The following is a 144,179-nucleotide window of genomic DNA, read 5'->3' as shown; positions in this document are numbered from 1 at the left end:
ATGTTATCTCTTATTTTTCATGCTGTCCTGATTATTTGCTTAGTTTCAACGAAGTGTTCGCACCTGTTTCTTACTATCCCTTTGTCTCCAACTCTATGCAAATTTCTGTGTTGGTCTATGTGCACCCATTCCGCATTTCCTTGTTACTGTTTCATTACCCTATTATGTTCTGCACCTGTTGTTTATTTGTTCAGCCCTCCTCACTCCCATGCCCCGCCTAGTATCTCAGTTCCCCTCATGTATTTAAACGCCAGTCTCTGCTTGATACTTTGTCAGAAAGTTGATCAATACTCAGTCGCTGATTATTCGTAAGCCTGTTTATTTGAGATTCTGTAATGATACCTTTCTGCCTTGATTTCGAGTTTACCTTATCCTTTCTGTTTTGTCAGCACATCTGATTAATTGGTTTTTGACATTTTTCTGCTTCTATCGACTTCGATTTTACCGAGCCCTCTTGTATCTCTGCTTGTTCACTTTTTGGCTTTTTGTCTGTTACTGGAATACCTGGCTTTGACCTTGGACTGATTCAAAACAACATTTTCTGCATACTCCCTGGTCTGCGTCTGGGTCCTCTGAACAATTAGTCACATACCCTGTATTGTAAATATCCTCGGTGCAAGAAAGATGTCTTTCCTGCCTCAATTAACATTGACCTATTTCTTTTCAGCCAGCCAGTAGAGCAATACTTTGATTGGCTGTCACCCCATGAGCACGTGTGGTGAAATTCCCTGTGATTTGTTATGGCAGTGCCAACAATATTTGATAAGTTGTCATATTTGAACACGTATCATGCATTGCGCTCCACTTGGCTGTCATATCGCAACAGAATAAGTGTAGCACCGATTTTCACAATTTCTGGAAGATCTCTCAGATGGCTTGGATGGTACAGGTACTTGCTACATTCACAGACTGGCACCTCTTGCCAGGACACTAAACAGCAGTAGATGTTGCATGAGGCTGGTGTGTCTCACTCACTGCCCAGCATGGTTTCACCAGTATTGAGTGTGTCCAATCTGGCCAGTAATCATAATGACCAAAACCGTCCAATGGGCACTTTACCTGCAGTGCTCTACACACAAAGACAGGTAGCACAGCACTTGCTCAAAAGCAGGGATCATCAACTACGGTCTTTGAATCAAGATCCAGCCCTGATTTTATTTTCTCCTGGATGAAAAACACAGCTGTGACTGTATATAACCACATTTTTCCCATATCAATATTTGTCCTCAAATAACATCAAAGCATTTTCCTTTCCTTAAAGTAACATACTGGAACAAGTGCTGCACTTTTTTTCTTCTCACATGGATTTTATTATTTTATTTCCTTTGGTGTGCTGAAGTGTAAGTATTGGAAATAACGAGCGTTCTGACTGAGGCGGGGGACAGAATGCCATGCAGTTAGACGGTATCTTCTTCTAGTACGTTCTCTTTAAACAATAAATCATTCAGATCTAGAGGTTAATAACTGGGGAGGTACTCTATTCTAAGTACATAATTTAAACCCTGAAATTTAATTACACTGGAGATAGTTAAAAGTTTGAGGCTTGTATCCATTCCGGCCAAATGCATCTGGCCATACAAATCCAAACAATAGGTCAGATGGAGCGAATCCAGAAGCTATTTTCAGGCTGGTGAAGGGGCGGAAAGCTCAGCTGTGGCTCGTGACTGATAAGGTGTGGCTTGGTAGGCCGGTCAGGGTTTGTCTCTGCCTGGGCTTTCAGATAGAGATGGTGAAAGAATGTGGTATACGCAAGTTCAAAGAAGAGAGGAGAAGGCAAGGGAAAGGGAGGGAAGGTCGGGCAGAGAGATGGAAGGAGGAGAGGTAGAGAGAAAGGGATAGAGATTAGGTGAGAGGGAGAAAGAAAAGAGAGAGCAGGGTGGCATGAACTGAAGTGGGAAACAGAATCAATCAACCTTAGCCTCAGATGATACTTTTCTCTGCCAGAACTTCCCAGGCCTGAGCCCAGTCGCTCCAGGCAAGGTTTCCTCCATTGCACAGAGACCCACATCATCTTCATGAAAAATGCATGAATGTATATGCTGTATGTAAACCAGCAGCCCGTTGAGTGACGGACCTCTTACGAGGGGAATTTCATGTGATTTTAAGGTTAATGAAAACAGGCAATGTTACAGCTTTCCTTACCAAAAACAAAAAAACAAAGCTTATTTTGTCACATTTTACAATTCCAGCTCACCCTGAAAAAAGCAATCGCCGGAATTTACTGGAAACAAACACCAGCTTTTATAGCACAACAAAGAGAGAAAATTCACATAAGCAAGTAAGGACTATAAGCAGGTATGCCTTTTAGCAGCTCTGCAACACCCAGCTATCAACCTTACTCTCCATGCTTTTGTTCACCAGAGAAAATGCATTCTTCGAATACTGAACAGATTCAATGTCATTATTTGCATGAATAACTGTGGTATTTATAATGACAGCAAATCTAAACAGTGCTGTTATTTCCTTTTGCTGCGTCTTTCCCGATCTAATGGGCATTTTATTGCAACCATCCTGCCAGGCACTGAGGCGTTGTATTCTAATCATTCTGACTCAAATCACTCCAGCTCTTATGGTATTATTGTGCTATAAGTAAATTTACAAGCACTTCCAACCAAAGAAAACAAAGAAAGTCAATTTTTCAGTGAATTTCTGTGATATACTTTATATATTTGCCGGGGAGAATATGCGCTGTACTTTATAGATTGTACGTGGGTTTATGTTACTGTGTTATAACTATGGTTCCTTTACATGCTGACATTAATGCACACGCACACTGACACAATCACAAACACATAGGCTGCAGGGAAATCCACTGCAGCATTGATGGGAAATGGCCACATGCCTGGAAAAAAAAGTGTATTTTCTGTTATTAGAATGTGCTGACTGTCTGACCCATTTAAGATGGTTTCTCAATCGGTGAGGTTTGCAATTTGCTCAAATGTTTGAGCCTAAAAATAAACCTTGACAATGCTGTACATATTTGGCTTCCCTTGGGCTAAATATTTTGAGGTTTGCTAGCTCAAAAAGAAAAGTGAAATACATTATTGTCACACGTTGAGGAGAGTCGCTGTTTTGACAAAGGGAAAAGGCTGGTACACAACTTTCTCACTTCAATGGTGCTGACAGAAGGCTTCTCTGAGCCTCTTGTGTAAAGCAACACGTCGCTCAGAATGGTCATACACACTGGCATGTGTGTGGGCATTTGTACAATGCCTGAGCTTTTCACTTCCATCAAAGACATCTCCCCTGGAGATACACACTCCATAGGTAATGTAAAAGCAAAAAAATAGAAAGCTCACTGTTAGGAATATAAAAAAATGGAAATGGAAATGATCGAGCCTACCTCCCAGGTGCCCGCAGTGCCCATATGTTCAAAATGAAACTTGTGTCATGTGCACCATGTGTGTCCTTCAGGGAAACGGACTTCATAGACAAGAATAAGTTAGCTTTTATTTCATTTCAATTCACTCCTCCATTTGACGTATTCAAAGTGCCACCGCATACAGTTTAAACATGTTCCAGGAGCTAACATCTCTTTTATTGTGTCTCTGACATGCAATGATATGGCTAATGAGATTTCGGTAATGGACCATACCATCCCATTGGTATTTCTGTGGAACGTGCCAAGCACGCTGGTGTATTTGGTGTGAAAGCAGGAAATTGCTTTGCCCTGGGCTCTAGACAGTAATAAGCTTTGATTTCATCCTCAGGGAGCAGAGGGGTGCTTTTTAACAGTTTGTTTGTGCAGCGAAGCCCGTCTGGTTAATGCCACACTGATTCCGTGCGTCAGGGGGATTTTCCCCTTTGTCATATGTAGGCGATCGTCAGTTTCATGTTCAAAGAGACAGAAAATGAGAAACGATTAATTATGATAATGTGGGAATGCTCTTACTTGAGGAGTCTATGTGATGTAAGTGCCCCAACTGGTATCGTTCATGCAGGTTCGACTGGGCTTACTGGTACTCAAGTCCATTATAAACAGTGATAATGTCCCACGATTTCACTGATTATGGCATATCCAGTAGTGTAGGCCGGCGTTTTGAATGAGCTTTTGGCACCACAGGCTGGGCACATCTACACAGGAATCAAAGGACACAGTTTGGAAGAGCTGCTGGAATGGCAAACACATTGGCAGGAGCCACACACAGAACCAGCCAACTAGGAACAGCAGATGTAACAAACATGTTTTACTTAACTTAAATGTTGTTTACTGTGTACTGTATTTGTGAAGGAAAGAAACATTTTCACCAAATTCAAAAGATACAGGACAAATGCTAATTGAATCCAGGGCATACTGTCATTTCTTCTCTAGAAAGAGAATGGTGGTATTTATTCCTAACACATCTCAAATTATTTCCAGTCCTGTGTACTGGTATATTGCTTTAATAAATATAATTTCTGCCCATTATTTTGTGGTTTTATTTAGCTTTTAAATTTCAGCTTGCCAGAAGAGAAGGGGAGAAAAATCCATTGCGGTGAACAAAATTTGATTTTCTTGTCTAAGAATGGCTTCTCTAAGTCAACCTGTAAAACCCTCACCCACCCCTTCACGGACACACACACACACACACACACACACACACACACACACACACACACACACAATTACTATCTTAGCTCTTCAGGAATGTAATGATGCTCCAGGATAAAAATTGTAACTTGGAAAAACTGCTTCGGCAAGACATGAAAAGGCCTACAGTACTGTATGTTGCTGTATCCAGATCTGCTTGTGCTCTGCTTCTGCTTGAGCTCATTATTAAAACTAGAGACACAAAATGTCTTCTCATCTCTCAGCATGAGAACAACAAAGGGTATTATAGCCATTATCATTACAGGAAAAAAACACCATTTCAAATAACATAACAAGGAAAAAGCATCTGACATTATCAGCGTGAGGCCTCTTCAAAACCGGACGGAACAGAGAAGTGCAAGCTGAATTCAAATCTGGCTATCAAGAAACGGGCGAGGTTCGTCAGGTCGGCGGTTGGGAATAATGAACGAGGGGTTTTTCAGCCGCTGTCGTCTGGTTACGTCCACCACCGTGACCCAGCGGAACCCCGCCGAACATCAGCGGCTCACGTCCGCCTCACCCTCTGTCTGAGGTGCAGTGGGTCCGCGGGAAGCAGGTGGGTTCAAAAAACAGGCACGCTTTCATGAATAGGGAAACATTTCAGCTGTGAGCGACTCGCACAACGGCAAGGGTAAAGGGTCAATCACCGCGATTGTTTACAGGACGAACTGGCTGTTTGATTGTAATGCTTTGAATATGACTTGGATATCTACAATCTATCCCCGGGCGAGACGTAGAATTTTGTCTGTCTGAGAGAGCTGGGAGTGCATATTGATTCAGAATGGCAGATTTCTGTTCATAACAAAGGCTGAGATGAAATCCCCCCCCCCCCCCCCCCGCACCCCATGCAGGTAAGTGTCCACACTACACACAGCGCTCATCAATGTCTCAGGTCTAATAATATTTTTACATTCCCTTTACCGCAATATTTAAATTAACACACATCCCAATGTCCAAATGTCTAGGATACAAAGAGTGATAGAGGACATTACAAGAACACACAAAAATACAGACACAGAAAATGGAATATGGTTTCTCAACTACTACGCTAAGTCAACTACCTGCCATGGTCAAAAATACCATTTTGCCCTTGCCTCAATCTATGATGACACACATTTCTTTGGCTCAGGAATAAACACAATGTTGCCGCTGGCAGTGATCTGTAGATGATCATAGCTGACCACACTCAAGCCAAGGTACAGACCTTCACACACCTAACCGATGCAGGATTAAAGAATCTCCTTCCTCATTATAGCAGGGTGACCCTTCATTCAGGGTGCTTAATAGCCTGCTTTTCCCCTCAGTACTCTGCAGCAACTCTGCCTGACTCCTTTCAGGTAGAACTGCTGGACCTGCTCTCCACTGGGACTGCTGCTATACTGAAATTCAATTACCAAATCTGTGTCGTGATCTCACACAGACACTCACACACTTTTGCGGTTATGTCCTGCCTCACCAACTACCGGTTACAGGTGTGTGTATGTGTGTTGGTGTGTGTGCGTGTGTGTGTGTGCAGGTCCCACATTCCTATTTTGATCTCAAATCCAAATGGCTTGACTTGACTGCTTCCATATTTTTGGAGGGCACTGTATAGGCATGTACTGTATATATAAATATGCCTTTAAGCTAGTCTTAATAATGCATCTGTATGTGACTGTGGGCTTTCTACCTGTTTTTAATTTGTGAAGTCAAACTGTGTTGTAGTTGGCAAGCTGGAAATCAAAGGTATTCATTTACTTGTGAATTTAAATGGGAAATTCAGCATGGATCCTCAGAAATGTCTCTATAATAACACCCTTAACAATCCAATTTAGCAACAAAGACTTTGAGCATTGCTTGCTGAGTACATTGTTTAGGAATAAAGATGTCGTTTGTGATTGTTTAGTGAGGCCTACTGGGCCTCCTGCAGCGAAGGCATTTATTATGAAGCAATAATAAAAAGCAAATCTGGCAGGCAAGGTTTTTTATTTTGAATGAGTACAGCAGTGGTCTCCAGATAACGGGCCAAATACCAATGGTGCTTGCCACCATTTGGAATGCTAATTTCTGTCATTTCTACTGCCCATGGAAAGTACACAACAGTCTGGGCTGTCATGCAGCTGTTGTGGCCCAAAAGAGGGTGTGCTCAAATTAACCCAAACAGCAACAGCAAGAACTTGCAACCAATGAATGGTCCAAAACAATGGTGCAAATGCGTGAGGAGTGTAAAGATGTGCGTGGGATCCATTCTGATTTATAACTGATCGATACCCCCTTCTCGTCACAGATGCATGTTCTCGAGAGGACAAAGTTAAACCCTTCCCTGTCATGGTTCACCCAGCGGCATGGGTCACTTCGAACCCTGGATTGTTATTTTTGTTTGTTGTAGGAACATCCTTCTGATTGGAAAGGTGTGTGAAAGCTGCGTTTCTCTTGAGGTCCAGATCCTCGTGCAGTTCTGCTGAGACATTGCCGCAGCCACCTGTATCTCAGCAACAGAATGGCTCCTCCCAGCGTACCTCTTGCCAACGAACACTTTCCGTTCCAAATGGCAGATACCCAAGGTTTTTTCTTTGAAAAAGAGACACATTTCACATTTATTTTTAATCAATTTCAGTCCTAACATTCTCTGCACTTCAAGGTCACATATTATGAGTCACTTCTACAAAGGATTGCATTTTTGGAAGCCATATTTGTAAAGAATGAAGGGAAAGAAAAGCATGATATTTCTGGGGTTTTGAGTCACAGAAACATGGTGGGCCGTGTCCATGGTAGTGAATGCCACTTCTCATCATTGTTCTTATTAGGGCTGTGGCCATCACCATAGCCCCTGAAAATGGAACACTCCCCATGCTGTTAATGAGATGGCCAAGGGATGCTTTCCAGGTGACTTGTGTGTTCTAGCCAAGCAAAGTGAAGGGAGACTGCGCTACGCTTATGATTCATTCAGTCTCCCTAACTTGTCCGTTTGTCAGAGATTTTACCTGTCTCCAGTTGATGCCCCTTCGCCAGAAAGATAGGCACTTAGTAATGAAGAGCAGTCTCTTTTCAAAGTGTTTTTGTGCCATATATATCATGTCATTATTATTATTATTATTATTATTATTATTATTATTATTATTATTATTAAGAATATTAAGAATTTGCAACCAATGAATGGTCCAAAACAATGGTGCAAATGTGTGAGGAAGTATAATGATGTGCGTGGGATCAAATCTGATTTATAACTGATCGATACCCCCTTCTCGTCACAGATGCATGTTCTCGACAGGAAAAAGTTAAACCCTTCCCTGTCATAGTTCACCCAATGACATAGGTCACTTTGAACCCTGGATTGTTATTTTTGTTTGTTGTAGGAACATCCTTCTGAATGGAACGGTGTGTGAAACCCTTTCTTTGCCAAAGAAACAGAAGATAATATTATAATTAGTATTAATAATAATAATGATAATGATCTGATATCACAATCCAGTCTTAATGAAACAGCAAAACAGCCTGGAGAACTAGAGAGTAGCAACTCTTTGATGCTATAATTTACTGATATAAACATTATTTGTTTCACAGCATCAATGTATGTGTGTGTGTGTGTGTGTGCAGTGGTGTGTGTAATGGGTGTGCGGTATTCTAGTTACTGTACATAATTGCCTCATTATACAACAGGCCCTACACTGTCTTCTATACTGTTCTATTTGAGAGGAACAACACCAGAGAAGAGGGTTGTCTACATTCCATTGCCCTAATTCACAACAAACACATTATTATTTAAGTAGTGTGATTCATGTTGTTTAGCAGATGATACTCTATGGCACACAGTAACCACATACTCTAGCAACAAGGTTACTCACCAAAGCACGGTATGGGGCAAAAGTCATCCTGCACAGACATGGAAATCAATTTTTGCTCATATTAAGGGTCTGTTGGCAACCGACCAATGCTGACAGTGATGCTTGTACCAACTTGTCTTCTTATTGGCGAAAGCAAAATATAGATACTGTATGGCAAGGCTGGCAGAAAATATGTGTGCAAAACCTGAACTCTCCGCCCCCTGCTTTCTCCCTGTCCTCTCTGCCATTCTGCGTTGACGGATGAGATTCCGCTCCAGCTGCTGATGAGACATTTCCCTGTAAGTAAACCTGCTATGTAGCACTTTCCCAAAAGCAAGTGAGAGCCTGAACACCCAGGTCACACAAGTTCGCACCGCGATCCGTCAAACACGGAACGCCGTGAGCACGTGCACAGAAGTGCAGCACATTCGCTGCTGGGTTTGGGTAGGGAATGAGAATTGTGACTGCAGGTGAGTTTACTGTGAATCCTTAGACTGGTGTTCAAAATGTTAAATGTGGTTTGAGCTAAACAAACCAAGGACAGAAGCTTGTTTCCCAAAACTCACCGTCATCACCGTCTGAAAATATCTAGGAGTCCAAACACCTTGGGGAGTTGAAGTAGTGTTGCGATGATTCTCTCTGTGCATCTTCGAAGCCTATGCCCCTGTCTCAGTTTTTTTGCACCTTGATTATTGCCTGCACATTAGAGGCACAAATTGGCCATCGCAATCTCATGAACTTTAGTAAATACATAATTAGCCACACTTACCGTATATCTCTGTCCATAATTTGTGTGATCCTCTGTTAAATACATCTGCATTAAGGAGAGAAGCACACCTTGCAATAACTGAGGTATATGGCATGTATACTGAGCTCCCAGCCACATGCATATGATACAGAAGACACATGTGCAGAATAGCTTTCTCTCATAGCTTGGCTACAGGTGCCATGGCTGCTAGGGGGTATGTGCGAGAGGCTTAATTTATGTTTATGAATAAATAAATAAATAACAAGCAAATAGTATATAAATAAAATAACTTCTCATTTCGAAGGCCAAATGTTTTTGATCCCAGCCTTTGTGATTTTTGCAATGACTAAACCTGGCATAGGCCTAACATAACCAGACATTATAGTAAACAATAGGGCAACAGTGGGGCCACGTAAGAAATGTCTAGTCGGATGGCACGTTTCAGTACAGCAGCACTGGATTTAATGGTGTGAGCTGTGGTCGGGAGGCTGAGCTAACTCTGTAAGAAAGTGCAGCAGATGTCATGTAACAGAGGCGTTGCTTTGGGAGAGAAAGTCCGACAGAGTAGCGAAGCAGACAGCGTTCCTCGTTTTTGCCCGCAGCGAGGCACCGCGCGGTACAGGGCGCAGGGCTTTATCGGGATTCCGGAGTGAGGATGACCAGGAGGAGCTTGGCATTCCCGAGGTGAAGAGAAGATGGGGGCGCCCTTTTGATGCGGGCTTCAAAGGCCGGCTGCGGGGCCGGAGGGTAACTCCTGGGTCGGGGGACGTGGAGGGGAGGGCGCGGGCCCCCTGCCTCGGCTGTAATGTTAATGATGCGTGAATGCTGGAGCTGGCCGGCAGTACCAGGGAGCCGTCCAGCACCTTGCGGTCTCTGCCAGGGAAAATGTGCAGGGGTGTTCTCTCACACCCTGGGAGGTTAGGGTATCATTCGCACAGCATGGACGAGCTGTCACCATGGCACCGGCGGACGATGCCAACAGGGGGGAGGCGTGTAAATCAATAATAGTATCGACTAGCTGAAACTGCCTGTTAAATTTTAGCACCGGTTTGAATAATAAGTATAATAACTGCAACAATTATCCATTTGTATTATTCTGCTACCTTGCTCCAGGGCACAACGCCAGTATCCTAGTGGATAATGCAAAACCTCAAGCCTTTAGGATACTCATTCTGTAATCACTTTATGACTAATTCAAGGACAGGTGATGTGAATGTTGAATTAGTCCTGTCTCCTGTTTGACATTCAAGACCATACCGTGTGTGTGTGTGTGTGTGTGTGTGTGTGTCTGTGCGTGTGTTTGGGCGTGTGTGTGTTGTGTGTGTTGTGTGTTTGTGGGGGGGGGGAGGGTGATTGGAGGTTGCAGTCAGATTACCTTGATCTCCGAAACTACCCACTCCAGAACTGCCCTTATCCTCGGCTTTGCTTTGTTCAAAGTGTCCACATCAGAACACAGTGTGCCCACGAGCAGTTGAATTCTTAATCCTTTGTCTCACTTCAGTTCCTAGCCTCTCCCCTTCACATGCAAATAAGGTCATGTTTCAATGATCTGAGTGGAGAGCATTGCCATGTTTACAATCTGTCAGTTCACAGGGGGCTGCAATTATTTCTCTCATAAACAGAATCATATTTACAGCACAATAGATCATATTAGATTATATTAGCACAATAGATTATATTATTATTATTATTATTAATACTAATAATAATAAGAATAATAACAATCATCATCATCATCATCATCATAGAGAAAGGACATTTCTAATGAGTGACAAGGCCAACCTGGAGGCCAACCAGGAACCTTCATCCACATATTCATCCATTCATTAAATATATTAATTTATTCATCTCATAGCCAGCCCTTTCTCTACAGATGGATGTGCCTTAGTTATGTTTAGCCACGCCCCCTAAAGAAGCCACTTCCGATGTTGCTATATACTCAGTCATTTGCATCGTTGTGTTTCCACAAGATGTTGTTTCACTAATGTCCACCCTTTTTTAGATAGATTAGATAGATAGATCATCACATTTTCTTTTTCTAGACACTCAAAGCGCTGACAGTGATGAGGGGGAAACTCGCCTCAGCCACCACCGATGTGTAGCACCCACCTGGGTGATGTATGGCTGCCATTTTGCGCCAGAACACTCACCACACACCAGCTGAGGTAGAGAGGGAGAGAACAATATTTTTTCCAACTGAATCAGGGGTTGATTAGGAGGCAGATTGAGAGAACCATTGGTCGTCTCATCCGAACGACAGCGTTTCCTACAGCACAATGTCCCCTACAGCACGGTGTTCCCATCACTGCACTGGGGCATTGGGTATATTTTGACCAGAGAGAAGATCACCCCTTACTGGCCCACCGACACCACTTCCAGCAGCAAGTAATCCCGGGAGGTCTCCCAACCAAGTACTAACCAAGCCCACACCTGCTTAGCTCCAGCCATTTGGCAGGAGCTGGGTGCATAATAGTATGTCTGCTTCAGGGTGAGTTTGGTTTGCAGAAGGAGAGGGCACAAATGGAAATTGACAAAGGAGAAATTCCATACAGATATTATAAAATTATTTTTTCACACGGTGAGTTGTCACTATGTGGAGTAGCTTGTCAGGACATGTAGTGGAGGCAGAAATACTGGGGGTTTTCAAGACCAGGTTTGATACGGTGCAAGATACTTTTTAGCTTTTAGGTAAACTAAGCACTACGTACACTTTGGGGTAGGAAAAGGCAAGCATTACTGCACTGAATGGCCGGTTCTTGCCATTATGTTAGGTATTTATTTATTATTAGCATTTTTCCATTTTATTATGCTTCCTTGCTGTTTTCATCCTGTTGCAGAGATTTCTAGCCAGTGGAAGGGAAAGATTAAAAATCCATTTGGTAAACATGTCTGCCAATATGTCACCACTCTATTTTCAAAGGACCGGCCTTCTCTCTCCGAACTTGTGACAAAGACGTCCTCTTTGATCTTGTCTCTAAATGGCTTACATGGTGATGAAGTGTGATATAATTTGATGGCACAAAATGTCAAGCTGTATATATATGCACAACTGCGTGCTAACTGCATGCTATCTGCATCATGAACTAAAGCTGCCACTTGCTACACTAAACAGCTTTTTCCTTGCAGTGCTAAGTGATGTTAATTCTTAGTTTCTCAGTCTTTCTAGATACACTCACCCTATATAACATTCTTGCCATAAGATTTCTTGTGAGAAATGTTGGGCAATTTTTAGCAGCCAATGGACTAATTTGCTAGTTTGACATTTTGTCAGTTAATTAAAAGGGGAGCTGTAATAAGTATAGCAAATCATTCGGCATTGATGTACCTTAAGAAAGATTAAACTGTATACTTGCTTGCGCATAAGAGAGTCTGACGAAATGTAAAACTTTTAAGGTATCCTGACACAAGTCAGATTTGCTAAAAGGATTATTCTAAAGCAGACTATTTTTGTATTTCCTCTTTTACATACAAAGTCATGATCCATTGAATAATTAGCTTGTTCAATTTCAAATGAAGAGAAGAAAAGATTTACTGAAAAGGTATACATATTTCATCAAGAGACACAAGCACAGAATGTGGATTGCAAAGACTGCAATTTTCATCTTAAGGACGTTCATGAATTTTAAATGAGTCTATGAAACTACAAAGGTATCAAGCACTATGCGAGTTGAATCCAGTCTTTCAGTAATCTTGCGCTCTTTTAGCCAGTTTCAGGGATTATTAATTTGAATATATTATTCAGAATTTATAAATAAAGCACTCCTGCTAATCAACGTTAATAAAAGAAACATTTTTGATCCATAATATGCACTTAAAAGCTATGACTCTACGAGTAAGATGATCACACTATCACATTGTTTTTCTAATAAGAAAGCCAGTGCTTTATGCATTCAAACAGGTGGGGCTTACTTTAAATCTACCAATGCAAAGCACTGCTTTGGTCCATAACTTTGACTGACGACATCGTAGTTTGGGAAGTTTAATTTAAACATTTATCCCATAGCTTACCGTAGACTATTGGTTCTAAACATACCTGAGCTGGAGATATCCTAAGTAGAATATGGGCAGTCCAGCTGCAAAGAGTTTGACATTAAGAAAGGTTAGAGGAAAGAGGAATGTACTGCATGTACTGTCTACCACTATTGCGTATATATTCTGTGGTGCCTCGGAGAGGATCCTGAGGTGTAGTGGGCGGGCCCAGTTGCAAACCAGACACGGGAGTCAGCAATTATCAGAAAAAATGTATCTTTTTATTTTTTCTGTGTTTTTTTTTCTTTCTTTTTCAGGGTATTGGTGAGAGAAACTGTCGGTAGTACCCTACCAGACCCAGGAACATTCTCACCTGCTTCTTTGTGGCCGGTTGGGGCCAGGTGACAATGCTGTCGATCTTCGATTGGGGCTTCACCCGTCCCCTCCCAACAGTGTGGCCGAGATAGGCTGCTTCGTCCAATCCGAGCCGGCACTTCGCAGGGTTAGCCGTCAGCCCGGCCTCCCTCATGACATGACTGTCCCAGTCGGTGCTGTGTATGATGATGTCGTCCAGGTAGGCTGCCGCATACATCTGGTGGGGCCGCAACACCTGGTCCATCAATCTCTGGAACGTGGCCAGGGCTCCATGCACACCAAAGGGGAGTACTGTGTACTGGTAGAGGCCCGTGGGGGTCACAAAGGCCTTTTTCTCCCTGGCACAGGGGGTTAGGGGGACTTGCCAATATCCTTGCGGCAGGTCCAGGGTGCTAATGAATCGGGCGGGTCCCAGCCGCTCAATGAGTTTGTTCACTCTTGGCATGGGGTACGCGTCACACAGGGAGATATCGTTCAGTCGGCGGAAGTCATTACAGAACCGCCGGCTCCCATCCAGCTTGGGGACCAGCACCATGGGACTGGACCAGGCACTGCGGTTTCCTCAATGAGGTTGAGCATTTTCTTCACCTCCTCCTGTATGGTGTGTCTGCGAGCTTCCGGGATTCGGTAGGGTCGTAATTTCACCGTCTTCCCTGGTTCGGTGCGGATGTTGTGGGCGATTAGGTGGGTGCGGCTGGGCATAGTTAAGAAGATGTCCCGGTTCTGGTCCACCAGCTCACGTAGCGCTTGCTTCTGTCGGGAGCTCAGCTGCTCTCCAATCCTCACGTCAGGGGTCGGTGGTGGGACACACTGGGCGGAGAGGGCTGGGGTCGGAGCTGGGGGCAGCTCGTGCCACCTCTTCATCAAGTTAACATGGTATATCTGTAGGCAGTGTCGTCGCCCCGGCTGTCTCACCCGGTAGTTCACTGGTCCTGTGCGCTCCACGACTTCATACGGCCCATGCCATCGGGCCAGAAATGTACACTCGCTGGTGGGGACTAGGATCATCACTTTGTCTCCTGGGACGAATTCTCTCACCTGTGCTCCCCGGTTATACAGCTTGGCTTGCTCTTGTTGAACCCATTCCATGTGGGCCCTCATCATGAGCCAGATCTGGGCCATCCGCCGGCCAGGTAGTAACCCCGGGGTCATCAGCCATATAATAGTTCAAAAGGGGCGAAGCCCGTCGTGCTCTGGGGCACCTCTCTGACCGAAAAGAATAGATAGGGTAAGGGTAAGAGCTGGTCCCAGTCCCTACCGTCAGTCTCGATCATCTTCCTCAGCATGGTTTTGAGAGTTTTGTTGAATCTCTCCACTAGCCCGTCGGTTTGGGGGTGGTAGACGGAGGTCCGCAGTTGGGTCACGTGTAGCAGCCGGCACATCTCTTTTAGGACCCCCCTGCTTCCCAGGTTGTGGGCCCATGGTCGTGTGGCTCTGGGTTTTGCCGCAGCCTGGTCGGAGCAGTTTCTGGGTGACCTGATGGTTGCATCGGTGCATCGGTCCAACACCACCCTGTCCAACACGGGTGGCCCCTCTCCCTCGGCCGGCCATCTCTTGGTCAGGCAGGTCAGGATGGCGATTTGGGACCGGGCAGGCTGGGAGGCATCATATGACCATTTGTGGTATTGCTGGGCTCGTGCGGGTAAGCTGAACCTATATTGGGCCAGGATAGCTTTCCTCAACTGGAGGTAGTCAGTGGTGTCAGCTATAGCTATATCCCGGTAGGCCTGTTGGGCCTCCCCCGTCAAGAAGGGGGCTAGTATAGCCGCCCAGTCTGCCTGCGGCCATTCTTCGCGTTGAGCTGCTCGCTCAAACACATGGAGGTACGCTTCGACGTCATCATCACCTGTCATCTTCGTCAATACATCTCGGGGGATTTGTCTCAATCCGTCACTTGGAGAAAGGTGACAGAGTTCGACCACCGCTTCCTGCAGGGCCCGCTGGGACTTTGCCAGCTCGGTGATGACCGCTTCCATCATCATCCCTCGGGATCCCTCCTCTGCTTCTGCGCCTTGCATCTCGGCCAGGGTAGGTGCAGCCAGTCGTCTCCTTCTCTCTTCCCCAGGGGATGTCGCTTCCATTCACTCTCACAGACTCACCCTGTCGTGTCGGTTCTTCTGCCCAGACCAACTTCCACAGCGTGGCATCAGGGTGCCCACATTCTCCACCATATGTGGTGCCTCAGAGTGGATCCTGAGGTGTAATGGGCGGGCCCAGCTGCAAACCAGACATGGGAGTCAGCAATTATCAGAAAAAAATAATCTTTTTATTTTTTCTGTTTTTTTTTATTTCTTTTTCGGGGGATTGGTGATAGCGCCCCCCCTCAAGGCAAGGGTAGGGAAAAACAGGAGAAATAAAAGGGGCCATTCAGGCAAAATCAACTCAAATTCTTCCCGGACCGTGGTATGCTCCAGAACCTCCTTCCTTCTTCCCTCTTGGGCTGCGTCAGGGCTGGGGTGAAGCACAGAGGTACAGGGTAAGTATGATTGGGGTTTTATTAGGCTCATGTGTCCGGCCTCAGACTCCAGGACTTTGGGGGTTGCTGTCGGGGAAGGGGGGGTCTCCTTGAGGGCAGGTTCGTGGGGTCGGTACGGCAGGGCGTAGACGGTCCGTCGTCTACCCGTTTCAGAGCTGGCTCTACCTCTCTCTTGCCTCTCCCTCTCTTAGGATAGGCGCCGACTGACTCTGTTTGTAGCCTGGTTCTGTATCTAAAAATATTAGAATATTACATAAGACCAATCAAAAAAATGATTTATAATACATAAATGTCGATCTCACCGTAATCTGTCAGTTCTGTCACTGCATTCATTCGTTTCACCTGTGTTTCACTTTCCGATTTTTTCACACACTGGTTGTTATTCCCTCTCTTTACTTGTATATTTAAACCCCTCTGTTTGTCTCACTCATTGCCAGATTGTTATGTGTCCCGACCATACTCTCTAGCATTTAGTTCTGATTGATTCCTGTTACGGCCTGTTTTGCCTTCGACTTCCGCCTCTGCTTTATCCATCTGTCTTGTTTTGAGACCGTCCGTAGTTTATCAACCCATTTTGGCTTTTCGACTTTTGTTTCCGGATTCTGTTTTTGTTTGGTTTGCCCACTTGTTATCAAGCCCTTTGCCTGTGACTTTGACTTCATTTTGGATTATCCTTGATATCTCTTTTTGCTGGTGTATTGACCCTCTACCTGGACACTTACTTACAAACTGCCAATTCCCTGCTGATTCTGCTTGATGGCTATCGACCCTCGCCTGTATACTCTGCTGCCAAGTTTACAATAAGTACTCTGAACACTACTTTGCGGTCTTGGTACTGGGTCCTGTTGTTCTGATACCTGACACAAAAAGGATTACTCACCCTAATGCTTTCCAACCAATCTGCATCACATTTAAAATGGAACTTTGTTTCAAAGTTAGGTCAACCAGTCCCCCATTAGCCTGTACAATTACAGGTTTATCGATAGCAAGTCCAAATCCTGTAATTGTCTGTTACTACAAGGAATATACACAGACCAAAAGCACTATTATTTCTGTTTTACCACCAAACTTCAACCCATGCACACACTAAAATAAACTGTCCACTGATAGAAATAATAATAAGTTAAAAACATGGTTTTACTGTGATATAGCCCATCCTAGTGGTGAAAATTGTGTGCTCATAGGAGGCTCACAGTAAATGCTCATAGGATGGTTATGCATGTATGTATATTCATTCTGCTATGCGAACACAGAGATATTCCTAAACTGTCTGTCACCTGAATCTGACACATTATAGCTTGGAAAGGGTAGGAAACCCCCTACAAGAAGCTTACCATGTTCGACATTAGTCCAGAACTGAAATTACCTAGCAATTAATTTATGCTACAACAAGAAACAGCTGAAGAAGACATTCATGGTATAGTCTGGCCAAATAGATAATTTTTTTGAAAATGGCTGAACGGATTATTACTTCAACGTTAGTAAGAAAACAGTTGAAGCGTCATAACCAGGTGGGCCATACAAACTTATATTTCTACAAACCGGAAATATATGTCGGCTGGACGTGTAATAAAAGTGAGCAAAGAAGAAAAAAGTGTTTATTCATGAAACTTCTGAATTGTATATTTTTGTACTTTTTCTTTGACAAAGATAAATGGTATCAAGGATGATTAGAATATACCTTTTATTGTCTGAGTCTGTGGCAAGGTGAGGGTTGTAAACCATGAGGGTGGCGAGGGGGTGGACTTTTATTTCCCTGCTTTGCAAATAAGCTTTGGCTGATAAGCATCGAAACTGCTTTTCTTGCTACCAGAGAGTCATTTTAACAATTTACCATTGTTGTTTTGTGGTTTTATTATGTCACAGTTTTTTCATTATGTAAATATGAATGCAGCAATAATTTGGGACGTTTCCGACCACAAGTGTGAATAGGGTTAACATTCGGCAGTTTTGTCTTCCAATCTGGGTCTGCTTAGAATTATATAAATATGTTGTGTTTTCTGTGATGAGTGACTGGTTGTTTCTGGTTGTTTTCTCAGACTAAGACCTTGGAGTGACATGTGTTATAAAATACAAGGAAAATACATTGCAGTTCACTGTTCTGAAAAATAAATGAACAAAGGCATGATGCTGAAGGTAAAGGCAGACTAAGTTATGAGTTAAGAACTATATTGTGTGGCCAAATTATGCTGAGAATATGACTGGTGCATGATAACATGGTTAGCGGCAGACCATTTCACAATTTGCTCTGTTCATTTCTAGTAAATGTTAGTACTTAGTTAATAGTTAAGTATTGCTAGAACTCAAAATGTATTTAGACATGCAGGCATATTTTAGATATAAGTGTATACACACAGCTGGACACAGCTTGATATGTATGCAATGAGAACAAATTAACATTACAGGAGAAAAATTAAATAAAATGTGTTCAAGATATTTACACAAATGTCTTGCAGATAAATCCAGAAAGAGTGAACCAAGTGCTGAAAAATCTGCTATTATGCGAGTGTGTCAATTTGCTTAATATGCTTTTTCTAATTGATAACAAGGACGTGCAGTTGGAGACAATATACACTCACTGAGCACTTTATTAGGTACATGTACTTATTCATGCAATTATCTAATCAATGTGGCAGTAGTAAAATTGATAAAATCATGCAGGTGTAGCCAGTGGGACTTTAGGACCCAGGGGCGAATAGTAAGGGCTTAAATGACGAGGTGTGCATAGGGGCACGATTCTTGCGTCATCAGTCAGCTGCTTAGCAAGGGGAGCGGAGTGGAAAGTGCGGTAAGTTGGAATTGTTTGGCATGCTGTTATACTAGGCCAGCATTAGCTGCCTTATAATAAAGTACGACGCGTATAAGTATGTGGGTTCTTGTAGATCACCGACGGGCGAAGACAATCCGGGCATTGGCGTTCCGTGTGTTAAAGCGTGTGCGTGTGCAGTCACCGGTAACTGAAGTACGGAGGCATTTTGTTGGGTTTAACGAGGGTAGGTACGCTTCCCATAAAGTGTGTGGTTTTGATGTGAGCCTTGGGATGGGCCGCAATGTGATTTTGCTATGGTCTGTTTCGTGGAATTTGCAGGTAAATAGAACGATTCTTAAATCTCCGCTAGTGACTCCCTCTTAATCGCAGTAAGGGGTGTATAATAAACAAAGCATTGAAGCGGTGCGCTGCTGTGCGCGCTGAGAATATTCATATCTAATGTCTTTCAACAGATCGTGCTGGTGTTAAGAGTGTTTTCCTAATTGCTGCTGCGTGCGGGGGGGCGGATGGCCTGGGAGCCGGCTTGTGAATGAACCCCGCCACTTGTCGTTTTTGCCATTTTGTTTGGACAGCTAGCCACTGTTTTCCCGCATGTGAAGTTTGTATATGTTTATTTATTTATATCATGTCTATGAAAGTAAGCTTTTAATCATTGATGTTTTACTATTGATGCAACTTGTTGTGTTTGGGCAGTGTGCAATACCAAGGGTGGGCTGTACTATTGTAATCAACCATTATATGGGGGCAGTGTGCAATATCAAGGCTGGGACAAGGGGAGGTGCCAGTGGGCAGGTGTAATTTGGACAATTGCACTTTACCTGTTACTACATTACTTGTTCTAAATCTTAATTGGCTTTGCTTGGGTTCTTATATTTAGTGGGCAGGGCTCGATGCTCAATGTATTACGGGGACCCCCCGTGTGGTGTGATTACGATTGGTGTGTATTGACCAAGCCTTTTATGGTTAACAGGGTGTCACCTTGGTTGCGGTGCTTGGGGTGTTGAGTCACTGGGGAGCCCTGTACTTATTGTGGATCAAAAGTGGGTTACCTGTCAATATTGAGCACTGGGGTGCTGCCCAACATTATTTATTGGAATCTTTCATATAAACTTGTGTTTGAGAACTCATGTATGTACCCCTAATACACTGCTGTAAATAAAGGTTGGTCCTCTACACAACAAATATTTTAATTACTCTGAACGAATGTTATAAATAAAGTATTACTGCATTGCTTTTGATACATCAGCCTCCAATCGTTTCATTCATTTGAATAACACTAGCGTGGGGAGGGATCTTTACTGTAGAGTATCCGTGGGTTCTCCCATCCCCGCCAAATAGATGGGAGTGGCGTAATCATAACATATGGTGTAATGGAACTGGGTTTTTGTAGCTAAGGGCCACACAGAAATGGGTCAGGAGCTTGTTCACATCACCCACCAAAAGAGGTGATCTCAGTGATTTCGACTGTGGCATGATTGTTGGTTCCAGACAGGCTGGTTTGAGTATTTCTGTAACTGCTAATCTCCTGGAATTTTCATGCACAACAATCTCTAGAATTTACTCGGTGTTAAATACAAAAGAACATCTAGCGAGCAGCAGTTCTGCGGATGGAAATGCCTTGTTGATGAGAGAGGTCAACGGAGAATGGCCCGACTGGTTCGACCTAACAGAGAGGCTAACCAGATAACCACTCTGTACAATTGTGGTGAGCAGAAAAGCATCTCAGACTGCACAACAAGCCAAACCTTGAGGTAGTTGGGCTACAACAGTAGAAGACCACATCAGGTTCCATGTCCGTCAGGCAAGAAGAGAAAGTTGAGGCTGCAGTGGGCACTGGCTCACCAAAACTGGATAGTTGAAGACTGGAAAAACGTAGCCTAATCTAATGAATCTCCATGAGTCCAGGGACCCAACCTGCCTTGTGTCAGAAGTCCAGGCTGGTGGTGGTGGTGTAGTGGTGTGGGGAAAGTTTTCATGGCACACTTTGGGCCTGTTAATACCAATTAATCATCGCTTGATTGCCACAGCCTATTTGAGTGTTGTTGCTGACCATGTGCATCTCTTCATGTCCACAATGTACCCATTTTCTAATGGCTACATCCAGCATAATAATGCACCAAGTCACAAATCAAAGGTCGTCTCAAATTAGTTTCATGAACAGGACAATGGGTTCAATGTTTTTCTGTGGGTTCCCAGTCACCGGATCTGAATCCAAGAGAACACGTTTGGGATGTAGTGGAACGGGAGTATCGCAGTATGAAAGTGCAGCTGACAAATATGCAGAAATTGTGTGATGTAGTCATGTCAACATGGAACAGAATCTCAAATGAATGTTTTCAACATCTTGTGGAATCCATGCCACGAAAAATTGCTGTTTTGAGAGCAAATGGAGGCCATACTCAGTATTAGTATAGTTCCTAATAAAGTGCTCAGTGAGTGTACATGACATTTAGGTCCCACTTGACATTTTAAAAGGTAAAGAACAAAAGAGTCCTTGAGAGAACAGAGGCAGAGTGCGTTGACTTTTCTGAACATAGAAGTTAGCACTCCTGCAGTGCAGTGTGTAGGCATGTGGGGATAATAATTTATTTATAGTATTTTTTGTTAGTTTTTCAGGTCTGAAGTAAATGGTCAGTTGTATGCAGGGCTGCCGAGTGGAAATTCCCAAACCCAAGACAAAATTATGTTATTATATTATTCCTGGGCCCAGGACAATAATATTTACCGACCAAATATTATTTTTGCTTTGGAAAATCAAGCATACATATTCCCAGCACTACAGTTGGTGGTGCTTTGCGAGGAAGAATCATTTTTTTTATTCAGAAAAATGTATTACAGAGACAAAGAGCATCTCAAAATGACAGTGTGAAGGGTGTTTTTTTCAACTAGGGTGACTAGGGGGGCTCTGTAGAAAGGTGTCAGACTGATCAAAGAAATTTCATCTCTAAGAAAATAAATGGCGTAACACTAATAAAATGAAGACTTGGTGCCGTGTGTTGGTTAATTTATAATGCAGATGAAATTGGGTGGAGCAGGACGAGATTTAACAACCATCCAGAAACTGTTGTTGTGACAGTATTGATTAGATTTCATTCAGGTTGTCGGTTCATTTGTGATTGTGCCCTCAGTAGATCAGTTTCAGGTCCACAGAGAGTGTGCTCAAAGAATGAATCACTCACTGATAATGCTGCCCGGCTAAATTCGCATTGCCTTAAGTGCACTTTATAGCCACCTCTCCATGTCCACTTTGTTTCCTTATTGTTTAATGAACTGACTTAATGGAGGAGGTACCAGACCATGCTACACTTTAATCATGAAGCATGAATCCGCTCTCTGAGCATTTTATTAGGTAGACCCCTACACTAGCTTGTTAATGCAAATATGTAAACAGCCAATCATGTGGCAGCAACTAAATGCATAAAAGCATGATCGAGAGGATCAGCTGTTTTTCAGACCAAATGTCAGAATGGAGAAGAAATACGATCAAAGTGACTTTGGCCGTGGAATGATTGTTGGTGCCAGACAGGGTGGTTTGAATATCTCAGAAACTGCTGATCTCCTGGGATTTTCAAGCATAATAGTTTGTAGTTTGCAGAGAATGGTGTGAAAAAAAAGCATCCAATGAGCAGTAGTTCTTTGGGCACAAAAGGTGTGCTTAAAATAAAATAAAATTAATGAACACCTTTCTCAGGTTTATTAAAATATGATAATATATGCTGTATATAATTATAGTTATAATATCTGCCTTCTTCACAGATCAATGGAATGTCGGATGACATTCCTCCCTGCAAACATTTCCAGGTCAGCACCATTAAATTGAAATAGCCTCACAAAACGGAATGAAAAACTAATGCAATGTGGAGGAATGAAATAAAAAAAAGATATATGTATATATGTATATATATATATATATATATATATATATATATTATGCGGGGTGGAATTCCTGTCCATGAGTGGCAATTATTTTAATCGTTTATGAAGTATACTCGTCGGGGACTGAATTTTGTAATGATAATGTTTTGCAGGCACATTCATTTTCTTGATCAAGACTTCATAAACTTCATCAATGTTCCTTTCTGTTAAATGTCAACCCCAGGGGATTCATCACACAAGTATACTCACACGCAATTGGTGCATATTAAAGATATAGTGCATTATGTCTGTTCTTTATGCAGATCCCATGACTGACATTTCTGGTGATGATGATATGGCGAAGGATTCAAACAATTAACAGGGCAGATGGGTTTTGACAGGGCAGCAGAAATGCCAATCACTCCCTGAATGGGTGAATGCCTTTTTTTAACAAAGAGAAGAAACGTCAACATACGTCTACATTGTGTGCATGGCAGGTGTTTTCTTCTACCTAACTAGGAAGGCCAAGTTTTTTTGTTTTTTTTTGCTACCTAGAACCACAAGTATTACAGCATTGATTTCCACACCCATAACAACCTAATTTCATAAAGATTATGAAAGCAAGTGTTGCAGAACTATTTTCTTGAAATAAAGGACAAAACTGAATCGATTTCAACCTTTTTCATTTTGAAATTCAACCGGTTTTGTTATATAGGTTTTGGGAAATACGTGTCAAGTCATATTGCACGCACTTAAAAGAGTGTTAAAATGTGTGAAACAAGACAAAGCAAGAAAGCATTTTGCAATATTTTTTTTAAATGTAACTTTTTCTGCAGCATGCTTCTCCTTCCCTTGCTCTTACTCATGAGTTCCCAGAATGCATAGTTTTGGCTGTTTGTGTGCGCAAGCACCACACTCAAATCAGTTTGAGTCAAATCAGTTCACTGAAACTGAAAATATGTCAGAGACATTATCTCTGCAGAGTAAGAAACCATTATAACTACATCAACAATTTTTCATCCCCACCCTAAAGCCTTTATCAGTTTCATCACATAACTGCAATTAATTAATATTGTGTTAATATATGTGCACAATTAGTTTTGATAGTGCTTGATTGAGCATTTTGCATCAGCGCCAGTCATTCAATAGTGTGGTGAGGCGAGTTACACATTCACACCTGGGTACCAGTACCTAATACCTATTGTCTGCTGGGGGGCTTTTTATGAAGGAAATGGACTGTATATCTTTTTATTTACAATTATACAATACAATTATTTAAGGAAACATATTAAAGGAAGAGTTTTAGAAGGAGGAGGGCACTACATTCATAGTGTTAGGGTAATTCTGGTCTAAATTCTCAATGCTGTTTCTAGCGTCAAATGAACTATGTGTGTGAAGAGCCGCATGGGCAGCTGGGAGATTGAGGCATTTGGGCAGTGGGCGGAGGGAGGAGAGTCAATGCTATACAAGTCATTCCTTTCTATATGTGCCATAAAGAGAATGTGCCTATGATCCCAAGGTTCCATCTTGAAGCTTTATGTCAATGGTGGTGGATTAGATGCTCTGTTTATAACTAATCCACCCCTTCAAACACAGCGAAAGGAAGCAGGGTTGCCTCTGTTCTTCAGCTCGGCTGGTCTGAATGACACATGAAGGGGGTGGGGGTGGGGGGGTGATTACTTGTGAAAATCAAATCTCTTCGGTCTCTATGAGTTCCAAAGGAGGCCGTTCGGCCTCGGCGATAACTCTAATCCTGGAATATAATGGCGGAGGGCTCCAGGGATTAACAGATCCAGCCCTATCAGGAAGAATCTCAGATTGCTCTCTCTGTAGTTAATGTCACAAGGGATCCTCTAAGCACAGAGGTGAACGGCAGAATTCATTCCACAAGCTTCATAAAATTTCAACCGATTATAAAACATTGAAACAGTGAAACCTGGTAAAAAAAACTATCAAAGTGAATTAAAAATGGGATGTAATCAACTTTCCAATCAGAACACAATAATTGGTTTTGGGGTTTTCTTTTAAAGGAACCAAAATGTGGATTGAAGTATTTTTTTCCTTTCATTTCTATGTAATACACTCTTTTCATTGGCAAGATAAAATAAGGCATTTACCATTTAACTATATTATTATTATTATTATTATTATTATTATTATTATTATATTGATATAATTAGTAATAATAATAATCATAACAATAATATTACTGTAGTGCTTCCCATTCAATCACCAATGTCTAGGACCCACCTGGGTGGTTCAAGGCAGCAATAAATGCTCACCACATCCTAGTTTAGGTGGAGAGTCAATGTATTATTGAGTCAATTAAACTGGTAATATGTTTTATCCGAAAGGCAATGCAAGAATTGTGAAGATAGGCCTGTGAACATAGGCAGACCCAGACCTGTTCACTGAAATATTATCCATTGTGCCATCAAAAGGGTGCCATGCCATTTTTCAAGGAGGGGCTTCATGTTAAGTTGTATTTGGAAATTTGACATGGATCATTGGAAGATTTATAAATCCAAGCCATTAACGCCTGCAATTCCAGGTGTTCCTCACATCCTAGCAGGGAGTGATTAGATAGAAGCCCACCATAGAAATTCATCACAGTTTAAATCCAATTAGCTGTGCCTTAATGATCTATTTAACGCAGGCAGCATCTCAACATTGTACTTGACATTGAAGTCAAAGTTATCCACACCTAAAACAATAACCTCTTTTGTTATGACAATCATTGAAAATGAAAGTAATTTGTGATAAGATTCAATATGAAATCTGTTAAGGTATTGCTGACATATTACTATTCTCTAATCAGATTATTACCTTCAGGAGGAATACAGGTTCATTAGGGAGGAGTTGGAACACAATTTAAAAAATAATAATCTATTGATTGGTGATCTTAACTGTGCAAGCTCGTTAATTATAAATTGCAGGTACAGCACCATTATTCTTTTTAAGACAGCTTCTGTACCTGCAGTATTAGAAGCTCACCAGCTGCCACTGATATGCAGTTATGGAAAGATAGGCCATATGTCTCCATGGTGGATGTATTTTTATAATTCTAACTTTTGTTCTCTGAAATTAATGAAAGGCCTCCTTTGTGAATATGAGAGAAAAGTTTCCTTTTTTATCTCAGAAGAAATTAGAAGTACTTTTTTGACTGGTGCGTGTCACTACCTTTGAAAATACAGCACCGCAATAAGATGAATTAAGTCTGGTAAAAATATGATTTTCTCAATTTGTTTCTCAGTTTCACTGTCTGGCATATCATGAGGTTTGCTTAAAAAATTAGTTACTCTGAGGAATATATACAGTGTATGTGTGTGTATGTGTATGTGTATGTGTGTGTGTGCGTGCGTGTGCGTGTGCGTGTGTATGTAGGTGTGTGTGTGTGTATGTGCGTGCGTGCATGCGTGCATGCATGTGTGTGGGTGTGTGTGTGTGTATTTGCAGTCATGTCAATGTGTTACTAATAGCAAAGAGGGCAGTTACACAGTGGTTGACACATAAGTGTGTCATGAATGGCATTTAATTCCATTCCAACTCATTGCATAGTTATTGACAATAATTCTAATGGCAGAAGAATACACATACATAAAACAAAAGGAGTTGCATTCATTTCAGAATGACTATGAACCTATGCCCTGAGCTGCTCCCTGTACTTAGCCTGGTTCCTCCTGCCATGTAAGGAGATGCTCCTTGCCTCTGTCATATTTACTTTGCATTATGGTGGCTTAGGCAAGGGTATACTGTTGTGTCAGTATCAGATTATTTGTAAAACGTGCTGTACAATATTACATGTAATATTATAAGTGTTCATGAAATGTGCATACCTATATAAATATGCATTTTTATAAAAAAAATATCAGCACTTTAATGTATTATTCATGCAGAGTTGATGTGCATTAATTTGTTAATAGAAACAGAAACAAAATACGCTATTAAAAGGACCAGGGCTGCCAGAATGGGATGTGCCCTAAGGCCTAGCATTGGCTGGGCCAGGACTCCCTGGAGCTGGCAACCCCCTGCCAATGGCAGCACACAGCAGGTCTGGTTGGCTGGAATTTCCCGCGTTTCCCTGTGCACTAACCACTCTGGTCATTTGGGGCGGTGCGATCTCCACTCATCACCTGCAGTATCCACTGGGACACACGCATAGGGACACACACACAGAAACTAAAAAGTTAGAACTATTGGTGAGTCTGCATTTTACCTCAGTTAACTGAGTTCTATTTCTGACTGTGCTAAATACTATCATTTATTCTCAGATGATATCTACTTATATCATCGCATGTCCCTTTAAAGTTGATAGGCTTACAATCGCTGGAGTCGTGTCAGTGTTGAAATATTCCAGACTTTGGGACAGCATAAGCAGAACACTCTGACAGTATGCAGTGGCGTTATGATATGTGTCTTCATACCATCATTTATCTCACACAACGCTGATGCAGCACACAGTATGCACGTTGCCCTGTAATAGACCACACGTCTGAACACCACATGAGGGTAATACAGTACCTGTGCCAGCCTATGTTGTGTCATGGTGGAGTAGTAGTAAAGCAGTCAGATTTATTATAATTATAATATTTTTTCACATACTTGCATACTCACTTGCTTCTGTTGACTTCTTTCTTGCAAATAAATGCCTGCATGCAATCGACATTTGTCATCAGCTTTGACTTGAATGAATGCATTTCCTATTTTTTTTTATTCATTAATTGATTTTGGTGTGTTCGTTTTCAGGCATTACAGAACAAGGCAGTGACTAAAGAGGAAAATACCATTGCACTTTTTAAGTAAAATGTGTGGATTAGCATTGATTGGATGCCAGCCAGAGTCTGTTATATGTTTGAGAGGGCAATACATAAATAATATAAAAAAACTACAGAACTAAAGAGTTCTCATGTTGTGTTTAATTTAGAAAGCATGTTTATAACATGACCTGAATCCCAATTATCTGCAGCCCTAAATATTTGTACAACCATCACAAATCCCAACAACTGTCTCATTACTGTCCCTATACTGAGACGCATGGACACATACACCCGCTGTTCTTGCCAAAGATTAAACTAATTCATAACAAAGAAGTACTCAAACATGTACACACATAACAATCAAAATAAATTTTGGCAAACTCAGGATCAAACTTTATCCCAGTTGACATTTTATAAGTTGTTCCCTCCTACAATAAAACTGCTTTAATAAGTTTCCTATAACCTTTGTTCTAGGATTCAGACTTACAAGAAACACAATAGGAGCTGTATAGCAACATGAGGTCTAAGAAATAGGACAGTCCATGAGGCACTTTCAAGGATATTAAAGAGAGATCTCTCCCTTTTTAAATGTTTTTTTTCTTCCCACTGTTATGACAATAAATTCAAAGATTTGACTCAATAATTAAAATTAAGATTCCAGTAATCAGTACAGAAACAAATCAGGTAAAAATACTACAAAAGAAAACTGTGAATATTAATTAGATAGTTGGCTCATTGTTCAGTATTTGCCGATATTTGTCCCTAAGAGAGCAATATCTGGCATTTTAATTAATGGTCCATCTCGAGAGCTTTATCACTCCCTCATAAACACTATATAGCACCTTCATAAAAACTGTAATGACAATCATGGATGCTTTTTTCAATAAACGCAGGTGTGCGTCACTGGTAATGCCTTTGCTGTATCCTTAGCAACACACAATACGCCATCTTCCACAGGAGAGTTTATGAATTTTTATGGTGCCCTTATGAAGGTACTATGTAGTCCTTCTGAAGGAGTCACATAGTTATGAAGGAAAATTCAGAGGTAAATCGGAGTATAACTGAAGTGCGAAAGGGTCAGTGAATGAAAGCTAAGTTTGTTCTTCCTCTGTGGTGTCTCTGGTTAACTCTGCCGTTTCCTCATTGGTCTCTGCCGCCAGCGCCGGCTCTGTCTCGCGGGACTGAGGGTCCTTCCCGCTGAATATCGCCGCCAGCGTTTGGAAACGGGGTCCCCACTCACACAGGCGTCTGTAGTCCTCCTCCGCCTCGGCCCCCCGGGACTCGATGGAGCTCAGAGACTCGGCCACGGAGCCCCCTCCCTCGTAAGCGAAGGTGACCAGCGAGTCATAGGGGGGAGCCGAGGAGTCCAGCTGAGACTCCTGCAGGCGGCGCTGGATGAAGTCCCGCACGTCGGGGCCTTCCTGGGAGCCCCCGGGGCCCGACCCCGGCCGGGCGTCTGGGCGGAGGCCCTTCTCCTGCACCATGGCTTTGGGGTTGCGCAGGGTGCCGATGTCGAAGGCGTTGGTGTCCTCCTCCCCGCCTCCCTCGTCGTCGTAGTGGATGACGTTGTCACGGATGTCCTCCTTCGATGTCATCAGGGTGCCCTTGTCCTTCTGCCGTCTGAGGCCCACGTACAGAACCACCATGACTAGACAAGAAGAGGAAGCAGAGGGCATCAGCAGTGAACACACGCACTGCAAGTGTCTATGTCTATATACACATACTGAATATATGTTGATTCATGCTTGAATGTGGCACACATACAATGCCAGGATTACTGTGTGTGTGCGGGCATAAACAGCGCATCGATATTCACATACACTGTCAGTGTTAAACTGTTTCTGTGACACATTTGGGATTAGTCTCATATAAGTGTCATTATCTCAAAAATGATTCACTGCACGGACATGGTTGAAAGCTTGAATTGAAGAAAAGGCCTCTACAGAAAACTGAGACAGGATAAATTTATGTCAGAGTAGGCACAGACAGTTTACATATAATATGGATGAAAATACAACAACAAAAAGATGAAATGTGTTTACAGCTAGAAACATGCAGTATACAGTAGACGACACGTTGGTCTTTGCTTGTTTACATACCGTAGCCTATGCATGTGCATTAATTTACATTGGAAATGTATTGTAATATTTCTGTCATACCACCGAATAGACAACTCTAGTCACCTAGAGCCTCATCATATACAGACAATATCACATCAAAATGTACAATGTTACATGCAGATGAATGCACAGACAGGCATAATCCAGATATGAGTGAATCCATGTGTAAGAGTGCTGACCCAATCATATAAAGGTATCATTTTAACAACAACCTGCACTTTATTTCCTTTCAGTGTTTTTAGGACAAAAGTACAAGCAAAATTGCCATACTTTCTTTATTAAATGGCCACCAAGAAACATTAAACAAGTGAGAGACTCTCAGTGAGACGTCATAAAAAGAGCAGGTCTGCTCCAAAAAATCTTTTAAAACGTTATCTGGGAGAAAAACAGGATGCTCCTGCAAACAGAAATAATCTCAATCAGCAGTACAGCACTTTGCTCCAGTTATTCATACTCAGGGGCATGCTGACTGACACTCCCACGAAATGTCCTAAAATGAACGTGTGATGAAGTAGGCACATCTTTCCGACATCCAGTTCTCCAGGCTCGGCTACTGTTTGCTGAGATCATGAGTGGAGATTACTGTAACAAATGCAACAGCATAAATTTGAAAAAATTCAGACAGTGGGGAATTCACAGTTTTGAATCCAATTATCAAAATGTTAAGTTCATATGCAAAAAGACTATTTCTTTCAAAACAATCACGTTTTGCTTGTTTTGCGAACAGATTTCAGTTCCATTTAACACTTTTCCAAAACACTTCACACAATTTGCATCTTTCAACTTTCAAAAAGTTAATAGTTTATCATGTGTTCACATAGAAAACACTGCCACTTAAAATGATAAACTATATTTACCAATTGAATAAACCCACAAAAGTTGTAATCACAAATTTAGCAGAAATAAAAGGGGAAACATTAGCTCCTCTGTTAGAGACCAATGGCTGATGTTGTTGAAAGAGCCAGATGGGGAGTGGAAGTGGCAGTTACAATGAAATGGGGAGTACTAGGAGGAGGAGAAGGATGAAGACTTTAGTTCACCATGTGCCTCGAACACGAACATTTGGAAACGAGAAAGGGGAAGTCTGCTCTTTCATTATTTCCCATACCATATCAATACAATACAGTGGTTACTGTACTAATGCGTGCTACTAAAAGGGGACCAGAGTACCAATTAGAATGATCATGATATCCTGACACACTCCACAATACTCTCACAGGGAGGGAGCAAGACAGGCGCAAGCTGTGTATGTTGTCAGTTTGGGACAGCTTAGACAGCTTCCACTGGACTGATCTGGTTCGCAAAAGGCTTGATGTAAACCAGCGTTTTTCACTTGTGTATCTCCCTCCTTCTTCACATTTTCTTAAATCCTTACTCTGAGCAATGCAGCCCTGTGGGGATATACTGGCTGAGTCATGCCAGTGGTGACACCATCATGCCAGAAGCTGTTTCACGCACAGCTAGGCCAGGGAAAACGTGTGACGTAGAGGAAAGTCTCTGGCTGATCAAGTACAGATGGCACCCTCAATGATCGCTTTTATTTATTGCTTTTGTATCTCTTTTTGTCTTAAAAGTACAGTGTACACAAAAGATACATTAATATACAAAACAAATTTACCAAACAACTTATGTTTTTATTGTAGAGCACTGAATATCTAAATTTCTTAGTCAAGGACCAACCCAGAACAACATGTGAGCACTTGTGTACTTGATACCAACTTGAGTACACAATTTGGTAAATATATCGACATTCAAATTCCACATGAGTTTTCCCAAAACTGCACCCAGATGTCCTCAAGTTTCCCCAAATCTCTCCAAATAAAAGACATCTGCATATCCTTTTGTCCAGACTCATTAATGATAAGAAAAGTATATTTTTCTATTAAAACAGATTTTTTTTAAACAAAATGTGAAGACAATTAACATTCATGTATGTTTTATTCACATATATGAAAGTATGTTTTTATAAAGCATGCCAAAAGTGTCTAAAAAACTCTCAAAAAGGATTACTCACCCTAACAAACCTGCATCACATTTAAAATGGAAATATATTTCAAAATGAGGTTAACCAGAGCCCAGTACAGTTACAGGTTTATCTCGTACAGCAAGTCCAAATCCTTTAATTGTCTGTTACCACCTCATACATCCTGAATGTGGGGTTAGATTTTAGAAGGCAAACAAATATAAAACTATTTACAAAAATCCAATATAAAAATATACACAGACCGAAAGCAACATGATGTCAACTGTACTACCAAACGTCAACCCACACACGTGTTAAAATAACTGTCCTCTGACATTGACATATCCTACAGGCATGTATGCCTAACAGCCAGATAAATACCCCCAGGACAAGCTGAAAACATAGTGTTACAGTGACACAGCCCATCCCATTTATGTTGGACAAAGATTTGCCAGCAATGCAAACGCTCATCACATGTTTTACGGATGTTTGTATATTCATTGTGCTATGCGAACACAGATATATTCATAAACTGTATATTCACCTGAATGTGACACATTATACCTTGTAGGAACAGGTAGGACACGTGCCATGTTTTGCATTGTTCGGTACTGAAATGACGTAGCAATGCATTTATGCAACAACAAGAAACAGTTTGAGACAGCATTCGCTTAGGAATAGTCCCGGCAAATAGATAGTTTTCTCGAAAATGGCTGAACAAATCCAGATACAAATACAAATAGAAAAACATAGCATTAAATTAAGCCAAATAATCTTGACAGAGTAGATAACAAAGTAATCAAACAACAAGAAAAAAAGCAATAACTATAGTTTGAATGAAAGATTATGATAAGGTTTCATTTTTGCACTGTGGTTATTAGAGAAGGGCAAACATGTATTGCTTGCGTGTATGTGTGCGTGTGTGTGTGCATGTATGAATGTGTGTGTGTACGTGTGTATGTGTGTATGTTGCAGGATTCAGCCTCCATTAGCTGCTTTCCCTCTCCTTTTTCAGAGGCTCCATTGTAATGCGCATTACATCACAGGACAGGACTAAATGGAAGCAGAGCCCAGGGCAGAGCGCGGATTCATTCTTTGACATGGCATCTGTCACTGCTGGCCTGCCGGTTTCTCAGCACCGGCATGAAAGGCTGTTTTCACTAGCTTTTATCAACCTCGCCAACAGCATATGGAAACAGAAACTCCATCTTCCTCAACCAGAGGGAAGAGGTTACACATTCAGTCTGGGTCAACCACTATCATGTTTAAACACTCATATTTAAAAATAATTAATGTGTGGGAAAGGATAAGAGTGTTTTAATTGCTCCTGTTTCTGGCTTGGTTATTTTCACTATTTCAATTCTATTTTTCTTTTCTTTTTTCATGTGAGACTGCAGCTCCCTCCAGTGGCAGAGAACAATGCATGAGATTTGCAACAGTGTTTTTTTATTTCCCTTTTTCAAAAAGCTGAAAAAAGAGGTTTCAGAACGCTTTCCTAAATAAACCCATGAATAATAGATACCGCAGTCTCAGAGAGGATGAACAGGTACAGCAGAAAACAATGGGAACAAAGACCTGCCCATGGAGGATATCGTCCTGGGCCATTTGCAAAAATAGACATTATTCCTGTGTGTACGTCACCTATTTACATACTGGGGCTGCCAATGTTGGAGTGTATAACACAGGCCTGAATCACATTTTAACCCTGTCAACTCATAAGCAGAACATTTCAATAGAACTTAACGCTGGCTCTCTTCCAGAGAACAGAAATCATACAACACTCTGAATCACATTAAAATGTAATGGCCTGACACTGTGTGATCTCTTGATGAGTGTGAGTAGGTTGGAGAAAATGACAGACAGCAGGAAAGAGTTTCTCTGCACCGTTCTCAGTTCTCCCTTTATTGCACATAACGGGAATATTCCTCCCACGCAGCGGCAAATGCAGAAGTGATATACGTTTCATTTTTAATAAATAGTGGGATAATTGTGCGCAAGAAATAAGCCCTTCAGGGGTGATATTAAAGTAAGTGTTTTCAGGAGAAGGGAAAACAAAAGCTGCAGTCATCGCATTTTCGTGATTTAATTAGGCTCTTTCTCTTTAATGCGTGTCGATTGCGCTCCTCTGCTTCTTGCTGAGTCATGACATGAGCAATGAGTCGAACGTGTTAACTGTCTGTTTATTCACACGGCATCAAGGCTTCAGCCGGGGGGTTTATGCGATGTGACAGAAAGACGCTAAGCGTATTCATATTTTCAGAACATTACCTTCCAAAAAATAAATACAAAAATAAATAACACATCTAGTGAATTTCTGCTTTTCTCCCACAGAGTAATATAATGAGAGAATGGATCAAGTCTCGGTGTGTTTTCTGTGGGGGTTGAACACATTCGGAGGGTTTAGAAAGCCACTGCAGATGACACAGCACATTCTGAACGATCCCTCACATGTGTATCTGTGGTGTCTTTGTCTGGCCCCACTACTTGCCTTACATTCAGCATGATTTATGTGTTTTATTTCTGCGGGGTGCACAGTAAAATATTCAGAGCTAAAACAACTCTTACAGAGTGCATTCAGTGGGCCCAGCTGTCATATGCACCAGACCTGGGTCAAATACATAATTGCTTTTGACGCAAATACTTTTCTGTGTTCGATTGATATTGCCTGGCACACTTGAATAGGACCAGGAGGCAGGGTTTGCACTTTTTGAGAGTACTTCATAGGTTCCCATACACAAGCGAAGCTCAGTATTGAAGCAGAACTGATATGGACTCAGAGCTGAATTAACACTTAACATCTTATTGTGTAACCAATTGACATAAGAGTCTGACTGCTACTTGTTTAATTATTAAAAAAAGAGTGCGAAAACAGCTTTTGACATTCGAACGAGTTGTTCTCCAAGGTCCTCGAGGCAACCTCCGACACAAAATATTATGCTCTAAGATACATTTAAAAAATATTCCCAGGTAATAACGCTGATTGAAAGTCTTTCTGAAAGACTGTGCGTGACCTGTGACCTGGAAGGAGTGCTCACCCAGCAGGATGACGATGCAGACCAGGATGGCGATGAGCGCCCCCCGGCTGAGGCCCACAGGCAGGAAGACGGCCTCCGCGCTGCAGGACAGGAGGGCCCCGCCGCCGTCACACGCGCACACGCGCACCGTCAGGGTCCCGGTGCTGCTCAGGACCGGGTGGCCGATGTCCTCCATCACCACGGGCAGCAGGTACAGGTCCTGCAGCCGCCGGCGAAACCCGCCGCGCCGGGTCACCACCCCCGCCGTGTTGTCTGAAACGAGGAGAGGACGCGCGCTTCACAATGTGTTCCCGCTCGCTCCGTGAGAAAGGGCTCTCCGTTCGTGGAGATTACAGTCGTTTATCGACGGCTCCCCCGAGGAATGCGTACAGAATGTCGTGCTGTATCTGAACTCGTTTCTTTTTTGAAGGAACGCGTCTGCATGTTTGCATGAACCTCACCCTGTTTTCACTGAGGAAATCTTTATGTGTTAATAGCATCATTTCGCTTCAAGCCCAACATCATGGTGATCGTGATACCCTTGTAATTAGTGATACCGACACATCATTATGGAGACCACCGCAGAAGCATACCATCCCTGTATACTGTATGTGTTACATCTTATCACCCAGATCCCACCCACTCCCCACTGCCCCCTCTGTCTCCCCCTGATACTGCTTTTTCAGTTCCTAAGGGTCTGGGGGCACTAGACATGCCATTGGCTCCCTATTTCACCAGAGCCTTGCACATCTCCTGCAGGCGAAGTCGCAGACCGATGCTTTCACCAAACAGGATGTGAGCAAAGGCCGAGCAGGAAGTCGACAAGGGCCCACCGCAGGTGCGTCTGGAACAGCGGGGAGGCCCCACCTGGCTCTGTCACCGAGCAACAGCCACCGCCAGAATGTTCTTGACAGGCAGCGAGCACTGGAGGCGTTCCTTGACCGTACAGGTTTGTTTGCCTTGGCGGCCTGTCGGTGTAAATCAGACCCAACACTCATCCTGTCTCCACAGTTTGAAAAGCACCATGGGTCATCTCGTCTTATTTAGCACACCAGCGGTTCCTTTGAGGACACCGACGGTTCATTGGCTGTTTACTCTTTGCAGGTGCCACATCCTTATTGGACCAATTCATCAATTCATGTGAAAGCTAATGCCTGGTTTTCCTACCATCGTACAAAAGATTTCCACAATTAGTTCAGCTGCCTTTTGGTTGGAGTATCCAACATGACACCCCCAGCAACTTTCTGAGCCACTGCCTTTGCCTGGAGATTGTGGGCAATGACCCTGTAACATTTTGGCATCCTGTCCATAAAGAGCTCTGAGCAGTCAGATATCCCTATTCAGGTTTGACTGAACCTCGCTAATCTGACAGTGTGAGTCACTTACTCCCATAGTCTCGAATGGTGAAATTCTTGTCCTTGATGTCCTGCGGAGGTGAGCGAAAAAAGAACCTCGGCCCCATCGGAGGGTTGTCACTGTCTCTCGCGGTGATCGTCTGAATCACCTGATCATGTAAATAAACATTAAATTAATTAATTAATTAATTTACACTTCGACACAGCCCGGGCAGGGGATCAAACCGGCAACCCTCCGACTGCCAGACGACTGCTCTTACTGCCTGAGCCATGTCGCCTCATGTGACAGTTAGCAGCTTTTCAGCATTATCCTCATCAGACCTAAAAGACACGCTGGAAAAGGTGATATATTTAAACACAGGTAACAGCATGTCATTTCTTGGAGCGGCTCAAACAAGGAAATTATCACGAACCGAGAGATGATTCATAGTTTCACACTTTTAACTTTAATCAGATCTAACACACTATATTTCAAACCATATTTTGACTTTTCCCTGCCAGGGACATTTTCTTTTGATCCTCACACACGCTTACCTGCCCGGGTTTTGAATTCTCGCACACAAATGACTCGTATGCCACGGCCAGCTCGGGGGGAAACTCGTTGACATCAAGAACATTGACGGTGACTGGTACTTTGCTGGTCAGGGCGGGGTTATCTGCAAAGGGACAAAATAAATACTCTCCTTATATTCAAATTATGGGTGGGGGAGTGGGAATCAAAATAGCTTCATAAAGCGCTGTTGGGTGGCTCATTTGATTAAGACACTTCTAGTACACGAATAGTCCCCAGATTATGGTACGGAATCCAGACTGCCACTGTGGACTGTGTCTGTCAACCATACCAGCAGCTTGGCATGTAATTGGCTGAAGTGTTGCCCAGGAATGTGAGCGATTTTTTACGGCCCGGATGATGCCGACTCATCACTAACTAGCAACCCCCAGGGGTCAATCATGCCCGCTGATCTGCAAGTCAAACGTCCTCCTCCCACTGTCTGTGTGAACACCATCCTCACATCACAGGGTTATAAGAAGTGGTGACTGACACATCCCGTGTGTCAGAAGAGAGCGCATACTCCTCTGTGTTCTGTTAAAATAGCCGCGGAGGTTGCAGCATTCCAAATGGGAAGAAGACAAAAAAGAAAGAAAAAAAAACAGATAAAAGCAACTCTCAACGTGCCCTGCTGTCAGTCCATTTGTCTCCTTTTAAGTGTGTAGCAGACTCCGCTCTGAACACTGCAGCGCTCTGTCACCCCAGGTAGCGCTTTCCTCTTAACCCAACACCGAGAGGATCACACCTCCACAGATACTGAGCTGGAGTCCAGCCAGTAAGCTGCATTTTCTGCACTCTGTTTTTAGCAAACAGTAAATATAACACACAGTAAGCCTGGGCTTTCAGTCCTGCAACTGCAATCATGCATTACTATACCTCTAATATGTTAGCCAAATATTTTGTCAAAACTAAAATGTTTTGAAAATGTATATACTTAGCTAGCATTTCACTTAACATTTACTTAACTATGAATTTTCAATTAACCAAGGATTTATTAGAGATGACAAAATTGACATAACACGTGAATGTCATATGGCTAAAATATGAGTTAACAATGTGAGTTGTAGTTGTTAAACCGTACGTGTGTGTGTGTGTGTGTGTGTGTGTGTGTGTGTGCCATCTCTATTTTCCTGAAATAAACCACACATTAAAAAAAATTATTTTGTGCATTAAGAAACAGGGTCAATATTATTGATTCAATGTCTGTATAAATTCCAACGCTGCGACAGAAATATTTATTGCGCAGCAGGGAGAATGAAGACACAAGCAACGCACTGTGACAATGATGATGGATACCCTCTCAGCAGTGCTAAAACTGTGTGTGAATTTCACAATAACGTGACAACTGCATGGCAAAAGTGCTGACATGCTCTGCTCCGTCTTCTCCAACAGATGGCACCAATGTCCTACATAAAAGGATTGAGTGAAGGCAATTCCCACATATCTTCCTTTAGTAGTCACTGAGCATAAATACCGAGGAGAATCAGCATGCCGGTCAGAGACATGGCCTTTGGACTTACAGCCAGAAACCTGTTTTGACAGTTGACAGTTGACAAAAAAAGCTTGATTATTTTGTGTAAATAAATTCTTTTTTGAAAGAAACCTCACAGCAACAACACTGTTGAAATACAACCCACTAAATCGGCGGTGAACACAGAAAGAAATAATGAAATAAAAATGCAAACATAAATACATCCATAAGTAAAAGAAAATATAATAAACTGGTCTACTTTTGGCTGTTTTTATTCACTAACAAAATTACATACTTCCACAAAAGAACTTGTGAGCTTTTCCAGGCTTTCAGCTCACCAGCTGCTATTGGGTATCGACAGAGCATCGACTAATCTTGGCTTTGTGCATAACATCGTAACACTGTGAGGAAGGGAATTTAAGAGAAGGCAGTATCACGTGTGATGCCTGTGTGTTGGCATGTATTACAATAATGTGGATTAAGGAACTCATCCTTGACCTGCCCACACACACACACACACACACACACACACACACACACACAGATAAAGTCCCTATACTGATTGAAACCAAGCTTGTTGAGCACTGCTAGTGTGTGAATGAGATTTTAGCCTTTGTTTGACAAAACCTGACATGAGACCAAAGGCCCATTATTTCCTGCCTCCGACTGTGATGACCATGTAACCGTGTGACTCTGTAATGAGACCAACTAAACCCAAACACTGAGCAGCAGCTTCATGTCCAAGGGTCCATGTATCTGCAGAGTAATTCTGAGCATACATTGTCACAAGTTAGCATAATCACTCATATAGTCTTCTTTCCTTTCAAAAAGGAATTTCCATTGTCTACTTTGAGAGAAAGATCTGTTTCCTATTCTCATTATAGGCCTACAGGTGTGTGTGTGCCTGTGTTTGTGTTTGTGTGTGTGTGTGTGTGTGTGCGTCTGTGTGCGTGCATCTGTGTGTCTTCCATCTATTGTTCCTTTGTTTCAATTACTCATTCATGAATTGATTACTTGGTAACTCCGAATCTCTGCCTTCCAGCACAACATCATGTCATCCTGCATAATACATATGCATATGCAAAACCATATCGTGTCAATGCTCATACCTTCATAATTCACTTGAAAAGTTTTCTCTTTGTCTCGTTGGTGAATGGTCAATTAGTTAGTTTTGTATCAGCTTGCATCAATTTTCTGTCATCTACATTATCAGGCACCCACTCAGTACACAGTGGATAAACTAAGCGGCTGTTTAGCTTGTTTCCCGTCTCATCAGTCCTTTCTCAACCTTTTTTCTTTCAGTCAGACAATGAGACCCTCTTAATGAAACCCTCAAAAGCGCTACACGCAGAGATTGACAAAAACAGCATGACTCCATTTTTTTTATAGAAATTGAAAAATGCATCATGAGGTTCTGGTTAACAATGTGCAATTTTCTGTCATACTTACTAACTTTAGTTGCCACAACAGAGATGTTGTGCTTGGCGATTCTCTCTCTGTCCAGGACATCGATGGTGGAAATTGTCCCTGTCACCGGATCAATGTCAAAGTAGCTGTCTTGGTCCCTCTTCCACTCGATGGAATACCTAAAATAAACAAGATGTTCTCATGTTCAGTTCTTCAATACGAATGTTTAAAAATCTGTGGCCATATGTCAGGGAACTAATGGGAAATTGAACAGGGCCAGCTCACAGTAGGCTGCAGATACAGTAGATAAGGAGCAGGAACTGGGTGTGTATGTGCCTGTGTGTGTCTGTCTCAATGGGGGTAGCCTAACAGACCTCATGCTGGCATCCTTCTATAAGATCTGAAACTTTGCAACAGACCTGGCTTTTAACTTTGTGGTTAGAATTGAAAGTTAACATCTAAGTCCTGCACCTTGGTCTGGCATTCTGCTTCTTCATAACTGGTCTTTTTGGAATGTCGGCTGTCTTCAGGTCTTGAGCATTTTGGGAGGAAACAAGCTGGAGTTTAATATTTTCATTCATCCATTTCCATTGTGACTGTTCTGTGTCTGTGTCTGTAAACTTCACTGTTTTAATTAATCCTCAATTCCCCGACACATACGGCAGATGAGTCAGTTTAGTTCTCAAAATGAATATGTGAGAACAACACAGATTCCTTCAAGGTGCGACATATGGCATTCCTGCTGAAATACTGAAAAGGTGCACAGTTTATTTTACCGATTCAAATAAGTCAATAGCTTCAAGTCCTGGATTAAATCACTCAATAATTGACAATTATTGAATTATTAATATATGCAAGTTCTGTATTACATTACTACACAAGCTAGACTAAGTAAAAGTGTGAAACAAAACCTGATTGTTTTATCAATGATGCATATCTTCGAATGCAAGCTACTGATAGTTGTCCTGCTCCAAGTCTCTGAGGACTCATAGTTACAAGCACAGGAGACCCTGGCCAGTGGCAACACTGTGTGTACCAGTGTGTACACATTCAGCTAAAATATGCAGTGTATTTCTATAACCACGGATATGTCTCCGCAATAGTTGGAAAAACACATTATTATTGGGGGTGATCTGAATATGTATTTATTTTCATGGGCTGCAGCAGCTGTACATCAGTAAGGAATTAATAAATAGCCACTGTGGTGCTGATCATGAGGGCAGGGATCCCATACAACGTTACACACAAAACAAAAATCCTGAATACATTGCACATTGAACAAACAAGTGTTTAGAAAAACTTGATTTTACAATTACTTAGTGTGTCCCTTCAACTCATTTCAGCATGCAAGGTAGACGGTAGATGGTAGATGGTAGACTCATCTTATTTCTGATTTTGAATATAATTTGTCTATCAATGCAAGTAGCACTGACAAGCTGTTTGCCATGTCTGTGGCTTGCAGCTCGCAGTTGCTGTCTCTCCCTTGTGCATTGGTAAAAAGCAAAAAAGCTTCTTATCGTTTTTATTGGATTAAAGTTGTCCGCCTCCACTGTGGTTTTCCGTCAAAGACACTTATTAGGTACACTTTATTAGGTAGACCTGTACACCAGCTTGTTAATGCAAATATTTAATCAGCCAATCATGTCGCAGCAATTAAATGCATAAAAGCAGACAGACATGGTCAAGAGGTTCAGCTGTTTTTCCGACTAAATGCAGAAATTAAGAAATGTGATATGTTATTTTGACTGTTTGATTGTTGGTGCCAGTACCGCAAATAACTACACATTATAATAAAGGTATGCAAAAGAGCATCTCTAAACACACAACGCGTCAAACCTCTAAGTGGAGAGGCTACTGCAGCAGAAGACCAACAAGTCTAAAGTCTAAAGCTTCCTGAACAAGCTGATCGCTGTGAATTTAAAAAACAGAAAATATTATCTCAATCCACCCAGCAGAAATCACTGTCAACACAGCTGCCCAGGCATTTCTTGAAATTAATCACTTCGTTGAAATAATTATTATACCAAAAGTGTTCCCTGAGTTGGAGTATGGAGGAGAGGAGGTAAAACGAGCATGGCCTTGGGATATTATGGAATAGATCAACAGGCAAGAATTTTTACATTACTTTATTGGCATTTGGCAGATACTCTTATCCAGAGCAACATACAGTTGATTAGCCTAAGCAGAAGAGAATCCTCCCATGGAGCAATGCAGGCTTAAAGGCCCAGCTCAAGGGCCCAACAGCTGTGCAGATGATATTGTGGCTACACCGGGATTAGAACCACTGACCTTGCATGTCCCAGTCATTTACCGTAACCACTACGCTACAGGCCATCCTAGCATATGTTCAATCATTGAAGTCTATTGGACCTGTCACTTTACTCTAAGTTCTACATTTACATGTCTTTCTTTCTTTTGTGGGCATTAGCAATATCCCGGGATTCTGCAATAGCGAAAGTTGCAGTAGCAGACTGTATGTTATTGTACCCTATATATTACCAATTACCCATGTTAGCTGGGGAAACACCGCCCACGAGCCGTAATCGTCTTCTACAGGACCGGAGCTGCCCCTGCCTCAAACTGATACCTGCATCAAGGTCCGATGCTTTAGCCGTGCGCCACCGCAGCTCTAGGTCATAACGCATTTCAAATAACTGATGTTGGCATTTTGCTAGCTCCTGATAATGCATTAGCCTATATTTATCTCAGAATTGAACCTAATAATATTCGATAAGAGAGAATTAAGGCCTCTGAGGTTCAGCCAGGGACACGCCCAATTGATAAAGTTGGCGAAAGGCGCATGGGCTTGTGATTCTGCAAAGGTAATTGATGGAAGTTTAGTTTGTGATATAAAAATGAAGCGCATGAGCTCGAAGGCCATTTGCACATTAAAAGTGGAACAACAACGTTTAATAAAGAACATGACTGAGCATACGATTATTATCTGTATTTATTGTATGCAGCATTGTATTATTGTTCGCGAGTAATTCCGGAGCTGACTGTATACTTCCTAAGAAACGAAAAGAAAAATAGTTTAAAATGGGTTTGCTCTCATGTAACTCAGCTTTGCAAGTTCTAGCCTATATGCATTTCACCTGTGACTTCCATAGGGATTGTCTTTCTGCTCATGTTCTTGGCGTTCTGACTTTCCTTTTATTCTGCTGCAATTTAAAACTTCCCAACAATTACAAAACTTTGAATAGCAAGGCCCCTGGATGGACTACATACAGTAAATGACAGGCAATTCTTTGTAAAGGAGATAGTCAGAAGTAACCAACTACAGGGATAAGTCACGACTACTTACGAGTACAGATAAGGACATGGATAATATAGTTGGTTGAATGGATACAGATACAGATAATGCAGTATTTGCTCACCCCTAATTATTATAATTATTGTTATTATGTCACCAATAGATAATAGTGAAGTTGTTATGATGTAGAGCTAAGCTTTTAGACTATGCAATGCTATGTGTCCTAGCATAGACTAAAAGCACCACTATTAGTCTATTAATGTAGAAACACTGGGGTTTCTATGCCCTGAGAGCTTTGAGAGCTTTTTTATACGTATATCCAAAAAAGAACAATGCTGGTTGTGATGACATTAAACATTAATCATTCAAGACCAAGTTAAAAATAAATAAATAAATACATAAATAAATAAATAAATAAAAAAAAAATTTTCAATCCCTGTCTCTCTTGTTTCAGCGTGAAATATTTAACTTCCCACAAACTCCTCCGAGTAATGATGTTTCGTTATGCTTGTGCAATTGTCTAGCTGTTTTTTTATTATTTTAAATTCTTTTATTTTTTGTTTAGGGGAGGGGGGTGGGTGGGCGGAGTAATGATGATAAACACAGAGGACAGCTGACAAAACGTGCTAACGTGCTAAAGATATTTTTCAGAGCATGGTGATTTCTATATTCATGTATGTGAAGCTGAACACGTTATTGGACTGCTTCTGCGAGGCACTGGTTAAGGAATATATAAGCCCCAACCAATTTCAGCTTGCAGTGCTAAAGATATTTTTCAGAGCATGGTGATTTCTATATTCATGTATGTGAAGCTGAACACGTTATTGGACTGCATCCGCAAGGCACTGGTTAAGGAATATATAAGCCCCAACCAATTTCAGCTTGCAGTGCTTATTTGAAACAGTTTGCTAAATAGTTCACAAAACAGTACTATGGACTCTCTGCTTCAAGCTATCTGCAGCCTTTATACTTTGGATTTTCATCTTTGTAAAATTTACCAGAATGTATTAAAAGTATGACTATCATAAATGTTCATTTGTAATAACTAACAATAACAATGAGAAGAAGAAGAAGCAGAAGAAGAAAATTGCAAGAAACATAAGCCCCATACACAAAGGCAAAAAAGCATATCCACCTTCACTACCTTCCAGACCATAGGTAGGGCTTTTGGTCTGGGACAAGGAATTAGACACATCTAATTAGTCAGCAGAGTTCCATATTCTTCCAGACGAAGCATTTTCATCCTCGACAAACCAAGCGTATCAATTTATTTTCTTTTTTCTTTTTTTTAGCATTATCTCATACACACAGGCTCTACTCAATCCGACTCAAGCTTATTCCATATGAAACTGGTCAAAGACCCTTTGTATATGGTTTGCTTATCAGGGTTTTAGGAATGCCTGGTCATTTTAAACTGGAAACTTTGGTGTTACTGGGACTTTAATTCACAGTCTTTTTAGCAGTAAGTTGCACTGCCTGTTTCTGATGATAGCCTCTTATATCCAGCATGCCACTGTTTTCCTCATCATCCAGTTGCAAATGTAATCAATCATCCCCAGATCATAGCAACTGAGTAGTACAGTATTGGAGAATTATCGTAATCTGTTTACTGTGGTTATGGCATTCCCAGACATTTTAATTATATAAAGAACATACTGTATATGCACAGCACTATTTACTAAAACAATATGAAACTTATATCTATGACTCCATAGAGCTCCAGCATTAATATTTTACAAAAATCTACTTTTCTCAGTACTATCCCTCTGTAATAAATATTCTGTTGTTTAATTCATGCTGTGTGTTCATTAAAAGGCAGGCTACTGTTACACATTCTGTAGACGAGTGTCCGGGACTTCCTAATTAATTCCCAGGAAACAAAATGCAGGACACATGTTTAGTCTTATCAGTTTGGATTGATTGTGATACACAGATTCCAGCGTCCAGGTCCAGGTTTAATGCCACTGGTCATTAAAATGTTGGTCACACACATTTTTGCTCTTTGCAAAAGAAAGAGTGGTGAAATGATTGCAGCAGTTACACAGGGGAATCTTCAATGTTGATTTTATGCTAGCAGAGTTTGCACAAGGACAACAGGTATCATATACCCTGACTTAACACTTAATACTATGTAGCACTAACCCTTACTGGATAAACAGAAGTTACCGAAGTTTCTGAAGTAATACCCAAGAATGGCAACATCTTGCCAGTGTATTTGATCTAGCATAACAGCATGATTTGAGTGTATAACTCTTTAAGGGAGAAGCCAGTCGGGCGGTTTTGACGGGTACCTCACTTTGCTGGCGCCAACATCCAGGTCCTGAGCAGACACCGCTCCGATGACCGTGCCGTAGGCTGTGTCCTCGTAGACCTCCATGCTGTAGGAGTGTCTGCTGAAAACAGGGGGCTCATCCACATCCAGGACATTGACCTTGACTGTGGCCGTGTCCTTGAAGGGACCCAGGTGAAGGAAGCGGGGATCCAGGTGTGCATTGGAGGCCTCAACCTTGAAGGCGTACGACTTCCTGGTTTCGTAGTCCAAACGCTGGGGGAAGAGGGGATGGGAAACAATGGCGGTGTAGCGTAACGGTGAGAGACCTGCGTTTGCATCTCCTAGGCTCTCTGATGGGCTCTCAGAATTGCTTTTGTAAATATCCAGCTGTTCTTAGTAAATATAAACCAATATGATCACGTCCCCACTGCAAACGTACGTTCTGCACCTTGCTATATTTTGTTATTATACAACTGTGTTGCTCAATGCGAGATTTATCAGTGAATAGAAATCCCTTTCTAATAGTGTAGAGGTACGATTTTAAATACATTTTGGTTGCGAGGCCTCCTTTTCTCGATTGGCTGCCCCTTTTGAAAGAACCCTGTGCCTGTTGGACACATGCATCTGTATTGTCTCAGAAAGTACATGATTTGCCTTGTTTGTATGGTGAACCGTAAAATCCTGTTTATAAAAATACAATCAGGAGAACGGTGTATGGCATTCATCCTCGGGGACTGTTTAGCTAAACAGAGCAAGAAATATCAACACAAGGCTATAACAAGTCTCCTAAACGCTTGCTACATCCAATCAAAAGATTCACTGTGTTTAATTTTCTAATAGAAACACACTAACTGTTTTTAATCATGCAGAATATCAATCGAGGGAACAGTGCGTTCAGCCACATCACATGCACGTGTTCTTTGTAACAGATTTTAATTAACCTTGCATAAACTCTAGCAAAGCGCAGGTGATACAATGCGACTATGGAATAATACATTTCTTAGATGCAGGAATCAATTTCTTCTCCTGGAAGTATCACATTTCATCAGATAAGGGTAGTGCGGTGTGAAAATGCATTCAATTTCAAGGGCTGTACACGGATGTAATCTTATGCCAGCCAGCTGGATCAAAGTGCGATATAATTATGGAAAACCTTCTTGAACTGCCTGCGTAAGCAGATTTCAAAAGTTTCAATTAGCCATGCAATCAGTCTAAGAGGTTAAAAAAAGAAGACCACTCTCAGTGCCACTTTCACACTTAATGAACCCATTCTTTTAACAAGAGGGTATTATTACAGAATCATGATGAGGGTGTTAATGGTCACGGACAGTGGGGGAATCCGACCAAGGGTCAGCACATGGCTCCGTGTTCAATTAAGCCCGACCCAGCCGTACGTTCACTGCAGCTTCTCTGTAACAGCCCTTCAGTTTTAATAGAGCGCTCAATCCAATGCATTCTCTGCGGACCCCTTTATGAGGCCTGGTAATCGCTTTCTTGGCCCGAAAGGTCGAAGAGTTGCTACGGCTGCAGGTGTGTGTGTGTGTGTGTGTGTTATGTGTGTGCAGGGGCAGGTGTCTTTGCCTTTCCAGTTTTATTGCGCAGATGCTTAATCAGTGAGTAGTCGTGTCGTGTGCTGAAATCTACTGATGCGTGCACTCCTATTGATCTCACTCCCATGCCTGTATCCGTGGTGTTGGGAATCTAGACTGTATATTGGGGTAATAGATCTAAAGGCTCATTGGAGACTATATTTCTAGAACCTTAGTTTTCCTTAATGCAAATGACACAAAGGAACAGTAATCTTCCACATGGTTGTCTGGACTTGATTCTTTCATGTAAAAAGGATGTTATTTTAAGTACAAATGTAATTTGCCTAGTCTACTTTACAATTCTCCACTTTTCCCCCAAAATATAAAAAAAACTAGTTTGCATCTGTATGGATTTGCATCATATTGAATCAGTTTATTGCACCTAACCTGTGTAATGCAACTCCCCAATTTATTTTCTGCAAGTGCTATGCATTACTATTCATAATTTCGAGTTCAAGCAGGAGCCACCCTTTTATATGGAAAATATATATAAATATTCTGCTTATGACTGCAGTCTCATTAAATGTGGCCCATTGTCTCGACTCATACAGGTGGTGTAAATGAAATGCATTCTTTCATTTAACAAAGGGCACATCTTTGTTGCTGCACTTTTCTTTTCAGACGCTAGAATCCAGTGTCTTCAGTGTGCCAGGCGGGATGAAAGGTAACAGTTCTGTTTTTGTGACCTGTGTGTCTTCAGTGCCGTGACAGTACATCTGCATTCCCGGCTCCAGAGAGAGGGAGATCTTTGATATGTAAATGCAGATTCTCTTTCTCCTCACGTGGATATGCAGACCCGTGCAGACTTCACAGTGAGAGCACGTTTATTCCACCGCCCGTTCTCTTCATCCCTGCTGGTCTGTACACACACTACTGTTCTTTTTACTGTTCTCCAGTAATGTGTATTTAAAACATTAGGGCATATTAGACATGGCAAGTTCTGACTGATATCAGTGTCTCCAGAGCCATTGGATTAATTATTCATGATATATTAATTAGTCAATATAATTAGTAATTTATGAATTCATTTATTAATTTATTTATGTTGGCCATGTGTTCCCAATTTAGTATTTCCAGAATATTTTGTGTATTTCGTTGCTGACATATTTCAGACTATGAACCAAACAGGCTTTTTGATCCTCATAGTGAGAAAGGTTTATACTGTAGAAAATGACCGCATGTTTGTACCAAACCACAGCAGCATGACTCACGATTCATGATTCACATGCTGTTAAATAGACTCCATGGCTAGCCTGTAGAGCTTTTGCGAAAAATTGTATTTATGTTGAGCTGGTGTCATGAGGTAAGACACGACTCCTCCTTTGCCTATTTGGAATGTCCAGATTTATTCCGTGGACAGTCTCGTCACGGCAACCAGCATTTTGGAAGATAAAAAGGCCGCTTTGTTAACGGCCCACAGACTGCAAACTGCACCGTCTGGATTGGATACCAGACCTGGGGTCCCCATCCACTCCCTGGTCAGTGTCTCAGCAGGGTGGGTCACCCCACGCCCTCCCACCTTGAGTTTTACAGCACGCCTGGTGCCGTCGGTCGCCTTGGATGTGAGAATTCTGCTCAATAAGAGAAAGTTTGATGTAAAACAGAGAAGTAGTCGCCTGAGGTCGAACTACAACGCAGCAGGTACCCGGAAACAGGCTTCTAATTCCACCCCCATCTCGTTCCCCCATTAGGACAAACAGAGGCTCTGCCTCTCATTGTTACCGTGAGCAAGGCATTCGCATAGTGCCGGGAGGGGATAGCACTCGGGGGGCGGTGTACGGGGGGTGGGTGACAGATACAAAAGGACACCTATTTGTGTTGCTGGTGGCAGTGAAAAACTGTACAGATGGTGGCCACCTCCAGAACGCCCCATCCCCCCCCTCGCTCTCCCGAGCCGTTGCCGGGATACTCTAATGCACTGCCGCCGTCGCCGATCCCGCCCCCCTGCGGAGCCGCGCGGTTTCCGACCGAGGTGTTATTTTTCTGAGCCCGGCTTCCCGCCGTCTGCGGAGTTCCTCCCGACGCCGCCACCGGCTGGCGTCTCCCGCACAAAGGGCCCGGAATAACTCCCCGTCCCCGCTCAGCGGGAGCAGAGGCGAGGCGCCCGCGCGGCGCGTTCTCCCTCCCGCGCGTGGCTTTGTGCGGGGCCTCCGCCGCGGCCCGCCGTGCCCCTACCGCCAACCGCCGCTAACGCGCCGCGAATCCCCCCGGGATCAGACCCGGCCTCCCTGAGCCGGAACACAGCCGCACTCCTTTGATGGTCCGCCTGCCGAGCGGGACATCAGTCAAACAGGACCAATTGCCTTGACTTTCCTAAATCAGCCAGAGCCCGACGCACCATTGCTTCGTTCCACAGTGCCTTAGAAAAAATTGCGTAAAGTGCTATTATATTGGGAGTAAAAAGCCTCGCTTTTTTATATTCTGTTACTGAAAATGGGAAAGGAAGTGCTCACGTGTCATTGACTGGATGAGGAGTAATTATATTTTCTTTCTATGTAAAACACAGTGGTTAATTGGCAGGTCTGTGTTAGAGCCAGTGATGCCCTGAGCTGGTGCAGCCATGCGTGGCACCGTGTTGCCAAAGGCAGGGATTTCACAGCTTATGATTACAGGTCACAAGCTTTCAAAGGCTAAACCAGGCTACATTAAAGGAGAACTCACACTTAGCATCATTAAAGAATGCCCCTTAATTAAACAACATATATTATGTGGTCTGTATCTGGTATTGTTCTCAGTTCATGCCCAATACAATGTCAAGGTGAATGTACAGTGAGTGTGTACATGTTTTTTCTCCCAGATGAGACAATGACATTGTCAGCCAAACAGAATGGTTATAGGAGGGATATAGAGACAGCAGCAGACATTGACAGATCTAACATGGATCAGGCTTCTCAAATGCAATCCCCCTCCCCCACCTTCTTATATTATTCCTCCAGCTGGCTTTTTATTTCTCCCAGTTCAGAGAGAATTCCCATATCGACATAGTGGAAAACAGATAATCATCCACTGAGCCCAGCGCTTTGTCAAATCCCCTTACCACATCACAAAGCTCTGCCAGGCAGAACCATGAATCCCCGCCTCAGCATATTTTACCCAAGCCTTGTCCGAATACCCCCAACTGGCAGGCAGGGAGGGCTGGAAGTCTACCTACCACCAGCCCCCACCTGCCCCCTCAATGCAAGGGGGCCTGGAAAATTTAACAGCAGGCCACTGTGGGCGGTCCAATTTGGAAGACAGTTCTGCAAAGTAAGATTTTTAAGGCCAGGTTCACAGCCACTTTGAAAAGTTGAACATTTCAGTGATCAACAGAAATTAAACAAATGTGATAACAATATAAAAATGTGGCACGCAAAATTTATGCTGAGTGAGATTTAGGGATTAATGTTTGAATAGCACAGCACCTCACCCCCAGTCCCACCTAATCAACAGTCGCATAGTCTACTCCAGATATCATGTTTTTGAGAAAAACGGCTTCAAAGTTTTGTCGCTAGATGGTAGTTAGGTGAGAATGCTATACTTGGAAAATACTGACACTGGTCTAACGAAACTCTGGGGCTATACCTTGTCATCTTATGTATAAACCCTTTAAAACTATATTTTTACTCTGAACATTTTCTCTTGACATTAAGACATGCAGACCATTAAAGCAAATACATTAACATGTAGCCACATATTCAACTGATGTGATTGTCTGTGACAGGTGAACAAGCAGGCTAGCCTCCAAATGTTGTTACCACGTCATCTTCTATTTTAAACATTTAAAACTATATTTTTGAATTGAATTTGGCATTGAGACATTCATGAAAGACAAGACATTAAAGTGGTCGCTAGTGGTTGTGATTGTGTGACTGCATGGTGACTGATGACCGGTAACAATGCATAACTCCGGTATTAATTTCACTTTGACATCCTGCATTCAAAAGCTTAAAAACGATATTTTTTACTCTGAATTTGGCATTATGACATGCAGATTATTAAAGCCAAGCTATTAAAATTAAGATACAAGCCAAAAACAGCCAAAAATTTACATTTTTACATAAATATCGATTTATGTGAAATTGCCTGTCACGATTTATGACTGATTATGATAGAGCGGGTCACTGATATGAGTTCATTTGAAATGAGTGTGTAAATTCGAGGGTGGCCAGGACATTCACTTCCTGCTCAGCCCACCAGTGTGTATGGGAGTCTGAGGTACAGAAGAGGAGATCCCTGACCACCATCCCTATGTCCACAACCCCTCTTACACAAAAACCTTTCATTTCAAAAACGTCATTTCAGATGAAGAGGGAGTGCTTCACTTCGCACAGAAAGTGCCCTTGTAAATCAAGAGGGCTTGCACAGTAAAATGTCCAGTGTTGATTTAGCGAACAAATGAGTCCAACTGGGACTCTATCCACTCTGTGAGAGTTGATTTAACATTGAAGATTTTACTGTGTACCTGGAACAAAGTATTTCTTACAGTTTGTTCCATCCCTGTTTGTTTATATCATGTATCAATGTTTGCTTTTCTCATAAAACAAGGTTTGGCTGATGCTTTATTACTATTTCCTTTTTTCCTGATTTGGTGTATGTAGTAAGTACAGTACAGTATTTCAGCTTGTGAACTTGCATATTTAATGTGTTCAGAGGAGCAACTATTAATCTAACACAATAAATGCAACACAATCTCAAATGATAAAATTGATTTATTATTCAACTTCTTGGTGTCTCTTTTTATGATCTAAGTTTAATCATCCGGTATCACTTTTCAATGGCCCATGATAAAAAAAAATGAAATTAATTTTTAATAACACCTAAAAGTACTGCTTTCAATAAAATATTCTTTATGACAATTTGATGCAGTGCTTAAAGAAAACAAAAATAGGATTTAAGTGCTGCACCATGTTGGAAGTAACACAGAGGAAACAAGCTTTTAGGAAAAATAAATAAATAAAATAAATAAATAAATGTAGCCTCTATGCTACCCACGGGAGCCCAGCACTCAAACATATTTCAAAAGCTTTTATCGGTGAATCGGCACAACAGCAATGCCATTTATCTGAAGACACCAGATTTTCATAGCCAGGCTAGAGATTTATGGCTGTCACATCTGGTTAAGAGGCAGCAAATCTCATCTGGTTGTGGTAGGTTTATTCCTTCATATTTTTTGCAGAATGTCTACATTTGTCTTTCTTTTGTTTGAAGACTAAAGTTATGATATGACGTTTGCAAAACTTGACAGGAACTATCTTTTTCTTTTCACCTTTTTCAGTTTTTTGTTTGCTTTGTCTTTTGTTGCAGCTGCAAGACGCCTTAAAGGTAAAATATATTGGTTTGTTGAATGGTTATTGGGCGTATGTCTGCATGATATCTTGCCTTAAAGTTCAATTTTACAGTTGCTAAATGGCTCTGAAAAGACATTACCTCCTTTTTTACTGCGTAGGAGAGATAGTGCCTGGGAATTAAGTCAACATTTTTCGTTTTTCTGAAAAACAAAATGCAGCCACAATGGTTTATATTAGTCTTGGTAACTGCTAAACATGCCAAACTGGGTTCGTGGAGAAAGAAAATAGCTGTTCATTGAATTTCAGCCAATGGTTGTCAGCAGTTTTGGGATACCCCGCATCACTACACACTGTTTGTGTTATTGTTCATTATTCTAACTGTAAATGTCTGTGTCCGTGAATAATCTCGGAAAAAAAGCGGGCCAGCAGGCAACAATGGACAAAAGAGGATTTTTCAGCAATGGGAGAGTTCCAAAAAAGAAAAGCAGTATCAGTAAGGCAGAGCACGGAGAGACTGGGGTGTAATCGTACCTTTTTGAGGATGATGATCCCTTCCTGGTGTGCGTTGGTAACAATGTCAAACATGTGGCCTCCTTCTCCAGGCACTATGTAGTACTCCACCTCAGCGTTTTTCCCGGTGTCTAGATCATGCGCTTTGATCCTACCCACAGCTGACCCCACGGGTGAAGACTCAGGAACTCTGAGGTGAAATATACCTGTCATATGACACAAGAATATGTGTCAAGGTTCCCTGTTGTATTTGTCCTGCAATGACTACCTTTGGCACAACACTCACTGCTTCAGCCTTTCATGGACTACCTTTCCCATAATTATTTGCATTGGCCATAAAATGATTCAATGAAAAAAAAAATGAAAAAAAACATTTAGGGAATATCTACTTGACATATTGTGATGGTTGGGTGGACCATTTTGTGCATGATGGCATACACAAAGAGTAGTTGCATAGATGTGTTTGGGAGGATCACTATTCAACAGAAATAACAATCTATTCTGATCAACAAGACTTATGCGATTGATATTTGGGCCAATTGTAGACGATTGTAATTAATAATTTGCATGAATTTGCTTCACATTTGCAATTTGTAGAATGCAATGAGGAATGGCGTTCTGCTGTGATGTTATGGTGTGGGGTTGTCACATGTTGTTCTGAGAACTTTAATTGTCATTCGATTCAATTGGGCCAAAGTGATTGAGGAAAACTGTACTTCAACTCTAACAGTCCACACAAGTCCATTAGGCACTACAATATGTAATCTTATAGTGTGCATATGGTCCCGGTTAGACCTACTGCACATCGTACTGTGTGGCCAAGCCTAAGGGGCTGATGAATGGCTTGTTTGTTCTAAATCACTGTGCATTCCCCAATTTCTCTCAGGTTTAGCCATCTAAGGACTGTTTTCCCACATCTCTGTTTAAAAAGGTGCCTCGGGTACTTCTATCAGACCAAAAGCAAATGCCTGGTTGGATGCACTATGCATTTGTATTGTAAACCTCTCTTCCAATGGATAATTTACTTGGTGCACATTTCATACATCACAGCAAGTGCTTTCCCTGGGGTTTGTTTACTTGTGTGCTTATAATTGCATTTTGGTGAGTTCTTTGTGTTAAATGATGAGTAAAATATTGACAATTACTGAAGGGAAACAGTTCTCAATGCTTCTTAACCTGATGGTAAAACCCTGACCAAACAGCACTGCCAGGTGTACTGTAATCACTAATAATGATATCAGTATCATTAACATTCCTTTTACCGTGCACAAGTGCTGACACAACGAATAAACAGCTAAATGGAATTGGGATTACAGGTTCTGAAGAGCTAAGGAGATAAAGAGAACCCAATCTGTACTGGGAATGAGACATCGGGTCACATGATGCCAAGTTAGCTTAAAACATTTTTTTACAGGCTCATTTGGACTTTGGACAACAGATCAGCTCACCCAGATTACTTTATTTTATGTTTATATGTTGTTTTGTTGTTGTTGTTGTGGTTGTTGTTGTTTTTAGGTGGGGTGTGCATTATGGAGAGATGGACTGAGTGTAAAAGGCAAGGACAAAAAAATACAGCTAACAGCCTAAGTTGAAACCACACCAGTTTCTGTGACATACATTAAGGCAGATACAAACTTGTTTGTTAGCATTTGGCTAATGGATATTGTGGCATCTAGGGGGTACGAACTGGTCAACCAGAAGACTTCCAGCGTGACTCGGATTGCTAACATCCGGGTTGGTGAACAAACTCTTTCTAAATACATATGCGCCGTTGCCAAAAACGGCTATTTAAAATGTGTTTGTTAGCTCACAATCTAAGTTAATATGCGAGAAAACATGTTTATTATACGAATGTCGAGCCAGAAGCCCATTCAAACTATTTGTTGTCTGTGTTGGAAACCTGAACCTGTTGATCACATGTTTCCTTGTAAACAAAAAGCCTTGAGCTGAATTCCTGGTCTGTCAGTTTCATGATGGAACCCCACCACGCTGCAATATTAGCCATGATAAGCAGGTGTGCAGCTACATGTTGTTCTGATTTCCCTCTGCATCAGAGAGCATTACAGAGAAATGCAAACTGTTCAGAAAAGTTGCCTACAATAAATCCAAGGCCATTTAAGGACCTTTTTTTTCCAGCCTTAAATTCATTAAACGCCAGCACAAAAACTCCCCCCGCGGTCCCAACAGTCTGTGTAATTCCATTCCCGTTAATTTTCAGATGAGCTCAGTACAGAGATTGAATCTTACTCCTAAATACTAATCTCAATTAAATCTCAATCAAAATTGTAAGATAATCATCAAAACATCTCAGGACCCTTGACTCTCTCTCTCACACACACACACACGCACGCACACGCAAACACACGCACAAAGGCTTTTTTAACACAGACATACTTTTTGAGAACCTGGGTGGGTTGTCGTTGAGGTCGCTCAGGGTGATGTTGACGGTGGTCGTCCCTGCCAGACCCCCCAGCTGCCCCCCCATGTCCTTGGCTTGGATGAGAACCTGGTAGATTTCCTTCACTTCTCTGTCCATGTTCGGCAGAGCTGTCCGGATCACTCCTTAGAGAGAGAGAGAGAGAGAGAGAGAGGGAGGGAGGGAGGGAGGGATGAAGGCAGACAGAGAGAGGTTGGTAATGTTGGCTATTATACAGCCTGTTGGCTTTGATGAGAATGGTCATGAGTAATTTATCCTGGAATTAAGATTTGAAAAGTTCAATGATGAAGAGGCACACACATACTGCCACACAATGGAGCAATATCTTTGATATACAGTAGAAAGGTACTTGGTCCCTATACCACAACCCACCCCCCACGAGAGTATGGAATTGTGCGGAAAAAGGCAGCCTAACAAAGGATCTCCTTTGCAAAGACAGAATGGGAGAAAACGGGATTTTTCAAAAAGAACTCCAAGCAGCGCTGATCTCCCAGCTATTCTCTTACGCTGCACATTTATTGTGCTCTTTCAAGCATGTCGGATTTGATCTCACCAAGATCATCAGTTCTTTGTGTGCCACAATGAAAAGATTTTCGTTTTGACAAGATGCTCATCTGTTTTTCTTTTTTCCCCTGCTGGGGACACAGCCGGGGCTCAAGGTGAAGAACGCCATTCTTTTGTTTTCCTCCCTTATTTGTCTCCCCCTCCCTCATGCGAAGGACGTCTATTCCTCCAATTTCTTCCAATTTCAAAGATTTACATTCCACTCATTGATTTTCACTCTATATGTACTGTGCATTCAGGCTTCTACCACTCTCCTTGTATCACATCTGTGCTGATATACACTTGTGCGGTGCAGTTCTCAGCTGTGCTATGGTGTTTTATAAACTGCTTAAATCTCTTTATAAACTCTGCAGGCTCCCCTGAAAATGAATCATTTCGCCCAGGGCGAAAGCATATTGACTATTGTTTGGGGCAAGTGCTGGGGGCAGCGCTGTTGATGTGAATGTGTGGGCTGAAAATAGGCCCAGCACAACTAAGCATAGGAGCTGCTGAATTTCAGCCTTTTTTTCACTCCTGCTGGGCCTCTGCCACATTATGAAGTCTACCTGTAAAAGGGGAGCAATATAATGTGGAGTTTTAGAGCGTTTGAGGATTGGGCTCTTCTTGCTGAGAGATCAATATGTGTGTCGTTAATGACTCTGGTGTTCATTTATATGAGCCTTAGTCCTGTATTACTGGAGCAGCCTAACTGCACTGTCTAGCCATAGATCATGATTATTATCATCATTATTATTATTTATTAGGCAGATATTCTAATCCAGAGAAATGTACAAAGCCATCATGGGTGGATAAAGTGCTGTAATTGCACACCATGGGAGCAACAAAAACAACAATACATACTGCAAGACACCAAACTTTATGCTTAAAATCACTCATGCTCAAAAACAATTGTTCATTTTTTTCTTTACACAGGTCTTTACATACAGGGCTCATAACACTATGACCAACATATCCAGTACATACAGTACAGTACATACAGGGCTCATAACACTATGACCAACATATCCACGGACAGCACATACAGTGGGGTGCAAACTACTTGGGCCATAGTCCGTATATAATTTGTACTTGAAATAAATGTACTTAGCAACCAATTTCCAAAGACATAATGGTATTTATTTATTATTTATTTTGGACACAGCTAAGGGCAAATGTTACCTGCATCTTATACAGTATCATCGTCATAGTTTCCATTGACAATTTTCTGTCACTGTTACAGACCAAGGCATTAAATATCACTTGTATCCAGTAGTCATATGGTAGTAGTAGTAGTAGTTATGTGCTTACCTGTCTTAGGATCGACAGAGAAGTATGGCTGTCCATGTAAGATGCTATACACTATACGAGCACTGTTGCCATAGGTAGGGTCATCGGCATCGGTGGCAGTCACTTGCATCACGTATGCACCTGCATGGCACAGAGGAACAGCTTTCAACATTAGGCCACTCCATATGAATCAAAAGTTACACTGATTAACTAGGGCAAGTTTTCCCCTCTGCAGTTTTCTAACTGGGTTTCATAGGGTTTCGAGTTTCTCACACTACCAATTCCACAACTGCACCGGAGATGTTTGTCCCTCCGTAGAGTGGTGAAAAACTACTAAAACCCCTGAATTCTACTGTTTACCAGCTGGCTTAATGTGCAGTAGCCGGCACTCCAGCCCAAGCTACCCAGATGTAATATTTCACAGCACTGCCATCAGTGTGACTGTACACAGGGCGTCACCCACTGACTGAGGAAACTCTTCCGCTTAAATACTAGACACCACCCAAATTAAGCAGCTGCCTTGCATTTACCAATGTAATATGCAGTATATTGTAAATGCAGTATGTCTACAATGCAATTATGAATATATTTTACAACATTAAAAACAAAGCATTCTGAAAACATTGCAAAGTGTAGCAGTAGATTATTACTGTATCTAATTTCAATATATTTGCAGTATATTCTCTTTCAATGAGGGATCGAGATGTTCCAGTGACTGATAGCCCTATTGTGCTGTTCTCCATATCGTATATACTATTTAAGTGCTATTGATAGTTTCAGGAATTGACACCCTTTCCTCAATCTTTTTTTAATTAAGAAGGACCTTGCTGGAAAAGATTTCCCCAACAAACATTTAGGTAACAATCAATCAGGATTTGATTGTATCCCTTTAATTCAAATCTTCCCTTTTAAATTAACGCATAAGTCAATTTAAGCAGAGTAGGTAGTTTAGGATTAGCTAGGCTACTTTGGTTGAGCATCATCATTTTGGCAGAGGCAAACATGTCCGACTGAATTGAATTTACATTAATTTGTAGTTTAACCTGTCACAGTTTATCAAGTATACTAGTAAACACAAAAAGGCATACTCTAAATTGACTTCAGTGGGCAATCTGTTCTAAAACAAAGGCTCCCTTTGCCAACAGATGGTTAACAATACTATTAAACCGCAGAAGAGGGAGGTTAACATCTCAATCTTCTTAAAAGATTGGCATTCCACGCAGCGCATTTCAGAGACGCTAAATTCGGTTTTATCCACTGAACAGATGTCAATAAGGAGTTCGTCAAATAATTTGTTTCAACAAAAGAGAAAAATCTCAAAAGAAGAATGGAGAAAATTCAACAGTTTGTAGAATGTTTGTGCTGCCATGGGGGCAGCCATTGCACATAACTGTTACGGGAGTATCTTTACAGAATCAGAAGTAATGATGTGCCAGCAAGCAGAAAGTGAATTTGAGTAAAGTATCTATTCCTCTACAAGGCAGGTTTGTTTGGAGAAGTTCCAGCTTGCAAACTGTGCACAAGACTCGCATGCATTATTACTTCATAGGATTAGGCATTTTCAGATACATTCTCCAAGGCACCGTTGTTTTGGGCGTAGTCTTTGAAGAACTGCTCAGTAACTCTGGTCAGTTTCTTTCAAAGTTCTTTCAAAAGGCCTTATGCAATCACTTTTTAATATTCTTTTGAAATGTTCATGAATCCATGATAAAAATATGTATGCTTACTTTTCCAAATGTCTAAATAATGCATGCAAATAACAATGCAGTCCCATGCAAATCACTGTCAGAATGCCACGAGAAGCAAGGTCTTCATTGACAGATATCAAATCTAGTTAGAAAGTAAGTAAATGCATAAATACTCTCAGTTTAATGTCTCAATAGAATAAAAAAATATAATCGTATTTCTTTTCATAAATTAATCGTATTTCATTTATTCATTTATTATTGACTATAAATATGAGGATTTTTATAGCATGGTGTAATTATGTGTTATCATTTGAATTGTATGCAATTAAAATAAATGCAAATAAAGACTGTGCAGACATCACCAAAATGACAGAAAACATGTTTTGTATTTGCACAATGAGGCCTGTGTTTATTTGTGAATCAAAGTGAGTGGTAGCGAGTGCATTTTGAATAAACAACTATGATCCAACAACAACGCCACAGTGAGTCTGGCAAGCCATCCAGTTTTGGAATAATTAAAGTCAATAGATGAATTAACGAATGCCATTATAATTAGCATATGCCCTTTAATGTCACCCATTAAACGGCAGCAGTTCAATCAATGTGCCGGCATCATTCATAATATCAGTGCTGTATGACTGGGGCTGTCCCATGTGAATACTCTCTGAAAATGAACTAATAAAATGGTGCCCATCAAATATCTAAATAAATAAAATATGCACTGGAAAGCAGAACACATATAAAACACAGTTTCGGTCTCTGTAATGACTCTGTAATGGGGAAAAAAAGGGCACTTCTTTCTCAGCAGGAGCAATAAACCCATCATCCTTCCATCCATGTCATTCTCTCCCCGTGCTCACTCCTGCTGTCTGACTTCTCTTCACTAGCTCCCCCTATCCATCTCTGAATGAACTACATCATAAACCAGCACAGTCACCTATTTATGTTTGTGCCATGATGTTTTGCAGGAAGCCAGAAGTACTCATGTTTATCAGTATTTGGGTCAGTGACCATCAGTCTCACTACTTGTGCTCCTCAGGTATCAGTCATGAGGAGAGAGTAAAGCATAAAGCTGTTCCAGTTTGCCTAGGTATTAAATACATGTTTTAGAAAATATGCAACACATATGGTTCTGATAATGTTCTAATGTGTGGTTGGGCCTCTACATAAATATAACCGTATACAGATTAATAGCAACATAATATCAGAACAATAACAAGCTCGTAGCTTGCTTATGTTCTTCCACATTTGTAGAGGACATAGTGATGAACAAGAACATAAACATTTGGTGATCAAAATTGGGAATAGGGAGTTAATTATAATGAAATAGAAGTATAGTTATCCTTTGGAACTTTTACAATGAAATAAATCCAAACTTTTTTTGATTTCAGAAATCAAGTGACAAGCACTGCTGATCCTTTAAAAACTCTCAGGAAAAGGGTCATTTTCCTCGTCTCGACAAAGGAACCCTTTTTACTTGTTCATGGAAGCCTCTATCATTGATGTGAAGTGTGAAAGCTCCCAGACAAAGAACCCATTTTGCCTGACAAAGAGCCTGTGAACTTGATAGATTTATTCTATGGAATCACTGGGTTACTTTTGGAACCATTTTTTTTTCTGTGAGCATATATGCATGGAATTGAATTTGCTATAAACACCCTGCCATCAAACCCAAAATTTCTAAAATTGAGAGAGGCTGCTGCTTTTCTATTTTTCTCGCAGTCGTATTCAAAGGCCGTCTCATCATTGCAATTCCTCCTGCTTTGGAGTGTGTACTGTCGGCCACCCCTTCTGTTCTGTTCCCATAGCACCAGAGCAGCAGCCATCGCTTTGTGTAATGTGTTCACGCCAGTCACCAGAGGAGGCGCTCTTGGGGCGAAAATATTTCTATAAGTAAAAAATTCAGCCAACAAAGAACATCCTTCCCTGAATGGCACCAAGTAGCTCTAGCACAGTTAGCCTTTGATAACCTGACCGCGGGACGCATTACTACCCACAACCTTATTAGCCACTTGGATGCCCCATTTATTTTACCAAAAAAATGTCATTTATTTCACGGGGGGATAATTAGGTGGGTCTGGAGGGTTGTCTGCTACTGAAGCCGAGTGACAGAGAACTACCATAGGGAAGGCCTGGCAGGGCAATCTAAAATGTAATGAGCAGGCTGTGCTACTGATAACCAAGAACCAAAAGCCTCTGGCAACCTTTTTTCCTATCATTGCAATGGCTTCAGATTCAGATCTATGGCTCATATTATACTGGCCTCTGATAACACATGGAGCTACTGTACAGTACATGAGAAATGCAATCACTGCAGATGCAGAAAGAAAAAATCTAATTCTCTGTGTGGGAACCCGCAGCTTGGACCGCAGATGTTTGCCAGTGCGTTTTAGGGATTTGCATAGCCGCCTATCAGTGTCGTGTTGACAAGCTTGTTAACAGGACACACGCTGGAAATCAGCATATTCCACGGGTAGACAAGGGAAGTCCACAACGACTACATCTGAAAGAATAAGGAAAAAGAACCACTTACAGCAGTCTGGATTTCACATGCTCAATGACATTTCTTTGTCTTGCCTGCTTTAGACAATTAAGGTAACGAAGAAATGATTAGTGCTTTAGCACGTCTTAAAATAACTGTGGCAGTCATTCAAACTGTAATGTGATTAAAACTACATCTGAAAGGCAGTGAGCGATGCCATACAAGCTGGAAGAGCCACGTAAGGAGGGGAACATGGATCCGGTTGGGGACAGCAGGTCTGAGATGGGAATGAAGGGGGCGGAGGTGAAATGACTCTGTGATGACTATAGCAAGGTTACAGGCCATATCCTTCACTCTGAAAGGCCCTGTCACCACAAACTAGTGTTTTAAAACTGTGTACAAAGACAGCATTGACAAGTGGGTGTATGTGTGTATGTGGGGGGGGGGGTGACACAGGACAGAGTGAGAGAGAGAGAGATTGAGAGAGAGATTGTCAACAATATAATATTTAAAAAAGTGTACTTATATTCAAATGCTCTGCTATATTTCGCATTTCCTTATTTAAAGATTTGTTTCAATGGAAATGAGATGGCAGCTCGCATGCATTATTGAAATGCGGTCTAAAGAACAGAAAGGGGCAAATGAAGAGAGAGGGTGGTATGCAGACACATACAGCTAGTCAGGAAGAAATAAATGCTGCATTCTTTTCACTGGAGATTGTAAGTTGATTGCTGGTTGGAGGCTATTGTTGCTACGAATGCTATCTTTGTACCTGCTGAAATTACCCCTGGATCATCTGCAGGTCTATTAAATGCACATATATTTTCATGTACAGCCCACTGCAAAATACCATTAACAGCAAGCCTCCAGTCATCCCCCAATCCAGAAGCAAGCCCCCCCCCCCTCCCCCCCATGATCGAGCCTCATTAGATGTGATTATATTCTGTGATCTTAGGCGGAGCTGTTAAGCAGGGCAAGCTGGTGAAAACTGAATTACTTACAGTTGTGAAATAAAGATAATCTTAATCATAACCCCGGCTTGTTACAATTACGAGGACCTGGGCATGCAATGTGTCATGAAATAATATAAAATAAAAATAAATAAACAAATAAAGCCTTAAGGCATATATTCAACTTAACAGCGGTATGAAAGCAGCTTTACTCTGCAACACATTCAAAGCAGCATTGCCTTCATTTCAAATTATATCCCTTATAATCCGTTGCAATAACAAGGTTTCATAAAATGTTTACAAATGTTAGTTGCAATTACTGTCTGCACATTCTGTAATTTGAAATGACTAAAGATGACATGTAATAAACATCAAGTATGTTTCTAAAATGTAAACACTGGTGGCAGAGACTCACGGCAATTGTTTAATGAAAGGAAAGTCAGAAATGGGCCAGATGCACTTTGAGAAAATATTCTGCTTAACCTAAATGAGTGTGAGTTTAAATGTGAGAACTTTCAGGAGCACTGAAAGTCACCTTGTCTTCCGCACAGCACTGCCTGCCAGGTCACCGCCCAGCAGTGAGATCCTTTATTTTTATCTGTCCGCTGGGGAACGGATATTTCATTCAGCCTGCACATGATGTGCGATTAGTCTTTGGTTTGTTGAAGTGCCTCTCATACAGACATCACATGGAGTCACATAATGACCAATGTTCACCCTCCATTTTGTGCAGCGGTTAGTATTTTCAAATTGTATTTCAGAAGCCAATATCGACACAGTAAAATATAAATATCCCTGGCCACCACAGTGATAACGGTAATTAAAGTAAATAAAGAATAGCAATGAATATGCACATATCGTAACCAAAAATAAATAAATAAATAAAATAAAATTATAAGTAAAAAACTCAAGTTTAAGAAAACCATCAAAACTTTCCTTCAGCAGCTAATTAAAAACAAACACTTGGATTAGCGCAATTTGCAGGAAATAGAGAGTTGCCAGTGTTCCATAGTATTAACCAGTGTACGGTATAAGGCACACTGTGGGTCACAGGTTTGATAACAGGGCCTTACCCACTGGAGACATCTCCGGGACACTGGCGGAATACGGTCCTTCCAGGAACCTGGGCTCGTTATCGTTAATGTCCTGGACCTTGATGATGAACTCTGACTCGGGTTCCAGGGGCCTTCCGGTGAGCAGGTCCACGGCCTGGGCGCGGAGCGTGTAGAAGGGCTTCATCTCCCGGTCCAGGCTCTGCAGGGCGTGGATGTCCCCCGTGGTCTGGTCGATGGTGAAAATGGAGCCCGCTCCCTCGCCAGAGAGGGTGTACTTCACTACGCTGTCGCCCTTGTCCAGGTCTGTGTGAAGCTGGAGGGGAAACAGAGGGCTGTGTGAGTGCGATAGTCACATTAATAATACATAAATACATATACGCTTTTACACTTGCTGGACTGTACAGTGAGCTGGTGTAATATTAAATTGATCCTAATCAGGAACATGCATTTAACCTTCAGAATTGTCAATTTTCTAGCACACACAGAACAACTCTGAATTCAGGTGCTGAATCCTGCTATTAATTAATATTGTTATTATATTCAGATTCCAGACTTTGAGAATCAAAGAAACACATGGTATGTGCATACAACCCAATAGAGGGGTTTAATGATCTCATAAATCTGATTGCTCATTTCTATGATGGTTTACTCAGGTCTGTTCCAGTGCACACGCTCCATGACATGGCATTTAATGTAAATACACAATACATTAGTCTCTATTTAAGCATATTTTTATTTGTTGTCCAAAGAACAAGAATGGAGTATGATATTGTCTGCTGATTTTTAACATTATTTGACTTTTTTCTTCCTTGCCTGGAGCACACTTGCAGGACATTGTGATACTGGCTACATTCCCAGGGATTTGAGGTGAAGTCCCAGAAAGCCAAGACAACTCCCCAATCTCCCAGAGAAGTGAGAATCGCCATTGTTACAGAGAACTGTTTTTTTGGTTATGTTTGTTTGTTTATTTATTTATTTACTCTGGACCCACCCAGCCATTTAATTTGCTAATGTTTGTATTATCCAATTTTAGAAAAAAAAGACACGTCCCCTCATTAATTGCGAGGGGAATATCGAGCGATCTTAATTAAAAATTCCATTAGGCCAACGATTGTAATCCACAGAATAAAGCCATTCATTACCGGACCAGGATCACAGAAGTGGACTTCATGCACACAAGAAAATCCATCAGCCCCTTCTCAGCAGGGAAAAAGTTGCGTCTGTTTGCAGAAAAGCTGGGGCCCATTATTAAAAAGGAGTGCTCAAGTCGATGAACAGCATATATTAACTGTTTGAACAGTCTTTAAATCTCTGGGCGCAATCCTCTTCACAGCCACTAGACATTGCTGATTCACCCCCACTTTATAAATTGTGCTCGGAATACAAGAGGGGTACAGGTGGCGTGGCTAGACTATGAAAATCATATGCTGTAGGACAGGGCATCATTGTTATGAGGAATGTGAACAGGGAAATCTCCACGATAACTCGTGTTGAGCAGGGACCCAAGGCTCGCCTGCATTGCAACGACTGCACAGTTAAGTTGAGCAGTCAGCTGAACTGAGGAGTGAAAACAAACCACCACTGGACAAAATGTGGACTCCGAGCATGCAAATGAGAATTCCAGAGGAAGAATACAATAAATAAGGCATGAAAATAATTTAGAAACTATGCAAACAAAATGCAGACATCAAGAAAATATGTGTACTTGCCTGGCCTAGTGTTTGGTGACTATACAGAAATATGAAAAGCTCTTGCACTGAGGTGTTTTAGCTTAATGTGCACAATCAAATAGGAGGTTAGGGCAATTCATCTGCAAATCCAATAGTCTAACTGGAGTCAGGTAGAATATACATTCAATCCATAGGCTATGGGATATAAGCTATATAGCTAATATATGGTCACTACCCATCCCAGCCTTTACAAATGGCATGCCACCATTCTACGAACTGAAACAAGCAACTTTATGGCCTGATATGGGGAGTAAACAATGTTTGTGTGGGAAAAAGTGGTGAGCTACACTCACACAAAATCATTTACACTTCTGTGAGGGTACAGGAACCGTAAATAATGCCGATTGCAACCCCCCTCTCCCCCGAATCACACAGGGTTCGGTTACCGTGATATACTGTAGCTCCATATCAAACAGCTTGTGCCCAGCCTCGCCCTTTTAGAAAGGTGAGCTCTTTCTTGGTCCTATCACACATTCTGCAATCCACAGGACAGAGAGGGAGAGAGAGAAAGAGAGAGAGAGAGAGAGAGAGAGAGAGAGAGAATGTGCCCTTGTGCACAGCTGAAGCTGAGCCCGGTGATAGATAATGATCAGATTCGCTGTTCTGAGACCATCGCTCTTGGCTGCGCTTTCATTCTACAAGTCTATTCAGGGTGAGGATGGCCTGCGATCTTCAAGCCGAGTCTTCCCTCCCAGTCATGTCGCCTTGGAGTGGCTGCTGCTTCAGAATACAGATTAAGCCGGATGATTAAGGTGGAACGTATCTGGCCTGCTCCTCCAAAGGGACATAACAGGCCTGCTAATGGCTGGGGGTGCAGTGCTGTGTGCAGGAGTGTGTTGGACAGGCAGAGCAAGGTGCTGGGCACGTACTCAAACCTCCGGGGCTGAATCTCACTGGGAGCTGTGGAGATTTCAAAGGATGCTAGCCAAGAAGCTGTCCCCCACACACTCTCTCTTTCTCTCTCACTTTCTCTCTCTAAGTAATAAGATTGCTTATTTTTTAACCCGCCACACCCCCCTCATCGGAGGACCTCTTCATTAATGAATAAGAAGAAAGACAGTTAACAATGAAATACTAAATGGTAAAATAAATAAGCAAGATCGATTAGGAGGAAGTAAGACAGAAAATAGTAGGTTATATTGAGCCAAAATACAAATCCAGAATCAGAAGTACACATCAATAATCTTTCTGCCTGACCACTCGTGAGTAAATGCCCCCCTAACCATCCCTCGTCCCTAAATCGTTGCCCCGCAATCTTAACCCTTCACCCCAGACCGCTTCTTGGTCTTAAGATGGAGCTAAATCCCATACCTGCTCCAGCATAGCCTGTTCGAACCTGCCCGTGTGTAACGTCATGCATTATTGCTAATCTCTGAGTAATGTTCTTCATTAAGTAATGCCTGGCATCACATTTCTGTACTACTGTTCTGAACTGTAAGAGTACAGTAAAGGGCTTGCCATCCCTGCTGCTACCACCATTTAATATGAATAAGAATTTGGCCTGAAGCAGACAGGAGGCAGTTTGCAAATAATAAATAAATTATGCCACAAACTAAATTACCATATCCACTGTGGATACCGATTATTAATGCCAGCCTGAACCACTCTGGGCACAAAAGAAGACATATGGAAGACATAATGCTCACTCGCACTCTTGGCTGGTTGTAATGAGCCCCCTCCCCCCCCCCCCCTACAATAACTCCCTCACTGAACCAAAAAAAAAAAAAAAAAAAAAAAAAACAGCACAAAGGGGGCACACAATTTTCTCTACCTGTTTTGCAGTGGGAAGGTGAGATTGCTATTCTCCAAGAAGGACCTCACTGAGATTGTAATGAGTGTTTCACTATTACATCATGATCAGAAAGATCAGAGAATAAGGAGTTTTTTTTGAGGGAGGTTATACACAGGCTGGAGAGAAAATAATAATTTTAAAAATCTGCAGTGTTTATCACTCTGTTTAGCATAAGGTGCAAAAGGCTAATGCAAAAGTGCATTCAACAGTATTTCACTCAGTTCAATGCAATAGTTTAGAGGACTTGGGAGGTCAGTAAAGGATCAGCTAATTCCAAATTGCATTCACCCAGCTCGAAACCTGTCGCCCTGTGTAAATATATTCCTTTATTTTATTGCAGCTCTCTCCAATGTGTGTCTTAGTTCATTCCAGAGTAGAAAGCCCAGTGAAACAGGTGGAGAATGAACAATGGAGGAGTTTGTGTTTTGGTTGAAGTGCATGCATTTAGAGATTCAGTTCCAATCAGAAATAATGACCACACAGTTTTAGTTTAAGCCACTTATGACTCATATCACAACACAACATTACGAAGGGGCCAATTCTGAAAACTCAAAACATTAATGTGGCAAGTGTGTAGAATTATAGGGTTCAGTCTATAGCATCATCATTTTCACATCAAGCTTCAAGGCTCGTATAATATAAATTATTTGTACTATGTCAATTTTTACATAAATTTTAACATTTTGAGAAAAATAACTGACAGTATATTGTAATACAAATCATAATTGTCCAGTCCTTCACATTAAGTTATTTTCACTCAGGAAAGAAAACTACTGATTTGTGCAGGAAACACAGGCAATAGAAGAAGGTGATATGCCTGGCATTAAACACTTAAAAATTTACAATGCTGTTTTATGTTTCCTTTTTGTTTTCATTAAAAAGATAAAGAGATCATCCAATGGCAATATTATTTCTTCATTTCTTAAACTGAAGCATTCACTTATGGCTCAACACTGCTCAGGCACACAGCCAATAAAGCAACCAACATATACATATAGGGTCATTAATCAACATGCTACAGAGCACAGTCCTTCATCTTTCTGTCGAGGGAGACTGCCTTTCATACAATCCATCTTTATCAAAAAGTCATTATGAAATGGTTCACAGTTTCAGTAAACTAAAACTGATTAGGACATTAACATATCTGATATATGACCCAATAGCAACTGAAACAGACATTCCATTCATGAGTAGTGAAGGAAAAGAAGAAAATATTGATCAAAGGAAACAATATTGGCTGTCCAGATAAATGGCATCATTATCCGTAATGCCAACATTTATTTTATAATTGAACTTCTCTTTTTAGTGGATGGTCAACATTTGTCATCAGTTCTGAGTATGACTGTGGCCTTCTCGCCTACCCCCTTACAGTCCATTAACAGCCCTGGTCAAGTGATGTCCAATAGGGTACTACTTTTGGATTACTGCATATCCTGCAGTTGCACATTACTGTGGTAAACCGATTTATGTCGTACCATTAATTATATTAAATTACTGTATCCATGTTCAGGGCTGCAGACATGCAATCATGCTGTCACAAAGCTGATAGATAATCCCAATTTTATAACAGCGGATTTTCTTTTGTCATATATTTATTATGGTTCAGATCCATAGCCAAATTAAAATGTACATGCAAGCATTAAAAAATGATTCACAAGTACACAGTGTCCTCAGAAAACTAAAATGCATATTTATGTTTACTATTTCAACTGAAATGGAAAACATCATTCTACCTGCAGAGCCAAACACAAGTAAAGGTTTCTGGATTCTGGAGGAGATGTTGGGGTCTGAGAGTGGCATATTATGAATATTTCTTACAAAAAAAGGAATGTGAGAAATATGTGAGCCAATTTGTATTCTGACCTAGCTATTAACACTAGAAATGCCAGAGATTTTTTACTATCTAGGACTGCCTGTTCAGCATTCCAGCATTGATTTCTGCACTTAATTTGAATTGAATTCAACAGCTGTATAACTCAATTGTAAAAAATTTATTATATCAGCAAAATGTGTCGAGGCACACTAAAAAAAAGTTCTCAAATGAGCGAAACAAAACAAAACACAAAATGGTAAAAATAGCTGTAGAAATACAAAGTCCATGTAGTTGTCTTTATGTTTCACTGTCATGTCATCTATTCAGTGCATCTTCAATGTTTCAGTTTCAGTGAAAACGTGAAAGTATATCAGAGGCGTTATCTCTGTGGAATTAGCCTATAAATATGTCTAACTGCAACACCCACAATTATTCTTCCCCACAATTTGCAGCAAAGTGTTAGTAATTCAGTTTCTAAATAGCATGTCGGAGGAGAGCGACCCATTCACACCTGGGTAGCAGCAGTCTTACCTGCTTACTATTGGCTGGCAGGGGATTGTTGTGAAGAAAACACACACAAACTGCCTAGAATAACAGTTTTAAGCCCATTCATTACATTTCAGAAAAGAGGTGGAAGTAAAACAGTGTTGTTGTTGTTGTTTTTTTTTGTTTGTTGTTTTTTTATGTCCAAATTCCCAATGGCATTGGTTCTGGCCTTCCTCGTGTTAAAACCAAATTGAGCCTATATTTAATTGTGTGTGAGTGCATTTTTTGTTCAGGGCAGTTAACACAACCTCTCTACATTTGCATGGCTCTGGACACCCAGCTGAAGAGAGCCCCTCATTACGGAGGAGGATATCTGTCACTTAAAGGCCATCCAGAGGAGAAGTAAGAGGCAGAGGGCAGGCAGAGAGATGTATCTCCTCACTAAAGGCTGCCAGAGCAGCATGCTGCCATTCTCCACCCCCGGTCTCAGCTGCTGAAAAACAGAGGGCAGCCTAGGCAGAAATTTCACCATTTTATGCATCAACTTTGCACATCCTGATTCAATGAGCTGAGTCCCGGCACAGACAGTGATGAGCCATTGTCTCTCCTTTTTCACATCTGCCTTTTGGCCAGCAAGTCTGATGTCATAACACGGCACTGTAACTGGACAGAAAGAGTGGGACGTGCAGTTCATCTCTTGATACTTCACAGATTTATGAAGTTATATTTAAAATACAGACACATGTACTGTATAACTAAAGATGTCAAATAAGCCTGGCTGTACCAAAGAAGCTGTGTAAGTCTTGTATAAGCATTGTTCTAATGCTAACATGATTACTAGTCCAGAAAGGCAATTAAATTGAAATTAGGGCAATAATGCATTAGTAAACATGTACATACTTTGGCACATTTCATGTCATTCACTTGCATTTGTTTCTGTCTCCTGCATCTGGTGTCCGGAAACTCTGCCAGAGATATTTGTATTTCAGGACAGTCTCAAGTCAAAAATATAGTCTGCAAATTACACAAGGTTCTGTGACCTCCTTGCATGTGGCCAACATAATAATGCAGTCAGACAATCATCAACCATATATAGTAGACAGTAATGAAATAGACCCAGGAGAGATTAAGGGATAATCCTACGTAATTGAGAGAGAATTGATGCTCTCTTTAATGGGTACACTCCTATCCAGTTCATGCCAAAAAAAAATCTGGAATTTATCCACAATGATATGTCACCTGCCATGACTGTGGTTGGTTCAGGATTTATGCAGGGGAAGTGGGTAATGCAGTTGAGCCAAAGTACTCAATTCCTCACTGATCAACATTTTCAGTAGCTAAATCCAAACCCAGTTAAATTCTATGGTACCACTTGGGAGATGTTAAATCAGCAGATGAAAAGACTGTGAAGCCTGCAGATGGTTGGACTTCCTTCTGCAATGATGCGTGCATTACCGCTCCAGCATATTGCCTTTCAGATTCATTGGAAGTTCTGGGCAACTTGTATTTCTCAGATCCAGAGAGCTTTTGGGAGGCCACTATGCAGATGGTATAGCAGAATGCATGTTAGGCACTCTGCCTGATTACTTAAACACTTATCTCATGAATCACTAAATGCTGCTGGAATTGCCTCATGCAAACTTTTTAATTTGTGGGAGAGTGCCATTATAACTTTCTATTAAAATATGTTCAATCGAACATCATAGTGTATGTATGCTCTGAAAAGGTATTTGCCCCCTTTCTGATTTAGTCTATTATTGCATATTTGTCACACTTATTGGTTTCAGATCTTCAGATGAAATGTAATAGTTGATTTATTTTATGAATAAAGTTATAAACACTGATATGAAAAAAAAAAAAAAATTGGCCCCTTAGTTATTCAATCAAGCAATTAACTCAATTGACAATTAGATTCAGCCACACTTGATTGCAGCCAGCCCTGTTGAATCTAAACCTCACTCAAATTGAACCTTACCATTAGAGTGTCTACAAACACACTATGCCACGATCAAAGGAAACTCAATAAGAGATGAGGAAAAATGTTGAAATATATCAGTCTGCAAAGGGTTACAAAGCCTAAAGTAATATTTCCTGAGGCTCTGGGACTCCAGCGAACCACATTGAGAGCCGTTATCATTAAATTGAGAACACTTGGAACAGTGAATCATCCCAGGAGTGGCCAGCCTGCAAAAATGTATCTAAGACTGCAGCAGCAACTCCTCCAAGAAGTCACAAAAGGTCTCAAAAGGGCATAAAACTGTAGGCCCCTCAAGCCTCAGCTAAGGTCAGCGTTCATAACTCCACAAGAAGAAAGAGACCGGAAAGTAATTTTTCCTCGCACTGTATTTTAATAATTACTGTCACGGCGTAACTAGGCACAAGCTTGCCTTTACAGTTTGTATAACTGAACCTGGTGCATCATGACAACCTGACTGACCAATACTGAGCAAACTTTGAAACGGACATTGACAGTGTGCCCCGCGCAATGCGCACTTAAAGAGGATGAAAAGAGGTAATTTGGCTATGCATGACGTCAGTTTCAAAACACCCACTGATAATGTATTCTGAATAACCCAGCCCATTTACCATCTGCGCCTCACGCTTTGAGTCGTTCATATCTACTGGAAATACCAACATTCAGTAGCCATGCCCTGGGCGCCCATCATTGCCAACCATAATGCTGTTCTAAATCGATAATCATTTGGTTCTTAATATATAGAGGGGAGAATGAATGAAACGGGCCATAATTCCTACTCAGAGCAACCAATATGGCTGTTGTAAGCGTACAATATTGATGTACAAAGCCAAATATGCATGGACTACTACTGAAACTATCACAATGACAGTACTTAAAGATTTTATCTTTGAGAGAGAGCAAAAAAAAAATCTGTCTCCACTGTCTTGCTTCTGATCTGAGGACATCCACAGGTATTTCTTTCAATCCGTCCACTATGAGAAGACAACTCAATGCCATGGTACTGAATGGATGTGTAGCTGTCAAAAAGTCACTACTGAGGAAAGGAAATGAAGAAAAGAGAAGAGAATTTGCACTAGTGCACCGGACTTGGACAGCTGAGATGTAGAGTAAGGTTTTTTGGACTGATGGGTCTAAAGTAAGAGAAGGCAATATGCATTCTGCTGAAGGAATGAAAGACTCTCAGAATCATTCTCTACAATTATCAGTCAACCACAGAGGAGCGTCACTGCAATTTCAACATTATGTACTCTAAAAACATCTGGAGTTGGTGATTTTGATTTTATTGAAGGCATCATGAATTCGGATAAATATTTAAAAAATCTATCAATGCAATCATGCAATACCCTCTGGACAACATTTGATTGGGAGCAAATTTGTTCCACAGCAAGACAATGACCCCAAGCACACTGGTAAGAAGATCAAACAGCTGGTGTTCTCGGAACAATAGACTAGCCAGCACAGAGTCCAAATATCAACATCATTGATCTAAAGAAGCAGAAATTGCAACCAACTTCTAAGACTGAATTCTGGAGGTGTTTACAAGAAGCATGGATTTTTTGAAAAGTCTTCCAAAAGGATGGAAGCTGAATAATGGCAAAGGGTGGCACACTAATTACTAAAATATTTCTGGTATATATGTTTTGTTATACAATGTACACTCAGTGAGCACTTTATTAGGTATTTATTAGACTTTTATTTTCTTACTTATTGGTGCTGTAGCCTATCCAATTAGAGGCTTGACGCATTGTGTGTTCTGCATACCACTGTTGTAATGTGTGGTTATTTGCATTACTGTCACCTTCCTGTCAGCTTTGACCAGTCTGGCCCTTCTCCTCTGACCTCTCATTCACAATGCATTTTTGCCCGCAGAACTGGTGCTCCCCCACCATTCATTCATACACTCCTATCTAGGGGCAATGTTTATTGTTGTTTTGGTAGTTATTTGAGCAATTATGTCTTTATTATCCCCAGATAAAATTGAATCCACTAATCAAAATAAATTGTTTTGCTGCACTTACTAGAACTAGTTGCATGCATTTACTTTCTTAGATTTTTTCATACACAACCACAAACACAGTGAAAAAATACTGCCATGGGGTGGATGACAGACAATGAATTGACATTAGTTTTTAATAACGGCTTTCTGCGGTCAGCGTATTCCAGTCTCAGCGGTTCTTGTGATTCCTTTTCCATGCAATGAGAAGAGGTTGAAAGTAATTGACTTGCCTGTGAAAGGCGCTTGTGAAACTGGGACGTAATTGATCCCGTCTCCGTCCCAGGGTTAGAACGCAGGGAGCCGTCGTCAGCAGCACTGGGGCTCAGCGGCGCGGCGGAGGCACACACAGGACCGTAAACACTTTAAACGAGTGCAGCGGCCAGGTTAATCGTTAGGGAGAGGACGGGAGAAAGGCTTGATTTAGCGCATGACCAAGAGCAGTGTTTTTTTTTTTTTTTTTTATGTGGTAGGCCATTGCTCAGCAAGGGACGGTGGGACAGTTTATTTAATTGTACCGAGCATGGTCTCTCTAAAGTGTCCCCACAGGCGTCCCGCACTGTCGGCTCTCCTGTAATGGATGACAGAACCGCAGATCAGCAGTTAGTTCCTTTCCCTGAACTGCTCAAGGGGCCAAATCCAAGTGTCTTGCTTAAGGTGGATACATTATGCATGTAGTGGAAAGATAAAACTCGGAGCTTCGGAGACTGTTCTGTGTTAATCAATAAAGTTGTTCATTTTAAAATCGGAGTTGAACATTGCACATCCGTGCCCATGCTGGGAAGAAAGAGGGACATTGTATTTTTATTTATTTATTTAGCATAGGTAATATCAGTGTCTCTAATATGTTGGAACATTGGACTGAATGGTGTTGTTAGTAGTTTAATCCCATACACACATGCACATGAGCATGGTGACATCTGAAGTGTAACATTGTATGTCATCTGATAAGCGATTTGACAGGTTGTCAAACAGATTGTTTCATCTGGTTCATATTATAGAAATAGGGAGAATCCCCAACCATCTCAATAACTTTTATACTTGTACTTTTGTACTTTTCCCAAGTCTAAAATAACATGTTTAAGATCAAAGAACAGACAAGTAAGCACCCCCACCGTTGTGCATTTCCTTTGAATCTAATTCAGGAAGAAATGTTATGATTACATGCAAACACATTCAGTCACTGGTCACAGCTTTTGCAACTTAATCAGGCACGTGAAAAACATAAAAGGATAAATCCAGGTGTTATAGCCAAATGCAATTATTTTCAGATAAACAAGATTGCGTGTGGGCCGCAACAACTTATTCTTTTTTTCGTGTTGGTTTGACAAGTTGACAGGTGGTAATGCAGGGTAAATGTTTTTTATCCTCTTTGAATCTGTCACAGCAGGTAAACAAAAGTTGCTTGCCTTGCGCTCATTAATCCGGGTTGTGCGGAGGGCTTGACAAGTGAAGAAAATCCCTTAATGACTTTTTGTTTTCTCCGATTCGCCTCAGTGCGACGGTGGTAGATATGAGCACTGAGGTTTTTCCTCCACGATACCCAGCACAGGTGCTGTGGTGCTTCCAGTACGTGGTACGTTTGACAGTAAATTTCAAGGGGGGCTTAAAACGAGGGCACGGATTTGTAAGTGGTATATGTTATTTCAGTGCATGATTTTAGAAAAAAAGAGAGGAAGGGAAAAGGAGAAATGGCAATGACAATGGATACTGTCCTCCATCTTAAAGGATGAGTCTAATTAAATGGTGTTTCTGATAAGCATTCATAGTAGTGCTAGCAGCTTTGTCAAGAAAAAATGCCTCTATGCCCTTATGTATTCTCAGCATAGAAGGTAGGTTAATAGACTAAGAGCTCCAAGCTGGAATTTTCTGTGTCAAATTATCACCTACAATACTGTGCGAAAGTTTTAGGTAGGTGTGAGAAAATGCTGTAACATAAGAATGCTTTCAAAAATATAAATTTTAATAGTTTATTTTTATCAATTGCATGAACAAAATGCATGAGCAGAATAAGAAATCAATATTTGGTGTGACCACCCTTTGCCTTCAAAACAGCATCAATTATTCTAGGTATACTTGCACACAGTTTTTGAAGGAACTCAGCAGCAATGTTGTTCCAAACATCTTGGAGAATTAGCCACATTTCTTCTGTGGATTTAGGCAGCCTCAAATGCTTCTTGATGATGTTGAGAACAGGGCTCTGTGGGAGCCATACCATCACTTCCAGGACTCCTTGTTCTTCTTTATGCTGAAGATAGTTCTCAATGACATTGGCTGTATGTTTGGGGTCGTTGCCCTGCTGCAGAATACATTTGGGGCCAATCAGATGCCTCCCTGATGGTATTGCATGATGGATAAGTATTTGCCTGTATTTCTCAGCATTGAGGAGACCATTAATTCTGACCAAATCCCCAACTCCATTTGCAGAAATCCAGCCCCAAACTTGCAAGGAACCTCCACCATTCTTCACTGTTGCTTGCAGACACTCATTCTTATACCACTCTCCTGCCCTTTGGCGAACAAACTGCCTTTCATATTTTACATTTTGACTGATCAGTCCAGAGAACCTGCTGCCATTTTTTTGCACCCCAGTTCCTGTGTTTTCGTGCATAGTTGAGTCGCTTGGCCTCTACATCGGAGGTATGGCTTTTTAGCCGCGATTGTTCCATGAAGACTACTTCTGACCAGACTTCTCCCCACAGTAGATGGGTGTACCTGGGTCCCACTGGTTTCTGCTAATTCTGAGCTGATGGCACTGCTGGACATCTTCCAATTGTGAAAGGAAGTAAGCATGATGTGTCTTTCATCTGCTGTACGTTTCCTTGGCTGACCACTGCATCTATGGTCCTCAACGTTGCCCGTTTCTTTGTGATTCTTCAACAGAGCTCGGACAGCACATCTGGAAACCCCTGTCTGCATTTAAATTTCTGCCTTGGAGAGACCTTGCTGATGCAGTATAACTACCTTGTGTCTTGTTGCTGTGCTCAGTCTTTCCATAGTGTATGACTTGGAAGCAGAGTTTGGCTGTTCCTCACCCAGTTTTAACCCTCCTACACAGCTGTTTCTGTTTCAGTTCATGATTGTGTTTCAACCTATATATTAAATTGATGATCATTAGCTCCTGTTTGGTATAATTGGTAATAATCACACACCTAGACTATATGCATACAGATTTGTGTTAAAACATTGTTACAAGACCATTGTAAATCCCTTATTATCATTGAAAAAGACTCACCCTCTGTGTTTAGGGCGGCCTGTAGCGTAGTGGTTAAGGTAAATGACTGGGACACACAAGGTTGGTGGTTCAATCCCCGGTGTAGCCATAATAAGATCTGCACAGCCGTTGGGCCCTTGAGCAAGGCCCTTAACCCTGCATTGCTCCAGGGGAGGATTGTCTCCTGCTTAATCTAATCAACTGTACGTCGCTCTGGATAAGAGCGTCTGCCAAATGCCAATAATGTAATGTAATGTAATGTAATGTAATGTTTATAGTCCTTTTCAATGTCAGCACGTTCACAGAGAAGAGGTGGGATAAACGGTGTTGTGCTTTGAAAAAAAGGAAAGGTAGGCCAACTTATAATACAGCAGTCTAGAACATTGACTGAAATAAAAAGAGCTATTCCAGGTTAGCCAATGAACTCGGAAATTCTGCTTTGTGAAATATCCCCAGACAATCACAGAGAAAGGCTACATTTATATCAAACAAATGATCTTTGACATACAAACCATGCTAATAACCTTCGTTCATTCTTTCACTAATACTTTGTGATGCGAGTGTTGTAATACATGTTATATAATGTATTATTGTATGATAACTGAATCCTCCACTTGGAAAATAACATTAATAAAAAAAGGCAATGAATTACTTCGGCTAAATTATTATTTATTTTGTTGTAAAGCCTATTAATCAAATTAAGATTGCATACCAGTCCATATCAATCTAATTATCTTTTGTTGTGTCATTTGTACAGTAGATTTTTTTTTTTTTGTATTGCTTTTTTAACCCATTTATACTAAATCATAATTAAGGTTCCATAGACAATGACCAGTAATATAATTGGACTTTTTGATAAAGTCCTTCATTCATTCTGAAAGGTGATTATTGTGATTTAAGATACATTGTTAATGTATTTTTCAATTAAAACTATTTTCAGGAATTTGAGTGAAAAAAACCGGGATGATACCCCCTGTGTGAATTTGGATTCCCCCCGTCTGTCTGTCCGTGTGTGTGTTTTCCTGTGCAGTTGCAACGTTTCACTGTACCCCAATAAAAAAGATAATGCATCAAACATTGCAATTCATCTTTGTGGAATGATATTTAATGAAATCAGTGTCAAAAACACCATAACATTAATGGTGAAGAGCAAAGGTCAACAAGCTGCGATACTGTAAGATGAATGGCGAAGTGCTCCAGTAGTCCAGCTGTGGCTGGAGATATCCCCTGGTCTGGCACAGAAGCCACCTTGGTGTCTCACTGCAGCAAGGGCAGTGCTGTTTGATATTCCTCGGGCACAGCTTAACTTCTATTATAATTCCCCTGCTGCGTTTCCGTCTCCAGTCTTACTCTCCCTCATCCTAACGGCCCTTATCTTTGACGTGCGTTTAAATGCAAATGCATTCAGAGGAAGCACTTTGTTTAAGGCACCACCTGTTATGGGCCTAGTATGAAGAAATTACTGATCTGTGGCCGATACACACATAGTGTAGAGTTGGTGTCACAGAACGTGTTTTGTTAGGTTGATGAGCAAAGGTTCAGCGCTGGGCTTGGGTGAGGATATATGCTTAAGTATACAAACTCAGTGGCAAATAATACAGTTTTACAGCTGGTACTTTTTCAAGTATTATATATTATACATTTGCTTCTGTATACAGTATGTATAGCAATGTGTGCAAGCTCCAGCAAGTTTATCTGATTTTGAGAGGAATTAAGAGTGTACTCATCCAATCAAATTACCCAACAAACAAACACTAATTACTTCAAATATATACTGTGCATCAAAATGAATGAGTTCAAATGATAATTACATATGTATAATCATTCAAACTTTACAAGGTTTTTATTCATTTATTGAGTATTTAATTTATTCATAAATTAATTTACAAGTGAGTACAGTTTTTTTTCCCACCTTCTGCAATCACTAAAATTAACTGTATTTGGAAATTAACTTTTTTCATCTCACTTATCACTGTCAGCAAGGTTTCTAAACTAAACAGAAAAACCACCAAAGCCAGCTGGGTGAACCATAAAGACCTTAGCAAGTACTTAAGCCCCAAGTTATCCCCCTTAGACCGCTAAATGATATTAGAACTGAAAAGTCTGTTTCCAATCTGTGAGATAAGAAGCTGTTTTCTTTCGCTTCCAGTAGAGACCAATGACATAGTGGCCTAAATTGGAGTGGACTTTAAACCCCCTGCTAAGGGTTGTGCAGATGGCCCATTGGGTTTTGCCCTGCATCCTGTTGGAATGAATTACAAATAAATGAGACTAAAACGATCTGCTTATCTGGTTCAATGGCTATGCCATAATGCGCAAATATGTAATTGCATGTGACCAAGCATAAAAGAAGAGCTACAGGAGGCCTGTAGCATAGTGGTTAAATGACTGGGACCTGCAAGGTCGGTGGTTTGATCCCTGGTGTAGCCATAATAAGATCCGCACAGGCCCTTAACCCTGCATTGCTACAGGGGAGGATTGTCTCCTGCTTAATCTAATCAACTGTACGTCACTTTGGATAAAAGTGTCAGCCAAATGACATGACGTAATTTTTTTGGAGATGAGTGAGGGTAAACTCAGTTGTGGGCACCCCCTGTGAATGCTGGTTTTTATTCCAACTACGGTCTCAATCCCAGAATTCTAACAAGGCGCTACTTTTTTTTAAAATTATGTGCTTGTTTAGAGAGAATATTGAGTTTTCAAGCCATATTATGTCAGAAGTAGCCATGCATGACATGAAGAACAACAATCCCACGATGAAATCGTTCATTTTGTGCTATATTGAAAATAATCCCATATAAATAGGTAGCCATTTTTAAAACCAAATCAAATTAAAGTCTGAAATCCTCAACACCAAGGTTGGGACCCACTGTTGTAATCCTCGACTTTGGGTATCGAGTCATTAGCCAGTGCCACAGCACTGAACATCGGGATTTTACAGAGAGAGCACCCCCACCCCCCGAGATTAGTTAGGCCTCTTGGGCAGTACTTTCTGATTTAATCCTGCACCTTGTCTTTGTACAAAGTCTTTGTATGAGGTGTTAGAATTGAATCCTCTGAAACGCGTGCTGTTTTCAGAGAAGAGCCTGTGCTTACTCCAGCACTCTAATGAGTCAATCTAACCATTATGATGTGTAAGCAGAAGCTGCACCTTCATTTAGCCTTGAATACAGAAAATGCCTTGCTGGGCTTTGTGGCCGTCTACGGGCAGCACTGTAAAAGATAAAGCCATCGGTTGGGAACCCCCCCATCATTTCTTTAAAATGTACCCTATTTATTTTCACACAAACACATTCTGCCATTATAAAAACAAAAGGCCGAATGTCTCACCTTTTTTCTGCCGTGCTGCAGTGCCGCTCGAAGCGTTAATGACACAGCGAAAGTTATCCAACCAGACGTGATGCGGGACTGCTAACAGTTTGTCTGCCACACACTGTGAGAAAACGGACACCGAACCCCCCTCCTCCACCCATTATAGAATTTATCCCAGTGTAGGGAAATCAATGTATCATCGCAGCTCCATCCGTAAAGAGGCTGCATTGGATTTCAATTGAGGAGAGCTCTACCTCGTCTCCCAGCTAATTGCTGCAGCTGCCACGGTCCAGCGTTCCCCCCTCCCCTTGCAATCAAGCACTTTATACTGACCCCACCCGGAGGCTATCCTGTTGACATCAAGGCCTCTGCCCGTAAGCAAGACGGTCCTGTCCTTCAGCAACCCTGAAGAGGAAGTACTCCAACCTGTCCCAAACGGTCCTAAACTTAGACCACGTTTTATGTAAAGGGTGTTTCCGTTCGGCCTTCTCAAGGTAACCATGATGCAATCTCGAGCAGGGCTCGTACTGCTTTATAAATCATTGATAAACACCTTTAGAGCTTTGTATCTGCTGATGTAATGTGATATAATACCCTTCAAACCATGCTCCTGAAAACATTCATCACTCTGATTTACTGAAGCCCATTTTGCTTGTTTTCAATGTTTTCTATAGATAATACAACATTTCATGTTTTTATTTTATTTCATCTCTTGATGGATAACTTATGGTTATGCTCTTTCTGTGATCGTGACCTGGACTTAAGTTTAAGAGTAGACATACAGTCCAAATAAATAATTTATGCATTATGTCAGTATGTTTTGAAGGCCACGCTGATTAAAAAAGACAGGGAATCTATCGATATTATAGTTACTTTTGAATTGAACATTGAACAATTTAAGTACTTTTTTTCTTAATGAGAACATTTCACTAATACATGTTAAGAAAGGCAAATCATTAAAAAAACTTACCTTGCCTACATACTGTGGGTCAGAACCCATGTACTCTTCCAGAACAAAGAACTGGTTCCAAACCCAGCCCCTTTTCACCCTCTGAAAACCAGCCCCTCCATTCCTCCGCAGTCCCATGATGCCCCTGTGGTGCTCCTTTCCCAGCCTGCCTTGGGGTGGCGAGTGAAGAGAGAGGAGGCCCTTGTCCAAGAGAAAGCAGAGGAACAGCAGTGAGCAGTTCCTTGTAAGCATTTGCAAACTGTGACGTCCAAGATCCCGTTAATTCCTAAAAAATATGTCTTCTTGGCAGTATCCAGAACTCCAAACCAGCAAAGGGATTCTGAAGCTCTTGAAGGGTTATCCAGACCACAAAGTCATCCAGAAAGCAGTGCCTGAAGGAAAACAGAAGTAAAATCAATTAATCAAATCTGAATTAAATTTCCCCATCTGTTGCCCATGTTACATACAGGTCAGGTGAACCTACTTAAAGGTACAATAGGTAAGATTTATGTGTTAAAATATTGTTACAAGACCATTGTAAATCCCTTCCTATCATTGAAAAAGGCTCACCGACATGTTGACTCACCCTCTGCCTGTGTTTATAGTCCTTAAATTCAGGTTTCAAAGTGTACATTTGTAGGGTCGTCAAATGTATCAAAACATTGTACAGCTGTACAGCAATTAAAGCTCATTGGTTGAAAAATGGCCTTATTCTGATCATTCGTGTAATTACACTCCAGACAAGCAATCACTGAAACTCTGTGTACTGTTGCTTATTATCCAAGCGAAGATTACATATCTAGTTATAAAACAATACCAGTTTGTTATCGGTAGCAACAAGCAAATTAACTACAGTTAACTTAAATAATTTACAAATATCCACTTATGCTAGAATATAGGCAATATGAACATAGTACCGACTGCACAAGTGTTGTGCTTCAGGTGGATATTTGTACATTTGGGACGCTTACTATCCATCCATCCATCCATTATCTTAACCCGCTTATCCTGAACAGGGTCGCAGGGGGGCTGGAGCCTATCCCAGCATACATTGGGCGAAAGGCAGGAATACACCCTGGACAGGTCGCCAGTCCATCGCAGGGCACACACAATTCACTCACACACTCATACCTAGTACCTACGGGCAATTTAGACTCTCCAATCAGCCTAACCTGCATGTCTTTGGACTGTGGGAGGAAACCGGAGTTCCCGGAGGAAACCCACGCAGACACGGGGAGAACATGCAAACTCAGAGAGGCCCCGGCCGACGGGGATTCGAACCCAGGACCTCCTTGCTGTGAGGCGGCAGTGCTACCCACTGCACCATCCGTGCCGCCGGGACGCTTACTAGTAATCACTAATTTGCTTGTTATAGTGAACTGGTATTGTTTTCTAACTAGATAAGCAATATAATACAAAGTTTCAGTGATTGCTAGTCTGGAGTGCAATTTGGGCAGCTACACGCTCCTTTTCACTCTTTACGTGTTCAAAAATCCTTTATTTATCTCAAACTGTAAATTGCAGTTGCATAATTTGTGGTAGATTATCATATCTTAGTTATATAGCCAGCTAGTTACACAGCCAAATAACGTGCATGCTCACAATATAGTTGGTTAGCTAAAGTGAAAACTATAAATAGTGTTGCGGAGCACTCCAAAGTCAAAATCTCATAAAGCAGTTGTTCGGCGAACATTTTCTTACTAGAACATTACAAAAAGACAGCAGGCTCTGTTGCGTTTGTCACTGTCCGCTTTTCCAAAACAGCGCACGAGAACACTGAACTGTATAATAACAATTTATATTACGAGTTATATTCATAGACTGTGGGAAGCATAAAAAGTGCTGTGGTTTGAGGTTGTCTATTGTTGTAATTCCTCTCTTGACCATTAGGAGTCAGAAATTACCAATTGTACCTTTAATGCAAACAGTGCAATCCACCCCAAAATGCAGATGACAGAATGACCTGTACCATAAGTCCTGCTTCCAGAATTCCATCAAGCTTGATATATTGTGGCAGAATTACGATGCTCAATCTACTGAGCCTTGCATTTCATCATAATATGTTTTTGTTTTCTTCATTCTATAACGCACAGAATGCCGGCATGCTGTTTGAGAAACAAAGTATAGACCCCTGTTGTTGTGAGCCATTTGACTGTGAACTGATTCACTCAGCAATGACAAACAGCTACAATCTGTAGCCAAGATTCAGAACTCACACAAGCCTAAATGTAATTTGTATAGCTCAGATTGAACAGTTTCTAACAAGTAGAATTCAGACTTGGCATACTTCAGTCTTAAGCTTAATTGGATGATATGAGGACCATTTCATGACAGACCATAGCATTCAGTATCTAAACATTGTATATATGTACATATAATTATATGTGTACAATTACACATAAGTACAGAATGGCACTGAGAATTCCAACCATTAAAAACATTCTGCATGGGAGCATCATTTGATTGCATATCGCATGCTACTATATTCCTGCTAACAACATAAAAGAACATAAAATATGAAAGCAAAAACCTGTGACGTACAGTAATCATACTATATCTTACAGTAATTTCACATACAGCAATATACCATCCTTAAATCCTGGCTGGCGAGAGAGATGTGTTCTGTGGAACTACTGTACAGCTTTAGTAAATCATTTTTCCCTTTATATTCCATTGGTATGTGTATTTTTCATTGCCTTACTGTCACTGTAAATGAACCCATTGTCCATAATAACCACACTGACTGTCTGCTATGCCAATGCAGTAGCACTATGTGAATCTGTGCTTGATAATTTGTTACCCCAGCAGTCCTTTTTTTGTCTGTGTTGAGTTGGCGGGTACTCCTGGATGAGCATCTCCCAAAGGCTGTCCGTTTGAGTGTCAGTGCAAATCACCGGAGTGAAGGGGGGAGAAAGGCATCCCTCCGCCAGGGAAATTCACTTCTTTCACTGGCATGTCACATACAAACACAGTGATGAATTGAATCTATTACATGTCCCACTGGTGAACCAATTATCCAGATTACTGTCTCCGACGCGAGTGTTGCAATTCCTCCGCCAATGATCAGGTCCTGACACCGAATTTCCACCAGGCCGTCCCTGTGTAATCAGATGTGGGGTTTCTCAGCTTCCAGCTCCAAAGGACAACAGCAGCAACAAGTGACTGAGATCGAACAACCCGCAAACCTGTCTCCTGGGAAAGGCAGAGATGTGGATTAATATCTTGTTATAGGCTGCTCAAAAAGTCAATGGAATGTCGGTTTAAAAAGTTGGTTTATAAAAGAATCAAGATTTTTTTTAAGTGGATGGGTCTCATAGAATTTCACCAATGTACAAGTATTGCTATTGATGGCTAAGAAGTATAGAAACAATATTAAGAAAATATATTTTTTTCCTGTAATTGCATTCCTCAGTGAAAATGCCTGAATAGCAGTTGAGAAATGACCTTTTTTCAAATGAGAAATGAAAAAAAAACGGTTTCCTAGGCTCCCTTTGAATCTGTCCGGTCAACCGAGATGTTCCATTAAGAGAAGTAATTTGCAGAGAATTACACAAAAAAAATGAAATGAAACGAAATGCTTTTCGAGACTCTGTGGAGTTGCTCATGACTGTAAGGAGTCTTCCTTGCAAAGCGGGCACGTGGGCGCGTGGTAAACGGGGATTTGGGAGGGGCTGTCCAGTGGAGTGATGTTCGCGTGGCACCTGCGTCCGCGGCAGGCGAGGAGCCGCTGACAGAAGGCGAGGGGGCAGCCCGCTGTTCTGCGGAGCGGCGGTACAGATGGAGCGCGATGAGCCAGGAGCGTGGCTCCAGATGTCAAGGTGAAGGGTTGTTCATTTATTCCGTCGTTACGTTCCTGCTTTATCACTTTTTATAAAATGAGGAAAAGAACCAGCTACGGCTAAATGACCGCTAATGGTGATTGGCCATGTGAAATCCCAAAGCAGACAGGTGTGAGTTTTGGCCGTAATGGTATAGATGAACTTACATAAGCAAATGGTCCATTTCAGTGGCCGGCATTTGGCCGTTCCAGCTCCACTTTAAAGCATGGCTCACACTTTGGCAGAAATGAGGAAATCGATGTGGAAAGCGACATTTTCTTTTCAGAAGACAGCTGAAAAAAACTTGATATCGAAGTTCTTATAAGATTAGGAGGAGACAGCCGCTGTACTGTCAATTTTCCACACTTATAGATTTCTATAATTACAGAGGTTAAACCAGGAAGCTCAAGTACACAATGACACAAAAACACCAAAGTGTCACTTCCAGTGTGTCATGGTAGCTTTCCTACAGTGTCACCCAATTGTACATTGATTTAATTTATAAATATAGGCTACTATTAACCCTTTGATGCCAACTGGGTCAGCGCCGGGCCAAAAGCACTCCTCCAGATCAATCGTTAACAAAACAAACATTTCCAAACACATTTTCAATCCGAAAAATATGTTTGAAAGGTAAGATTCTCACCGAGCCAACAATAGCATTTCAACAAATGACAATCAGAGAAATCCGGATATAAACAGGGGAGGGGGGGAGTTCCCATAAATCGACAAAAAATATACACTCCATTCTTTGGTCGGTAACTTTCATAACTGACAACACAGCATAAAAGTTTGGAAAGTTTCATTCAAAGGCTGAGTTTTAACCCTCTGAGACATACTGGATGGTGCTGAGGAACACTGCACTTGTAGTACTCTGTTGTTTGGAGTGACGGAAATATAAATAAAAGGCTTTGGAACAAATTATGTTTTGGCTGTGTGTTATAAAATAGACATTGGCTTATGTTTTTGTTTTTTTTGTTCTTTTTGGGTCTTTCATTGCAGTTCACACACATAATACAACGGAATGACTCTTTCATGGTTTGTTCATGTAAGTGAGCCTGTTCTGAAAGAAGTGAGAAATGGCTTGATGGTGAAGGTAATTGGTAAATAGCATATGGCAGGTAAAGGCAGACTAAAGTTTTAAGTTAAAAACTAAAAAGGGGGATCAGCCAAAATGTGTGTAGGCCTCTGATGTATTAGTCATTGTTCACAGTTTTTGTGGGTGCAAACAGAGTTGCAAAACCCTTACATGCAATTAAGAAATTATCTTGTTGCCAAATGGTACTCAAAGTATTTGGCACTGCTAAGAGACACATTCTCTGGAAGGAATGAGGTCTGGGGGAATCAGAAGGGGTTTTGTTGGACATGACCATACTCGTCTGTCTCTCTAAGCTGTTGCACAAGTGAGACATTATGTGTTGCACATCACAATTTTCCATGCACTGCATGAGAATCCCAGAAAGTCTTGATAACAGCGATGATCTATAGAAAATTCTATTTTAGGTTTTCTGAGTATTTGCCCACCCCCAACCTCTCCCCTCCCCCCCAAACCCTACCCCCACTCCCAGACAGAATGCTTTGTTTCTCCCTCCAGCACAGATTAATTTAACTCACATTTTTAAATGCAAGAACAATTGGCCATCTTTGGCTGATAGAGTGAATCGTGTCACTGAGAGCCCCACAGAGAGTGTTGTCATAAAATATAAGGAGTGGTTGTCTAAATGAAGGCGTACCAAGAGGTAGGCCTGCACCATACAGCATGCTATGAAATTACCTCTCTCTCTGCGATTGTAGTAATTATAAACGCCCATTTACTGTAAATATGTATACTACTCAATAGATATTCATACAGCATACACTGCCTTCTTGACTAAAAAATATAAAGTAATGGGGCTGTCTGCATACTGCACAAAATCTTGTGGACTCAGGGTCTTCAGTGCTATATGTTGATAGAAAAGCTACAGTAATTTATGCGTGTGTGTGTGCGACTGTAAATGTTTATTTTATTATGCTTGCGCAGTAAAGAAATGCATGTGCAAAATGTCAAGTGTAGGACTACAAACTCCGTTAAATGCCTTCCTTGGTGCTTTCGCCGAGGTGCCAGGCTGATGAACAACTGTGCGTGAACTTCCATCCACCCGTAACTATGCAAGAGGGTGACATCTCAGTTTAAAGTCCAAAATGTGATATATAACTACCATGCGGTTGAAAAAAGGAAATGTTAGAAGTCTCCTGCCGGTTTTATGATCAGGTTATTTGCCGATTCACCGCGCCGCTGATTCGGAATAACGGTCTTCGAGGCCGGCCGAAAGGTGCCGGCATCTTCCCCCATCGCCATGGATACGCTTTCACCTGACGCTGTGGCCTGCTCGGAAGAGACGCTTTGCTGCTTTCATCCGATCCGTGACGGATGAGGGAGGTCGTCCGGAACATCTGGGGAACCGCGCAAAATGCAACAGCTTTCTTTTTGCTCACCCTTAAATCTGAGGAGTCTCGCTGAAATGGTTTTTCTTCCCCATTTTGATTGATCTTTTCCAACCTCCCCAGCATGTATACAACTTTGTTGTTCTTGCCTGTTTGAGACTTGACTCCCTACACACTAAGCACCACTGCAACATAGACCTAGTGTTGACTTCAGTAGAGGTACTGTTTTTTGGATGGGGAACCATTTGCTTTGCACAAACTAATGTTAACTTTACTGGCATTGTCCCAGCATTGCGGACTCCAATTCATGACAATAGAGAAGTTTATTTCTTATTTATTTGAGACAGCCAGTTCATGTTTTATCAGTCTTTTTAACTCTGGTAGTGTTCCAGCCCTCAGATTGTATTAGTGTACCTAAATACATTAGAATTAAGTCCATTTGGACTAAATGAGCTTAATGATTGATCCAGTTTTGTAATTACGAGCCTGGATTCAGTACAATCCAATAAAACACTGCGCTCTCTCCAAGACACCTACTTCACAGGAAACTTGCAGTCTCATGTCTGTGAGTGTTGATTGATTGCAAACACTGCAGAAAGCCAAAGAAATGGTTGCATTTTATTTATTTACTTATTTCTTTCCCCACTGACCCCAATCAAAAACAACCCCAGGGGGGCCAGAACATTGGGGCAATCTACGCGTGGGTGGAAAGAAGTAATCACACAGGGCGTCCCTCTTTTAGCATCACGGTAATGAGAAAATACTTCTTGTTTTTCCATCAACATTCTTTGCGGTGTTCAAACCCCAATGTATATTTCATGAGATTTCATAATAGTATTTTACCATGTCTTAGCTTGACCCACATGGGCTGTTCATCTGTTTGGAAGAAGCATGCTTAAATCCTAGGTTACTCGCTTAGCATTTATCAGTAAATCACAATTGACTAAACTCAAATAAGGAAGGGTATTATAATCCATATAATCCATACTGCACAGCTTTCAACAATGTAATGCAAAGTTATCTTATCTGATTAAATTGCCAATCATAACTATATAACACAGTAAAAATAATGTCAATATTCAGCCATTGGCTACATGTGCAAGAATACACAGTCAAGTTCTATTGGCACAATGTGACATAATTAAATGAAGTGTCGGCTCTGACAAGACAAATTACATATACTCAAAGTATGCAAGCAGTAAGATTAACCGTGCAAACATTAACCTGTGTACTACATGTCAAATATCGAAGAAAAAAAAGTAAAATTGAAAGTAAAAGTGAAAATGTAAAAAAGCTATTAAACTTTGCTATTTTGACTGATATAACATTCAACAAAGAGAGAGCAGGTTGAGCTGTCATGTCATTTTCATCTAAACGTGTCATCTCTTTTGCTGAAAAGAGATTTGCAGAGTGCTCTAATACAAATGGCCTGGTCATCCAGTTGCACAGGGGTGGAGATACCCATCACAACCTAAGATGGAGTGCCAGTCTTTCATACTCTAATCTTCAAACACAGTGCATGACATGCATTCCGCTGGGATGGTAATCTCAGATGCGATAGATTCAGGTGAATTGAAACGAAATTATATGAAAATCGGGTAGATATAGAGTAATTTGTTCCAGCTAATATGCGTTGCATTGTTATTGGAATAATGAGAAGTCATATTCTTTCATTCGATGGTTGTGTTTAATTCTGTCACCTGGAAAAGGAGACCTGATTGGTTCATGTGAATCTGTCCGAACATGCATTATTGGTTGTGAGAGTGTGATGTGTGTATTATTAATTGGAATCTTATGTGCGTGCCACATTCCTTCTTAGACACGACTTATGTTTCAGTAATCCTTAGTTGTTTGTCATTGCCCATTTGTGACAATGAGAACGTGTTCTCTGTAGACTGCAGACATGTCTAGAATGCAGCGCAAGCTAAATGAAAAATGCATGTGACACAATTCCCCGCATAGCTTAGTAAGACATTGCAATTTTGCCAAAATTAATCAAGATTAGCTACTTTCATCAGAAACTTGACCCACCTAATTAGATAATTGTAGTGCAAATATAGGCGTGTAGGCAAATGCTTACATTACATTTCAATTATATTATTATTTCAATAAAAATATAAATTTTACATTTACATTTAAACGAAATTCAGCAGAAAAGAATGTTACTTAAAAACACATTTTCAAGAATTGGACTGATGATCAGGATTTCAGATAAAATGACCTTACGCATTGTTTGTGCATTTATTGTTTGTGTTGGGAAAGAGGCAACTGTGAATCTCATCTGACTGAAGTTCCAGAGATGTGGTACTAGTAATCTTGAGGTCCTGTTTCTCCCTAACATATTCAGAGACACAAAATACAGTGAAACGCACACACGCACATGTTCTGATGAGTTTATGAGATATGAATACACAAACACAGTATAATGTGAATTTAAGTATACACTAGTATTGTTTATAACAGTAGATTTATTATCTGTTTATCTTTCAAATGCATTTAAGTTATATTGCCCTGCATTATCTAAGATACTCCCAGCATCTCAATATAATTTGTGCATATGAATTGCATTTTTACAGTCAATTGTTATAGTTTATCTTCATTCCAAGTTAATGTGAGCAGACATCTGCAGAGCTGGACACTTTCTCCAGTAATCTGTGTGTCTGTCCTGGTTTGTTGGATACAGGATGATCCTCTGACAAAACAAAACCACTAATTCTTAGGAAAACAGATCATTTCCACACTGTGAGGAACAGTATATTCTCAGTAAAAACACATCAAGATAGAACAAGTACATGTTTTTTTTAGACTTACCCTGACTTTCATTTATATGCATAAAAGCATGCAGATGTGGTCAAGTGGTTTAGCTGTTGCTCAGACCAAATGTCAGAATGGGGAATAAATGTGATCTTTGACCGTGGAATGATTGTTGGTGCCAGAGAGGGTGGATTGAGTATCTCAGAAACAAAAAACATCCAGTGAGCAGCAAAAGCGCATTGTTAATGAGAGACATCAGAGGAGGAGCTGGCAGGGAGGTGACAGTAATGCACATAACCACACATTACAACAGTGGTATGCAGAAGAACATCAGAAGAAAAAAGAATAAATAATATAATATAATAAATACCTAATAAAGTGCTCACGGAGTGTATATGTATAGTACGTAAATATAGGCCACATATAAGGCTTTTCTGCAAAGTAAAACTCCTTCCTGCTGATGACGGAATGCCCACAGCTTGTGCTGAAATTCCCCAGAATTGCTTTTACAATACATGAAAAAACAGGGGAACTGACAAAACGTATCTTATACAACATGGAGCAAGTGATACTTTCTCGTGAAAATACATGTGAAGGTAATGTTCACATTGCAGTGAAGAAATGTGGTAATTTGTTGAAGAAAAAACACACGCCTGGTAAATGAATGGCTATGCGCGAGATCCAAGTATTGTCTGTTCTCAAACTTCCTGTGTTTGGTTAAAAAGGATATGCAGTTGTGTTGCATTTCATCTGCAGTCTGTATATCCCTCCCCCCCCAGGACAGAATGGGATTCATGTCTCTCTCTGGGTAACTGAGGGATGTACTCCGGCCATTTTGCCGAGCATGCTTGGATGCCCTAAACACAGAACGCTCCATTACAAACCCCCTGGCACCGTCGCCAAGGGGTGAGCCATCACATGCACTGGTGCTTGCTTTTATGGATGATGGAGTGACAACCCCACAAAGAAGTGCCGCACACCCACTCTGACCCCACGAGACTGCTGCGTCAAAGACGATAAAAACATGAAAATAAACTTGATACCCACCCCAAGGGAACTTGAAGACAACATGATGGGTTATTAATAATAATAATAATAATAATAATAATAATAATAGTCCCTTTCATGATCTCACGGTGCTTTATAGAAAAGAGAACAGAGTATCTCACCAAGCTTGTGACTTCATAAGGGTAAGTTTTATTTCATTACTCATTAAATTTCTGTTTGACTGAACGTTGTCAGAAACACACAGATTTCTTTGAACAACTATTCATTTTCTGCTTGGATATGTGCAGCTTTGTATGTAAAGCCGTGTGAAATCACGATTTAGGCATCGATAGCTTGAGGGGTTGTGAGTTTCAATCTAGTAGGTATTACTCCTGTCATACATTGAAGCAATGGGTTTTTTAAATTCCCTGAGCAAAATGTATAATAATGAATTAAATTATTTATGCGTGCATACATATGTGTATTGAATACAAAATTGCAAGGATTAAGAACTGCTTCAATTGCTTGTGCATGTTTGCATGGTTCGTGCTGATTGTTGGCTGTGTGTGCGCATATTTGTGTGGGCATTAATGTTTGTAATTAAAATTTGTGAACATGCAGGATGTAACAAAATGTCCTACTTCCTGTCACAAAATAAACTTGTCAACCTCTACATTTCAGCCTGGTTTCAGGGCTAGTCACTGCACTGAGACTTCACTGAAGCACTGCGGCCAGCTAGAACATCTGCCCTCTCTTCTATTGTAATCCTGCTGGACCGTTCTGCAGCTCTTGAAATTGTTGGCCGCATACTCCTCCTCACCCAGGATCTCCTGAATCCAATATTTCTGGATGGGGCTTTAATGTTGTCGATCACTGAGTGGTGTATAAAGCCAGTGATTATAGTAATCCCAAATAATGGGCCTTTATTGTTTTGTGGGAAGCTGTCTCATGCCCATCACGTTACTACCGGAGTATGGCAAGGCTCCATACTTGGACCCCTCTACATTTGCCTTATGTCATTTGTCTGCTTATGATGATCAGCTTTTCTACTCTTTCCCCCATCTGACACCAAAGGTCTGTTGGACATCTCATGCTGGTTGGTGGGTGATCTTAAGCATAACCAGGCTAAGACTGAGCTTCTGTCCTTGCCACTGTTAGACCTCTCCTTTAATTTAGATGCCACAGGAAAGCGTTTCCACTGCAAGAAATCAAGGTGTTACGGCATATGACCAACTCTGCTTCCCTCTCTGATTTCTCTCTGATGCAGATGGTAGAACCATCTATTCAGACTGCTTCCTGGTTCCACTCCCATCCCAAACCTGTCACATAAGCAAACTATCTACCATTCCTAATTTGCCGGACTGTCACACATGCATCTGGAGAGTCCTAGTAAAATACTTTGTTTGTTTACATTATGCTAAATAAATAAATGTGTTTGCCTTCAGCAGTTGGTCTGTCACTCATTAAGAAAAAAGAAAATAAATACTCAGTTTATGCCTTTCCTTCACATTGCTTGATAAACCATTCATTTGCAACAGCATCCTCTCCCGTTTTAACAGATTAGCGGTAATTTCTGATTTACTCATTAAGTTTGACATATTCTTCCTGTGAAAGTGAGAGCTTCATTAATCAGAGCATTCGTGCTGACTCCCGTGGGCTCATGAGATTCATTTTAATGTGCAATGATGTATTTAACACAAGTGCTCTTCAAGACACTTATTTAATGGCACAGAAGTGCACACTCTTAGCACACATAACAACTGCTGTGAAAACAGATCGATTCATCGATTCTCAGGACCCTAAAACAGACTGATCTGCACAGCAATCCATTCCAGTACATATGCATAAGTGAATTTTAGACCAACAGAAGAAAAATAAATTCAAAAAGATAAAGGCAACCACTCACATTTGTGTATCAAAATTGTATGAGGGATAGTGAGAAGAGTGTGTGTGCATGTGCGTGTGTGTATGTTTGGGAGTCCTATCTCCATTGCCCAAGTCAGTTATGCTAAACAAAAATAAACCTGCTTCACAACATGCTTCTTGAGTGATCAGTGTTTTAAAACACAGTTTTAAACTTTCAGTTGTGTTTTTCTAGTTACCTTGTGTAGATCACAATATACAACATATATTGTGACACTTATGTTCACCTAAGCATAGATGTTTAACTCAAATCGTATGAAACATTCTCAGAAGTTTAGTTCAGTCAAAATACAAACATTTTGACTGCATAAATCTTAGGTGAACAAGTCAAGTTGTTTGCCAGATTCATATTGTGTACACCAGATGGTGGACAATTACACAGAGAAGAGAGAAGACCTGATGTTGATTGATGTTGAAGCTCTGAACTGTGTAAATATGAAACAGTGGCATATGCAGTGAGCTCCATGTCTCAAGACAAAGACATGTTTTGTTGAAGCTCCTTACTCCACAATTTTACACTTGTAATCAGACAATTGTGGTTAAGCACATTTCAAGCTTGTATTAAATAGAGGTGTGAAAGGTTAAGCTTTTAAACAGTTAACCGAAACTGAGCTGTACATGTTTTCCAATAATTGCTAACCGATAACCAAAAATTTTTTAAATGGTAAACTCAGTTTAATGAAATAAATGTGCTTCCACCACCAGTGACAAAAAGCACAAATTGGTCAGCAAATTTCAGGAAAGATTCTGGCTGCAGTATTATAATTATCGAAGACATGGCTCAGGCAGTAAGAGCAGTCGTCTGGCAGTCGGAGGGTTGACGGTTCGATCCCCCGCCTGGGCTGTGAAGTGTCCCTGAGCAAGACACCTAACCCCCAAATGCTCCTGACGAGCTGGTCAGGGCCTTGCATGGCAGCCAATCGCCGTCGGTGTGTGAGTGTGTATATGAATGGGTGAATGGAGAAGCATCAATTGTACAGCGCTTTGGATAAAGGCGCTATATACAGTGGTGGCCAAAATTATTAGAACACCTGACAGGTCTGAAAATTTTGACCTTTTCTTGCCTCCAAAACATGATTTAATTTCATAATGTAGATGGTTGCTCTGAGCACAACAAATATCAGATGAAGTGAGTCCTACTGTTTTTATCCACTTTAATATTTGGTATGTCCACCTTTTGCAGCAATTGCAGCAGCACATCTCTCTGGCATAGTGCCAATATATTTCCTGAGAACTTCAACACTAATGTTATCCCATGCCTTCTGTAACTCAAGCCAAAGGCTTTCCTTTGAATGTACAATAGATCTGTCCAGTTTATTGTCCAACTCGCCTCAAATTTGCTCGATGGGGTTGAGGTCCGGACTTTGAGGGGGCCAGTCCATCATTTCCAATGTTCCAGCAGATTCCTTCTGTCACAGGTAGTTCCGGCAATAGTTGAATGTTTAGGGTCATTGTGCTCTTGGAAAATAAATCCAGGCCCAATAAGATGACTCCCAGATGGTACTCCGTGCCTCACCAGAATGTTGTGGTATACTTTCTTATCCATGATACCATCAATTTTCACTAAGTCACCTATTCCTGAGGCTGAAATGGCACCCCACACCAAAATACTACCCCCTCCATGTTTAACTGTTGGCAAGACACATTCATTTTTATATCTCTCCCCCTCCCTCCGTCAAACATATACTCTTCGCTTGTTGCCAAACTGTTCAAACGTGGACTAATCAGTCCACAAGACTTTATACCAATCTTCCTTTGTCCATTTCTTGTGTTCTTTTGCAAATTTCTGGCGTTTCACTATATTTTTCTCTCTCAGTAATGGTTTCTTTGCTGCTATTCTGCCAACAACTCCTTCTTCTCCCAGTTTCCGACGCACAGTTTTTGAAGACACTGTTGCACCATTAGTCATTGTGGTGTTGATCTCGTCACGCAGTTCTCGTGAGGTCTTTCTTCGGTCCTTAAGACTGAGAATTTTGAGATGCTTCACTTGTCTGTCTGAAAGTTTCTTTTTTCTACCTCTCCCCTTTCGGTTCTGGTGTGAATTGGTGGCATCATGACGGTCTAAAGTGTACTTTACAGTGCTTGGACTGCATCTCAAGTCCTTGGCTATGCGGCGGTAACTCCAGCCAGCATCAAAAAAGGCCTTTATTCGAACCCGTTGCTCACTCGTTAGCTCCTTCTTCACCTTAGCCATGTTCAAAGAGCAACATTTGATTCAAGACTACTTCTAGAGGCTTTGGATTTATACCAATTGGTGGTGTGGCCTCAGTGATAAAACCCTGATGTCACCAATCACTTAGCGAGCAGGATAGGCCTTGTACATTCAAAAGAATCACACAGCTGTGTCCTAAGACTCTTGCATCACCATCAATTTAACCACAATCACACCTGACAATGATTACACAGGTAATTTGGCTTCTTCTGTGAAGGAACATGATTGTGTGACATTGACAGTGAAATAGGCCTAGCTTGTTTTTTGTAAGGAAAATTACGTAAATCTATACATATATAAAAGATACAGGTTGCAACAGACAAGATAAGAGCAGACAAAAAACAAGTTATAAACAAAACAACACGAGCAAAACACGAGCAGTTCTCAGTCATGGTACCCACGAGGAGCACTCTAAAAGAGTCTAGAGAAACAAATTGATCCAATTTTAGAGTGTCCTGGAGCCTATTCCACTTGTCCAGAGCATAGTGAGAAAAAGCAGTCTTTCCATATTCCGTCCTCACACGCGGAATGAGCAATCTGATGTGTGACTGCGAGCCTGTTCGGCAACTCATAGAGTTGTGAATGAGGAGCGAGGATAAATACGATGGAAGTTTACCAATTAGAGCTTTATAGATGAATAGAAGCGAATGTAGCTCTCTTCGTGCAGTTAGGGACGACCAATCCAATTTTGCTAAGTGTTCTAATAATTTTGGCCACCACTGTAAATGCCTGCCATTTACCAAGTTTGTTTTAAATCTGTAGCTGTTGGTTCACTTATGGCATATTGTATGTCATTTATTAAGGTTCACAGAGGACCCTGTGTTTATTCGTTGGCACACAAATTCAAACTACCAGCAAACCCTTAGCAGTCATAAGCAGTATCGGTTACATGGTTAACCTTTTTCAAAATGGGATGGTAACCGTTTACAAAAACTGATTTGTCACATCTCTAGTATTAAAGTGAGTTTTATATACTGTAGTTTCACCAAGTAGGAATTAATGTCAGTGAAGCCATTATGAGGCTGATAAGGAAATAAACACACGCAGGCCAAACAATAGGCTCACGAAAATAAACTGTTTGAAACATCATTATGAAGAAAGAGAGCAATGGTATTCCGGTCATGCAAGAACCACTCATACAAACAGATGTGTTCTTAAAACGCTCATACAAGTGGTTTAAGAGAATTTGACACATTCACCAAAAAATGTTTCAGTTACATGATCAATTATCAAAGACAAGTGAAGCACCTGTGGCAGCCGGGGATGTTGCTTTGGATCTTGGGCAGTTCCTTTTGGTCTCCACACTTTGATCTTGCCTCTTACCTGTCCACAACACTTTTTTCTCGAACAATGCAGGCTCTTTCAGGTATTTCTGAGCAAACTGTAACCTGGCCATCCTGTTAGCACAGCTAACCAGTTTAGCATCTGTAGTCACTGGTACAGTAGTCAGTTGTGATTACTGGGCTCACTGGGACTCTTTCTGCCTAATGATATTTCTAGGTATATTTCAAGGCTTGGCGTATGTCTCAGAGTGTTAATTGCTTCCTTGACTTTCATTGGCACAACTCATGTTAATCACTGCCAGGAACCCAAAGGCAACCAAAAGACTGGATACTGAAAAATATCTCCGACATGCACTAAAGAAGCAATTCAACACACCTGACTAATCAGAAACGCCTGTGAAGCCGATTGTCCCAATCATGTCATATTCTTTCATAAAAGCTGAAAATCTGTAATTTAGCCACATTTTAGTTGTTTGATTACACATATAAAATTGTGGAGTATAGAGAACAAAAAACATACTTTATCTTGTATGTGCATGAGCTTCCGGTCTCTGCTATGAAATTGTCCAGACAGCCACTTAAAATATCCAAAAACAATAGATGTCAGTTGGCATCCACTCTTGCAGAACAGCTTTGAAGTATCAAGAGAAATGTAACTGCTATCTCATTAGCTGCAGGTTAAGAAGGGTGTGTCTGTGTTGCCACAGGTGACAGTTCCCATCATTCACTGACTGATGCTCACAAACTGTATGATCGCAACAGGTGTGCCCCCTCTGGCCATGTTTTTAATTGCAGCATACCAACATAACTTTTGTATTTACCCCATAAGAAGAAAACATTGTGTCATCTGTTTACCCTGCAGCGACATGAGCACCCTCCAACACTTTTTCTCACTTTTCATTTACATACAGTATGCCGTATTTCTGCAATGACTTGGACTCCGCCATTGATTACCATATTGTTTAATATTCTTCCAGTTGCACCTGCCTCTCATGCTGCCAAACCATTGCTGAGGTATTTGTGTAAGGATAACATGAACACATAAACAAATTAGCTTGGTATTCAGAGCACAGCCTATAGCCAAACAGTCCAGCTCTCATGGGGAACCTTTTATATATTTATATTTGTATGTAATTTTCTTTTATTTCTGTATGTTTGTGGTGCATCGCTGGGCCTTATCTAAGGAACTACTGCTGCAGGGAAATTTTAACGATGATTAACAAAGGAAGCCAAACATAACAAATAAAACATGCACACAATCTATAATATGACTATAATAACACGGTACATATGGCTAGTGTGGGTGGGCTCACTGACATTTAACTGTTGTCGGATGATAGCCCTACTAATGCATTGTGTTTTATGGTCCAGCGTCCAATGCAGCTGAATGAGACAATGGTGAATATGACCAGCAGTGACACAGCCCTTCACATGATTACAGCTGTGGGCCTCTCTATTCCATTACTATGCCACTACGGTTAGGAAACTAGGCTTTTAGTCCTGTGTCAGTAAATATCCAGCTGCACAAATTGACTACTTACTAATAATACTAGTAATAATAACATGTTTTGCATGAGGATGTGCTCTAAGTCTGGTTTGTTGTTTTGCGCATCATAATATATTACCTTTAGATATTGATGAAATGAGCAGTAATTGGTCAGTTTTAAGTGTTGCTGTTTGCAGTTGTGGCCTTGATTTTAGATCAAAGGCTGACTTTTCTGTTCTCTGGAACATGGACTCTTGTGAAAGAGGATCAAATCACTGGAATGAGCTGTACTGTTACTTGTTACTATGGTTGTTTCATTTTACTTATAGGGAGTAAATACAATCCAAGTGAGATGCGAATATGATGCAACGTCACAGCCAGAATTCAAGCATTTAGAGTGATCTGTGAGCCATTCCAGTACATGATACTTTCAAGACACTGTTGAAAAAGATAAGTATATTGAATTGAATGAATGAATAATGAATTCATTCATTCATATAAAATAAACACCCAGTGGGGTATATACCCAGCATAGATTGGACAGTAAACCACAGCGATGTCCTAATTGGCTGCAGTTTTTGAGTCACAGTTGAACTGCTTCATTCGGGCCTGTACCTCACTTCATGGAGTGATGCAATGGATATAGACAACTTTGCACACAGCAATCAGGGCAGCAAAGTGAGTCTGTATAAACCTTTTCAGAAATCCGACCTATCCCTCATGCATGTGCTGTAAAAAAAAGGCTATTCAAAAGCTTACGGTGGTCCTATGAAAAGAAAAGTGCTCTGTTTGGACCATGCATGTATTATAGATGCATTAAAAGGTCTGCTGACGTGCTTGATGTGGCTGACTGGAACCATTCCCTTGGGGTCATTTTCAAGTGTTCATTTTTATTTTATTTAGATGGTGTTTATTTCAGTGCCGGAGTATGGACCTCAAAGACCCAATACCCTCGTTTGCATTGCAGTGGAACAACAAAGTCAACAAAGATACGTGGCACAAAGCCAAGATTACTTGCATAGTCTGCTTTCTTACATATTCACATGAAGTAACAATGTTAGCTATCACTATGCTTATGCGTCAATTTCTTTCATGCATCAATTTATTTTTATTTATAAATTTCTGTAAGCATTCCAATCATTCAAGGCTATGTGAACTGCCATATTGCAAGCAAGGGTTTCGTCTTCAAGGTATATCTGAGAGATAAACGGGTTGGCCTTTCTACTTCATGAAACATAATACTAGCTTATACATGTGGCTAAGATGTAAGGACACTGCTGATCGCGGTCAGATAGAATCATGGTCTCTCTAATAAAAGGATCCTCAAAGGCACTGTCAATCTTTTCTCATAATCCGGCAACAGCGCTACATTATTTATGTGATGGAATTGCCTTTGTTCAGAGAAGTATACTGCTTTCAATTTTTGTCACCCAGTTTAGGAACAAGATGTTTAATGGTGCAATTCAGGTGATGTTCCTTGCTAAGGAGCACAGTGATTTTGGGATATAATAAGGATAATGTCCATCTAGATAAACACTCTAACCACTTCATTTTACCTGAAACCTGGCCTAGATTGAACAAGAAACGTATAGTCAAATTTGTTGTCCCTTGAAATACTGTATAATGGTATCTTCCACAGGAATTATACACGCCATTCTGGGTGCTTCTGTACTGTCAATGAGGTGGTATTTCTTATTTATGCATGTTGTCATTGAAGAGTAATGAACTGCTCTTCAGAAATGCAGCACACATATCATAGCCAAAAGGCAAAAATATTTCCTCTTAACCTTTCAGCCGCGTTTCAGCAACAAACCAGGAATAGCAATACCAGGGTTAAGTATCAGATATCCATATGCTGCTTGACAAGCAGGAAAGTCCCATCTACTCATTACTGGGCAGTCCAGAAGTGAGCAAAACGCCTATTAAACATCAACTCCAAGATCCATATTCCAGTCATTTCTTCCAGTCAAAGAGGCCAATTACTGCTGGATTGTGTGCTTGACAGTTTATCTCGCCGAGGCGCACTTTGCTTTCCTTATCCCTCTTTGTTTCCCGGTGCCCTAATTGCTCTTATAATGAATAACTGTCAATACAAAGAGCTAGGGCTTCACACCAGCAGAGGTATTTTATCGCTTAGCAACCACTCTGCAGGTGTATCTAGCCTAGATTTGGACTACCTGCAAGCTATACTTCTTCAACACTTTCAACTATAATGAGACTTCTCTTCAAATTACAACAACTTCTTTACAGGTATATTTGGTACTTCTCTCCACAGTGCTAATGATAACGACTTCTTTACAGGAATATCGGATAATTCTCTCCACTTTGTTAATGATAACGACTTCTTTACAGGAATATTGGATACTTCCCTCCACTGTGCTAATGATAACAACTTAATTACAGGTATATTAGGTACTTCTCTCCACCGTGTTAATGATAACGACTTATTTGCAGGTATATTAGGTACTTCTCTCTACTGTGCTAATGATAACAACTTATTTACAGGAATATTGCATTTTCTTCAAGTAAATATGAATAAATATTTGAGCACAGGCACATTTGTCTATATAGTACATGCATAGAAAATGTATATACTATTATACCAATGAAACAAAAACTGGAATTTTGGCATGTATGTTAATTATGTTCCACAGATTATAAATGTCATATAGACCTATATTATTTTATTTCATTATTTGTATTTAGTGAATTCACTGAATTCTCAGAATTATCATGGAATCGTCTCAGTCTTTAAACCCACAGATAAAAGCAATGCGTACTTTTAAATTCTGGATTTGAATAGTGATTAGGCACAAATAAATCTGCTCTATTCTTCCGTGTGCCAAACGCTTTGTGACAATGTTCACTTCATAGGTAGACACTTTCAGTAAGGGGAGGGGAGTTATCCTGGCATATTTTAGCACACTGATTTCACAGAATAAAAGAAACATTCATAACAAACCAAAGCACCTGACTCTCTAGGCTGCTGTTGCTGCAATTCCCTGAAAGAGATAACGGACTTGTTTATTGACGAATCCAGTCATTAGCACTGATGAGCATGAGAAAAATGCAACATGCAAATTCAGCAGCAGGACTGCCATTCCTCAGATCCAGCTACTGTACGTGACTCATTAACAAACTCTGACCTTGCCGTAATTAAATCTCAACACCCCTCTAATAGCGTTAAACCTTCCCAACTCCTCTTTCCATTTCTCTGTAGGTTAATGTAATCTTTTTTAGTGGGGCTTCTCACCCCAGTTATTAGCAGTGCACAGATATGGGAGGTTAGGTCTTGAAACTTGGACTTGAATGTTAACAGAGACACTTGCACTTATAACGCTGAAGAAAAAGAGCAAGTGTTTGATAAATATCACGGCCAAAATAGCCTCCTGATCTCAGCTTTTCAGCTCAGCTCATACATTATAAACCCAAACGATGAGTCAAGGCTCCGTTCAACCCGTCCGCAGAGGCATTTGTCTGTACCTTTGACTGACAATCCATCACCCCCCTCCCTGCTTCATTGCTTCTATAACAGTAGGGGGAAAGCTGTCCGTTTTGTCTTCCTGAGGGTTTAAATGCCTCCTGTAAACCCGTGGCCTAAAATAACATTAGGAACAAAAAGTGCTTAGTCTCCCACCGGGTGGTGACGTTGACACTGAATGTGTTTGACTTAAAAACCTCTCTGTCTTCCGCACACTGGTGCCTCCCTTCGTTATATGCACTTAGTTATTTTGGAAAATGTATGCAGTCAACTTGGAATCAATTATCTGCAAGTGGGAACACACAAAGTACTTTTGTTTTCTGTGAAAATGCCATGCCTTTCTTAGCTGACACCCTGTTTGTTGTCATACAGTTCAGTGCAGCACTACTCAACTCCACGTCCTGCGGGCCACAGTGCCTGCAGGTATTTGCTTCAATGGTGCGCTACACCACCTGATTTCACTAATTAGCGTATTATCTGAACCAAGCAGGTAAAATAATTAGTGAAATAAGGTAGCACACGGTCGGAGCAAACACAGTACCTGCAGCTACTGCTTCCCGCAGGACTTGGAGTTCAGTAACACTGGTTCAGTCAGGCAGAGTTAATCACAACCCCCGGGTTCAGAGATCACCGCTTCGATCAGCGTTTTGAGTTCTTCCTCACCAAGTTAAAAAAAGATACACCCTGTACATTATTCATTATTTAAACTACAAATAATTCATCAATGTTCTCATTTATGAAAGCACTTGCGCAGAGAGCAGTGTGCATTCTGGGTCTCAGATCATGTTTGTACGTTTCGACTGGCCGCTGTTGTAGGTAGTCACAGGGATAAAGCATTATACAAAAGGTTGGCCAAGGAGGTGGGATTTCAGTGGACTACTGCCTCCCCTACAGATGCGGTTAGCCTGCTGCTGCAGTTTCTTTACTCATTTACTCCCGGTCAGCTGGTGAATTGCAGAGTGAATTGTCATTCTCTGCTGGGGGCACGCATCACAAAAGTGTGTGCTCAAATCAGCCAAAGCCTTTGAAATGGGAGTGGTGGGGAGAAATAAATGTGGCACAATTGTTCTGCATCTTACTGAGTTCCTATATTCAAACAATCTTTGCCATGCATCATTGGTAATGACTAGAAGGTAGTTGTGAGATTAAAGAGGTGTGATACATTGCACACATATGTTTTTAGCATTGCACGTGGTGGGCTGGGTCCACCATATTGCAAAAAGAAAGTGGCTAACGCAAAATGCCCCCCTGCAATATGCAAAATGTACATCTTTGTTCCAATTGCTCAATAAGTGTCTCAGGGTAAGAGATTTGAATGCAACTAATTAAAAAAAGAAAGTAAGAAATAAAATGCGGCTACTGTGATATACTGTAATGACAGAAAAGTGTATGTTTAATGCAGAACACAGTCATTTGTATATGGTCACTATGTGTTACTTTATCAATAATTAATGCTTGTACAATCAGGAATATGCTACTTGAAAAAACACAATCCCTGCTGATTGATTGCACTATTACACATGACACTCATTATTATTACAATTCATCCAAGCTTCCCAGCCCTGTACTTTCATTACTGCTTATTATTACAGTTCATGAACAATTACTTGTTAAAGGCACAGGCCTTAACAATACATTTCTTCGAATAAATAAATATGTATTTTGAAGAGCAGAAGAAAACTCTAGTTATTGCAGCAACATCATTCGAGTGACTAAAAAACCTTCCACTCACCTACACAACATTATGGTTTATTCACATGGGGGGTTGGACCAGATTCAACTGCTGGTCATGTAAAACAGGTTCAGATCAGAAACAGGGCAGACAATGTGGCTTTTTCAAGGCTATCATATAGTTATCGGTATCATATAGTTGATAGAACACAAACACCACTAGTATAACATGAAAACGACATAATTAAAGATTAGGTTTCCTTAAGATTTAAACAGTTTTTATGCCGTGCCTCAGGAGGTAAAAAAATATGTGTTGTGTACAGCAGTTAAAAAAAAAAATAATAATAATCCAACTGGCCAAAGAGTTGATGTATAATTGATATTTCTGCATCATTTGTTGGAGCTTAGAAGTCTTGCACGACTCCAGACAGCTGTAGCTAAACTGGGCAGACAGGTCATACAAAATAGTGTGAGAACGATGCCCAGTGACCCTCTTCTTGGCACTTAACATCAAAGTGATGGATTGTGGGTAATGGCTCTATGATAGATCGGTGTCTGGTGCAGGTGGTGTGCTTATACATCATGTCCCTTCACTCCGCAGAAATTGGGATAAGCTACAGCCTCCTGTGGCCCTGGCTTTCAACGCTATAACCTGCCTGAATTATTGCACAACTTTGTAAAAGGGAGAGCAGTAGGAATGCACAGTAATATTGGTATTATCATTATACAATATGTTCATATAGTATGTAGCATACGCCATTTGTAGTGTATAGCACAGAGCATACAGCATATGACTATGATTTTCTGAGATGCAGCATTTTTAAAATCTAACATAAACAGGCAACATACAGTAAAACAGATTTTAAAAAGAAACGAGAATTAACTATTAATTAATTCTTTTCATCTTTTCATTCTAGTTTCATATATCCAATATAATCCTTCTTAGATTTTTATTGTAATTATTGATATTAATCATTTGCTCATATCTTGCATTATTTATCCGTCCATTGTGCTTCTATTCCTACAGCTTTTCAGAGGAGTTAAGAGTGCAATTTGTTATTTTCTGTTCATCTGTTCATGTCTTTATCAAATTGCCATGCCCCAAGTGGTGGAATATAAAAAATAAATAAATAAGAAACGAAAAGTCTGTTTATCACAACCACATTCCCCGGGAGACAAATGAGTGGTTTTTGAAAGCAGTACACGCTCGGCACTTTCCCAGCCAACAGAGACATGCCTCTTGAGATGCGGAGTCAACAGAAGAACCGGTTTGGCCAAATTAAAAGATGGTCCATGCGAATTCCTCAGCGGTGTGCAGTGGTGGAACTGAAAAAGCTCAGTACTGATACACCGGCTTCTTCTGTTTCCCAGCAACTCGACCCTGGCTCTGGAGGGCTGCGACACCCGTGAGCTTTGCTCCGTATGCCAATGATTCAGCCCTGTTTCCAGCCACTGTAGCACCTGCAAGCTCTGCTTCCTGTCTGGCACTTCGGCATGTGGTGTAGCTGTAATTACAGTTTGGATTAAACCCTGTGTAAAATTTTGCAAATCACTTCATTTCGATGCAACTCAGGTTCGCTGTAAGTTCTTCATAAATAATTTCCGTTTGATTTGTTATTTCCAATATATTCAAACATCAGACCACTATGTACAAAGCTGAGATTTGCATTATAATACCACAGTAATAAAAATAAATAATATAGAATCTGTATGTGTTTTTTATGCATTCACATACAGCCAACGCAGCATTGATACCATTCTCGTTTCCAGTGTTAGGAGTCACAAACTCTGAACACTCGCAATTCCACACCACAATATTACAGTATCAATTCCGCTTCTCATTGGCCTCCACTGGCTTCCTATTGCCGCACGCATCCGTTTCAAGGCCCTTGTGTTGGCATTTCAGGCTGCTAAGGGGACTGCCCCACCTTACATACAATCCCTGATCACTCCCTACTCCCCAGCTAGACCACTCCGGTCTGCCAGCTCTGGTCGCCTTATGGTTCCCTCTCTACGTGCACCTGGCGGTCGAGCTGCACGTTCACGCCTGTTTTCCGTTCTGGTTCCTCAGTGGTGGAATGACTTGCCTACCACTGTCAGAACAGCAGAATACCTCCCCCTATTTCGACGCAGACTCAAAACCCACCTTTTCAAACTCTACCTTAGTCCTCCCTCCTGATTTCCCCTGCCCCTCCTTTCTGATATCCCTATCCTTGTCTAACCCCCCCCGCCCCCAAAAAAAAAAAAAAAAAAAAAAAAAAATGCACTTCTGATGACAACTATGTTTAGAACAGCATTTCCTGTGTATTTTGCTAGTTTCTGGATGTGATGCTCTGACTTATGGTAGAACCTATGCACTTGTAAGTCGCTTTGGATTAAAAGCGTCTGCCAAATGACTAAAATGTAAATGTAAATTCAAGTATCTGTGTCTTTATATCCAACTTTTGCGTAACCAGTAAAGCTAAAATATTAACGCATTGTAGTACACAAATACACTTGTGGGGTTTGTCCAGCTTTGGTCCACACAATGTGCTTCCTTACGGTCCAGTTCACAGTTTGTGTCAGAACAGCCCTTGCCGATCAACAGAGGTTGGCCTGTCAGTGAGGTGTGCTGTTTTACATTGTGCTGAGGGAGAAGAGGGGATTTGGCTCAAATTCATAGCAAATGTACAAAAGCATGGCACAGTCGATTAGCATTCTTGCTTCAGAAAGAGTGGCAGTATCTGCACTACAGGGGGTGAAACATGTTTCCTGATGAAAGGGTTATGCTTCACCAGGCTTTGTGTGGAACACAGATAAATGTAAGTCCATGAATAAATATAAGTGGATGATTAAAAACAAACCACGGCCCCTGTGTAACTGAATCGCAAATTAAAAGCACTCACTGAATATCTATTATTTATCATTTTTGTAAAGAGCTTATTTAATGAACTACAATTTGAGGCTGGCTTCAAGTTGCTATGTAAACATTTCAACAAATTAATGATTGAGTGGGTAGTAAGCTACAAGGTCCCCACGTGGTCCACACTGAGAGATAATGTGGACATCTGTATCACAAACGTTCACAAAGTGAGTGTTATGGCCTAGATGCAGGCAGACGTGCCACTCCCATCATTATTTCAGCTATTAGCTTTGGAAAGCTGCCGCTGCAGTCCATAAACCCTAATTGTTGTGATTAGCAACAAAATCAAGGCTAATAAGAAATGTAATTGCATTTGACTTTGTTTACTGTTTTCGTGGCATGCTGGAGAAACCAGCCTCCTTTCTTACAATTGCATTGTGCTGCTTAGAAGGAGGGCAATATTGTTGTTGTTGTTGTTGTTGTTGTTGTTGTTTTTGTTGTTGTTAATAATAATAATAATAATAATAATAATAATAATAATAATAATAATAATAATATCATTATTCTTACAGTTTTACAGTCATAATTGGCACATAGTCTCTGGAGGACAGTACTTTGCCCAGCCAGTCACTTATCCACTTGATTAAACTAGTCTCCATTTTGAACCAATTTCGCTTTTCTCCCTGTTTTTGAGAGTTGCATTGGCTTAAAGAGACCTGGCAGAAGCAATCCTCACTGGGTCATTTTCTTTTAACTTTCTCCCAGCGATGGGATCGACCAGCTTTGTTAGAATTCTGTCACCTCATTCACAGAGCTCTCCCCTGATAGATGTCCTTTTCCTTCTCACAGACCAACCCACTGAAACATTGTTGCACAATCACCTGCCCCTGTGATTCTGGAGCATGTGAGAATTTGGGCAAACATGTATGTGTTGTTTCAGTTGGACTAGCCAAGGCTTACTATCTGACATAATCTTTAAACTTTACCTTTAAAACCAATGATTATCCAAAAGCTGACTTCCAAACTAGTTGATACAGAGTCAGGAGAAGCCTTTGTATTTAAAATAATAAGATCCTGATCTCAATCTCTGATCCTGACCTTTATATCAGCAGGGAAGGACATCTCTATATCAAGGGAATTGCTAAATATTTTGAGGGGACAATGGAAGGACTCTTAATATTTATGGAATTTAAATATGTATTCAAGCCAGGTCTGGGAAGACCATTTGCACATTCTCATGCCAGAATATTATCACTACATTAAAGATACAATTAAAGTGACTTTATACATCTCACTTTGCCCATACTGTAAAATGTGAATAATATGAATTACAAGCAATCGATTTGTTTTTTGTGAGATTAAATTTGTATATGAGTATAGTAAGCAAGGTGTGTCATAAGGTCAGATTAATTTGTATGTAATGTCAAGACACATCTGGTACATTGTAAATATTTTAGTTTATAGTTTATTTTAATTTTCTATTTTATTTACTTTTAAATGCACTGTGAATATTAAAAAAACTATTTTCAATACCAGAAATCCTGCATGTAAGATTCAAAGACACATTCAACAGTATCTTCCCTCACTGATGTGCCTGTGATCTAAAAAATATAGTTCTGTCAAAATGGTTTTATTACTCTATTGAAAATAATTCCCACAGCCAAGAATAAGGTGAGACATTTACATTGACAGCAGTCCATTGGGCAATCTACGAAACAGACAAAAGCAGCTGTGGAGTGTGACTGGACTTAGCCCCGATTTCACACTGGAACACAATGAAGCTCCGTGAAAGCACTGCATCTGAGCTTCAACTCCCCCCACCCTGCACGTCTGCTCTTTCTGCTAGCTCTGTCCATCAGCCTGTGGCCATGGCATTAAGGCATCGCTTTTCTCTTTATAATGACAAACTCTGCCATAACAAAGGGCTTTCCAAATGTGCCGCTCAAATCTCTTTCAAGCAAGAAGGCTGCATTCTGGAGATGAGAACTCCACATGCAAGGGTGATGTGTATCCATAGGGCCTCAAAACCATGTGGTATGATAACTGCATACAGGATATACACAGAACAGTTTATTATTAAAAATCAATGCACTAGAATGGTTCAGAAAATCCATAACATAATGTTTTAAGCATTTCCAATGGGAACCTTCATTAATGGCGCAGAATAGCTTTGCCCTACTACTCATCCATAATGCTATTGACCACTTACAGTAGCTCACCTTAGTTAGACCTACATCACTAATCTGGATCAGAAAAAAAAAAGCATGAGGTCCTTATGGCCAGTGATCCAGTTCAGGATTGTGGCTAAATCTGGATCTAAGGACCATGCTTGTCAGAACAGCAGCTGTTTCCTGCCCAATGCGACACATGCTTTGCGTTAATGTATTTAAACACGTCACAACTCATCACCGCCAATCCCCTACAATGGGTTAAACCTGAGAGGATGGACTTATGTGGGTGTGCAGGGAAACAGTGGGCTTTAGTCATCAAGTCACCACGACGGCTTCTCTTCCCTTCTATTTTAGCTAGCTCCTGATTACTGGTGCAGTTTGTGATTGCTGCTTGTAAGCACTTTTACTCGGTCCCTATTGTCATGGCACTTGTACAATGCACAGTGGCTGGGATTCAATCTAAATTTGCCCTTAACTCTCAATTAAAGGCAAGAAGCACTTTTTCAGGTCAAATATAATGATGCTGAGCTCGCCGATCTGTCTGTAAATGGGGAGAAAACCACTTGCATTTATTTGTAAGTCAAAGTAAAGGACAAATGTTGACTCAGTTCAGAGTTGTGTTTATCTCAGCACAGTTTCGTACAATAGCATTTTGGCCTGGTTTCAAGAAACAGTTCTCCTTTCACTTGCAAATAAAAGTCGCAGTGTTCATCAAATCTGATGTGTCAAGTAATGAATAATGATTTAAAAAAAGTACACGTATTTATGATTTAAATATGTATATTAATTTAATCTACACCCTTTTTTCAATTCAAAGTGTTATTTTTACTCAAAATACGTCTGCTGACTGAATCATTGTCAATGTATTTGAGGGGATGTTGCTATTTTGCCATTTCTATGGATAATTCTCTACAGAAATCAAAGGTTTTTTGTACGCCATTGTTGGTGAATTAAGCTCAGCCTTCCCATTTGTTAAGAGTAAGTCAGTAAGGCTTTAGATTGTAATAATTTATATATATATATTTACACAATACCAGAGTAGTGCATATGTTATTAGGCGCCTGTAATGCAAAGTATTTCTTTCATTTACTCATGTTCTTGACTGCTACATCCTGATGATCCAGTATAATCCTATTTCAGTCAGACAACTCACAATGAATTAAGCTATATTTATTGAGGTTTAATGCAAACTTTGGTGTCGGCTGTGCCTCTCATCACTCCCTGTTGTAAGCCTGCCAAAACAGGGAGTGACTACAGACCCCCCCCCCTCATGGGGATTTTCAGAAGCAGAGCTCACCGGTGGATACTGGGGTGGTGGTGGGAGCACCTAAAAAATTTAAGTCGTGATTCATGAATAAGTAGGATAATTCGAGCAAAGGCAGCTAGCAAATTAGGCAAATAGCATGCAATATGAGCAATGGCAGCATACAAAAACAGGCAGTGCAGTGGAAAACGCCAGGCAGCGCTATGGCTTTAGCATGCAGAATGAGCCAGGCAGCAGGGCAGCTTTTGTATGATTGCATCAGGGCAGATGCAGCAACAGCAGCAACAGCTAACAGGCAGTAGAGCATGGCAGAGTGTGCAAAATGAGCAAGGGTAAGGCTTGTGGCTTATATAGCCCCTCCCATTAGATGCAAGCATCATACGAGGAGGCGACACTTCTCAAGCTGTCTGCCTGAACTAACTCCGCTGGCTTCACATCATTCTGTTCTCTGATGAATGATGCCCTGTCACTGATATATGAGTCCCAGGTGAAACCGTTTTTAACAGCCATATTTGAATGTCAGTTAATTTAAAACTAATGGTTATGAAAATGCTTTCTTTCTCAAGTAAAGTATTTAAATACCTATTTCAGTTATGATATTTACTTTATTAACATTGTACTGTGTACTCTACCAAGTACCGAAGATGCATATTCTTTGAACTGCTCATTCCGGTTTCCAACTTTTTCCCCCGTCTTTAATTTAGTTGTTAATTTATTAATTATTTTATCTCTACCATCCCACACAACAGCTCAGTTTGGCAAAAAGGGAAAACATAGCTATATTTATGAAATGTTACACTGAGGCACATAATGTATTCAACTGCTTGAGCATAGCATTGGCACTTAATCACTATTTTCTTTCTTCGTATTCAATAAAATACACCCATGATAGAAATTAAGCTTGGCCATAATTAGATTTAAGATAGATTAAATTACACGCACCACTGACTCTGTACAGCAGAGACAGGAATAATTTCAAATAGCAACCACAGTCCAGTTTGGAAGATGGGGTCCTGTGTAAAGATGTATTTACGTGTTTGTTTTATTATTTAGATAAAGTAGAACAGTTGTTTTCTTTCCAATAGGTGTGGAAGGCAGACGTGACATACTGTATTTTGCTTACTTGGCCAGAAATTTCACATTAAATCTCTGAGAAAGCATATAAATATTTCTTCTTCAGCTATTCTTTACTGTTGGAAAATCTACACTGTCTCAACTGTGCTCGATGGCAAATGCAATTTCATTCAAATAAAAACAGCAAAATGATGTGTTTGTGTAAGCTGCAAGAAGCAATAAGTCATGCTATAATTTACTAAGCTCTTATGCAGAGATTTCAAACATGAGCTGGCATGCTGATAGTTCACTAACTGCACTGAGAAAGTCTGTAGAAAAAGAACAAACCAATGTTTAATCTTCATCTCTGGAAAAATACATAGATGCTGTTATTACCACTTTCAATTATAGTAGAATTAAAGTAGATACCAACCTTGTTCTGTTATCTGTTATTGAAGTTTTGCATTAAGCCAACACAACACTAATAAAGAACTGCTTGGCATGCAAAAAAAAAAAATCTGTGTTTGTCAATTATCTGTGTTTTTTAATGAAGAGATGCATTAAAATGAATATAAATCATCGTAATTCTATACATACACACAAACAAATAAGACATGATTCCTAAGTCATCTATAGGGGATTAAAATGTGCACATGTGTGTGTGTGTGTGTGTGTGTGTGCACCTCGCTGGCTCTGACTCCACCTGCCCCACCCAGATCTCATCCTGCCCTGCCTCCCCACTGTCTCAGCAGGCTGGGCAAGCCTTCCACTCTTGCTTGGACCCTAGCTTTATAGACTTGTTTCACCAGAACAAGTTTGCCCTCTGGTCGAATGTGGGAAACGTGCAGTGCAGCAGGCTACAGATAAACAGGCAGCCTGCTGCTGTCTGTGCAGTCAGGGACATAGCCATATGTCAGAGGCTGCTGATCAGAGCTTTGCTTTGGCGAAAAAAGGCTCTGCTTTTTTATCACTTCGTGCTCTTCTTCCTCTTCCATATTCGCCCACTGCCAGTCCGCCAGGGTGGCAGACGGCACCCAGCCACACCAGACCCACTGGTGGAGAATAGCAACTCGAAAAATGGCCGAACAATAAGCGCAAATAAACCCAGCGAATGTGTGGTTGTGCACGCTCGCTGCGGGGTGCTGATTCGCGTGAAATCACAGGCTCTCTGTCCCTGACCATGGGGACATTGGGCTGGAGCAGAGAACAATTTATTTATTATTTTTTGTATTTATTTTTCCCCTGCCACAGCTCCAGACCCAATTGGCGTTCATTGCTCCCATTTCTCACTTCTCCACATAGTTATGTCATGGAAAATGGGACTGTTAATGTGCTAATGGAGCTCAGATTCAAATGAATTTTGAAAAATAACATGGTGGTGTGCTCATAGTCTCTGAAGGCATAACACACAAGCTAGTTTGGAGTGCTTGAAGTGAATGTTCTTCCATTAAACTACAGACCCATGAATCTACAGCCATTAAAAAGGTTTGCACCAGGCTAGAAATGAGACCTAAGCCCACCTAAGCCCGAAGGCTTTACAGCCTGTTCTGAGCCAGCCCAAGAAGCTCAAACCAAGTTGGAGAGAACCTGATATAGCCCGATGGCTGAAATAAAAGCCAACAGTACCATACTGCACAATAAAAAATAAGTGCAGTGCTAGCAATCACAGAAAGTGTTGAGAGAGCAACACTTTCATTGTCAACAGCTGGCAGAATTGTTACTACACTACTATCTGTAAACTTCTGAGTTGGCAGTGGGCCCATACCTGATCTGACGCAATGTCACAGACCTAAAAATAGACCAGGCCCCATCGGGTTCGGGTCAGGATGAAGACCTCTAAGTCACCGTAAAGCTGGCATTTCATCAAAAAACTTCTATAAAAACTAAAATACCTCCATAGCACACAGAGACTGCTTGGCCCCAATCCAAAACATATGGTAAAACTGAAATAACATTGAAAATTCCAGAACATGAATTATCACTTTCAGGAATAGTCTGTTGAAGAGGAGAGACTAAGCTAGGAGACAGTGATGATCACAGACCCTGCTCACGGTCACCATCGCTGAATGCTGACTGTCCAAGACCAGGGCAAGCAAAGCCAAAACGTTCAATCAGTTCATTTAAAGTTTCACATTTGAGCGCTGACCCATATCATTTGAGGACAGTGAGGTACAAAGTAATAATGCATTACATGTACAGCAATCATAAATATGAGTATTCCTTATCTGGTACTGAAACTTGGTGTGATAGGGCAGTCAAAACTCAGCCAGGTTGAGTGAAGAATTAATGATACTTAATGAAAAATTGTCCCTGGGGGAGGTGCAGAGTGACTACTCCACATGACTAAGCAAAAGTTGCTTCTTCTCTCTGTTCATAGTAACACTGCACAGATATTTTTAAAACACTGTGTACGGTAGAGCTAGTTCCTTTTTAACACCTAGAATAATAGGTAGATTTCCCTCTTCTGCAAAAAAGTAATCTCTAAACCGGCAGAATGATCTTTTATGTAATGTTCTAGAGGCCATCTTTGTCAATAGCAGGATACTTTCAAGTGCTTAGCAGGATCAAAAATGAACATCTCATGAAAATCAGCACAGACATTGTCTTACACAGATATACGCTAGGTAAACATTATACTCTGTGGCTTGTTGTAAAAGAAACATAAAACACATAAAAATAAGAGGAACAATAAAAATACAATCTGCTGGCCTCTCACTGTGTTATTTATTTGTTTTGTTTTAATGTGCAGAGATAAGGCTGAGAAGGATTTCAGAACAAACACTGTGCCCTTGAGACCAGGGTTGACGTTTACTGTATTTGCTTTCGCTTTACTGAATATTTGAATGTGATTTGAGAAATCTAGCAGCTTCATGGCTTTGTAGAACAATGAGAATATGTTGGGGGGTTTTTTTTATAATTAGTAATGCAAGCATATTTCACATCAATGATTAATCTGCTTGTTATATATTTTTTTAATTATACAATTTTATATGACTCCATATTCACACAGCTGAAAAGAAAGCAGGCAGAATTTGTAATGTCACAGATAGCTTTACATTTAATATAGAAATAAATATGCGAAGAGCCATCAAGCTAGTTTCTTCAAGGAGAGGCTTTTGATTCAATTAGCATTCACTGTACGATTCTCACATACATACAGTACAGTAGTCATATTTTTTAGTAGTCATTTGCTTGTCAGTGCTTTGGATCAGTTGACAAAGTATTCAAATAGAATTAATTCAGAAAATGGACAATGAAGATGGGAAAAGGAAGCATCCACATAGGGATAACAACATGTTAGTGATAGCTGCCTGTTAAAGAAAGGCAGTAATGTTACATTTGATGGATCCCCCAAAGAATGCCGGAGGCAATCATGTTTGAAATAATTGAAAAGTCCAAGGCTTTTTCTGAGACACGTAAGGTCTCCGTTCCCTCTCCCTGCCTATTCTCTCACATACAGTACCTCGTGTAATACCAGTTCACTTACTGCCCTGGCTGAAGCTTCAGTGATTTGAACAATGGGACATCATTGCAGAACACTCATACCAAGTCATTACCACATTGTGCTTGAATTCAAAGGTGCCTGGAACCCATTATACTCAAAGTAATTATCACAGTGTGACTGACGTCAGCCGCCAATCAACACTGGGCTAGGCATGTGAGTCTTGCAGAGCTCCCTCCAACCTGGAACTTAATTACGCAAGCATGTGCAGAACACAGGGCAGTTCCGGGATACAAATATGGGCAGATTGTATGCTTGTACGGTACATTGTATGTACGTTGTAAAGGTCAGTTGTACCTTTGCCATGGATGTGAATAGCTGATCCACTACCTTGTTTGGTCGTTGTGGATTATTATTATGATTATTATTAAAAGATGATGATGTAGATGATGACGATGATCACCATAATGATAATCATGGCGATGATGATGATGAATATTATACATTGTACCACAGAGAGTGACTATTGCAAATTATGTAAAATGGTCATTTGTAACTAGTGTAGCTAAATCCATTGTGACATAACATGTTACTGACAGCACACACAAAGCTGAAATAAGCTAGATGCCATGGATTGTCTGTTCTCTTTCAGCTCCCTTGTGTCCCTGATCTAAAATGCAGGTCCCCTGTTCAAGTACTTTGAAGTGTCACCATTATCTCTACAAATAAAGGTTGTGGGTCAGAAATAATGAGTGCCCTCATAATCCAGAAAAACCTCCTGGAAATGTGCTCCAGTGCAGAAAATCATTGTTGGACTTTTTGAGATGCTGACTGGATCTGTTGCAGAAAATAAATTAGTTTTTTTTCTGTCCTTGAAAAACATGTAATCCAGAAGCCTCAGAAATGTGAACATGAATGCTTTTAAAAAAGAAAGCTTTGTTGAATATTTATCTCAGACAAATATATTTGTGAATATGTGTGTTTCAGTGCGCATGTGTCTATGAATGCATGGTACTTATGCGTAAGTGCATATACATATACCAAACATCCTACTACAGACAGTTTTACTTGCACACACAGGTGCGCACACATATTCACACATTGCTCTCACAGTTCCGTAGCTGCATGCACGCAAACACAGATTTCAGCCTATGTTCTGGTCAAAGCTGGCGCTTTGGAAACCACCTCCTGTCCTTTTTACAGTGAGCCCTAATGAAAATGCCAGGACTCCAAACACGACCGATGCCTGATTATGATTGAACTATACAGCAATAACGATAGCACGCTTCCTCCAGATTCCTTACTTCAGTTGGAGTCATAGTTCAGATGTTCTGCAGTGTTGTAATCCCAGAGGGTGTTGATGTATTCTACTCACACTTCCATCTCCTTGCTGGATCTACTGCATTTTACTAACCGGCTTCATTTTATTATTATTTATTTTTCTACCAGAGCAGAAACCCAGACAGAGTGCACCTAATGAAAACCCGTGAGAATTATGAATCAAACAGCAGGCTTAAGGAAAACCTACTGCATACAATCATTGGACATGCCGGGCTTTGGCACCCTGTGAGTCTGTGCTTGTCTGGACTGATCTATATATGTATATGTGTGTGTCTGTGTGGGTGGGTGCGTGTCTGTATGTGTGTGTGTGGGCCTGTGTGCGTGTGTGTATTGGATTATTTTTCCCTCTTTTACACCTGTGTGACAGTTGAATTGAAGGGTAAAGACATTGATTCCACACCCGGTACACTGCAGGGAGGCCGTGTCTATGGCACAGCCCCTCAGATAAGACCCGTTGGCTAATCTCGTCCTTACAGAGCTTGCTGATCTGTCCAAGCAGGACCTGGAGGACACAGACTGGCTACCACTGGCAGGCACCGAGTGGCCCCCGAGTGGCCCCTGAGAACCGGGAGCCGTGCTGTGGGCTGGGCCGGCCCAGCTGCTCCGCCCCGTGAGGCCATCAGTCGTGGACACAGCAGGAGGGCCTTCAAAGGCAGCCCTGATCAAAAAACCGGCTTATGGGGCGCTTTAGGCTGGGATACAATTAATGGCTCTGGAGTGGTCTGGATTTTTTCCATATTATTGTGAACAGCATCACGCATCCTAATAGATGCACTGCCATTTTAACACAAAGGCCCTTTATGCTTTGAATAATCACTGCAGTGCCCATGAAAGCCCACATTCCCACCCCACAGCTATCAGTCCCTCTGCTTTCCAAGCCATCTCCACCGCCCCAAAACCCTGAATCCCAAAGACTCCCATAAGAGCGGTGCTCAGTATCCCAGTTTTGGAAATAACAGTGCAGTGCTCCCTCAAACAGAGGGTGTCCATCAATCTCTCACGGTAATCCAGAGTCTGTGGGCCTTGGTCCTGCACAGCGGCAAATGGCAGCAGACAGTATTTACTCCTGAAGGTTTTGAAAGGGATTAGCTGAATTTTTGTATTTTCCCCCTATCTCAGATAGTGGCAGAAGAAAGGCACCTCACTCTCCCTGGCTGTTTCAGATTCAGAGAAACGTTTTAAGCAGCTGAAGAACAGCTCATCTCTAATACCTTTATCATGCTTGACTCCCTAACAGCTCTGTAAAATGAGTCTCATTGTGTTGGTTCAAGAAAGGCGAAAGGGGTGAAGGGTCAAATCTTAATCAGGTGTTGAAATTAAATAGCAGACATTGAGATGATTTATAAATATTCATGACATGACATTGCTGAATGAAACTTTGTTAAACTGACGCGGATGGAGCTTTTCAATATTGAACATGACTTGAATGTGCTCAGCTAATCGTGCTTTTTGCATGATAAGCGCTTGTATGCTGTTGGGTCGACACAGCAAAGTCTATGATTCACGTTTTGTGACACAAATAACAGCAAGTTTATAGAATGATTACTTATTTCACATCACTACAGTCCTGTAAAGGCAGCCATACTGGGTGCAAAATTGGAAGCAAAAGGGTGAGTCGTGCAGGATGCTATACCTGCTCACAATGTCCAATGAGATTTTGAACTGCCCCTCCTTCAACTACTGTGTTGATTCATTCAGGAAATATTTGTTCACTCAGAACAGTTAATAACAACTTTTTTCCCTCAATGTACTGGGCTACACAATCTCAGGTCCCTGGATGACCAGTCTAAAACTCTTAGCAGTGGGGGTGGAAGACAAATTGGGTCGACCAAGAAAAAAACGACGTTCTGAGTCAGGTGTTTCAGTGCCTGGCTGAAACGAATGCCTGCCAACACTAATCCCCCCAAGGACCAAGGAGCGGCAAATCAAAAGCAGACTAAAGATGAGGCTCCCCCGGCTCTTGTTGAGAGCGTGCTGAGATGTGATGCCCTCTGGTCTCAAGTGACGGCAGTGCTGGGAGGATGCTGCAGCAACAGCCAACCCTAGGCTGAGTTCAGAACACAGCAGCCAATCGCAGCCTCAATTTCTGGCAGCGTAACCAATTCCAGGCAGGCTCAGGATAGTGCAACCAATCGGTGCATCAACCAAGCCCTTAGTCTATTCAAAGCAAGACCGTCAAAGCCTGTTTTCTAATAATCAGCAGAAGCCAAATTAGCGGGGTTCCCGTGGGTGTTGTTCACATATAGCAGCCATGGGGGGCCCCATGAGTACCCAAACATAGGCGCTAACTTATAAATTCATGAAACACATTCAATTCGATTCAGTTGTATTTGTATAGCACTTCATATAGAAGACTGTCACAAAGAGGCTTTACAGAGTAATGTCGCTGTTGTATGAATGTTGACCTGTACGAGTGTGGCATGTTGGATTCAACAAAAGTACCTAATTTCAGACTTCTGTCCTAATACAGTATATACACCACTGTAGGTGGGTTCTGTTGGATAGCTGGCCAATGGGATTAATAAGAACAAGGAACGACTGATACCTGATTGGCCAGACTGCATTGGTAAAGCAGATGCAATTTGGTTGCATCTGCCTTCATCAGAGCATGAATAGCATACCACAATCTGAGTTTGCTTCAGTACAAGCAATCAAAGGCTGAAGTCAGTACAATACTGCATGGATGTAAGATTCAGATGGTTCCAAAGTAGTCTATAAATATACAGGGTGCCCTCCAGAAATCATTCTTTTTTTAAGTGGATTACATCATCATCCATTGAAAAGATATCATTACCCAGGGCAATGTTGCTTACTTTTCACACATTATGTGTTTACACAGTTGGATATTTACAGAAGAAAATCATCGTTTTAAGTACCTCAATGCAGGATGTAAAGACGGAGCTTAACTCTCGTTTGAACCTGTAGCCTTCAGGGTGTAAGCCAAATTCCCCAAAGCCAAAAGATAAAAGGCCTCTTGAGGAAGATCTCAACCTCTTGAACAGTTATTTGTTCATTTTGTGTTGCTCTCTACAAGTTGGACTGACAAACATGCGCCCCGTACTTAGATGAATCAAGTTCTTCCTGAAGAAAGCAAGGAAAAATGGGGTAGACAGGCGACTGCTTGCATGGACAGTTGAAACGTTGCTGCAAGATGTAGGATTAATGGTAACCCAGACAACCGCAAGATGTTCCTGCTCCGAGGGCAGGGAATTGCTCACATGTCCTGTGTCAGCTGGAAAGTGCTTCAGAGAAGGGTCCACTCTTGCTTTTCACTGTTCAAATATACATGAGCCAAAAAAATGGAAGGCAGCCACTTGGTTCCATTAAGGGGTCAGCCTGGATGTCAAGCTTCCCAGAATGCCTTTTGTCGCTTGTGTATTACGCATCTCTGTGTTTTCAGAGGAAACAAAGATCTGAGCGACTCATCTTTAGAGGATCACGTCACAATTTCTGACGAAGTAACATTAAATTTGTTTTCCATTACTTACCCAGGAGGAATCATGAAATAAGATCTCTTATCCAAGGAAGACCTGGCTAAGGAAGTGGCCATAGAATACTGCACAATTATTTTAGTTAAATTAATGCAAGTTACAGAACTCAATTAACAATAATTACACTCTTCAGAGTACTGTGAATAATTTAACCCTTAAGCGACCAACTGGGGTTGTATAGTGACACATTGTGATGTGCCTTGAAAGGTGAAATGTGACTTGATGGGTAAAATGTATTGGTATCAAACCAGCCTCAAACCACTGTGGATATGCATAGATACACGTAGATATACGTAGATACTTTAAGGATAGTTTCTCCTTCTATTTCTGTTATTTTGACTCTGTACTCCAGCACATTAGATTTGAAATAAAACAACAATTGAATACACCTTAGTAATCAGAAACAGCTGAGAAACCAACCGTCCAATTACTTTTGGTCCCCTAAAATGGAGGGACTATATTAAAAGATTGTAATTGTTTTTCATTGCTCTCCAATAAAACCCACGCTTAGGTCCGCAGTAAGTTAGAGTTCTTCAGGAGTGAAGGGAGGTCTATTCTGCACAGTTCAATTGTCAGATGTCAAATAGTCTTCTGAGACTTGTAGAGGTGTGAAAATATTCAATGGGCAATGTTTTGAGGCAATTCACCTTTAGAGCAATCTGTGAGTAGCTGAAATAAGCTCAAAGCTGTCAAAACATGACCAGTGTTTTCCTATGTATGCCATATGCCAATCAATCATTTAAAAAAAACCTTTTCAAATATTCCAGAAATCGGGTAAAGAAACTGCAATATCTCTTCTCATTCTCTCATTTTTTTTATGATTCATAATTCAGCTGCGAAAAACCGGGTGAACACAACACACATTCTGGAGTTCCTGCACTGGTACAAAGAGCTTATTGTAGGTCAGACTGTTCATGTGCATGGTTCCTCAAACTGAATATATTGCTTAGGGGCTTTGTAACAAGGGGCTTGCTAACACCTTGTCCTACAGCTATAACTTTCCTCTGCTGGAATGCAGCATTCATTAACTTCCTCATAAAACAAGGTTCCCATTAATCACATCATGTTATTGAACACAGCACCACTGACACTGAAGTGGAACAGGAAAACACAATGTCCAAATGAATAATGCATTACATATTGTAGTATGAGAAACCAGACCACTAGTCAATGTACACATGCATATACACACACTTATGCACGCACACAAGACGCAAGGATGCACTTACATACACCTGAATACACTCAAACACAAACGTATGATGTCTCAGAATGAGCGCCATTGCAGATAAGTTTTATATGTCTCACTGTTTCAAAAACAGAATTAAGTAATATACAGATAACTAGAGCCTAATACACCCAGTTCACGCTTATTATAGGTCTTTAAGTCAATTATTATAGCGAAAACGCTCAAATAAAAATACTTTATGAAGAAAAATATCTGTGTTCACAATTTATTTTACGTTTGGTTCATGTGCTATCAAACTAAGAGATAGACCGGCAATACGACATCTTTATGAACTTGCCCGACGGTCGGTCTGTAACAGTGCATGTTAAGGGGTGACGGGTGTTGCAACTCCAGCAGAAATTCAGTGACCCCTAGTGTCTGTTCTGCAACAATGTCGCTTGCTCCTTAGCACCACAGACAGATGATTTGTTTCACTCTGCATGCGATCCCAAAGACAGACTGCATTTCTTATTCATTTGTTTCTGTATTTTCGCTCAAGCTGTCAGTCAAAATAACTTTCCACAGAAGCTTGCACTGCCGGTGCAGTGAGACACAACCTTTAAAGTTCCGTGTTCCTGCATAACAAACTCCCCTCTCTGACAAGAAAAACGCCCCTCTTACCTTATGTCACAGATCTTGCTCTAACCCTGTACACAGGAGATATTTTTCACTGAACAATTCCCATAATGCTGTGAAACGGTTGGAAGGCTTCTGTCGCGTCTGCCAGCAGTGTGTGTGACAGCTGTATTCGGAGTTTGCCGTTCTCTCTGTAAGTCTCCCTCCCCCCCCCCCCCCCTCACGACTCCCGATGTTCCTCCCACCAGCTAATTCCATCCATAATTAAGAGTCACTTACCTTGATTGAATTCCCGTCTGTCACATGGAGTTCACAGCAGTTTAATCCAAATGGTTAAAGACAGTAACACGCAAACTATCCCAGGCTCAATACACGGACCCTGTAAAGCAAGCGACTCGTCTAAAGCTCCTCTCTTCTCCTCCTCTCTTGCTCTCTCTTCCCTTCCTCGCTCTACCTCTCACTCCCCCTCCCTCTCACTCATTCTATGCCTCCCTGTCTTAATTTCCCCCCTCCCTCCTTACGCTTTCTGTTTTTCCTCTGTCTTTCTTTCTCACCTGCTTTCTTTCGGTCCCTGACTGTCTCTAATTCTCTCTTCACCTTTTTCTCCCCACTTTGGTTTGTCACTCTCTTCTATGGCTCTCTTGCTCTCTGTCTTTCTCTGTACCTGTGTTGCTGTCTCTCTCTCTCTCTCAGCCTGCTTTGGGGAATAATGATAGAGACACAAGAGGAGCAGCAGCACGTGTCCCTGCAGTGTCGGGGTAAAGTGCGGGTCTGGTGCTCGGCACACAGTGCAGCGCTCGGGGGTCCGCAGAGATCCCCCTCTGAGTTACGACCCTCATCAGCCCCCCACTCTCGCACGCAGCCAGCGATCTGATCCGCACTCTGCGCAGGGATCTTTACTGACACAAGCTGCTCGTCTGCAGTGGAGCGCAGATGGATGCGTGCGTGAGTGTGAGCGTGTGTGTGTGTGTGTGTGTGCGCGCGCGTGTGTGTGAGAGAGAGAGCGAGAGAGAGAGTGTGAGAGCAGGTGTGAAAGAGTGCTTGTGTATGTGTGTACGTACACAGTATGTGTGTACGCAGTATGTGCGCAGTATGTGTGTGATCGTATTGTATGTGTGGGAGTGTTTATGAGTGAGTTTGCAAGTATGCGAAAGTGAGCCTATTTATTCTTGTAGAGATGTGTAACAAAACTCTCAGAGTGTGAGAGAGATAATGTATGTGAGAGAAAGGCTGTTGTTGTGCGTGTGCGCATGAAAGATTGCGCATGTTGAAAATATGTAGGGATTTCAGTATTTTATCCAAGTAAAGCATGAAGCCTGTACTGGTTTTCAGATAAGCATAAACCCTCTTATAATGGGTATACACTCCTCTTCAGTTTTAGCAGAAACGCTTGAGTGGTTTTAATATTTAATATTTAATATCTTTTGAAGTGTGAAGTCCTTGTTATGGGGTGACCTATTTTTGGAATCTACACATTTTGAATCCTTTTCACATTCCTGGCACTGTCGCCTCGAAGTCCCTGTTCATTTCTGCTCTGTGTGCGAAAGCTGTGTGTAGAATCTCCATCACAAAAGAAAGAGCCAGAAAGGTAACCTTTTAAATGGGATTTTTATGTGAAAGGAATGACTAAGTAGGACACACATTTATCATCTGAAAGGTTACTGACATGTTACAATTACAAACATATAATTCATCCGAAACCCCAGAAGTGTGTGGGTATATTGCACTTATTGCTGGTGTTCTTCCCAAAAAATCTCATAACTTTTGATTTATGGGTTTGAATGATTTTTGACTTGAGCATTCAGCTGATTCCAGTAGTATGACGCAATGGAATATATCAAGCTTTACCAAAATAATAATACAATATTTAAATTTCACCCATAAAGAATTGATACACATTATGATATTCCAACGGAGAGGATGAATGGTCATTTTCTTGTGAAATAATAATTAAATCGATGTGAAACTACATATTAGGTGCTGACTCCCAAGCAGCACCCAAGACAATTATCCCAACAAATAGAGGTGTTCCCTGGAATCCTAGCACAATTCCAGAATATCCATTACAGGATAAGCTGAATAATGTGTTTTCAGCTTGCAGTTACAATAGGCAGTAGTTTGAAATGCTCCAGTTAATTTAATTTGGTATTTTCCAGAATTTTTCACAAGAGATACAGCACAATATACAAATGCTAGCGTGACTCACAAATCATGGCAGTTTTGAAAACAACAACCATTCTGAGGATGTTCCTTTAATTTTGCTGGAATATTGCTGTTTCGTGGTGACAATTGTTCAGTTAATTCTGATTGGTGGGCGTAATTCCATCCAACTCATTATATGCTTTGTTCTGAAGTTTAATGGCAAATCTTAGCAATCATTTATTTTGTTCCCTTCCATGATTAAGCATCGCCAGAAGGTCAAGACGTAATTGAAACGAAAAGAAAAACATTAAAAAGGATATTTGCATAAATTTGTTACTCAACATTCTCAGCTAAAAAATTCAATCATTCCCTTGCCATGTCATCAGTGTGCTCTTCGAAACACCCACATACATGCACACATGTACACACACACACGGATATGCACACACATGCACACACACATGCACACATACACCAACATACGCATGCATGTACACATGTGTGCACACAAAGGCATTCTCACACACACACACACACACACACACACTCACACACATGGACACACGCTTACGCACACGCACGCACACACACACACACACACAAGCCGAGTTTGGAGTCATTCTCACTGAAGTCACACCATTATCCAGGCAGGATAATGGCATGTGTGCAGCTTCTTAAAATAAGTGGAGATGCCAGGAGGAGTTATCACATTTTAAATGAGTGTCCTGCTCGGAGACAGATGTATTGAGCTGAGCTTGTGTTTTTCTTTTTTTTTCTCACTTTAGGATGACAATAGCTGTTTATAACTCTGCTGGCACTTCACTTTACTCCAGTTTAATTGTGTTGTCATCTACTCTGTGCCTCAGAAAGCAACAATTTGGTTCGAAGCATCCATCTGCTAAGCACATGTCCTTATCCACTTTATCTATCTATCTATCTATCTATCTATCTATCTATCTATCTCAGACCTTATCTAGACCCATCTGTACAGAAGATGAATTTATGCTCTGGACCGAAATGGCGCATTTGAGCTGCACAATTTGAACCAAAAAGGTGTTTTTCACCAGCACTTCTCCTGAAGCTTAAAGGAATACGCCAACATTTTGGGAAACCTTTTTTTCCACCTTACCCAGACTTAGACAAGATGTTCAATTTAATTAAAATTTTTGTGCGTTGACTGGCACGGTTTCCATATTAGCATAACATGCTAGCTTAGCATAAAGACTTGAAGCCTATCAGAGTCAGTAGCTTATCTCCTTCAAAGTGAAGATATACACCTTACAGCAACTTCAAAGCTGTCTTATTTACACAAGGTATCATGTGTATTTGAAATACACGTGCCGGAAAAAAATTGAAAATTGGAAACCGAGTCAGTGAATGCACAAAAATGAAAATTTTATCGAACATCTCGTCTAAGTCTCGGTAAGTCGGACAAAAGGTATATTTCCCAAAATGTTGGTATTTTCCTTTAACAGAATGACTTGCAGGCACCCACTCGACCAGCAGGGGTCACTGGTGCAAGACAAGGCAAAACAGCCTGGCCAACTGAAACCGTCCCTGTGGGAGTGACAGGCCTGGGGGAGTGACAGGTCTGTGAGGGTGACAGGCCTGTGTGAGTGACAGGCCTGAGGGGGTGACAGGCCTGTGTGAGTGACAGGTCTGTGTGAGTGACAGGCCTGTGTGAGTGACAGGCCTGCGGGAGTGACAGGCCTGTGGGAGTGACAGGCCTGGGGGAGTGACAGGTCTGTGGGAGTGACAGGCGTGTGGGGGTGACAGGTCTGGGGGGGTGACAGGCCTGTGGGAGTGACAGCCCTGGGGGAGTGACAGGTCTGTGGGAGTGACAGGCCTGGGGGAGTGACAGGTCTGTGGGAGTGACAGGCCTGTGGGAGTGACAGGCCTGGAGGAGTGACAGGCCTGTGTGAGTGACAGGTCTGGGGGAGTGACAGGTCTGGGGGAGTGACAGGCCTGTGGGAGTGACAGGCCTGGAGGAGTGACAGGCCTGTGTGAGTGACAGGTCTGGGGGAGTGACAGGCCTGTGTGAGTGACAGGTCTGGGGGAGTGACAGGCCTGTGGGATTGACAGGCCTGGGGGGGTGACAGGCCTGTGGGATTGACAGGCCTGGGGGGGTGACAGGTCTGTGGGAGTGACAGGTCTGTGGGGGTGACAGGTCTGTGGGAGTGACAGGCGTGTGGGGGTGACAGGTCTGTGGGAGTGACAGGCCTGTGGGGGCTGCCAGCCGGTCAGCACTGACCCGGTCCGTGGGGCTCATCCATGCGCTAGAAGAGTGTCATAACAGGGGGAGGCAGCCATATTCTCTCGCGTGATTAGACTTGGGATGACCCCGTCGGCTGAACGCCCCTCCCTGGGCAATGCAGAGGCCCAGCTATGCCCCCGGGGCGGCCAAAGATCCAGTCAGCATCCCTCACAGGACCCAACCCTCGGCACAATCAGTCGCACTTTGCGATCGTTTGCATCTGCAGCACAGATGGTAATGACCAATCACTGCAAAGCAGCGCTGTTGTAATTACATTTTGGCAGCGCATTTAATAAAGTAAGTGTAATCAAAAAAGAACATTTAAATATACATACCCCTCCTGGCTGCATTGTAAATCCATTAAAGTGTTATAATACACAACACTTATTGTAATGCAATTGTCTCTACAGGGGACACTTATTGGACAAACAATATCTGCCGATTTATTATTTATTGAATTGTGGTGGTGCGTGGGGGGGGGGGGTCATTAATTTCACAGTGACTGAGCTGTTAATAACCCTTCAGATGGTTCAGCGGATTCTGTAGAAAATACTAGTATCGCTTACATTTACACAGAGGTGCACACACACACACACACACACACACACACACACACACAAACAGTCATAATCACTGCTCCATGCCTGGCAAATCACTGATCCTCCTCTCTTTTTGTATTGTTTTCGCCGGTGCATTGTTATTTCTCTATATTCATGCTGTACTGTGTACTCTACATTAGCTCAGTCCTTGAGCCTTCTGCCTCATGTTTGCTTGTGAGCGTTCTCTAGAGTCTGTTTGTATTTGTTTCCTGTGTACCAGTCCGTTTATAATTTCTTTGTAACTGTGCTTATTTTTCTTGTGCTTAGTTTGTTTTATCACCCGTGCTTCAGTTTGCTAATTAAATCCCCACTTCACCATTCCCCCTGCATACCCCTGCATGTGTTTGCTTATCTGCACTTGTGTCCACATTTCTGTCCCCGTGTTACACACACACACAGACACACACACACATGCACGCACACACACAGACGTGCACACACACACAGACATACACACACACAGACACATGCATGCACACACACATATACACACACACACACACAGACACATACACACACATGCACGCACACACACATACACGCTCACATGCACGCAAACACACAGACATGCACACACACATGCACACACATGCATACACAAACACACACCTGCGCGCACACACACACATGCATACACACACACATAAGATAATGGATGGATGGATGGATAATAATAATAATAATAATAATAATAATAATAATAATACAGAGACCTTCAGTCTCAGAGCAGATTGTGCCACATCGCATGCAGAGGGCAGTGAAAAAAACAAGGTAATTAGCAGTGATTGATTGGATGCGAGGGATGGGGGAGGAGCAGGGGAACAGAGAGACAGATGGACATGCACATTGGAAGTTTGACCCTTCCACAGCCACGCCCCGCAAAGAAACGTCACCTGAGCCAGAGGAACTCCCGATCACACACGCAGAATCACTGTGTTAAATCTACACCGGTAGGGTAGGATTTACTCTGCGAGGGTGTATTTAATCCTGCTGTACTTCACCGTGTGCTATCTACAGCCACAGAATTCAGGTTCTGGCCGGTGCAGTTCAGCCACTCACTTCCTCAGGGTGAAGTGTAATGGAAAAGTTGACCTGGTTGAAAGGCTGACCGCTTATCCCAAGTGCTTCATTAATTATCAAGGGTCTTTTGGAAAAGGCTGCAGAAATTTCTGAGTAAGGCACAAAATGTCAGTGAGTCTTAGTACCTGCAGAGCAAAGTTATGTAAGTCCATTCACCTGTTAGTGAGAGACAGAGAGGGAAAGAAGCCTTGGGGGACCTGGGTCCTAGAGAATAATCAATAAAACTGAATCACGATTGCAGACATCCATCCATCCATCCATCCATCCATCCATCCATTGTCTTAACCCAACATTCCTGAACAGGGTCGCAGGGGTGCTGGAGCCTATCCCAGCATACATTGGGCGAAAGGCAGGAATACACCCTGGACAGGTCGCCAGTCCATCGCAGGGCACACACACCATTCACTCACACACTCATACCTACGGGCAATTTAGACTCTCCAATCAGCCTAACCTGCATGTCTTTGGACTGTGGGAGGAAACCGGAGTACCCGGAGGAAACCCACGCAGACACGGGGAGAACATACAATCTCCCCCGGCCAACAGGGATTTGAACCCAGGACCTCCTTGCTGTGAGGCGGCAGTGCTACCCACTGCACCATCCGTGCCGCCACGATTGCAGACATGCAGAATTATTTTTTGTTTATATTATTCTGGGAAAACGTAAGAGCGATAATACATGACACTTCAGGTAATGCAAATACTGTATCATTATTATTATTATTCTTTTCACCATATTCCCCATATTCTGAATTGGTGCTTCACCTGTTTGAGTATCTTAATCTCAGAAAGTTGCATTTGATGCCTTGTCCTTGGTTGTCTGTTTAATAAACAGCAGGATGAATGTGCAAAGGCAAAGTGAAGGAAAGAAACAAATTTCTCTGTCTATTTCTCGCTGTCTCTGATTAATTTATTTCCATGTTGTTTTGTCACTCTCCCTCTCCCACTGTTTTACCCTCTTTCTGTGTACATATCTCATTATGTCATTTTATCCTACTCTCTCGATCACTGTTAATATAATATGTTAATATTTCTGTCCCTCTAATCACTTATCCCTTATTTCCACGTCCCCTCCTCCCCTCCCTATCTCCATCTCTTTCTCTCCCTCTGCTTTAATGTCATTGGCTTAAAGCTAGCCTTTTCTGCATGGGGATAAAGCACCATCCTCAACCATAATAGCTATTAGAATCCTCTCTCTAATCAGCATGTCCAATTGAAGAATTCCATTCTTAAATTATCCATTATTCTTTACACAGTGGTCCTCCTAAATATGCACACAGAATTAAAAAAATGGATCTTAAGTGACGTCATGAAATTATTATTAAGCCGTCACTTTGGCAGACACTCTTATCCAGAGCGACGTGTAACTAAAGCACTTTTACATAGTATTTATTTTTTAGAGCTGGATACATACACTGAAGCAGTTCAAGTCACCGTAAGTACGTTCCTCAAGGGTAAAAGATGCAACTTAGAGGTTCCCTAACCTTTATACAATACTTCATAATCTTAAACATTTTATACAATTTATGCATTTTTTTATTTACCTTTATTTAACCTGGCCTGGCAAGAAGGTCAACAGGAAGAGGAGAGACTGTCTCTCCTCGTGTAAAGGTATTATGCAATGCATTCCAGGATAAAGGTGCATTGTGGGAAAAGGCCCATCTCTCTTTCAGTACAATGTATTGTATTACATTACATTACAGACATTTGGCAGAAGTGCTTATCCAGAGCAATGTACAACAAAGCGTGTTCCCAAAACCAGGGACAAGTGCGCTGAAAGACCCGAGAGGGAAGTACTGTTTAAAGTGCTAAGAAGACAACAAAGATAAGGACTTGGGCCTTGTAGATTAATCTAAGATTTATCTGCGAATGCTGCAATGATCTCACCAAATAAGAGCATAAATAAGAAGGTGACAAACCTTTGGCAGATTTATATACAAAGACATACCAATGTTGCAGAATTCTTGAGAGGTCCACTGTATCATGGCATATAAGTCACAGTGATATGGGTAAGTGGTCGAGCATTAGTTATAAATCTTGATGTACCATTATACCATATTTGGCACTTTAAGGTTATTAGAATAGGTATGCATAAAGACCACATCCCCATAATCTAAAACACAAAAGTGATTTGCCAAGATCCTTCCTTGCTGAAAAAATAAAAGCCCAGCTTCAATTTCTTGGTCAGGTTTTGCCGTTTAAAAGTCAATTTTTTCATTCATCCAAATTCCCAAGTACTTTTAACAGGATACCCTTTCAATCAGGTGGCCATTGATGGTTTTCTATCTGCAGATGGCTCCACTTGTCTGCATTGAAATGACAGAAGACCACAAATTGTCTTTTTTGTATTCAGAACAAGTTTCAGGTATAAAAGTTGTTTCTGAATTTCATTAAAAGCCAGTTGTAACTCATGAAAAGCCTTCTCAATATTCGATGCAGTAGAATAAAGAATGGTATCATCAGCATACAAATGGAGCTTTGCAGATTCAATTCTACCGCCAAAATCATTAATGTACAGTGTAAGTTCTAAAACCTTGTGGAACACATTTTGGAATGCTTTTCGATTCTGAACTCAAGGCCTCCTGTGTCACACACATGTTGAAAGAACCAGGTTGGGAATTTAGCTAGGACACCGAGGAACCCCCTACCTTTTGCAATGAGTCTCTTGGGATCATTAATGACAACATCCAAAGACATTTAAGGTCTCATTTAAAGGACTGTGTCACCTACAGCCCAGTGTCCCAATCGCTGCACTGGAGGTAAATTGACCAGAGGGAAGATGATGACCCCCTACTGGCCCACTAACACCACTTCAAGCAGCAACTTTGTATTCTCAGGAAGTCACCCATCCTAGTCCTAACCAAGCCCACACCTGCTTAGCTTTAGCTATTTAGTAGAAGCATGATGGGATGGCTGCTGGCAGGGTGTTACAAACCAGCACAAATACCCTCCCTTCTGCCCACCCCTACCTTTTTCCATCCAATCGTTCGACTCTATTCTCCTTCACCCTGGCTGTAAGGACCCAACCCTGGGGTGAACCCGTGACCAAGTTCAGGCACAAACACACCAAATGTTTCAAACAAAACGTTTTGCATTTCTCAATAAAGTGGTACCATAATGCATACCTTTTTTGATTTAAGTTTTAATGAATAACATTTGTTGCTGTGCATGTGTAATGTTTCCATTATGAGCATTTGATACTCTTTAAGCCTCTTCTGAAGACCAGCAATTGTCTTTGAACCAAGGTTTGCATGAAGAGATCACGACATTCCCACTCTACAGTGAATAACTTTGCATTGCTTACCGTCTCGCACTCTCCAATGTGCTACAGTGCCCCCTTTTTAAAATGTGTTAAAGGAGCATTGTCACGCTTGTTTGAGTTGAGATGGTTTGGATTAAATACTGTTTGCCCTTAGAAGTTTTGCCCCATATTTAGAAAAGGGCTACACTGACAGTGATTTTAAAAAGGCCTACACACAGAATTGAAGCATTAAATCCAAATAATCTTAACTCAAACAAGCGTGACAGTGCTCCTTTAAACCAAAAGGAAAAAAACAGAGGGAACCTCACAAAAGAACCACGCGTCTCCTGTTGGTGAGAAAAATCTACCAAACCATTAAGCCTGCTGCTTTTCTATGATCCATGCTGAAGAATTTATAATTATTGCTTTACCTCCACATGCCATTTGACAACGCAAGCAATGTTTTCCACATTAACACCCAAACCATTAGCAAACGAGATAGCCGTCGTCATCAGGGTTTAATTAAGCATCCAGCCAGCACAAGCGAAGCGGGCGCTAATTGATCAGCAGACTGTCAGGGTGACATTACTCCCTCTTTCCTTTCTCTTCCGCTCTCGGCCTTGCTGGTGCCGCGGACGTGAAATTATTGTAAATGTGAGGACTTGATTAGATTGTACGGTAATGCAGATACGCAGAATCCCTCACCGAAACGCGGCTGTCCTGATACCAGATGGTGCGGCAAGACCTCGCGAAACACAGTTTTAATCCTCTCAACAGAAGGTGCAGATTGAGTGAGAGTGGGAAAGAGAGAAAGAGAGAGAGATAGAGAGAGAAAAATAGATTTTGAGAGTTAGAGAAAGGGAAAAATATAGAACATGACATTTTCTTATTTAAAAAAATATATATTTATTCCAATCTGAGCACTCCAGACAATATTTTATGAATCTAGACAGGAAGTTAATTGTTTCAGGGATGTGGATACAATCTTTTACTGAATTAGATAACATATTACGTGAACTACATTTACATGACAGTGTAATAACAATGTAATATGTGTAATTGGATAAATCCGTAGTAATTAACCTCACCTCTACCCCAATTACCAAGCACATGCTAGGTCAGCCACTTAAATTACATGGATGGGCTCCCATGCTGCCAAATGCATTGTCACTTGTAAGTAGCAGTCAGTATTTACTTTGTGTGAAGTCCCTTAAATTGATGTGACCTGATTGTGCATTGAGCATATCCCCTCAGACTCCCTGTCCACTTCTGTCATCAAGGCTGTCCCCACTTACTTATAATTAACTCATGTCTGGAGCTTGTGACCTTTCCTTTCTGCTCTGAAACAAGAGAACAGCACTCAGTCTTTTTTGTTGTTGTGTTTTCTTGTCATTTCAGCTTGACAGTCACCGCTTTGGTGAAAGGCCTGTGTCGGTTGTGGTTCTGCTGTTTAACAGGTGTCTCTCATGCCAGAGGTGTTTGTGCTCCCATGTAAATGTCAGGCTGTCGGGCCGAATTTCACTTTTCATTTTGATCATGGTTGCTAGCCCCATTGAAAACATGCCAGTTTCCCAATGTATGGAGTGCATGTAATTAAAGATACCAAATCATGTTGGGGAACAAGAGTATGCTGTGTGTGACAGCTGAACACATTAATTTCACATAAGTAGCTACCAGGACATTTGGAAGGTGCCAGGGATGCCTGTGAGCTTTGGCGAAGAGCAGTTGAACATTCTGATTCATTAAATAAAACTCAGCACTCAGGAAGCTGTGCCTGAAGTCAGAAGCAATCTGCCTTTTTCAGGGATGTAGGTAAAATCCAATCTGTTTCTGTTTTCAGGAAAGGTACAAATCCAATGTACAACCCACAGATCACTCTCAGTAACTGCTGAAGTTGATTTTTAAGTGTTTCGTTATTTTAGCTCTGCTGCTGGTTCATTCTCATAAAAAATGAATCAATAAATCATTAAACATATAAATATGCTACTTAGCTTTCATTGCAGGCTACCTTACCTGGGAGAAGTCACATACAGGTATCATTTTTTTTATCTGCCTACATATGAGACTGGGCAGTGGGCAGTAACCAGGGGGAGACGCTGATTGAACACTTACCTGCATGGTCAAAGCACAAATCGGCCAATCAGCACCCTGGTAAATGCCCGCCATATAAAAGGAGCATAAAGTCACCACTCAAGGATTTTCTTTGATGTAAGATGTGCATGCACTCACATACACAGACCCATACACATCACGTGTGAATGCACATGAATGTGCGCTTGTACAATGCACTGGTTTGAAGAAGTACCCAAAAAGGTACATGTGCTTGGCATTGGGGTGATATCGTATTGGTAAAAATGTGTCCCCGGCCAGCAATACACAATTCATTTGTACCTTCTTTGCTTGTAAATGGAACTGGTTTAATACCCAAATAAAACATTATTGTACTTTTAGGGTACATTTGGGAAATTTGTTCCTTAAAGAACAAAAATTTCCTTACACTTTATGTTTATTTCTGAGACCGTAAGTACATACATGCCCGCACACACACACACACACATGCGCACACACACACTTATCTTTGTACAATGATTTGCCCACTCTCCCGCCATTGATATAAAGCAAACTACATGAATGGCAATATAAACGAAGATCAACAGATGTGGCTGTCAGGATGAAGTGATGGTGAAAACTCTTTATATGATATCTAGAATCTTTTGAGGAAAGTGGATGTGGAGTCAGACCCAAAATGTAAACAGAAAGACAAGCTACATATTATCTCCTGTAGTGTTATCGGACTAAAGCCCCCACAAGCTTTCCTACCTTCATTAAAGTAACAATCACTCCCACACTGCATCAGCCCCACACAGTTCCTGATAAAACAAAGTAGGCCACTGTATACATATACACTCAGCTGAAGGAGGTGATAAGTGTCTGTAACTGATAGGGTTCAGTGTCAAGGTAGCGTTAAGAACACGGGATCCAGCTATTCGTCAAAAAGAGCAATTATGCTGTGAGCAATGAGCAAAGATGACAGTGCGATAAGAAGAGAGCGTTGAAGAGTTCAGTGTTGATTTAAGATTACGTTGACGAAAGGTCTGCCATTTTATAAAAATGAAAAGTGAAATATAGGATCGTAAACACATTTTTCCCCTATCACTTCTTTTTTCACTTACACCAAAACCTTCCCTTTAATCCCTCCTTTTTCTCTCATTCTGCCATTTCATCGTTTCCCCTTTATCTCTTTTCTTCTGTCATTTTCTGTCCTTTATCCTCCCTGCACCCCATCACTATCATCTAGCCCTCTTTCTTTTTATTTTTCTTCTGTTATTTCTCTCTGCCTCAGGACTCCTCGGGTAGATGCACACTCCACCACACACATACGAACAGCTAGACACTCACACATGGTATATGCATTTACACATGTAAGCTCACTAACACACACGCACACACACACGGACACACATGGACACACGCAGTTTTATTGTCCCTGCCTTGGGGGATGGGTTGGCGTTTCTTTTTTCTCCGCACCCGGGGCTAATGGACTGAGATCGATCTAGGCTTCTACTGGATCACCTTTAGACAGCTCCACTTCGCCTCAGTGGTGTCAGACAGACAGGGCTCTGTGCTTCTCCTTTCTGATTGTACATTGTCGTCGATCATTTCTATGCATGGAAACACAACTGCGCTGAAACCTTAGGATTCAGATTCTACTCACAAGTAAAGTTGCTTCAAGCCTCCATCCCAGACTCCCTCACCCCTCCTCCCTCAGTACTACGGCCAAGGAGCTGAGAAACACAGGGAGCAGACTGTGGAGGCGGTATCATAAGACCTCCTCGGCTAATTGGATTAATGAGCTTGTTAGCGATGTTGCAGCTGTCCCCCGCGGTCAGCTCAAATGAGAGCGCATCCTGCTCCAGAGACCTGGAGGCCTGACGTCGATGGAGGCCACTCGCTCAGTGGCGCTGGAGGTCACAGGTCAGAGCCCGCCTCCAGCCCTGGGGCCAAACCACACAGCCAAGCCAGGCAGACCATTCCCGCTGTCTGGCCGCAAGTGGATGAAGAGTGAGAGAGGGTCACCTGTGAGAGGCAGAGCCACAGCAACACATTCACTTGAAATGTAAATGCTCTATCTTGCTCTATCTATCCAGTAGAAGATGCTCTAATTGCAAAAGTTGGCCCAATACTTTGTGTACCTACCTAATGAGAAGAACGTACTGTTCAAACAGAACGGCTTTGCTTACTCTGGCGGCTCGATGAATTTCTGGTCTTTTTATATTGCTTGGTCTTACTCCTTGTGTAGTTTGTAATCAAAACGATTGCTGCTAATGCTAATACTACCAGTTTTTTTATTATCAGTGATTTGGACATAGTGGAAGTGATTGCGGTAACACCATCGTATCTGTTTGATACAATAATAACTGGGTTTACTGTGTAAATATCACACACCACCCTATTTTTATTACTGCTGACAACATCATTTAACAAAGAGACTGCTTGTTCAGCATTTCCCTTTGACTGCGTATTTATGTTTTGACAGGATGCTACCTGCAATTGATTATATATGTCACACCGCATTTGAACTGAACTGAGCGAGGGAAAGAGCAAGAGATGAAGAGAAAAAAAGTGAAAAAAGGATGGAAAGAGTGAGAAACAGACAGGGAGAAGGGATGAAAGGGAGTGGAGAGACGGAGAGGACAGGGGGATGCTGGGAGATTTGCAGACAGTGACAAATGGCAAATGTGTGAAAGAAGAGAGGAGTGTCAAATAAGAGAGATAAACTATTCACAAAAACAGACAGGAGAGAGAGCGAGCGAGAGATATTAATAGAACAAAATACAAAGACAGGATAGAGAGAAGGAAGCGGGAAAAGGAAGGGTGGGGAGAGACAGAGAGAGAGGGAGAGAGAGAAAGAGAGGAGTGAAGGTGGCTAAGCTGTGCTGCCAGAAATACAAATGGGAGTGAAGACCGAATGCGCAGGCCTTGGGAAAGTGACTATAATTAACATGGCAGTGGAGGGTGAGAGGTTCTAATTGGGATAGCTGCTCCTGTGCTGGTCACGTCGGAGCCCAGAATCACTCTCTCCCTGCTGCGTCAGGAGGATTGCGGCTTCATTTCAGGAATCCCTCTCCCGCACTCCTGCCATTAGAGCCAGTATTCCCACTGCAGTGCGCACAGGAGGATTACAAGGGTCCAAACAAACACCTGGCTCATCTTCACCCAATACCCAACCGCCATCAACAAGTCAAAAGCACTCCACAATTTCACATGCTATTCATTATTCAAAAGCAGGCTGCTTCCTTATTCATAAGCTTACTGAATAATAATAAAATATTTTCTGAATGTATTTAGATGATCACCCTATATAAAATGGGAGTCAAAGGTGTTTTCACTGTCTTCCTCAGAAATATTCACTCAGGCGAGAGATTCCTTGGAAGTCCTCCAAAGGAAGTCCCCTATTTAGACCTTTTTTTTTTGGAGTAAAACATGGTTTTGCCAAACAGTTTATGCCAGAGTGCAAGCAACAGTGCATATTGAAAATACCACAGTCTTGTTACGCAGGTGAACAAATGCTGTGTGTTTTATGCAAGCCTGAAAACTATACACCATTGGAAACGTAATGTTATTAGCTAAAACACATTTTACATTTTAGTCATTTGGCAGATGCTTTTAATCCAAAGCGACTTGCATAGGTTCTTCCACTAGTCAAAGCATCACATCCATAACTAGGAAAATACACAGGAAGTGCTGTTTTAAACATATAGTCATCATAAGTGCAATATTTTTTTTTTTTGGGAGTGGGGGTTAGACAAGAGGGATATCAGAAAGGGGGGCGGGGGAAATCAGGAGGGAGGACTATGGTAGAGTTTGAAAAGGTGTGTTTTTAGTCTGCATCAAAATAGGGGGAGAGATTCTGCTGTCCTGACAGTGGTAGGCAAGTCATTCCACCACTGAGGAACCAGAACGGAAAACAGGCTTGAACGTGCAGCTTGACCGCCAGGTGCACGTAGAGAGGGAACCATAAGGCGACCAGAGCTGGCAGACCGGAGTGGTCTAGCTGGGGAGTAGGGAGTAATCAAGGATTGTTTGTAAGGTGGGGCAGTCCCCTTAGCAGCCTGAAATGCCAACACCAGGGCCTTGAATCGGACATTTCAGTCGTCACTTCAATAACTCACACATAGTCGGTTCTTTGCAGGACAGAAGTTATACTGTAATTGTTTGTGCATGGATAGGGAGAAATCCTATACGTATCAATTGCAGTACGGTTAGGATAGAATGTTCACTGCGTTTTGGTTTTCGGCTGCAGTCACACAGTTTGCCCAGCTAACATACAATGTTCTCCCAATGTAACCGGCTGCAACACTGTGAGTACGTTTTGCTACAGTTGGGTGGCCACAGTCGGAGCCTTCCCGTCGCCTCGTTCTTCACATGTACCCAATTAACACCTCACAAACAGACGGATACATAAATACATGAATAAACAGAGCGGAGTCTTTAGTCTGGAGGTGTCATCTCTCCAAACATGCGAAGCAGGATGATTTGTCCCCTGTGTCCAGGACTGTGGTCTCGCGCTGGAGGTCAGCCGGTTTTTTCACACCGCACGTCCTGAGCGTTTCATCTGCGCGCACGCACCGCCTCCCTCTGCGCTTCGCTTCTCTCCTCTGACCAGAGGCGGGAGCCAAGCTCGTCTGCTTTCAGTGCGGCCCGCAGATTAAACTTATGCATGGTTCACACACTCTAACTAACTCCAACCCGCCCACGTGATGTTTCGTAACGCGCTGTCCCCGATGTTTAATCCATTTCTTCTCATATATATTTCTATTTGCGGGGAGTTAATCTTCTTAGCTCTGCGAAAACCTGTGTGTGCATAAATCCTTTTGGGGAGTCTTCAGCGTTTTTAACATTTTATAAAAATTAAATGGAAATATATGTCACATTGTAATACTTTAGCCTGAATAAATCCTGTCTCCGGCTAAAACTAAAAGCAATAGTGCAGGACTGCAAATAGCATTTTGAGATGTACTTATTTATTTATTTATTTATATATTTTTTTTTATTTCATGTTTTCCCTACCATATCTTCCTTCTCTCTCCTCGCGCCTCTCTTTCAGTGTATGTTATCATCACCTCTGTCCACTCTCACTCACAATTTTTACACAAAAATCACTCTTGAATAAACATTAAGACTGGATGTGGAGACAAATGGAAATAGGTGTTTCATGAACATACACTCTTAGACTTAAGCATTAAACTGCAGCTCTTCTCTAAGATACCGGTACATTGAGGTGTGTGCGTGTGCATGTGCGTACATGTGCATTTCAAAGCTTGTGTGCGTGTGTGTGTGTGAGTGTGTGTGTGTGTGTGTGTGTGTGTGCGTGAGTGTGTCAGGGTGACACTGATTTTGAATAGCCTGGGGCATGAGGTAAGGGTGTAGGTGTATGTTTTCAGTATCTGTATGAAAGCTATTAAAAAGGGTTGGAGAGGAGACATGACATCTTTGCACACATCCATCAGAGTGTCATGAAATGCTATAGGATGCAGGGGCTGAGTTCACAGGAGGTGAGGGAAATGAAAAATGTGACATTTGCAAAATGTTTTGGCAGGAGATTGCAATCTAAAATGGACAATATCCAGGCAAACGGGAAGGTGCAATGCGTCCAATTTATGAAATATAATACAATTTTGTATGTACTGTAGGTTCCAGAATTATTGGAACACCTCACTGGCAATGCACAAAAGGTACTTTTAAAACAATCATTGGAACCAACCAAAATAAAAGAAAATGATTGCTCTTATCAACTGCCCTCTTCAGTTCAGACCACAGGTTCAGCAGTCATTTGATTTTGAAACTGCCGCAAAGTGTACCTCTGAGAATATAATTGTGGTTCTATAAAGAATTGCTCAGAGGTAGGTATCATATATCCCTTGAGACAAGGTAGAACAATTCACATGTGGTCAATGTGCGGATCATCACCTTTTTTATAGATTTGGCTGTGATATTTGGGACTAATAGCTTCGTGGGTGTTTCTGATTAGTCAATGAGCTGTAGTCTTGATTATAGGCTTTTGATTGTCTGCTATTGGTGTTTATCAGCATGAGGACATTAACCCTTGTGTTGTCTTATGGATCAAAAATGGCCCACCACTATGTTTAACAGCAGAGAAAACCCCCTAAATGACCTTTTTTCAATATAAAATTTCATTGTTTGAGTGACAGGTTGATTCTTCATGCAAAATAGATTTGTGGTTTAAAATTCAATTAAGCTGCTATATTTTAGGGGTTTAGTGAAGGCAGGTAATTTTTTACCCTTAAGACTACCCTTAAGAAGTCCAAAAACTATAAATGGACATTGATGTTTCACTTATACATATACACTCACTGAGCACTTTATTAGGTATTTATTTGACTTCTTTTTTTTACTGCTGTAAGTTTGGACGCGTTGTGTTTTCAGAGATAATCTTTTGCATAACACTGTATTGTGTGGTTATTTGTGTTGCCGTCACCTTCCCGTCAGCTTTGACCCGCCTGGCCATTCTCCTCGGACCTCTCTCATTAACAACACATTTTGCCAGCAGAACTGCTGCTCACTGGATGTTTTTTTTTGTTTTTTAGCACCATTCTCTGCAAACTGCAGACTGTTGTAAATATCCCAGGAGATCAGCAGTTTCTGAGATACTCAAACCACCCTGCCACCAACAATCATTCCATGGTCAGAGTCACTTAGATCATATTCCTCACAATTGACTGATTAGATAATCACATGAATTAATAGGTATAATAAAGAAAAAATGTTCCTAAAAAAGTACTCAGTGAGAGTACATGTGTATATAGAGTATACACACTGAACACTTTATTAGGAACACCTTTACACCTAATAAAGTGATCAGAGAGTGTATATAGGATATGTAGCCAACAGGGTAACCAGCTGAAGTCACAGAGGGGTTTTGTATTTTTATTTTATTCTATTTTATATATTTTCAAGACAGTTTGTAACGCATATCACTGCTGACACTCAAACCAATGTTTCCTGCAAATAGCCTGTCACGTCTCAGGGGCTGAACTTACGTGAACATCATGCATTAATTTTGCCTGACCTCATTTTTGACCGCACTCTTGTCCCCTGGGATTTGATTAAGGGCTGGAAACCACCAGTAGAGCTGAAATTGGCATTCATCAGGCAGGTGGCAGCATTTACATTGAGGTAATGAATTGTTTGTGTTCTTGTGCTGCACCATTGCTGGTGAATATGACATACTGATCAGGTTTATCTAATTTACTGTCAATGCTGATTCCCAGTTAAAAAATAAATGAAAAGAAGATCCCGAATGTGAGTGGAAACCTCTTAGTCAGAACTGATTCAGTGACAGTCACACTGTTATGGGAGTTGCTGCATGCTGATTAATGGGGGTAGGTGTGGTGGTGAACATGATGGAGGAGATATGAGTGTGTAGAGCAGTGGCATGTCTTTAACAGCTACACCAGTGAATAGGGAGGGAAATCTAGGCATAATTGGAGTTTTTTATGGTTTCTTCTTCTTAACAATTAGGGGAAGCCTCCAGCCAACAGGATAAAGTACATAACTGGGACCTGGAATTTTGATGGTGTAGCCATGATAAGATCCAGACAGCTATTGCCACTATGCTCCGGGGGGAAATGCTACCCTATGCCTGAGGCAAAGCCTATCCTATGCCTGGGGAGGCCGAGATGCTGGATCGGTTGGGCACTGCTCATTGGATTTAACCAAGGGCTACTGGCAGATTCCCTTCCCTCAGGAGTCCAAGGAAAAATCGTCCTTTTCCACGCCGTTGGGTTTACAGCGATTCGTCATGCTATGCTGCATGGGGCTCCGGCAACCTTCCAGCATCTGATGGACAGGCTGTTAAGACCGCATGCTGCATACGCCGCTGCCTATCTGGATGACATTATCATCCACAGTCATGACGGGCAGCAACATATGCAGCGTTCGTAAGCTGTCCTGAAGACGCTGTGAAGGGCGGGGTTCACTGCAAATCCAGGAAAGTGTGCAGTTGGGAGGAGGAAAGACGATACGTTGATAAAACTCTGCCCTCTGGTCCATAAAACTATGGCCATTCTGGTGTGTCTCCAACCCAAGTAGAAAAAACAAGTTCATTCATTCCTAGGGCAAGCAAATTACTTTCGCCGGTTCATCCCGGATTTTTCTAGTAGTATCTCTCGTCCCTTGACAGACCTCGAAAGGGAGCCTCAAATCGGTGCAATTCCGGTGCAAACAGGAATTTTCATATCACCCTGTGTCCAGCTCATCTGTCCTCTCAGGGGTGTGTCACTTGTGTCATCCTCTTCCTGGTAAATCTGCAGCCATTCCTTATGTTTTACTTTTTCATTGCCCTTACAGTGATACGTGGTATGTTTAACTACGCATGTATTTTTTGTACCCATTTCCAGACCTGTAGCGCTCAATTACCATCTGTCTTTTTTTAATTGATAGCTCTTTAGCACTGATTTTGAATGATTGCATTTCATGCACTTGTGGAAAAGCATATGATGGAATGACATGATATTTACTTAATCAGACTAAAGGAACTATAATAAAAAGTGTATTGCTAGTTTAACTTTGTTTGATTTTATTTAATAAATAATTGTTCATTTATATATTGGTTTCCTATACAGTATGTTTGAACATAATATATAGATTATTATCTGTGTTCTTTCATTTTTATCAAGGGAGCTGACTGTATACAATGCATTGCCAAAACCAATAATTCCTTTAGTTATGTACTACTTCAGTATTAATTTCCACAAAATCTTAAATTGGTGTTATATGGACTTCCATGTCCAAACTGTCAGAAAAAGGTAGGGGTTCAGAATGGATCCGTTTTAGTTTTCCTGTAAATTTTCCCTCACTGGGTATATTTGTACCTTAATCTAAATACTAAGGCCACTGCCCCAGTGACAAGCCATTGCATCCCTATAGGTAAAAGATTTTGCATCTTTTATGAATGTTTATATGGGGTCTACTGAAAGTAAAATTTTGCAAACTGGCAAAGCAGGGTAGTTGTCCGAGACTGAATGATTCTGATTTTCTCTGGACTGCAGACAAATTGCAATTTGTCTTCAACTCAAACATGTATTCATGAAAAAACCACCCAGTCCACCATCTGCGTCTAGCGTATGCTGGGAAATAGCACAGATCTATATAATCGCTGACCCATTTATCGAATCGATATTCCTTTTGTGTGCGACATGACATTTGAACCTGAGTTTTAACAATCCCTTTGCAGGTAAAATCCATTACCTGAGCTATTACACGTGGAGAAAGAGCCTTTCAGAGATGTGGAATTGAAGTGAGTCAGAGTCCAGTGGTTGAATTACATGTGGGGCAGGGAAGAGGAGAAGATGGCAGTTACTCTCCTGCTCTCAGAAGGAGCCTCGTCCTGGGCACCCCTGCACGGCGGTGTTGGAGAGCCGCGATACCGCCAAGCAGTCAGAGAGACAGATAATTAAATAATGGGAGCCAACACCTCCAAGATTACACCAGCCAGGCTCACCGCTTCCAGCTCTCCACACTGGGTCTGTGGCCGGCCTGATCAATATTTCACTCGCTGCCAACTAGACTAAACCAAACACCAGGACAGTTTGCGTTGATGTCCCTGAAGGAGCTTTGAAAATAGCTCCCCCCAGCCCTCCCCCTGACACACTTGAGAAACCACAATGGTCCCCGCTGGACTGAATTTATTGAAAATGTGTCCATTGGGAAGGTGCCCTGCTCTTCGCATGGGTCCCATCGGATCATAAAAAAAAAAAGTCCTGGAGCCGTTTGCTGAAAGACAGAATGACTAAAAAGGGCACATGGAATTCCTAAAGGGAAGAAGTCATCCTGTGATTCAGATTGAAATTATTTGGTGATTTAAAGTCAACCTGTGGAACTAAGGCTTCATGAACCAATGTCATCTTTTCATCACTTCCACAAAAAAAGAAGAAGAAAAAAAGCAAGCATATGATAGATACTTTTAACCGTAATAGAATACTAGGCCCTAGTGGAGTCGATTCAACACTGAAAATATGGCAGTAGTTATGCTGTTTTTTTTTTTCTTCATTTATGCAACGTGGGAGGTGTTTCTGTTAGTGATGGCAGCTTTCCTTTTGGCAGGGGCTATATGGCTGCTTATGGATGACACAAATACCTTGACATTTCTACCAAAAACTGTAAAGCATGAGACCGTAAGGTGACATTATCAACTGTTTTCACTTCCAGTGATTCTTTTTTATCATAAAAAACGATGTCAGAACATCTCTCCCCAAAATGCTCAGTAAAAATGTGCTCTCCAAAAATGATATTGTGACAGGTGTCTCTCTCTTTTTTTTTCTGGTGAACATTTTTGGAGTCAAAATTGCTATCTGAATCAACAGGCCTATGCGTCTGTCTGCCAATGTGCAATCTGAGGTGTATCGTCTTACAATAAAAGATAAAAAACTACACCCTCCTGAGCAATGTTGCCAGACCTGGCCAGTAACATTGTGACAGGCTTAGGTCGAAGACCTGTTCAATTAGAGGTTTTCATCTTGACATATGTCATGCTCCAGCAATTTACAGTATACAATTGTAGCATCTGGAAGGCAGCTTCTAATAGTCTTTCACACAACACAATACCAGCTATTAGTAACTCAAAGTCGTATTACATCAGGAAGAGAAAAACAACTTTTCTACAGCTTCAGATGACTTCATTCAATCATTTTCCTGTGCTTATGGAGCATGATTTGCTTGTGTCAGCAAAATGAGCTGAATGCAGCCTTCTGAGGGTTCATTTATCAAAATCAACCCCCCCATCCCCCTCTTTCTCTCCGTCGTTGGGAAAATCACACTATGTGTGATTAAGATGAATCACTCGGTCCCATTTCCCTGTTATAGCAGACAGCGCCATGGGGGTAACAGGAACTAACTAACGTGTGGTGTGTTTGGCTCTAAGAGGAATAGTACATAATATTACATGTCCTGACTGAAACCTGAGATGTCTGCCTTGTTCTCAGCATTCCATTCCATCCCATAGGCCTATCCTCTTTAATGACATCAATCAAATGCTCAATTCCTCCTTCTGAAGTTCCCAATGCTGCCTTCATGACATAAGTTTCACTGCCACTGAAATGAACCAAGTATGTTCTGTATGGTTCAGAAATAAGCAACACAACCTGGAACGTGTTCATTCAAAATAGGGCAAATGGTCATGATGTTTGATGTTTCTTATTAAAGTCTGCACAAGTTAAACATTCATATACACAGCATTGCCACTGTGACCACTCTTGTCACACAGCTGAAGTTAAGCAGGTATGAGCTTAGCTGTGTGTGTGTGTGTGTGTGTGTGTGTGTGTGTGTGTGTGCTTGTCCATGTGTGTGTACACTTACACACACAGTTCTATGACTGTGGCTAGCAACACTCTTTTGTAGTCACTTTCTGTAGGAGTGACCGTGGATCCATTTTCAAAAGTAGATTTAATATTTCAGTATACTGTGTGTCTTCTGGATTAATTATTCAATTAATTTGAGCAGGTGGTCTGGAATGAGGTCTTAGGTCAATGAACTCTGCAGATTCCAGTCACCACATCCTGACACCCTGACTGCTATTGACTGCAGAGTCTAATATAACCTGTCATATGGACAACAGACTCAGAAGAGCTTTGGCTGAGCCAGATGGATTAAAGTCATAGTGATCTCTCTCTCTCTCTCTCTCTCTCTCTCTCTCTCTCTCTCTCTCTCTCTCTCTCTCTCTCTCTCTCTCTCTCTCAGGCACATACATACACTCACACACACAGAGAGGAGATTTTTAAGCATTTTTTTACAACCCATCTGTGGAAGCTATTTATATTTAGTATATTTCTCTAGGTGTGCTGCTTGGCCTAGATGTGACAACTATCTGAAGAGGAGCACCTCATCCTCAAAGGGCCTGTATGCAAATAACCAGGGTGGATGAGGGGAGTGGGGAGCCATCGGCCATGGAATCTGTGTTCCGCATTAAAAAACAGATTCAGTCCTGTCAGGTTACCAATGGGATTTAAGAATATTATCGTGAGCTGTGTGAATGCAAGGAGCATAGAGTGCATAGTGCTTTACATACTGTAGCGCTTTGTTATAAAGATTACACAGATCAAGCGCACACATTCACTGATCCCCTGTGTGAAAGCCCCACAGAGCACTTACTGAGGAATCACAACATCCATGACATCGTAATGGAGTGCGGATTGTGTGGAGCATGATTATAGCAACTTTTTAAAATGTATTCATTTTTTATCTTTGAAGATTTATGCAAACGAGCTGGTCTCTTTGTAAGAAAACAGGAGAGAGTGATTGAATTATTCAGTCACCCCATCGCGATCTGAAGGATCAGCCAGAAAAGAATATATTTAGCGTGCAATTGTCAAGTCAAGATCAAGTTCCTTTTGTTTTCGATATCACTTATGTTGTGCTGAAGTGATTCATATTTTCTTTCTCTTCCAGCAGCTAACATATAATTATCCTACAACAGAATCATGATCATCATAATCACACTGAATTATGTAGAGAGAATGTTCCAAAGAAGAAAAATGCTTACTGCAGTCTTTTGAATTCACATTAGCTCGCAATGGACAGACAACTTTCCAGCTTTAAAGGCTCTTCTCCAAGTTTATTCTGATCGTGAAGGAGAGTTTCAGAATGAACAGCATGGTGCAGTTAATGTGCAAACTCATCAATTCAAACCTGAGCTTTTGATGTTCTAAGATGCCACGCTATCAGTTTGACCAAAGTGGATACACATGAAAGACACAGAAAATTGGTGCGGAGTGGCTATGCCCAAAAACATCTGACTTACGCTTTTAAATGTATTGTCCAAAAAAGGGAGACAGACTTACACTGCATAGTTATACTGCTGCCCCATGTGTCCATGTGGAGTATTGCAGCATAACCACGAGCCGATGAGACCAAGGCATTTGTTAAGATCCATCCATCCATCCATTATCTGAACCCGCTTATCCTGAACAGGGTCGTGGGGGGGCTGGAGCCTATCCCAGCATACATTGGGCGAAAGGCAGGAATACACCCTGGACAGGTCGCCAGTCCATCGCAGGGCACACACACCATTCACTTACACACTCATACCCATGGGCAATTTAGACTCTCCAATCAGCCTAACCTGCATGTCTTTGGACTGTGGGAGGAAACCGGAGTACCCGGAGGAAACCCACGCAGACACGGGGAGAACATGCAAACTCCGCACAGAGAGGCCCCGGCCGATGGGGATTCGAACCCAGGACCTCCTTGCTGTGAGGCGGCAGTGCTACCCACTGCACCATCCGTGCCGCCGCATTTGTTAAGATGAACCATCTAAATTTCAAGGACAGCCTAAGGGGCACTAGTGAATGATATGCTATCAGATGTGGCATACATACTGTATATACCAGAAGGACCAATCAGCATCGCAGCCCATCTGGCTGGTCAACTTTGGCGGATCTTACAGGGCAGAATGTGTGCAATCTGGACCAGGATGTCCCTCTGTCATCATGTTCCATCAAACTGTACATTAAGGTCCACCACCCCTCCCCCTTGTATTCAAGCTTCATTCCTATCTGGGTCGGCTGCCTCATTCTTGATTATCCTGTCGGCTGCC

The 144,179-nt window shown here is 41.4% G+C and overlaps 1 protein-coding gene across 1 annotated transcript; it reads right to left on the bottom strand.

Annotated features, from left to right (window-relative positions):
- Nucleotides 1-27,492: 27,492 nt before the first annotated feature.
- Nucleotides 27,493-119,668, bottom strand: LOC133136563 (cadherin-12-like). Its single transcript, XM_061254177.1, has 12 exons — nucleotides 119,530-119,668; nucleotides 79,825-80,195; nucleotides 62,555-62,849; nucleotides 56,383-56,502; nucleotides 54,489-54,656; nucleotides 52,116-52,300; nucleotides 44,748-45,001; nucleotides 39,246-39,382; nucleotides 36,310-36,431; nucleotides 35,807-35,924; nucleotides 34,442-34,693; nucleotides 27,493-28,971 (listed from the first exon to the last, which is right to left on the bottom strand). Exons 2-12 carry the CDS (start codon nucleotides 80,053-80,055, stop codon nucleotides 28,415-28,417), a joined length of 2,439 nt encoding a protein of 812 aa, XP_061110161.1. The 5' UTR covers nucleotides 80,056-80,195; nucleotides 119,530-119,668; the 3' UTR covers nucleotides 27,493-28,414.
- Between the last annotated feature and the right edge of the window lie 24,511 nt (nucleotides 119,669-144,179).

The sequence above is a fragment of the Conger conger genome, chromosome 9 (genome assembly GCF_963514075.1).
Source record: "Conger conger chromosome 9, fConCon1.1, whole genome shotgun sequence".
NCBI classification, from domain to species: Eukaryota; Metazoa; Chordata; class Actinopteri; order Anguilliformes; family Congridae; genus Conger; species Conger conger.
This window is presented reverse-complemented; position numbering and strand designations above follow the sequence as displayed.

Bases quoted from the DNA above. Each gene is read 5' to 3' on its own strand.
- LOC133136563 (XM_061254177.1), bottom strand. From the start codon at position 80,055: ATGCTTACAAGGAACTGCTCACTGCTGTTCCTCTGCTTTCTCTTGGAC. The intron at 56,503-62,554 runs GTAAGGCCCTGT...TGTGCCATGCAG, and splicing joins CCCGGAGATGTCTCCAGTGG to GTGCATACGTGATGCAAGTG. The intron at 28,972-34,441 runs GTGAGCACTCCT...CTTCTTGTCTAG, and splicing joins CTGCATCGTCATCCTGCTGG to TCATGGTGGTTCTGTACGTG.